At 48.0% G+C, this 127,603-nt stretch overlaps 7 protein-coding genes across 14 annotated transcripts; 4 read left to right on the top strand and 3 right to left on the bottom strand.

Annotated features, from left to right (window-relative positions):
• Window positions 1-10,102: 10,102 nt before the first annotated feature.
• Window positions 10,103-14,878, bottom strand: LOC130405616 (uncharacterized). The gene is made up of 3 exons (XM_056610792.1): window positions 14,814-14,878; window positions 14,358-14,536; window positions 10,103-13,595 (listed from the first exon to the last, which is right to left on the bottom strand). The coding sequence occupies exons 1-3, from the start codon at window positions 14,876-14,878 to the stop codon at window positions 11,491-11,493; spliced, it is 2,349 nt and encodes a 782-aa protein (XP_056466767.1). The 3' UTR covers window positions 10,103-11,490.
• A 4,869-nt stretch (window positions 14,879-19,747) lies between these two features.
• slc47a4 (solute carrier family 47 member 4) lies at window positions 19,748-32,183 on the top strand. 5 transcript variants are annotated; one of them, XM_056610760.1, is made up of 18 exons: window positions 19,748-19,955; window positions 20,595-20,822; window positions 22,892-22,993; window positions 23,561-23,629; window positions 23,741-23,889; window positions 24,485-24,527; window positions 24,739-24,783; window positions 25,064-25,161; window positions 25,743-25,840; window positions 26,455-26,568; window positions 26,703-26,770; window positions 27,135-27,243; window positions 27,401-27,476; window positions 29,592-29,661; window positions 29,804-29,936; window positions 30,366-30,460; window positions 31,075-31,158; window positions 31,451-32,183. In XM_056610760.1, the coding sequence occupies exons 2-18, from the start codon at window positions 20,712-20,714 to the stop codon at window positions 31,751-31,753; spliced, it is 1,767 nt and encodes a 588-aa protein (XP_056466735.1). In that variant the 5' UTR covers window positions 19,748-19,955; window positions 20,595-20,711; the 3' UTR covers window positions 31,754-32,183. The 5 variants fall into 5 exon arrangements, with proteins under 5 accessions (XP_056466735.1, XP_056466733.1, XP_056466732.1 ...); XM_056610758.1 differs by having other exon boundaries at window positions 20,588-20,822; XM_056610757.1 differs by having other exon boundaries at window positions 20,546-20,822.
• On the bottom strand, window positions 32,130-44,105 carry slc47a3 (solute carrier family 47 member 3). Its single transcript, XM_056610791.1, has 17 exons — window positions 43,669-44,105; window positions 39,752-39,853; window positions 39,577-39,645; window positions 38,739-38,887; window positions 38,607-38,649; window positions 38,288-38,332; window positions 37,839-37,936; window positions 37,647-37,744; window positions 37,040-37,153; window positions 36,610-36,677; window positions 36,146-36,254; window positions 35,896-35,971; window positions 34,795-34,864; window positions 33,304-33,436; window positions 32,993-33,087; window positions 32,855-32,897; window positions 32,130-32,401 (listed from the first exon to the last, which is right to left on the bottom strand). Exons 1-17 carry the CDS (start codon window positions 43,807-43,809, stop codon window positions 32,130-32,132), a joined length of 1,725 nt encoding a protein of 574 aa, XP_056466766.1. The 5' UTR covers window positions 43,810-44,105.
• A 2,931-nt stretch (window positions 44,106-47,036) lies between these two features.
• Window positions 47,037-56,101, bottom strand: slc13a5b (solute carrier family 13 member 5b). Its single transcript, XM_056610762.1, is given in 13 exon segments — window positions 47,037-47,944; window positions 48,341-48,478; window positions 49,510-49,671; window positions 50,141-50,256; window positions 50,449-50,555; window positions 50,677-50,889; window positions 51,045-51,063; window positions 51,066-51,166; window positions 51,742-51,916; window positions 52,625-52,854; window positions 53,829-53,965; window positions 54,364-54,492; window positions 55,937-56,101. Coding segments are annotated over 13 exon segments (1,752 nt in total). The 5' UTR covers window positions 56,036-56,101; the 3' UTR covers window positions 47,037-47,818.
• Window positions 56,102-56,595: 494 nt separating this feature from the next.
• Window positions 56,596-77,740, top strand: wdr81 (WD repeat domain 81). The gene is given in 13 exon segments (XM_056610719.1): window positions 56,596-58,543; window positions 59,720-60,242; window positions 60,564-61,506; window positions 61,508-64,148; window positions 64,520-64,627; window positions 65,049-65,248; window positions 65,746-65,927; window positions 67,437-67,602; window positions 68,716-68,881; window positions 70,056-70,844; window positions 72,021-72,166; window positions 72,806-72,988; window positions 75,580-77,740. Coding segments are annotated over 12 exon segments (6,213 nt in total). The 5' UTR covers window positions 56,596-58,543; window positions 59,720-59,880; the 3' UTR covers window positions 75,907-77,740.
• A 108-nt stretch (window positions 77,741-77,848) lies between these two features.
• Window positions 77,849-83,735, top strand: serpinf2b (serpin peptidase inhibitor, clade F (alpha-2 antiplasmin, pigment epithelium derived factor), member 2b). 3 transcript variants are annotated; one of them, XM_056610721.1, is made up of 10 exons: window positions 77,849-77,939; window positions 79,182-79,248; window positions 79,806-79,865; window positions 80,191-80,250; window positions 80,368-80,671; window positions 80,989-81,132; window positions 81,721-81,909; window positions 82,323-82,465; window positions 82,653-82,857; window positions 83,234-83,735. In XM_056610721.1, the coding sequence occupies exons 2-10, from the start codon at window positions 79,195-79,197 to the stop codon at window positions 83,584-83,586; spliced, it is 1,512 nt and encodes a 503-aa protein (XP_056466696.1). In that variant the 5' UTR covers window positions 77,849-77,939; window positions 79,182-79,194; the 3' UTR covers window positions 83,587-83,735. The 3 variants fall into 3 exon arrangements, with proteins under 3 accessions (XP_056466696.1, XP_056466695.1, XP_056466698.1); XM_056610720.1 differs by lacking the exon at window positions 77,849-77,939 and adding an exon at window positions 78,022-78,209; XM_056610723.1 differs by lacking the exons at window positions 77,849-77,939; window positions 79,182-79,248 and adding an exon at window positions 79,549-79,652.
• A 1,629-nt stretch (window positions 83,736-85,364) lies between these two features.
• Window positions 85,365-123,054, top strand: rpa1 (replication protein A1). 2 transcript variants are annotated; one of them, XM_056611182.1, is made up of 17 exons: window positions 85,365-85,558; window positions 85,840-85,887; window positions 88,373-88,451; window positions 89,257-89,365; window positions 89,997-90,085; window positions 91,011-91,079; window positions 92,438-92,555; window positions 93,309-93,411; window positions 93,849-93,917; window positions 94,109-94,301; window positions 96,596-96,732; window positions 97,984-98,132; window positions 108,926-109,052; window positions 114,717-114,893; window positions 115,968-116,075; window positions 116,502-116,588; window positions 122,369-123,054. In XM_056611182.1, exons 1-17 carry the CDS (start codon window positions 85,532-85,534, stop codon window positions 122,468-122,470), a joined length of 1,791 nt encoding a protein of 596 aa, XP_056467157.1. In that variant the 5' UTR covers window positions 85,365-85,531; the 3' UTR covers window positions 122,471-123,054. The 2 variants fall into 2 exon arrangements, with proteins under 2 accessions (XP_056467157.1, XP_056467156.1); XM_056611181.1 differs by having other exon boundaries at window positions 91,011-91,088.
• Window positions 123,055-127,603: the final 4,549 nt, after the last annotated feature.

Raw genomic sequence — 127,603 nt, 5'->3', positions numbered from 1 at the left:
GCAGTTATTGTCTTTGTAGGTATCATGGTTATTGTTGTTTGTATTGTGTATTGGATTTATTCCATGTGACGAGAGAGAGAGAGAGAGGGAGAGAGAGAGAGAGAGAGAGAGAGAGAGAGAGAGAGAGAGAGAGAGAGAGAGAGAGAGAGAGGAACGAACGATGATAAGGAAGGATGAAAGGAAGATTGATAAGAAAGAAGGGGAAAAAAAAGAGAAAGGATCAATTAAGATGAGTAAATAAAAGACTTGGCGAGAGAGAGAGAGAGTTTCAACGAAACAATGAGGCAGCGATCACCGGGAGTGCCCATCGTTCAGTTCACCCCCTCATGAATAATATTCATACACCATCCTGAGCGAGGGGGGGGGGGGGCAGGGGGGAGTATTATTAGAAGCAACACTTCAGAGGACAGAATTCAAATTGTCCTCCGCTGTTAATTATGCAGACAAAGTGTGGAGCCACGATTGCAACGTTACACTCTCAAACTCAATTCCCCCACCACATTCACTCTCACACACACACACACACACGCACACACACTCACAGACCCACATACACAGGTACACACACACACACGCACGCATGCACACACACACACATGCTCACGCGTGCACGCCATCACACACAAACTCACACATACACGTGTCGCACACACTCACAGAACCCCTCAAACACATACAAACACACACGTACAGGCACACCATCACACACAAACTCTCATACTCACACTGACACAGACACACACACACACACACACACACACACACACACACACACACACACACACACACACACACACACACACACACACACACACACACGCACACACACACAGACACTTTCTGTTTCCAAAGTGGGAATGATTGCGAGGGGATTGTGAAGGAAAGGACCAGGGTCGTTGCGGCTGCCTGAGAGTAATTAATGCACAGCTGCAAACAGCAATCAGATGGTCACACGGCGTCTCTCCCGCTGACGACGTGAACGCAGCAGCATGGGTGACCTGTCTATCGCTGTCCCTCTCCTCCTTCTCCTCTCTGCAGAGGCTGACCTGTCTGTCTCTGTCCCTCTCCTCCTTCTCTTCTCTACAGAGGCTGACCTGTCTGTCTCTGTCCCTCTCTTCCTTCTCCTCTCTGCAGAGGCTGACCTGTCTGTCTCTGTCCCTCTCCTCCTTCTCCTCTCTGCAGAGGCTGACCTGTCTGTCTCTGTCCCTCTCCTCCTTCTCCTCTCTGCAGAGGCTGACCTGTCTGTCTCTGTCCCTCTCCTCCTTCTCTTCTCTACAGAGGCTGACCTGTCTGTCTCTGTCCCTCTCATCCTTCTCCTCTCTGCAGAGGCTGACCTGTCTGTCTCTGTCCCTCTCCTCCTTCTCCTCTCTGCAGAGGCTGACCTGTCTGTCTCTGTCCCTCTCCTCCTTCTCTTCTCTACAGAGGCTGACCTGTCTGTCTCTGTCCCTCTCCTCCTTCTCTTCTCTACAGAGGCTGGCCTCCGTGTGCGTCTAAACCCTCAACACCTCTGCTGTCCTACGGAGCAGTGATTCAGGCTCTCCTCCTCCTCCTCCTCCTCCTCCTCCTCCTCCTCCTGTACGTCTCCTGTATGGGGGATCCCCTCGCTGCTCCCGTTGTGTCTGTGCCTGGAGATGTGTGGACGTCGACGCTGGAGTATGTGTGGACGCAACCGGGCCGCAGTGGTCCCTCCCTGACCCCCCGTGTGCGATGATGAAGCCTTCACTGACGACCGGGGCGAGGGGCGTGGCCGGAAGGATGTATTTCAGTCCCCTGTAATAAAAATATTGACATAAACTTCACTAACGCATGGGTACACACACACACACACACACACACACATGCCCACAAACACACACACACACACACACACACACACACACACACTGGTTCTTCGGCGGCATTCTCTATGTTCCGAGCCCTGCTGGTGAGAGAACTACAGAGTTCATAGGGCCCCCTGTGCACTGTAAAAAATAAAAGTTGAGAAAACTCAAAATTGCAAGGCAACTTACTGCAATCAATTTTTGAGTTTTTGAGCCCATCAAAATATTATTTTCTTCTTTAGACAAACTTGAAAGTAAGAGTTATACCAACTAAGATTTTTATATTTTACAAAACTCAAAAAAGTAAGTCAGGGTTGTTAACTTAATATTTCAAATTAAGGTTAATATTATAAAAAAAAACATTTCAAAGAATGCAAAACAAGTTTTAAGTTCACTTTATTAAAATTAATAATTGGGAACTTCCATTTTACATTTCTGAATGCCAGACAGCAATAGAACAAGCAACATGTAGCTAGTTCAGCAGCAGAGAATCGCTGTCTAAATGCAGCAAACCAAAGTGAAGAACAAGTTTGACATTATGGTCAAACTTGTTCTGCACGAGACGGGAGCCCAGGTTAAAGGGTGACGCAACTCTCGTGCCTCATACACCGCACGATCCCGAGAGCTGCCTTTATTTAACACACACCCACAACACACAGCGCACCGCACACCCAACCAACGGACATGGAAGTCTCGGTAACGGTGGCGGCAACACTACACACAATAAACAACACATAAACAATAAAGAACCCAAACCCGTTGACCCCACTTAACAAATTGACAAAAGGCAATAAACCCCTTTTTCCCAACCGCCATCACGAATACCCAGACTCCCCGGGGGGTAGGAGTAGCCACAATATTTACCATCTGAAAATTCCGTTAGGAAACCCCGTATTTTCCAAAGTGTTGAAATGCGCATGTGCACCGTAGTTGGCCCAGCCTCAGACAGAGTCTGACTTAAACCTGTGTGTCTTGCTAACAAAGATACTACAGTGAGCCCAACTCTTGACCCAAAACTCAACATTGTTGGTTGGACTAAATTGCATTGCACAGTTGACATGAATACTTAATGTTTTATATTAATTTTACTCAGAAATCATAATGAGACAAACAATTTTAAGTTTTTGTTTTTACAGTGTGTGACGCACTGCAAACAGACAGGGCCCTTTCAGTCCCTAGTCCCAGTCCCCATATCCAGGACCCGTCCCCAGTCCCCAGTCCCCAGTCCCCAGTCCCCAGTCCCCAGTCCCCAGTCCCCAGTCCCCGTACCCAGTCCCCAGTCCCCAGTCCCCGTACCCAGTCCCCGTACCTAGTCCCCAGTCCCCATATCCAGGACCCGTCCCCAGTCCCCAGTCCCCAGTCCCCAGTCCCCAGTCCCAGTACCCAGTCCCCAGTCCCCAGTCCCAGTACCCAGTCCCCAGTCCCCAGTCCCCGTACCCAGTCCCCGTACCTAGTCCCCATAACCCACTGATTTGTTAGCGCCCTTGCTCTCCCCTTCCTTCCTTCTGACTTCCTCCCTCCGCCTCCCTTCCTCCTTCTTCCTCCTCCCCCTCCTTCCTCCCTCCGCCTCCCTTCCACCCTTCCCTCCTCCCTCCCTCCTCCTCCTCCCTCCACCCTTCCCTCCTCCCTCCCTCATCCTCCTCCCTCCCCACTCCTCCTCCCTCCCTGGGGGAATGCAATTACCCTCCCAGCACCATGTTCCCACTCTGTCCTTGACCCCCCGCCGCCGTCGGACCGGGGTGCTGTGATCCCGAAGCAGTTGTGTTCTCTGATCGAGTCCCAGAGTGAGCGCTCCAGCGTTTGTGAGAGGAGGTTTTTTTTGTTCGACCAGTTTTCCTGCGGTTGTAAATGTGACGACAAACCTTGAATGTTCATGTTTCATTTTTACGACGAGGTATTAGTTTCATTTTGCTATGGCTCTCGCACACAAACACACAAACACAGAAATTATTCGCTATGATGATACCCTTCAGAATTCAAGGCCTTTCTCCGCACCTGCACAGGGGGATTGTGGGTAATCAATAATCTGATGTTTTCACGGCCGAAGCGGGCAGACAACAACCTCGTAAGTTGTTTCCAAAGCAACAGTGACAGAGTGAAGTAGACGACTCTTAGCTAACAGGCTCGGCCCGGTCTTCTTGCGCCGTCTATTATGCGTCCGTTTGATCCGCACATCGGGAAGGGATCTCGCGGAAGACTGATGTGATGCACACTTTGCTCATGATATGAATCTCCTGGCTGTAAAATGAATCAGTCTCGTTATCTGGTGTGATTACAGCTGGAACTCCCGGTTCAACCGATAGAGATGTACAGACAGCGGGAGGTGAAGGCAGGGCAACATTTGCATGTGCATCCTATTCACTCATCGTTTCTGCCGTTATGCATTGAAGAGAGACAGTAGGGTAAAGTCCTGCTGGCCTTATTGCAATTAATCATTATGATATATACAGTGATAGCCTAGAATATACACCAAGGTTTCATGGATGATTGACCCTGTCAGGGTAGTGGTTTCACAGTTTGTGCTGTGTATTTAGGCCTATGGGCCCTTGGGGCTCTGGGAGTGATCTCATTTAATTTGTTGACGCTTGCGTTAAATCTGTGTACCTGGTTGGAAAGACTTGAGTTCATTCTGAAAAAGAAATGTGTCCTTTTAGTCTTAACATGTTTTCGATGATTGTGTGTGAGTGAGTGAGTCTGTGTGTTTGTGTGTGTGTGTGTGTGTGTGTGTGTGTGTGTGTGTGTGTGTGTGTGTGTGTGTGTGTGTGTGCGTGTGTGAGTGTGTGTGTGTGTGTCTGTCTGTCTGTGTGTGGGTATGTGTGTCTATTGCTTTCCAAATGTTAATATCGTTGGCAAAATAAATCAGGCTTTTGCAATCGAAGAAAACTGTAATGGGTGGAGTGTGGGTGTGGGGGGATGGGACCTATTATTGAAATGTCACCGGGAATCCAGTGTACCATTTACCGGGAGTGCATTTGAGCTGATAGATCTGTTATGCAACCTCATCTTCTCCCTAATGGACACTGCGCTGCATGGGGTCACGTTCTTCACGTTAACCTCTCCCAACTGTGCAAGCCAAACCTATTTTTCTACCAGTAAATAATGTACATAGAAATACTTGACATGTCCTAGTTGGGGCCTTCTCTCGTTTGACTAGTTTTGCCTTAAAATTGTATTTGACGTGATTGATGTATAGTTATTATTAGTTGTATTTATGTCATGACCAAAGTATATTGTATGAGTTTACCCTCTCGACAAAGTGCATTTTAAACGATTTGATATTTTGTCCGGAAATATTTGAGGTACATACTGTGTGTGTGAGTGTGTGAGCTGTGAGGTGAGTGTGGGTGTGTGCTCTGTTTTCCTGTGTGTTTTTCTATGTGTGTGCGTGTGCACATGTGTGTGTGTGCGTGTGTGCGGGTCTAGGTATAGGTTTTGTGAGTTGTAAGTAGTGTAAATACGAACATAGAACCCAAGAAGGTTAACCTGTAAAAACTCTGTGATTTAAGACTTCATCAAACCACCCTGGAGCTGCCCATTGTTAGTGCATACCTACGACATCTTTATAGTCTGATCCCAGGGCGTCTCTGCTGCAGACTGCACGCAGCTGGGCTCACAGCTCCGTGTCAGAGGATCCCACGTTTCAGGGAATTACACATCTTGAGAGCGGACCCTGGGTTTCAGATAAACTGTGAAATGGGTTTGACGGAAAACGCTGCAGTAATCCTGGCTTTGCACTACAAACCAAGAGGGAGGTCTCTCTCTTTCACCTTGCAAATTAATATCTGAGATTCTCTTTACCGTCTACACGGAAATGTGCGAATGGGGATTTTGGAGGTGGTTAAACTATTCGGAATGTCAATATCTGCCTGTGGTGTTGAGCATGCAGTGCAGCTGTCTCAAAGTCGTTTTGTCATTCTTAGGCTCTTTGGTTTTCACGCACACCTGGATTCTCGCTAATGCTTCTGACATTTTCTGTAACATCAATATTCAGCGTTCAGTTGTCATCCTGCTCACATTTCTCCTCGAAACAACCTTTGATGCTACACGCATGTACAGATGTTTGTGTTGCAGGCCGCTTTGAAAAAAAAATACAAATAAGGCACCACAATAATACTTATAGCACAGGAATAATTCTTTAGAGGCTGTGAAACTCGATATATTTTTATTTAGTTCTGTTTCATTTAAAGATATTACTATGAAAGTCAAGGCACTTTGACACTGTCAATCCTTTGAACAGGTGACCGCCCTGTATGTGACACTTATCAGCTTATTGGTTTGAAGTAGGCACTTTATCGTGAACAACAATTCTTAATGGCATACGATGATATATTGGTTTACAAGGAATTATTCTGTGCATCCCAACGTTTGGATATTTGTTCATGATTGTAATAAAAAGGTTGTTAATCAAGCATTCCTTAGTATGTAAGGTAACTGCGATAAAATGTTGGTAACCTTAAATTTGTATGCTTAACACATCAGTGGTAAGCAAAATATGATCATATATTCTGCTGTTGAAATGTGTAACACATCTGAAAATGAATATTAAAATATTTTTATTTGAATCACAGTAGTACTCATTATGTACGGCCTGTCTTAGTTCTCACACATTGTGCCTCATTTGACAATATCTGTCATTATTTATAATAACCAAATAAAGGATAAGACATGTAGTATCTCCACCTTGTTTAACCTGTTGTTTAAACACACAAACTAACACCCATTATGTATTTCCCCCCACACTCCAAACAAACGTTTGTGGCTAAAATGTTCAATGTCTAACTCTCTGAAAGAGTGCTTTCTTCTCATAATACAATCAATGTTTGCACACAATTAACCAGTCGTCTCAATTTAAATGTTCAAAGGCTTAAGTGTGCCTTTTTTAAACATTTTTACCGGGTGAATTGTGTAGTCCCGGTTCAACTGGCTTCCTGTTTTAAGACTATCCTGATATCATATCTCTCTTGCCCACATACCGCAGCCTTCTGCCCCATCACTGAGACTGCTGTCGTCGTTGGACTCGCCTGTAAACCCTGCCTTCTCCCAGGGTCTCTGAGTATACTGCTGATTATTCACTGGTAGGCGTCTGTGTTCAATGCTAGTTCCCACCAAACCATTTCGAGTCGTCTGCTGCTTGGACTGCCTGGAGACTGACCGTATTCACCTCATGGAGTCAATATTGTGCGTTGATATCCACGATTCTGAAATGGATTCTACACCTCTCAGGTTCAAGCGACTTGCAGTGCAGGACCACCACTATCGGCAGAGCTGTGTATTGTTTTGGGTTTTGTTGTTATGAAGAGTCTCTCTAGCAAATAGTTTGGTCAGCTTTGTGGAAACCAACACCTGCAATTATGTGGTTTTCATTTGCCTTCCCCGTGCTCCAAATCATGCAATTATTTTTAACATTGAGAAAGGGTTGGGGGGGGGGGGGGGATCCAGTGACTCTAAAAACAAAGTGCTTTCCTTTTGTTGTCGTTTGCTTACCTCCCGCTGAGTCACTCCTGCCTTTCCACATCTTGAGTCCAAGCTGTTTTCTTCAGGACTATTCGTTCCACACGTCGATGGAAGGGGAAGCAAACATCTACAGACACACCGGCAAAATAACTTCCTCATCAAAACCCCAAGTAACCAGGCACGCTTCCTGCCTTCCCACAGAGTGATGTAGCCTTGGTGCAGACCCTTTTCCCAACCTGTTATCTGACCCATTTTATTTTGTTTGGTGCAGCAGACGCCATTCCACCGAGACTCAATCAAAGCGGTTATTTTTAGGCCCAAATTGCACCTTGCCTGGGCGCAGCGGCTCTTTCACTTTGATTTCGGCTATCAATTCCTCTTTCCCTGAGTATTCCCTTTGGCAAACTGAGAAAAAAACTGAAAATCGTCCTCATCTTCCGGCATCAAAGCCCCCTTAGAGCAACACAGACACGCCTTCATGCTTTCATGCCTTCCTGCTTGGATCATCCGGTGGACAGTGGGGGGGAAAGGAGTTGTGGATAAGACTCAAAGTAAAAAAGAAGTCACGGAGGGAACGGAACGGATCATCTGAATGTGAGGGCGTTAGAAGAGCTGTGAGGCCGTTCTGCTGACCACATCTGACCCGCCGGTGGTGGGAATATCTTGGAATATCTGGGTGTTCACACCACTAGACCGAGGCCCAATCTGGGCCTTCGTTAGCCTCATAGCATAATTGCATAAATCATATTTTGGCCAAATTGTGATATGTAAACTAACTCTACTCGCCTTGCTCTGCTGATTCACTTTGCCCCATTGGCTGTATCCTCAGTCAATCAGAGTGCTTTTTAAATTCAATAATCACTATCTGCCTAAGTCATCTATTTGTCTTAGGCATTTTTGATGCTAAATAGAAGATCAACTTTAAAATATGACCTAAGCAACTATGCTATGAGGCTATTAATATGCAAGTTTAGAAATTATGCTAATTCCCTTGAAATTCACACTTTCACAAACATCTGTTTGTGAGGGGGTGACTATCTAGGGAATTAGGCATTTTAAACTCCCATAACGTCGATACCGGACGAACCAAGTAACGTTTGTATATCTGCTTGTGAATTGCAAAAGGCTGTTAAAACGGGAACAGGGTATTCCTGAACACGCCCTTTCTCCCCTTTCAGTGGCCGCTCATCGATTCTCACGGGCTGTTCTCACTGGTCATTCCCCAGACCAAGGTTCAGTCTGCGATGAATACAATCACAGATACAGAAGGGCGGAGGTGGAGAGACTTGTAGCTTAAGGGTGACATATTACACCACCAGGTGTGAGTGTGATTAGCCGTTACAAGCCGTTTTGAAAATCTGCCTCTTCTGACATCACAAGTGGGCGTGTCCACCTAGATGTATGACGGATAGATGAGCAACGTTTGCTATAGTCCACTTGGTAGGCCATCACACATCTAGCTGGACACACCCACTTGTGATATCAGAAGGTGGTCGATTTTCAAAATGTCTTATAACGGCTAATCACACCTGGTGGTATAATATGTCGCCTTTAAGGGTGATGCACATAGATGGATGGATGGACGGACGGAGAGACAGTCAGACGGGTGACGAGATAGACAGAGGCCAGCAGTCTGCCTACCATGTCCATACTTTGAGCGACCCAGGTTTGATTGTCCTATAGGGTAATTATTTCCCTGACAGTTGATCCAGTTTGGATTGTATACTTTGATTGTTCTCTGCCTCCCATTGGATGAACAAATTGGCACTGTTTGCACAGAAGAGTAAGGTGTAAATAGATAGTTAGCTTTAAAATTGGATGCATCCGACTGCATCTTTGCATTTGCATTCGTTGAGAATATTTTCTAAAGCTATTTTGTGTCTCAGTGTGGGGAGACCAGAATATTTTCTAAAGCTAATTTGTGTGTCAGTGTGGTGAGACCTGGCATTTTGCCTCAGGCTATACAGTTCAAAGACATTTTTACCTTTCATATTTTAATGGAATAAGGTTATTTGGGGTATAGGGCCGAATTCTTCAGCTACATGGCTATTAGTCCAGGGCCAACCAAGGCATGCGCTGCATAATTGTTTCATTATGTGTCGCAGCCTTTACAACGGCCACATTTTGGCCACATTTCTTGTGGCTGTCCAATCAATGTTGATGGGAAGTGTATTCAATGGAAGCAATTAATTCCTCAAGGCGTGCTGTAATGACCAGAAAAGGCTCTGTTGTCCTTCTCGCGAAGCAGTGCCTGCAATGACTTAATGTATCAGGATGCATTGCAGGCAAGCCTCTAGTGCTTCTATTTACTGTGACATGAGCAGCTGTGATACACTCTGGTCGGTGTAGTTTAGGTAAATGTAAAATGACTTCCAAGTTGTATTCATTTATTAATTAATAAATATGGCAAGGGCGCTCCGCTACCATGCAGGAGATCTCCCTGAGCCCGTGTGGAGATAGCTGGTTTAACCTGTTGCACAGCGATGACTCAATGTGCCAACCGGTGTGCAGCCTCACCCAGCCCCAGAGTCCATCAGACTCCGCCAGGTGAGGCTATTTAAATCAGCCGTCATCCACACACACTCTGTGAGAAAGAGTTTTCTTGACGCACATGGTTGTAGTTAAAATGCATATTTTTACTTAAAACACAGCACAACCGTCGAGTCACTTGCACAACTCAAGCCTCCCTCCAGTCTAAAACTCTGGCCCTCTTAAGGAGCACCAGAATGGGTGTGGCTCAATTAGCCTAGGAGCCACAGCTGCAGACTATTACGGCTAACAGCCAGACAGGAATATGTGCATCTTTTAAAACATGGTTTAAAACGATAGTTACGTATGTAACTACGGTTCTATGAATTCCGGATGACCGCCAGAGGCGGTGCTTTAGCACTGGATGTTCCATCTCGCGCATGCGCAGGTCGAGTAATTATACCAAAAAAGTCACCTGTGACACCTGGGTGACCCGAGAAAGTCTATATATTCCGGAGTCACCCGAGGTTCTGTTCCAACTGGATCTTCTCGCGGAATCTGAGAAGTCTGAGTGACAGAGAACTCTGGCGGTCATCCGGAATTCATAGAACCGTAGTTACATACGTAACTATCGTTCTATTTCATTCCTACTGACCGCCAGAGGCGGTGCTTTAGCACTGGATGACTAATACCAAAAAGGTCACGAAGAGTGCTCACTTCAATCAAGGGCTCGAAGCCGCCGACAGGACAGCCGTCGCCACAGGATGAGGAGCAGCGACATTAACCCTGTAGTATCGGGCAAACGTACATGATGAGGACCATGTAGCCGCGGAGCAAATGTCCTGAAGTGGAACCCCCTTCAAGGCAGCCCATGAAGTAGCCATACTCCTGGTAGAGTGGCACTTAACGGCCAAGGGCATAGGGAGCCCCTGCGCCCTATAGGCATTCAAGATCACATCCACAACCCAGTGGGAGAGTCTCTGTTTCGATAGGGCAGCCCCCTTCCTGCAGCCCCCGTAACAGACAAAGAGGTTATCCGTCTTACGCAAGCTGGTTGTCGCTTCAACATATGCCCTAAGCGCCCGCACCGGGCACAACAGGTCTGACACTCTTTCTGCACCCCCTGGAGAGCCTGGGGGATTGAAAGCAGCCAACTCGATTGATTGGTTTACATGATGGGGAGACAATCGTTTGGGTAGGAAGGATGGGTTCGGCCAGAGCACCACTCCTGACCCATCTGCGTGCCAGCGCAAACACGCCTGGCTTACTGACAAGGCATGGAGTTCACCGACCCGTTTTGCAGTTGCAATGGCAAGGAGAAATGCCGTCTTCATGGACAGCCGCGTCAGGTCTGCCTGACTTAGTGGCTCAAATGGGGGTAGACATAAGGACCTCAGAGCTACTTTCAGGTCCCATGATGGTGCCCTCAGGGATCGCGGCGGTTGAAGCCTCTGGGCTCCCTTCAGAAACTGCCTGATTAGGTAGTGGGACCCTACCATCTGGTTATCCACCCTTGCGTGTGTGGCTGAGATCGCGGCCATATAAACACGCAGGGTAGACGCAGCTCTTCTGTTGTCCAACACAGACTGCAGGAAGTGTAGTATCACTACCACTGAGCAGGTCTCCGGGACTTCGCCCCGCGCCACGCACCACTGTGAAAACAACTTCCACCTGTTTGCATAGAGCAACCTAGTGGAGGGTGCCCTTGAACTAAAAATAGTACGGACCACTGACTGGTCGCAAGACCTCAGCAGTGGGTCCTGGCTCTCAGGGGCCACACGCACAGCCGCAGGCGGCCAGGATTCGTGTGCCATATGCGTCCGCCTACCTGAGACAGAAGGTCCCGTCTCTCTGGGAGGCACCAAGGCTCTCCGTTGAGGAGTTTCAGTAATGGTGGGAACCATGGCCTTCCTGGCCAATGTGGAGCCACCAGAAGTAGGCTGTGACAGCCACGCTGGACCCTGTCCAGCGTTGCCAGTAAAAGGGGAATTGGGGGAAATGCATAAAGCAGGCTGTCTGGCCAAGCATGAGCCAGAGCGTCCTGCCCTAGGGGACTGGTCCTCTCCGTCAAGGAGAACCAAAGGGGACAGTGGGTGGTCTCTTCGGAAGCAAAGAGATCCGCCACTGCCCTGCCATACCTGTCCCAAATCATCCCCACCACCTCCGGATGGAGTCTCCACTCTCCGGGGGGTGGCCCTTGGCGAGAGAGAAGGTCTGCCGCTGTGTTCCGGACACCTGGAACATGGACAGCCCTCAGGCTTAGAAAATGGGGGAACGCCCACCGAAGGAGCCCTTGCGTGACCCGCAGGCTCTGCCTCGATCTGGTGCCCCCCTGATGGTTGACGTGGTAAACTGTGGAGGTGTTGTCTGTCCGGACAAGAACATGTCGGTCCCTCAGAACTGGAAGGAAGTGCCTGAGAGCTAAGAACACCGCAAGGAGTTCCAGCACATTTATATGCTCCAGTCTCTGCTGGGCATCCCACTGGCCTCTGACAGTCCTGCACTGCCATACTGCACCCCAGCCGGAAAGGGAGGCGTCCGTCTCCACAACCTCCCGCCGGGAAGCTATCCTCCCTAAGGGCGACCCCGCAATCAGGTATGCCCTCTCTCTCCAGGGTCTGAGGGCCCGAAGGCACCGCCCAGACACCCTGACCATCTTGTGTCTCTGCCACTTGGGGTCCAAGTGGAGACCATTCACCCAGATCTGAAGGGGACGCAATTCCAGAAGGCCTAGTGGGACCACCATGGATGCTGAGGTCAGCAGACCTATCAGTCGAAGGAAGAGGCTGTATTCCAGCAACTTCCCCCGCCTGAAGCGCTGTAGCAGCTGCAGAATGGTAGCTACGCGCTTTGGAGAGAGGCAGGCTCGCATGGCCACCGAGTCGAGCACCAGCCCCAGATAGCTCACAACCCGACAAGGTGTAAGGTTGCTCTTGGTAAAATTGACCATAAGGCCAAGCCGGTCCACATGGCTGAGGAGAGTGGCTGTGTCCCTGACCGCCTGCTCCCGAGTTGGGGAAATGACCAACCAGTCGTCCAGGTATGGCAGTATCGCCATACCTGTGGCCTGTAATGGTGACAGGGCTGCTGCTACACACCGTGTAAATATACGCGGGGCCAGAGACAGCCCGAACGGAAGAACCCTGAACTGGTAAACCTTGCCCAGAAAAGCAAAGCGGAGGAACCGCCTGTGACGTTGGGCAATAGGGACGTGAAAGTAAGCGTCTTTCAGGTCTATTGATACGAACCAGTCCCCCTGAGCGATAGCCTGGAGGACGTCCGCAACACGCAGCATGTGGAAGGGAAGAACCTTGAGGAACTGATTCAGCCCTCTCAAGTCCAGAATGGGGCGAAACCCGCCATCCTTCTTCGGTACCAGAAAGTAGGTTGAGTAGAACCCATCGAGCTGTTCTTGTGGTTCTACTACTTCGATGGCACCCTTCCCAAGGAGGGTGGCTACTTCCTGTCTCAGGACCAGGGATCTGTCGGGATTGGTGACCACGGTAACCTTGATCCCGCTGAAAGTTGGGGGCCGGCGTCGGAATTGTAGTGTGTACCCGTTGGATAGCGTGGACACTATCCAAGGGTCTGTGGTCTGCTCTTGCCAGTAGCTCAAGTGCTGCTGAGAAAAGCGTCCGACGACCGGCCCTTGGACTTCAGTACCTACCCCCCCTGCCCCTAGGGGCCCTGGGGGGGCGGCGACTGGGCGCCGAACCTCTTGGCGCCTGAAATGCCACCCGTGGCGCAGAGCTACGGCGCTGGTCAGCCCGTGCTGAGAAGTGCTGGCCCCTCGATTGTCCACCTGAACGTGGTTGAGAGCTATTGGCACGGGGTACCGCAGAGGCCCCCGGCCTAGAATGGAACAGAGGTGCACGCCGTAAGCTAGCAAACTGCTGGCTAGCCTGGCCTACCTGTACACTTCGCTCCAGGGCCTGAAGAGCAGCTGGCCCAAATGTCTGGCCTGGGACTACTGGAAGAGAACGGAGGGTCCGTCGACACACCTCCGAAAGCGGTGACTGCGCCAGCCAAACCTGGCGGCGCGCCAACGTAACAGTTGACATTAACCTGCCTAGCTCCCTAGTCATGTAAGCAAAAGTTTGCAGTGAAGCATCACTGAGGGTCTGTGCTGAAGGGTCAGCACCTGACCCACGTATAGTCTGAGACAGCGCCAGAACGATGTGAGAGAGCGAATTCCCAAGACGTCCCACACGGGCAGCAATGTTATAACTCCTGGTAAGGAGGTCATCTGTAATCCGGCACTGGGGCCGAGGGCAGCGCGCATCGGTTCTCAGAGCCTCGTCCGGGGAGACAACCAGGGACGCTATAGCAGGCTCAATCGGAGCTAACCGGTCCAAGCCATAAGAATCAGCATTGGCCATAGTTGCCAGACCTCTGCTATCACTAGTGTGATGGGAGAGAGCCCTTGAATCTGGCCAGCATCTATGAAGCTCTGCGATGTACGGCTCAGAGGGGGGCAAAGAGAAAACGGAAGGTTGAGCGGCCTGTGGAAAAAAGGCGTTCACATGTGCAGATGAAACAGGAGCTTCATCCAACCCCAGTGTTGCCAGGGCCATTCGCACGGCTGGTCTAACAGTGTCGCAGCCGGACACTGACCCTCTAGCCGAGCCGCCCAGAGACCCTTGAGAGAACGCCTGAGAGGCAAGGGACGCTTGCTCTTCCTCCTCTGCAAAAAGGCTACAGGACGCAGCTGTAGACAGCATGTCATCCTCTGTATAAGTGGGTTGCGCAGCCGCAGGGGCCGCGGCTGGTACACCCTGAGCTGGTTGGAGGTTCTGTAGGAGGGTTTTAATCTGAGCAACCTCATCCGAGAGCTTATTCACTTGGTTTGCCAAGTTTTCGACCTTACGGGACTTCCCGGGGGGTCCCCCAGCTGCCGAGGCACGGCGCCTGGTGCCACTAGGACCAAGACCCGAAGGGGGCAACCCTGGTCTGCCCTCCACCTCAGCCAACCTAGCTAGCCTCAGTGCATGAGGCATGAAACTACAGTTCATGCACGGGTTATCCGACACTGCTTCCCTGAGGTGTTCAACCCCGAGACACGCAGGGCACTGGTCATGGCCATCCTCCGCCTGCAGGGAGGCCATGCAGGTGACACAACTATGGGCGCTTAGCATGTCGGCAAATTGCAAGCAAATTAATCAGTAGGCTAGGCAATCGAGCTTTAGGCGAGAGCACCCGAGCAACGACGCGACACCCCGACAATAACAGTGACGGCAAGCTACAGGCGAGAGCACCCGAGCGACGCGACACCCCGACAATAACAGTGACGGCAAGCCTTGGAAACCCAAGCAGCCCACTGGAGAGCAAATTAATACAGGCTAGGCAATCGAGTTCTAGGCGAGAGCACCCAAGCAACGACGCGACAGCCCGACAATAACAGTGACGGCGAGCTACAGGCGAGAGCACCCGAGCGACGCGACCCTCCGACAATAACAGTGACGGCGAGCTACAGGCGAGAGCACCCGAGCGACGCGACCCTCCGACAATAACAGTGACGGCGAGCTACAGGCGAGAGCACCCGAGCGACGCGACACTTGACTCCGACAATAACAGTGACGGCGAGCCTTGGAAACCCAAGCAGCCCACTGGAGAGCAAATTAACACAGGCTAGGCAATCGAGCTTTAGGCGAGAGCACCCGAGCAACGACGCGACACCCCGGCAACAACACAGTGACGGCGAGCCTTGGTAATCCAAGCAGCGCACCGGAGAGCAATCAGCGCAGGCTAGGCAATCAAGCTACAGGCGAGAGCACCCGAGCAATAATGCGCCCGACGATAGAGTGACGGCGCCAGGAAAATACAGTGACGGCTTTTTGAAAACCAAGCCACTCACTGGCGATTAATTAAAGAGCGCAACTGGCTAAATAAATACAGTGACGGCGGCTTGGACCCCAAGCCGCGCACTGGCGCATACAAATGAGCAACCGGGCTTAGGCGAACGCACCCGAGAAACGGTGCGAGACCGAAAGAATAACACGGCGACTGAAAACTAGCCGCCAATTAATGCTCTAAGCAAATTAAAGCAAAGGGTAGAAAGGTGAAATCGGCTGCCTTGCTAGCCGACGGATAGTCGACTACGCGTAGCCTACACACTTTACTCACCCCTGCCGATATCAAACTAATTGCGAGTCGCAGCCCTTGGTGGACGAAGTTAAATCGAGGCACCAACCCTTGGGTTACAAGGCTACTTGCGACAAGCTAATATGGTATCTCTTACAACAAACAATGTTTGTGTGTCCTGCTAGTACGCTACCGCGAGAAAATAGAAGGAACAGAACCTCGGGTGACTCCGGAATATATAGACTTTCTCGGGTCACCCAGGTGTCACAGGTGACTTTTTTGGTATAATTACTCGACCTGCGCATGCGCGAGATGGAACATCCAGTGCTAAAGCACCGCCTCTGGCGGTCAGTAGGAATGAAATAGAACAGTGAAGACGCCATTCACATCTTCACACACTCCCAGTACTGCTGGTCAACAACTAGCGCGAGGTGACTCAAATACTGTCTCAATGGTCAGCTGACCTGTTTTACTTTTACATTTACATTTAAGGCATTTAGCAGGCGCTTATATCCAAAGCAACTTACAATTACATTTGTCAGAAGAAAGTTGAATCACAATATATCTCTGTCGGTACAGTAAGGATGTTCATAGAACCAAGTGCCAAGCACTAACAATCCCTAGGTTAACCCATTCCCTGTATGCAACAGAGATAGCTAGGATAAGATCCTACACAATGCTTTGTAGTAAGTACCACTCATTTTAGTGCCCTCCTGGTTTGGGATCTCTTCCAGTTTGCGTCGGGATCCTGAAACCGGCGTCCACCAGGCCTCGGACCCTGCGAGGCGTCAACCGTTCCTGCAAAGTCAGTTTTAAAACTCACTTTTCTGAGGACTTGGTCTTTTTACTGTTTTGTTAATGATGTTTGTACAATGTATTGAAGTGTTGTATATACAGTGTTTCTGACTTTTTTTGATGTAGATAGGTTTTTGTGCTGTACTATGCACGTTTATATGTCTGTGTATTATTATTAATTTTATGTGGACCCCAGGAAGAATAGCGACCACAGCTGTGGAAGCTAATGGGGATCTGAAAAAAGATAAGAAATGGATAAAAAGATTGTTACGCAAACTCCGGCCCTCTCATCTGAGACGGCGTCCAATGAAAACGGCCCACGCTGAGATTCGTGGCAGCAGAATGATTCTCTTTCTGTTGGCATCGGAGGGGCAGTTTGAGCAAGGCAGTACCACCTGCTCTCGACATCTCTGACCACGTTGGTGACCGCCCACGCCGGCCACACAGTATAGCCCTTACTCCGACGGTTGGAGATAATGTTGACAATTGTCTGAAGTCATCCCTATTAAGTCATTTCTATCTAGCCGATGTTTGCAGTAGAATTATCATGGGCGATATCAAGTACAAAAAAGCCCAACGATGAGCATATTTCAGTGCTTAACTGAATCAAGTCTCTTTTCTATCCCCTTTTCCAACCTTTGAGGAACCATTACAGGTCTGTTTTCAAAATGTCAGCTTTATTGTTCATACCTTTTGGCCTTTCAATCCTTCAGCTCTGTCTCTCTACCGGAACACCTGATAGGCTTTTACAGCCGCGAGGAAACCCTGGTGCCCCTGGCCACCTGAAGAACACTGTGTTGTGGTACTGTAGACCCTGAGGCCTCCCTCATCTGGAGGCCTCAGGGAGTATAAAGGAACAGATCAGCGGTCTCTGTCAGGCAGCTCTCTTATTTAGGAGATCATAACCGGAGATCATCTCTCTCTTGGCACCTACGCCGGCGGTAACGGTTGCTAGGGGAAGAGGCTCTCCGGGAAGAGGCTGTTGGATTTCATCTGTGGATACGAAGTGAAGATGACAAACACTGCAAGAAAAACACAAACGTGTGTCAACAAAAAAAATAGTACTTTGTGTAGCGTCTTATAGCTATCGTTGTTGTTTACAGCAGCGGTCCCCAACCCCCGGGCCGCGGGCCGGTACCGGTCCGTGGGTCATTTGGTACCGGTCCGCAGGGAAAGATTATTTATTTATTTTAATAAAAAGTTTAATTTAGAATTTTTTTTATTCATGCAAAATGCATGCACACTTAATAAACTCAATTTACTTCGCAATGCTGTCACTCTTTTACATGCCATAAGTCTATATGCAGTTGTTAGATTGCATATAACATGTTTGCATTTTTGGCAACCACTGCGCAACATAACCCAACCACCCCCACCCCCACCCCCCCCCCGGTCCGTGAAACTTTTCGGAGAATCATACCGGTCCTTGATGCTGAAAAGGTTGGGGACCCCTGGTTTACAGGGAATGGGCTTACCTATTGTAAGTGATTGTAAGTGCTTGGCACTTGGTTCTGACAGCGATATATTGTGTACGAAACACCAGACCATTTCTAATGTCCTTTTGTTTTAACGGGATCCACAATCCCACCACGTCCTCCATGATGGAGCCTAGAGCAGTGCTGAGCTCCCGTGAGCTCCCCCCCCCCCCCGGACCGGGTGCAACAACAGAGAGACGCAGAAGGAGAGCTGAGCCTAGCAGAGACTGACAGCGGTGAGTCATAATCGCTCGGTTGTTGCTGGCAGCTGCGGCGTCTCGCTCACCCAGTGCTGCCAGACGCATTGTCATTCATCAGAGAACGCGAGTGTACTGACTGACGGGATCTGTAACGCCGTCGCACCCAGAGGCGGGCCTTACTGGTACCGCCACGCCCAGTTCAATGAAAGCAGAGGCCCGTATTCAACTCATCTCAGTCAAACCGTTTTTATACGTATTATGGTGAATGGACTGCATTTATACAGCGCTTCTCTAACCAGTGGCCACTCAAAGCGCTTTACAATACTGCCCAACATTCACCCATTCATGCACACATTCACACACCGACGGCGGTGTCGACCCTGCCAGGTGACAGCCAGCTCGTCGGGAGCGGTCAGGGTGAGGTGCCTTGCTCAGGGACACCTCGACACTCGGCTAGGAGGAGCCGGGGATCGAACTAGCAACCTTCCAACCTACCAGCCAGCCCGTTCTACCTCCTGAGCCACATGCCGAGTTATAAATTGGAACACGAGGTCGGCTCCTGTTACTGGACTCAAACATCGTCTGAGACGATGATGGTTGACGATGATGAAGTGAAACGGTGGAACATGGATTAACCCCTCCAACGGTCTCACGCTTGCTATGTGTGCCGTGTGGGTCCATGGGGGGAGCGGGGGGGGGCACTGATTCAGACACGGGGCTGCTCTGAGACAGACAGTTTGTGAGAGACTGGTAGATGGATTGAGAGAGAGACAGCGTTACACAGCGAGCGAGCAACATCAAATGATGGAGGGGAGCATGCTGGCTCTAACATATGGAGTCATTGTCCCAGCGTGTGTTTGTGTTCCTGTAATGCACGTGTGTGTGTGTGTTAACGTGTGTGTGTGTGTGCGTGCTTTTGTTGTGTATGTGCAGGTGTGTGTTTACTTGCATGTCTGTGTGTGTGTGTTTGTGTGTGTGTTAACATGTGTGTGTGCGTGCGTTCCTTTTTGAGCATGTGAGTGTGTTTACGTGCATGTGTGTGTGTGTGTGTATGTGTGTGTGCCTGCGTTCCTGTGTCAGTGTACACGTGTGTTTGTATGCATGTTTGTGTGTGTGTGTGTGCCTTTGTCGGTGTGTATGTCCGTGTGCGTGTGTGTGTGTGTGTGTGTGTGTGTGCAGGGCCGTCGGACTGCGGGGACAAAGGGGACAGTTGTGGGGGGGCCCAAGGCAGAGGGGGGGCCCATGACCCAAAAAAAAAAAAAAAAAAAAACTTTTGTTACTCCTCGGCCAGTCACCCTGCGGTGACCAGTCAGATTGCGAGGTGAACAGAGAGTTGTCCAGCTGCATTCTGCTGGAACTCAGCCAGGACCCCTCACCGACACTTACTGGCTGAGACCGGACCATGTGATGTGTTAATGTTTGATGTCCCTGGTTTTCCTCGAGGCCCTGCTAGAGGAGAGAATGTTAATGATCAGATGTTCTTGGAATGGTGGAATGAGCGCCTGGGATTATTGATTCAGTCGAGTAGGATTATTGTTCGCTGCCAAGGGTGCGTGTCATTCAAATGTCATGCCAACAGAATCAGATACCTTTTCATGGATATTTACTGCACTTTATTATTGTCATGCTGAATATCTGACCACAGAGGGGCGGGACTAAAGGTATGCCAGTGTTTGTGGGTCTCTATGTGGATCTCTTCTGTGTCTCAGAACACCGTTCACTGCCACTCATCTGTGTGTCCGTCATCTGATGAAGCAGTTACACTGAATTTACAACTCTAGGATTTTTCGATTCTATTCTTCAATTTAAAAGCTTCATTCTTCACATGCTCGTTCATGCAGACACGTGTGGTGCAACACGTGTCTGTAGACTCCACACACTGAACCATAGGCTCAAAAGTCAAAATGTACAAAATAAATTAAATATTCCGCAAGAAGCATGTATCGTGTACATTAATACAAATATATTAGAAATCATTAATCTATCCTTGAGTGTTATAGTTCATTCTATAAAATCCATTTAACTCTAGTGTATAGACTTTCTATTCTAGGAGATCCATACAACTCTAGTGTATAGACTTTCTCTACTAGGAGATCCATACAACTCCAGTGTATAAAATGTTTATTCTAGAACTTTAATATAACACTAATGTATAAACTTTCTATTCTAGAAGATCCATACAACCCCACATGTATAAAATGTATATTCTAGAAGAGCCGTGCCGCTCCACGGTGCTGACGTTCTCTTCTAGGTGAAGACATTCTACTCTGTTTACCATTCGACTGATGAGTAGTAATCAGTAACCGAGGAGCGGCTGAACCCGTGACCGGGTCACCGCGCGGGGCGTCAGGGTCGCGCCGGGAGAAGGCACTGGGCATTCTGCAGGCGCTCCAGACACCACTGCCGCTTCAGGAGCCATGGAGGACCGCCCCGCCGCCCCCCTGTCCCACTGCGAGAGGCTCAAGGCGAGGGTCCCCCCGGCGCTGAGGCTGGAGATCTCCCACCTGCTGGCCATGACCGGCCCCCTGGTGAGCCACCCACTCCGGCCACCGTGTACGTTGGGGAGGTGTGGGTCATTAGTGCGCAGCGTGCCGGGCTTGGCCTGCATACCGATGGGGCTGAGCGCCGTGAGGAGATGGGACGCACACACACACGCACGCACGCACACACACACACACACACACACACACACACATACGTGCAGGATGAAACGTTTGTTTTTGTGCTTAAAGTTCCTTACGTCATGTGGTGGGACAATGTAAACGCCCTGTAATCAACGGGGAAATGGAATTTAGTTAAACAGTTACATATGTTCGCCTCCTCATGTGATAGACGTGCTAGTAGATACTATTAACTCAAGGTGGATGTTTTATATCATTATCTTGATGGAGAGATGCTGCTGTGCCGCTAACATGTTCTGTACATTGAGGGTGCTTTAGACTTCAGATGTCCGTGCGCTGTCACTCACGTCTCATGTCTGGGTTTATATCTTGTGTTGGCTGTCTTGTGTTAGCTTGTGTTTATTGTTGATTTCTTTGCACCTATTTTGCCACGACTTGCATTGTGTGTGTAGATATTTTCTGGATTAGTTTACATGAACACCATTAGAAAATGATTACTCAGTAGTTAACTTTGAATCAACTGTTAGTTAATTGTAAGCCAAGGCTTTTTAATGTGTTAACTATTTAATGGTTAATCAATGTTCCCTTCTTTTAAGGCGTAACCATTTCAGTTTTTGATAAAAAATAATTCAAATAATTGATTGCCTTGTACAGCTGTTCGTTCTGCTGTGGCACCGGACTTAAAGATGGACATCTAATCTTCCTCCACATCTTGGGTTGGGCTTGGGGACTTCGTCTCAAGGCACCCTGCTGTGTGCTCTGAGGCAGGGGCGCAGCTCCACTGTGTGTGCTAAACAAACTCATTCATGCAGCTCTGATCCTCTGTCAGCGTGCGTTCTTTTGTCCAAAGTAAATCTCTTGGAAGCAGAATGCATCAGTACTAATTGTGATGTTGGGTTCGAGTTATGCTATGGTTATTATCATATCGCCAATGAATATATGAGCAAAACAAGAGCTCAACTTATGCCTTGACTAATATTACTACCTACTATTTAATATTATTATTTCTTGACCAGGGGCGTGCCCGAGGCTACATGTGACAGGCCACGCTCACACTGCTGTGGTGATTTGAGTGGCAGCCCTACTAATCTTACAGATCAAGTCCGTTCATTTTGTGAAGTACACATTCCCCACTCTGCCGGGTGTCGTGGTCGCATGTTATTCTGATCCGGTCCTTAACCCCATGTTGACTGGTCTGGACGCTCCACTGAAAGCACCTCACAGTTTAAGGTTCCTTAGTTGTTGACTGGATGGCACCCCACAGTTTAAGGTACCTTAGTTTACTCCAATGTGGTGCAGAGCCACGTATCGAGGTACATGTTGTCAATGAGCAGGTACGGATCGGAAAGATGATCAGAGTTTGCATAGTTGTTCAGATGTACAAATGAATTCGTTATGCTAAAGGTTACATTAATGAACCATTAATTATCATTGGTTAACGCAGGAAAAGCCTTGACTAACAATTAACTCACAGTTGATTAACAGTTAACTAATGATCTAGTAATCATTTCCAAATGGTGTTCATGTAAACAGAATATGTCTCTGTGCATAATACAAGTCGTCGCAAAGTAACTACAGAGTTCACCTAGACTCTGCATAGCCTCCCCCTTTACCCCCCATTCCCCTCTTACACACTTATTGTATGTTGTACGTCCTGGCACTTAATTTACACACCTATTGTATGTTGTACGTCCTTGCACCTCATAACAGTACTTAGCATTGTGTAACATCTTAAGACTTAGTTCTATGAACATCCTTACTGTACCGACAGCGATATATTGTTTCTCTTTCTTCTGACCAATGTACTTATTGGAAGTCGCTTTAGATAATAGCGTCTACTGAATGAAAAAATAATTGATCAGGGAAGGCTAGAGGTCGGCTTTGGAAGCGAGTGTCCAAAGTCCATGGATACCGACCTGTGTACGGACGGTGTTATGTTGTTTATTGTTGTGGTTTTATTGTTTATCTCCGTCCAGCTGCTGTCTCGAATCCTGAACTTCATGCTTCCCTTCGTGGTCACCATGTTCTGTGGCCGTCTGGGGACCCAAGTGATGGCGGGCTACGGGTTGGCGACCGCGGTGAGGGCCGCCCGCCCGTCTGAGGGACCGCCGCCAACGCAGTGGGCCTCATTTTGCCGGACGCAATACTTTACATTTAGTGCATTTAACAAACGCTTTTATCCAAAGCGGCTTACAATGGTTCACACACACATTCACACACCGACGGCGGTGTCAGCCATGCAAGGCGACAGCCAGCTGGTCGGGAGCAGTCAGGGTGAGGTGTCTCAGGGTGGATGTCGAGGGATGTCGAGCCGGGGATTCGAACCAGCAACCTTCCGGTTACAAGTTGTGAGCTAAGCCGACCCCGGCTCAGTTCCTGTTCCTGTTAGCGCCTCTGATGAGCGGTGAAATAGGATGACAGGGCTCACACAATTCAATTTAATTCTAATTGTATAGCCCTTAATCACAGTTACGGGCTCAAAGGGCTTCAAAGGCCAAATATGTATGTATGTAGACTGCTGCTATTATAGTAACAGCACAGACAAACACGCATCGATACAGTCGGAAACCGAAACATTATCATGATCAGACACCGACACACATCATCCGTGCAGGCTTACGAACCTCACTTCCTGTCCCTTGCAGGCCATCAACTGCTCCGTGGCGGCGGCTGGCTACGGACTGGGGCAGGCGTGCGACACTCTGGTCACCCAGGTTTGGAAAAAAGAAACATATTTTTTCAACCAATTCAAAACACTCCCTCTTGTGCGGCTGCTGTTGAGCGCCGCTGCGTGCTGACTGGTGACTGGGCGTCCCGCTGGGCAGACGTTCGGGAGCCGGAACCTTCCGCGCGTGGGCGTGGTCCTGCAGAGAGGCATCCTGATCCTGCTGCTGTTCTGCCTGCCCTGCTGGGGGCTGCTCGTCAACATGCAGCCCATCCTGCTGGCCTTGGGTCAGGGCCCCGAGGTAGCCAGGTAACCGCCCACACCGGGCCCTGCCCCCCGCCGGGCCCTGCCCCCCGCCCCCCCCCTCATCCTCCCCTCTGGGCAATGTGTGCGTCTGGGTGTGTGCGTCTGAGTGTGTGCGTCTGAGTGTGTGCGTCTGAGTGTTTGTGTATGTCGGCCAATTAGTGTGAACAGTTCAACAGCCTCGTCGCCGCCTGCATACTGATGGGGCTGAGCGCCTTGAGATGGGACGCACACAAATGCACGCACATACATACATACATACATACATACATACATACATACATACATACATACATACATACATACATACATACATACATGCATACATGCATACTCACACGCACGTACGCATGCACGCACACACACACAGACGGACGAGGAAAATGTATTTTACACATGAAATCACTACATCATATGGTGTCACAACGTAAACGCCCTCTTATGATTAAATGAAGAATGAGATTTTTTTAAACAGCGAGTTTGCCTCGCTATATTAAAGAAATACAAAAAAATCGTACTTCCTAGAGATGTGTATATTATATCACTTTGTCTTGATGGAGCAATGCTGTGAGCTTTGAACCCATTTGTGTTGTGATTTCAGAATAGTCCAGGTGTATGTCTATGCCTTCATGCCTGCATTGCCAGTGAGTCAAAAGAGCCCTCACACTTTCTGTGCATTGTCGTTGCATCACAGCACACCCACTGTCGCATTGAGCCAAACTATTTCACTGTGCATTCAAATAAACACATTTAAAAATAGATGATGGTATTCTCTGTTGCTCCCTGTGTTGTATAACAAGTGGAACCCCCCACATGTCCTCATTCAACATGCATTCAACCGTTGCTTTCTTCCAGGCTGTTTTTCTCCATCACATCCACGTGACCTACCTCCAGAGCCAGGTACTAAACCCCCCTTCAGACCCGAATGCTGGGGAGTACTTGAGCACTCATCCAACATTCAGCCCCCTCGGTCTTCACAGCCACAGGAAAACAGACAATCGGACTGGGTCTCCTGCTGTGATGCGCCGAGGTGTTGTTTGCAGGGGAAGTGACTGTGGTGTGTGTGTGTGTGTGTGTGTGTGTGTGTGTGTGTGTGTGTGTGTGTGTGTGTGTGTGTGTGTGTGTGTGTGTGTGTGTGTGTGTGTGCGTGTGCGTGTGTGTGTGTGACTTCTACATTCAGGGTATCATCATGCCCCAGGTGTACATGGCGGTGTTGGCCAACGTGGCTAACATCATCACCAACTATGTGCTGTTGAACCAGCTGGCTCTGGGGTTGAGGTAGGAGAGTGCTGCTCACACACACACACACGGTTCTTTCCATCGGTGAAGTCTGTAAACACACACAAAAAATACAGTCATCTATAGGGATACGTCAAGGATTTTTTTTATGCATAACTTGCTTTAAATGCAAAAATGAATTTAATTTACATTAAAAAAAGGTCTTCCCAAAACCAGGCTGATTTATCAGGATAAAAGTAATTTCTTTCATCACTTTTTAATTTGTACAACGTTAATTTATGGTTATAACTTATAACATAAGTTTAGGATTGTTATCGTAGGCGAACGCTCCAGTGCACTGCAGCTCCAGCAGGCGGCAGTTCATCTACCGGCCAGAGGGGCCAGTATTGAGAAAGAATTCTAATTTTTACTCATAGTACAACTAGTGCCACCATAACATAACATTACAATGTAAATAAACAAATAAAATAGATACTTGAAACCCAGATTTCTGCGATTTATAATGTTTCCGCTATTTATAAAAAAAAAATTCTAAAAAATAATCAGGGAAAGCCTTACGTTTACTCTTGCACTTGTAAGTGTTTTTTGAGAGGACACTGTTTGTGCTGCTCTATTTGCAGTGGGTCTGCAGCTGCCAATTGCCTCGCTCAGCTTTACCAGTGTGCCTTCATGTTTGCTTACACTTGGGGGAATAAATTACATGTGAGCACATGGAAAGGTAAGAGACTTTGATTTCAATGAGAAATCCCCGGCTTACCCCTTAAATTGAGGCTCAAATTCAAAGGGGACCCTGCAGAATCACTCATTTCTTTTCACTCCCTTCTTATGACCATTTATAAATTGTATTTTACGTAATGTAGTCTGTTCATTAATAAATAAATAATTAGTTAATTAATTAATGTATTTATTGATGAATGTATTTATCTGTTAATTGATGCTGGTATTTGTTTATTTTCGCTCTCTACATTTTTTCTTATGCTATTTGCATTATTCTAGCATTCTAATCGTACATTTTCCTTGTCTTTTTTAGGGTTAGGGTTCGGGCTACTTTCTCTGTTAGTGCACCCTGTTCAGTTGCTCCATCGAGGGTATTTTAAAGTGATTTCATCCTTAGAAAATATATGGTCGTTGCGTTACCAATCCGGAATAATAATAATAATAATCCCTAGAATAACAAAAAGTATACACAGATACTCAGTGAATACCTAAAAAGGCAGTAAAAACATAAAGACGTCCTAGAGGCTCTGACCTAGAAAGGTCTTATTATTCTCAGTTGGGCTCCGTTTGTGTGCGTGTGTGTGGCGGTAAGCAGCTCTCCACCGCCCCCTGCAGGCTGGTCCACAGATTCGCTGCAGGAGTGGGGCTCCTTCATGCGACTGGCCATCCCCAGCACCCTGATGACGTGCTTCGAGTGGTGGATCTACGAGTCGGGAGGCTTCCTCGCCGGTAAACACAGCAGGAACACACAGGATACAGATAATAAAGACACAATAGTGCACATTGCAATTGTTAATAACACAAATGTAGCTTATTTTGTCTAGCTATAAAAGCTATTAATCATTGGTATGACCTTTGACCAGGGTTACTAGGGGAAAACGAGCTGGCAGCCCAGCATGTTATCATGATGGTGGCCTTCATCAACTACATGGTAGTGTATTCATAAAATACTAGTACCCTCCTATAGATCCCTCCTATCCACTACATCCTTATCCCCAGACCCCTCCTGTCCCCTACATCCTTAACCCCAGACCCCTCCTGTCCCCTACATCCTTAACCCCAGACCCCTCCTGTCCCCTACATCCTTAACCCCAGACCCCTCCTGTCTCCTACATCCTTAACCCCAGACCCCTCCTGTCTCCTACATCCTTAACCCCAGACCACTCCTGTCTCCTACATCCTAAGACCCCTCCTGTCTCCTACGTCCTCAGATCCCGTCCTGTCCCCTACATCCTTAACCTCAGACCCCTCCTGTCCCCTACGTCCTAAGACCCCTCCTGTCTCCTATGTCCTAGATCCCTCTGGGGGTCCAGGCTGCCGCTTGCGTCCGCGTGGGGAACGCTCTTGGGGCCGGAGACACGGCCGGGGCCATCCTCTCTACCAAGGTGGCTCTCTCACTCGCTGGTCAGTCATGTTCTCTCTCTCTGTCTCTTTGTCTCTCTCTCTCTCTCTCGTCGGTGTGTCACACAGTGCCATCCATCACTCATCAATAGTCCCACCTTGTTTCATTCCTCTTCTTGGTGTGTGTCTGTGACCTTGGTGTGTGTCTGTGACCTTGAAGGGGTTCTGGCAGTGGCTGAGTGTCTGGTCCTGGCCTCGACCAGGTCCGTCATCGGCCTCATCTTCACCTCAGACCAGTGAGTAGGAGTTAGTATTAGTGAGTATTAGTTAGTATAGCAGTCAGTGGAGTTTGTTCTGCAGACGAAACGCGAGCATGACTCCTGCTACAATTAAATATGGACAAATAGAAACATTATGGATAAATAATTTGGAGTGGGAAATCATTTAAATATAGATATAAAAAGCATTTTCACCTGTGAACTTTACTCTGCTTTATTTATTCAAACCTGCTAAACAGATAATGATGCTAATCCATTTGGCAGATATTGCTATGATGCTTAACAGATAATGCTGCTATACTACTAATCTGCTGAACAGATAAGGGGTTACATGCTGCCATTCCAACATGGCCCCATTCCGACATTGGCCCAATTCCGATAGGACAGCCATTCCGGCAGTCTACCAATCAGTGGCGCCAACTTCAGGTCAACATTGGGAGGTCATAAATATTTCATTCAAATGTGTTCAACCAAAAAGTAGCCATCACTTCTCTAGTCCTACTTTCAGAATTGAGGTTCAGAACAGTATTTCCTGAATTGTTTCAGTATTATTTAATTTAATTTAATCTATAATTTATTTGATTAATTCCAATTTTGGTTGTGATGATTTAAGGAATAAACCATCCCATCAATTGACGACTGCAATTTACAAGAGTGTTACGAGTTGGGTGGCGTGCACTTATTTAACATGCCCGGTATGAAAGGTTTCAAAGACTGGCCACAGTTAACTTCATATTGGCCCAAAGGCAATACAATGCGCTATATAAAGGAGAAAGACGAGAATATAGTCTAGACTATTCTAGACCCACCCCTTTCCACACAAATTCTCGAAGGGGAGCAATACAAATAAACCAACAGTTTTTGCCCATATAAGGCAAATCCGTTAAACATAGACTTTAAACAATATGTTTGCATATTTAGGCTGCATCCGAATACTCATGCCTATACTGCTATATAGTAGGCATTTTGTAGTACGTCACAAATATAGCGCGTCTCAGTACGCATTTTGTAGTAGGCAAAAAGTTCCCGAATGCGTACTACCGCTAAAGTATACAACGGTAGGTCATTACACTATCCCACCATTCAGCCGGAGTCTGGTACCCGAAGAAGAAGAACGCCGCGGTGAAAAAACTATAAAAAATTGGTAAATTATCGCAGGCAGGTGACTTAAATTTTGCCGCCATCTGATGTGCAGCGCACAGAGGGTAAATACATAATCTCCAAACATCCGGTGGCGTTTCGGTGGTGTTCGGAAGCGTTCGGAGGCGTTCTACGCATAGCTGCTGTAGAACGTACTACATCAACGGTTATGTAGTAGACACTGCACAGAAATAGTATATACTTGGTATTCGGATGCACCCTCTTCTTTTTCTCGACTCCTTCAGCATTCTCTCAGCATTCCCTAATTAATGGTCTCAGTACGCAAAGACAGGGAGGATTTCCGATGCTCCTTTTACAGTAAACCACTTCACAATGACTGTTTAAATAACCCCCAGAGTTCAGTGTCTATCAGTCCCAACTTTTAGAAACAGAATCGAATAGTCCAATCGTGAATTCGGTCGTTGGGGATTTTGGGGGAGACTGGAGAAGGGCCTTATGTCTTGGGCAAAAGATCCACAGCGAATGAGGGTCGGCGACTATCCCCAATGATGAATAGACACTAAAGCGCATGAAACCAATAAATAATCATATTAATTAATTAAAGTACAATAATAATAATAGATAATGTAATAGTAATGACATTTATATTAATGACCTCATGTCGGAATTGCGGGACGTTTGAAAAAAAGTAGTCCCGCCACTCCGACAATTAGACGTCAATGTCGGAATTAAAGGCGGTCCCCCAGATGAGGCTAGGATGCTAATCAGATAGCAGATAAGGCTGCTATGATGCCAATCTGTGGTGCTGATAAGGCTGCTCAGATGCTCATATGCTGAACAGATAAGGCTGCTAAAATGCTAATCTGTTCGATATATAAAGCTGTTAAGATGCTCATCTACTGAACAGATAAGGCTGCTATGATGCTAATCGGTTGTGAAGACAAAGCTGCTAAGATGCTAATATGCTAAACAGATAATGCTGCTATGCTGCTGGTCTGTTGTGCACCTTCACGAGCGACGCTTGTCTTGCAGGAAGGTGTTAGCGCTGGTGTCCCGCCTGATGAGCGTGTACTGCGTGATGCCTCTGTTCGACAGTCTGGTGGTGAGTGCAGAGCCGCCAAACGCCCTCCACAGTGATCAGCCACATGCTTTATGTCCACGTTCATGGATCGGTTGTTCTATGTCCACAACAACAACACAACAGCACCACACAATAACCAGGTGTTCTCCCCCCCGCCGTGCAGTGTGTGAGCACCGGTATCTTGCTGGGTACTGGCCGGCAGAAGATAGCCGCGGTGGCCAACCTCGTTGGTTACTACGGTATCGGCCTTCCTCTGTCCGCCACCCTGATGTTTGTGGCTGAGCTGGGAGGCTTAGGTAACCAACGTGTCGTACAACTTCAACGTAGAACATTTGAAAGACATTTACATTTTAAACCAATGTTAGCAGACGTTAAACATTTAAAACCCCAGGCGTGAGTGTGATTAGCCGTTACAAGCCGTTTGAATATCTGCCTTTTCCTGTATTTTAGTGACGCCTCTCCAGCACACATCCAGGTGGATAAGCCCATTTGTCAACTGGAAAAGGCAGATTTTCAAACGGCTTGTAACGGCTAATCCCAATCATCCCTGGTGGCATAATAACACACCTTTAACATATGGAAGTTTCAGCTTTCGAAGTTTTCACATGAGAAACGGAAGAAAAAATTTGAACTTTTAACGTGACCCTTGGAGGTTTTCATGTTAAAACTGGAATCCTGACGCGAGAGAAAGGCAAAGCTTCAGTTTTCTGCTCTCCCGTTCACAGGTTTCTGGGTCGGTCTCCTCGCGGCGGTCTGCCTACAGTCCATCTTCTATGTGGTTGTCATCTTGAATTTTAATTGGGAGAAAATGACAGTAGAGGTATGGAGCTCGGAGGCACAAACATGCACAGACACAGCTCGGCCTTGATTCTCCACGGCATTTTTGCTGCTTAAAAAACATTCCTGCAGTTCATAGAAAGAGCTTTCTTATTTACTGACTGAAGATCTTCCAGTTATTATAAAATGTATTTGTGTAGCACTTAAAGGTTTTATAGTTACTGTAGGAGATAATCGATATCAATTTAATGATGAGACGGATGAATGTAAACAACTATCTTTTATTATAATTGCATTACTCTCAAGCACCACCTTCATTCCCTCATCCATGCTATGGTGCATGGGAAATGTAGTTACAAACGGTAGGAGGTACATTAAGTCTTTGGAAAACCGAGGAAAATACATAGACTTCACTGAGCTATTATGGTACACATAACTGAAAGCTGCTCATTGTCCTTTGGATGGGTGACCAACACGCCACTCAGAAGTTGATTTATTTATTGATTGATTGATTGATTGATGTCAGTCTCACCTGAGTCGTTTTTCATCAAAGTGTAGCTTAAGTCTAGCTTAATTAACAAATGGCTTCTTTGGTTAGTAATCGGTCAGGACTACAGATTTGGTAAAGAGTATTTCTTTGTAATCCTGTGTTCCAAGGCGGTGAAGCGAGGTAAGAAGAACATGCAGGTGGATCCTCTGAACCCAGAAACCCCCAACCAGAGTGCCAGCAGCAACGGCAGCGTGAGTGCCGTGGGCTTATTCAAACACACTCAACAAAGGTTCAGTCAAAGCCAGACAATTTGGTTTTAGAGTGACTGCGAAACGACTAAACAGAAAATGGCTGCTTCTTTTGTGGGTTTCAGTTCCTGTAGTAGGCTTCCACTCAGCACCAAATAAACAGAGGAAACAAAGACCAAATACTAACACACACACACACACACATATATATTTATAGACACACATCACACACATACCATACACACATGCATGCTACATATATCAGCGTGATGCTGGGTCTGTGTTCCCACTACAGCCGATGAACGGTCTCCTATCGGAGGACCAGAAACGGCCGGACGGGGGCCCTCCAGTCCAGCGGTCGGGGGCTGCCCAGGGGCCCAGGAAGCAGCTCTCCCCCACCCAGCTGGTCCTTAGGCGGGGCTTCACCACGGTACTCATGGTTCTGCTCCTGGTGGTGGGGCTGATGGTCCACTATCATGTGCCCCTCCCTGAGTCCCCGGCCCCCCCCTCAGAGAGCAACAGGACCCTGGGGGGGGCTAACGTCATGGACACCACTCCGGCCCCGGGCGTGCCCACCACGTGGGTCTCCCGCGGATAGCGGACCCCCCCGACCCAACAGACCCTGGCTCTATCTTTATCTCCACTCGTATTCCAAATTAACCCGATCGGGATCCCCCAGTCATCAGCGTCATGTTTTAAAGCTGATCTGCATTTGTATGCATGTCATTAATGTGTATAAAACGTAAGAAAACAACACCACACATGAAAAAACTATAATAAATGGCGTCCGAGTGACGTCTCTCCCTTGACCAGCGGGTCTCTCCTTTAGACTGGAGGGACAGCAGCGCCCCCTGGTGGAACGCCTCCTCCTTCATACTGCTCTAGAACCCAGACTCTCCGGCTTGGGTGAGGCGGGTCATGTGACCACGCCAGGGGTCAGCAGGTGGTTGAGGGGTCAGGAGGGTGGGGGAGGGTCATGTGACCGTGCGAGGGATCAGCCAGTCAGTGAGGATCCCCGTGAGGAGGATGGCGAGCATGGCGCCCAGCGCCGGGCCGCGGCGCAGCAGCAGGCGGGGGAGGGAGGGGCGGGGCGGCGCCGGGCAGAGGGGCGGGGCGGCCTCGCCGTCGGCCGGCCCCTCCCCCGGGGCGGCCGGGTCCTCCTCCTCCACTGTGGCCCTCCCCCGGAGCAGTGGAGAGCCTTTCTCACGCCCTGGAGGGCCTTCCTCACCCCCTGGGGCTGAAGGGACTGGAGTTTATAAAGGGAGGAGGAGGGTTCAGTCAGTGGTTAGGATGAGCACTCCCAGGTGGAAGGTCCTGGGTTTGATGACCCCGATGTGTGTGACTATGCGACGACAGTGGTTCCTTTTGGTATTCACCCCGTCACAAACATCTGTGACCCGCCAACGAACTGGGGCGTCAGAGATATTTGTGACGTGGTGAATATCCGGGGAATGAGACATTTTAAACGTCCATATCATTTGCCTCATAACGTAGTCGTCTAAGACTAATTCATATTTTACGGTTCATCTTGTATTTAGCGTCAAAAATGCTGAAGTCAAATTAAACTTAAAAAAAAAAAAAAGGGTGTTGAAATATGTCTACTCACTATGAAGGAGTAGGATAATGAAGGAGCCCTCGTCCTTTTGAGGACTTGTGCGTAGAGCCTACAAGCCAGAGAAGGATGAAAAAGTGTACTCACGTGTTTCCGGAACGTTCCCTAAAACCCCAGCTCTGACCTGAGCCTGGAAGCAGAAAGCAAAAGGAGAACCGGGGATATTTAGAATGAATGGACATTTTGTAGAATATGCACAATGGGGAATTAAGGTTTGATCCTCACCTCCACGGTGACCTTCTGCCAGTCCATCCTGAACAAGTAACCGAGGAGGAAGGTGGACTGCAGAGCCACACAAACCAGCAGGCCAAGCCACAGACCTGGGGAACCCACGTTACATTCACACGCCAAGGTCAGGTGAGGAGAGAGAGAGAGAGCGGGCGAGCGGAGCCCGACCGCCCGGGCGTTTGATGTCTCGCCAAAAGAGTTCTCTTTTGGCGAGACTATTGATCATTCAAACGGCGCTGGGGGGGGGGGGAGCAGTTAACACCAGACACGCGCGTTTCAAACATCACTCCCAGAGGACCCCTCCTCACCCTTGATGCCGAGTTTGGCGGGGAACATCAGAGAGACGCCGATGGGGAAGCCCACGCCGTAGTACCCCAGGATGCCACAGAGCGCGCCGACCCGCTGCCGCCCTGCTCCTCTGACGATGCTGCCTGCGGACAGCTGGTCCAAACAAACACAAACCCCTCCTTAATACCTTCTCCTAGATCAGCTGGTCCAAACAAACACAAACACCTCCTTAATACCTTCTCCTAGATCAGCTGGTCCAAACCAACACAAACACCTCATTAATACCTTCTCCTAGATCAGCTGGTCCAAACCAACACAAACACCTCCTTAATACCTTCTCCTAGTTCAGCTGGTCCAAACAAACACAAACACCTCCTTAATACCTTCTCCTAGATCAGCTGGTCCAAACAAACACAAACACCTCCTTAATACCTTCTCCTAGATCAGCTGGTCCAAACAAACACAAACACCTCCTTAATACCTTCTCCTAGATCAGCTGGTCCAAAACAACACAAACACCTCATTAATACCTTCTCCTAGATCAGCTGGTCCAAACCAACACAAACACCTCCTTAATACCTTCTCCTAGATCAGCTGGTCCAAACAAACACAAACACCTTCTTAATACCTTCTCCTAGATCAGCTGGTCCAAACAAACACAAACACCTCATTAATACCTTCTCCTAGATCAGCTGGTACAAACAAACACAAACACCTCCTTAATACCTTCTCCTAGATCAGCTGGTCCAAACCAACACAAACACCTCCTTAATGCCTTCTCCTAGATCAGCTGGTCCAAACAAACACAAACACCTCCTTAATACCTTCTCCTAGATCAGCTAGTCCAAACCAACACAAACACCGTGGCTTCTTAACTCCTCCTAGCTAAGCTTAACATCTCACCTATGCTGTACCTGGCCCTTAATGTACACCCCTATTGTATGTTGTATGTCCTGGAACTTGATGTACACACCTACTATATGTTGTACGTCCTGTGACTTAATGTACGCCCCTATTGTATGTTGTACGTCCTGCGACTTAATGTACATACCTATTGTATGTTGCATGTCCTGGCACTTAATGTATGCACTTATTGTATGTTGTAAGTCCTGGTAATTTAAAATAGAACTAAAATAGAATAAGATGCAATGCGTAGCATCTTATCCTAGCTATCTTTGTTTTATATGGGGAATGGGTTAACCTAACGATAGAAAATACAAATATATATAAATATATAACTTTTTCTCTCCCCTGAGAAAGTTAATATTAGGAAAGCTTCTGTTTTGTGGTGGTGAAGGGGGCACTCAGCTGAAAAATAATATTTTCGAGGGGGCACACGAGTAGAAATAGTTTGAGAACCACTGGTCTAGGTAGTCAGTGAATCAGGGACTTCTGGGTACATTTCGGCAGAACACTCTCAGGAGTCTCCGATGCCGAACAACCTGCCCGGGGTGCCGACGTATAATTCCCCCTTAATTCAACACTCTGCATGCAGGGCCACACCAGCTTACCGCGAGCGCATCCAGGATGAGGAACGGTGCGTACAGGGCCACCACTTCGGCAGCCCTCAGTCGGATCTCCCTGTGAGGGGAGACACATAGAGTCAGGTCTGATGTGAAACATTTGCGTGTGTTGTACGTCCTGGAACTTAAAAATAGTACATAGCATTGTGTAGCATCTTATCCTAGCTATCTTTGTCTTATACAGGGAATGGGATAACCTGGTGATTGTTAGTGCTTGGCACTTGTATCTATGAACGTCCTTACTGTACCGACAGCGGTTTATTGTTTCTCTTTCTTCTGACAAATGTACTTTGTCAGAAGAGTATCTTTGGAATGAAGCGTCTGCAAAAACGCCCTAAATGTAAATTCACATTTGCAGCTTCCCAGTTCCTTCAACCATAGTTTGTTCTGGCTGCTGTATATGTCACGAGACCTAGAAAATAATTCCTTATTAGAATTAAAGATGCATTTATAATATTAACATAAAAAATGATGCACAAGGGGCTTTTGGTTGTGATGAAGTCTGTCATCTTAATCAGTAACCAGCTCCAAAACAGTTACATTGTAGACTGAGGTTGTTAAGTATTTTAGGAACACAAGCTGTATTTCCCTCACTTAACCAATAGGGGGTAGGACCAAACATATAAGCCGTAAATACTACACATAGCCACAAGGGAAAGCAGGACATTACTGAAGGCTGCAATAGATACTTTAGCCACAGAGGGCAGCACCACAGACCAGGCGAGGAAAACCGAGGATTACGTCACACCGGTTCCTCTCCAAGTCTTCCGGTCCTCCCTGAGTCCATAAGAAGCCTCCAGATCGTGGAGGCGGGTTAGAGCTCTCTCGGCAGCGATTAGACATAGGTGGGTTTATGCCTTTGATCAGCTAGGAGAATGCTCGCACGTGCTTAGAATACATCTTCAATCTCTCTTTGCTTCAGAGTATCAGTTTATCATACCGAAAATACTTTATACAAATAAAGTCTCTTTAAAGCTATTCCTTTGGATTCGACCCCTCTTTCCTGGAAGAAGTCTGCAAGATTAAAATAGTAGTGTGAAAGTGTAACTTTGAAATGCTCAGGAAATATGCACGGGATCAGTTACTTACTCGTCATACGTAAACATATATGATATGCGGTCCTTCAGGATCGCTATGACGACCGACAGGCACGACGAAATGAGTACTGCAAATTCAGGTGGAGTTAATAACACATAACCGTGTGATAAATACAGTGGATTCATTCATAACACAGGCACGGTCTCAATCGTACCTGTTGACAACACAAACAAACAGACACAAGCAGGAGTGTATCGCTAGTGGGAGCGATTGCTGAGTCTCAATGGCCGCTGGAACTGACCTGAGCAGAGGATGGTCAGCTTAGCGGACAGCTTGGCCTGCTCTGTATCCCCGGCACCCAGGGCGTTCCCTACCCTCACACTGCCCGCGACGCCAAACCCTAGGGGGAACTGAGAGGCACGGTAAACAGCGTCAGCTTCCACTGACCCACATTGTGAACGCACTCTGCTCATGTGTGCTCCGTCTCAGTTGAGCCGTCACGAAGGACGTGCGGTTCACACAAGGGGTACTTGTGCGTGAGGGCTGGTCAATTTGGCCTAAAAATGTAATCTCTGAATTATTCAAACCAAACAATTACTGATTTTAATCGATTTTCTTTATATATGACAATTATATATTTTTTTTAAGTTTGGATTTTATTTGAAGACTAGCAACCATTGACCAAAAATTCGAATTACGATTAAAAATCGATTTATCGCCCAGCTCTGGCGTAGCACGTTCCAGAGGTAAGACGGTGTTGTTTACCATAATAACCAGATTTGCCAGTTCAAACACGACCGCCTGAGCTCCCAGCTCCACCTCGCTGATTAAACCTGTGAAACAAAACGTACATCACACGTCGGAATCAACAAATAACAGTAACACATATTGTTCACTGGAAGGGTGTGACAGTATCGTCCTGAAGAGTTTTGCTTGCTATGGGCGAATAACTAAACTTTGTAATTCTGCAACGCAGACCATCCAAAACTGCAGCAATTTCAATAGACATATCAATTTAACTTCTATTTTGCTTGGATACAGAAATGTGGCAGGTCCAGTGAGGGTGCAACAGTTGATTTATGAATTTTAATAAGACGACCATCCCATAATGAGTAATCGCACGCAGGCATCTACTGTGCCTGTCTCTACCGGGGGTTCCTGGACACTCTTGTCCTCTAGCACCCGGGGCTCGTACCTGCCAGGAAGCTTCCCATCTCGTAGGTCCACCACTCCACGCACAACATGATCATGCTGGGGATGGCCAGGCCCATGAAGGCGCCCCACTCGGTCAGACACTCCCTGGACCAGCCTGCGGAAGGGGAGCGCCTCAGAATCACCTTGTTTCATCCCTGCATCAGTCGGTCAAGAACCTCGCCTAACATTCAGCCATTCATGCACACATTCATACACTGGCGGCGGTGTCAGCCACGCAAGGCGACAGCCATTGAGGTTTCTTGCTCAGGGACACCTCAACCCTCAGCTAGGAGGAGCCAGGGATCGAACTAGCAACCTTCCGGTTACCAGCCAACCCGCCCTACCTCCTGAGCCACATGCCGCACGATTTATAACGTGTTATTATAACCTGAAGGAACATGCTCCGTTACAAATACATGAACACAAGTTCTTGTTCTATTCTCGTCTGTTCTTACATAGTTTCTCGTGGCGTAACTGAACACAGAATCTTGGTTTTGTCCACTTCTAAATAAAAAATAATCAGTATTGTATGGTATAGGGATGAGGCGTCACCCCTATACCATTGATGAGAGAGGATAGAGAAGTTCTGAGCCTGTAAGCACACTCACCTGACCAGGTGGCCTTGTAAAGACCTCTCCTCCATATGTAGAGAAACAGAATCCCAGCCATGGCAAACTGGGAGACTGCATTGGCTATAGCTGAACCTCTGTAAAGGGTGATTGAGTGATCTGCTGTTATTGTTATCAATAATTATAAATAATCACAGTAATCAATTAGGTTAGGCCTCTTAGGGTACTCACGCCACTCCCATATCCAGGACGTAGAGAAGGATGTAGTTGATGAGGGCATTGATGATATTAACCACAACTCCGGTGATCACCGTTGGCCATATGATGGCCTGAAGGGAGAATAAAACTGAGATCGGACCGATCATCAAATAACAAGGACGATTTAAGATCCTAAATTAGAGGAGGACCACATTGGCATTTATGTGAAACGGTATCATTGTCATGTTTCGCCACTAGGCGGCTCTGTTCCGCCAGTGTTTTGGTGTGATCCAGGGTTCTAATGGGCTCATTTGGCTCACCTTTGGACTGTTATTTAAGTACTCTGTTTTTGTTTCTCTGTGAGAGAGTAGTCGCCGTGTGTGAAAACTCTATGTTAAGGGGGTTTATTTTACAAGTTTGTCTGCTTCCTCATATTCTGCAGTCTATTTGAAAGTGTATTCACATTTGTGTTATTTACACACCTGGTTCTGCAGATACCTTACTTCCAATGAATACATAAAGGAAGCCTGTAAAAGAAAGAACATGGAAAAATAAAAACACATCTACATACATACATACATACATACATCCATCCATCCATCCATCCATCCATCCATACATACATACATACATACATACATACATACATACATACATACATACATACATACATACATACATACATACATACATACATACATATATATATATATATATATATATATATATACACACATACATACGATTTTTCACTTTCGTACACAAGGAATTGCACTTTCACTCTCTTGTTCATATACCCACAGGCAGGGCCGGCATGAAGATCTTCACGTAGGTCTGAGACAACCTGAAGATAAAACACACGTTATACAGCCGGCCTTCGTTTCCGACGCTCATGGACTCCGCTGTGCAGTCGGTGCGGACAGAGACACGTACCGGGCCACCTCGGGGCTCTGACGGACGGCCAGCAGGATCAGCTCCGTGTTGACCAGCAACGCCCAGCAGGGGAGACAGGCCAGAAGCAGGATGAGGATGGCCCGCTGCACCACCAGGCCCACCTGAAGCACATTCCCGCTCCCAAACGTCTGGCATGAAAACGGGAGAGAATTTAGGGGCGGCAAGGGGATCAGGAAGTAGAGCGGGGTTAGCTGGTCACCAAGAGGTTGCCGGTTTGATCCCCGGCTCCTCCTAGTGTTTTGTGGTGTGCCTGAGCGAGACGCCTCACCCTGACCGCTCCTGACGAGCTGGCTGTCGCCTAGTGTGGTTGACGCCGTCGTCGTGTGAATGTGTGCTTGAATGGGTGAATGTAAGGCAGTATTGTAAAGCGCTTTTGTGACCACTGGTTAGAAAAGCGCCAAATAAATACAGTCCATTTACCATTTAGAGAACCTGGGCTACTAAGTCCGATACTGTTTAGCAGGGTGTCAGAGGGCCAAAAAGCAGAAACAATAGTGGAGGGTGACATGGATTTATTTTTATATTTGTCTCAGCTTTTTAATTCTTGCCCACTGCCCCTGCATGCTAGCCAAACGTTTGGTAACATTTATAGCAGACACTTTAGCCAAACGTAACTTTGGATGTTAGTATTTTTAGCCGACGGATTCATCCAATTGATCAAAAAACTGATGTTTGGTGTAATAAAACATATATTATTTGGTGAAATGTGAAATGTGTAATGTTGTGTAAAGGGTGTGACTAGGACATGGTTTGTGTGGTGCCATTTTATTGATGAAACCGACCACTACTTTCCACCCCACAACGGACCTGGACTCACCTGAGATATGAGGGTATCACATGCAGATGACAAGCCAGCCCCAATCGATATACCTGTGACGTTGATCGCCTGCAGAACACAACACAGCAGCGTCCAACGTCAGAGGGAGGGACTTCCTTGTCTGCTTTACACAAATTAATATGTGGTTTAGCAGTTAAAGCATTAGCCTACTTACGCCGATGGCAAGGACCACTCCAGCAAGCTCGGTCTTCCCCAGGTGCCCACAGAAGACTGTACTGACGAAACTCACAAGGAAGGTGAGCATCTGAGATATACACTGAGAAGAAACGTGAAAGAGTAGAGCCGCATTTCATGAATCACACCCAGTCCCAATCAAAAAAATATTTACCAAAGCACATCTTTCCAAATTGGGCTGTTCAATTACATTCAGCCTACCGTAATTGTAGTAAAATGCTAACAAACCACCTAAATATCGTTGAATAAAACTAATTTAATTTGATCTAAATCAAGGGTGTTTAATATTTATTGATATTTATTGACAAAAGGATCGTAAGACGATTTTAGAGGTGCGTTCATGGTCCTGGTAATAACGAGATGGCTCATCAGTGATGACGCTTATGCTAACGCGTGTTCCCGACAGCGACCTTCATGTGCACTGGGTTGGGAATCTAAAAGTTCTTCACAGCAGGGATTTTTTATCCAATAAAAAACAGTCAGAACTGAACTTAGGATCAGTTTCAAGTTTGCATGCCTTTATTTCCTTGTAGCCTATCACCTACTATCCTTTTGCTTTTATTTATGAGAAGCACATTGTATTGCCACTGTAAGGAAGGCTACAATTGCCCTTATCTAGAGCAGGTTTATCAGTTCACAACGTTTAAAACTGAGCAAAGTTGATGCCAACAGACGGTTACAACGTCAATCAATAGTAAAGCATGCAATATGATGATTGATCATTTTATATTGAGTAAAACTTTCAGGCGACTGTCGGTGGAACAAAAGAAGAATAAAAATAAGTTGGAACAGAAAGACACCAGTGAGTGAAAGGGGAACTATGCAACTTTTTTGGCTTGATTTACCTTAATATGACAGGCTAAGCGTCATTGCGATGGTTCTATTATACATTTTTGTTCGATTGTTCGTGTTTCGACTCCCCCTTGCGCATCTTGGCGGAGAAAGGGAGTAGGTTTCTGCCGGCGACCTGCCACCTACTCTCGCGGGAGTCTCGGGTCTCGCGAAGTAACGAATTGCTTTACGGCACAGACCCCCAAACACGGAACCCGGCTCGATATAAACATATAAACACAAGTAACTAAGGGATTGTTAACATTCATCATAGATCAGCCGACTAAAAAGAGACAGAGAAACCCAATGTCGGAGGAACAGAAGAAGAGAAAAGGGAGACTGACCGACAGAGAGGCCAGACACGAGTAAACGTTGGGCAAGCTTTTCAGGAATAGCGTGAACCCAAAGAAAAAGACTGCAAATCAGACGCCGACTTGGCCGTTTTGCTTTTGAAATTGAAAGTACCCTTTGGTGAACTTTGTCTTCGTGGTATTCTTGATGTTGATAGTCTCTGTACAAATGTGTTTGCTCAACCATTTTGCTGTGAGCCCTGTAAAAATGTGTTTTCTCGACCGTTTTGTTGTGAGCCCTGTATGTTTCCTTTCCTTTGTTACCACGGGTGTTTTGCTGTTCGTCTGTCTCATCCCCAAGATACAGGCTGAATCCCCGAATCCAGGTTCTTGTTTATTTAGATTATTATGTTGGCCAACACTCTACACTGATTGTTCTGTTCAACCTAAAATAAAACAATTATAATCTAGGATATAAATTCTCCCAGTCAACTATAAAAAAGGATGGATTTATGTTTAATGCAATACAAATACACCGTTTAAAAAAATGTATAACCTTGTATTCATGATCATATACTTCGGACATGGCTCAACGCATTCGCCGGCTTCTTTGAAAACAAATGCACATGGCTAGCGTAGAAGTGCATGAGGAAGGGTCGTCAACGAGTTGTTACGACAGTGTTGTAAAATATCTACTACGAAGCTGTAGGGGGCGCTGTGTAGAGAAAAGTGCGTGCCAAACCAATGGGCCTTTAAATATTGGGGTCGAATTGTTGTTTTTGTCAATAAATGTTTCTGATGTAGCCTAAAGCACATCGTTAAATTTACGAAAACGTTGTTGCTTTTAGTTTCTGTATCTGCATTCAACTTAGATAATACACCGAGTACGACACAAATAATTTACATTAAAGGGGTAGTTCGGAATTTTGGACATAGGGCCTGATTCCGAAGTGAGCATTGGTATTCTATATCACCTGGAGACAGTTTTAAACACATTTCATTCAGTCCCTTCTAGTTGCAGAGTTCGCTCGTGCTAGGCTAGCGCAAGTCAACGGGCAATGCTAGCCTGCTAATTAAAAACAGTCGTACCCACTCCACAGTACAACCGAGGTAAATCAATTATAACGACAGACTATACATCTAAATGTCTGTTATAGAATAATGTTAGAAATAAAACCAACCTTGCATTGCATTGCATTTTGATGGAATTGCAGGGTCTCAGCAGCAGTGTTTATATTCCTGTACGTAGGCTACGGCAGCGGCGGACTGATACCTAGGTTACCTGCCGCTGTCATTGCTACAACGCAGAGTACAGTGAACGAAGGAATTCTACAAGCGTTAAATTAACAAGATATGGCCACGTTTGGAGGAGTTAGCGATGCATCTGCTTTTGAAGACGATTATGAGGAATTTGTTGTATCCAACGAAACGTACATGTACGAGCCGGTGTTTTGATGTCAAAGCCAGCAGCAACAAGCCACAGTTGAGTCCTTTCTGGATCTCGCACTGGAAATTGGTGGAAACTTTGTGGTGCTGTCACGTTAAAATTGTACCGGGGGCGAAAATTGTACCGGCCTACGTCATCGTTTGTTTACATCCTGGACAACTGACAAACTGCCTGCAACAGACGACGCGATGCAGAAAACATGTTTCCAAACGACGAAATAACATAATACAGATAGCGGATCGCTATCTGTATTATGATAGATAGCGATAACACTTGTTTTTACTTTATATTTGTATTGTATTTAATTGTTTAATCGAAACAATAAAACAATTTGCCCGCGAAACGGGCGATCGCGTCAACTGACGCGTCAAATCACGTAGGAAGGTTATTGAACATTCTAGACTATGAAACCTGCTTAAAACAATCAGTTTACTAGCTAAATTCGATTAAACAATTCAATACAATACAAATATAAAGTAAAAACAAGTGTTATCTAGCGATCCGTTATCTGTATTATGTTTCAAGAACCCTCCTACGTCATTTGACGCGATCGCCCGTTTCGCGGCCAAAGCATTTGTCATTTGACGCGATCGCCCGTTTCGCAGGCAATTTTTTTTATGCAAATATAAAGTAAAAACAAGTCTCATCGCTATCTATCATAATACAGATAGCGATCCGCTATCTGTATTATTTTATTTCGTCGTTTGGAAACATGTTTTCTGCATCGCGTCGTGCCGGGCAGGTTGTCAGGATGTAAACAAACGATGACGTAGGCCGGTACAATTTTCGCCCCCGGTACAATTTTAACGTGACAGTGCCCATCTGTACCGTTTATTTCTACAATTTCTAAAAGCACACTGAACCATCATGTTGCCTAGTCGTTCAATTGCGCTTCTGTCCCACGCTTCTCTGTTTACGTTCTTCTGTCGTGATTTGGTTACAAACCTAACCAGCGCATAGTAGAATTCCGCTTCTGCTGAGAAAGTAGTCCCTCGATGGTTAGTTTTATTTCTAACATTATTCTATCAACACAGACATTTAAATCTATAGTCTGGCGTTATAATTGATTTACCTCGGGTGTACTGTGGAGTGGGTAAGACTGTTTTTCATAGCAGGCTAGCATTGCCCGTTGACTTGCGCTAGCCTAGCACGAGCGAACTCTGCAACTAGAAGGACTGAATGAAATGTGTTGAAAACTGTCTCCAGTGATATAGAATACCAATGCTCACTTCGGAATCAGACCCTATGTCCAAAATTCCGAACTACCCCTTTAATATAGCGAGATATTTGGTCATGTGACCAGACCGCTGGGATTAGCTGCCCACTTACCATTGGCCAGGCCAGTTTAAACAGTACCACAAGTTCTGTTTTAAAACAAATAGGAATCCGTCGAAGCCCCCGCGAGATATCATGACAGCAGCCCGTCCGCGAAAAGAACACAGATCCGGTCGTGGCGTCGTAATGCTCCATCTTACACCGCGTGTGTGTGGTTTCCCACTGGGAGCGGCTGGCCACTTGTCTTCCGCTTATAAACACTGGACTTCAGACCGGAGTCAGGTTTCCTCCGAATCATCCATGGACGTTTCACCGTTGACGTTTTCACACCTCAAACACGGTGAATACACATATTTAGTTCCGGAAATATAATTCTCTAGGAGTTTTTTTTATTCTTCATATTATTGCCGCATTCGTTATTGAAACCTATGCAAAAATTATATTGACTGGATAGAACAACAGTCAAAGCCTTTTCTGTTCATTCACGTTTCTTCCACAAGATGGCGCCGTTTCTCTTGTTTCTCCCCAAAGAAGTAACGTCACCCGTCGCCACCACACGGTTGACCTGGCCTCTCATTGCTTTCAGAATGTGCAATGCATGAGAACAGAAGATATTGTCTTGGATGTGGTGGTTAACCCACTTTTCAGGCAATTTCTCCCCTAACACGCTTACTGCCATGGGTAACATTATGGGAAAAGTTGTAGTAGTCGTTCCGTCGATGACAGAGTTCTGGCTTGCTGGACTCTCAGAACAGAGTGGTGCATGTGGATATTGACTGACTGTATCAGAGCCGTCTCTATGGGCCCATAGCTTTGGCGGTGTAAGTGTTAATTGTGTGCTGATATGTCTTAGGCAGAGCAGAATAAGCAAAAACACGCAGTACGTCAGTAAAAATAGTAATTTAAGCACTAAAGAGAGAACATATGGTAGGTTTGCATTGCATGAAACCCCTTATTACAGCACTTTTGCCAGTGAAGTGGCACCCAAACATTGGGCTGTGTATCCAACAGAGGAAAGAGTTATTATTGTCATATGAGTCATTGTTCATCTTGTCTATAGGCCTGAGCTTGTGTGGTCCAGAGAACAAGAGGCCTGCGTTTTGCAATAGTGGAAATATGACTGTACTGAGATGTCACAGTATTTGGACTAAGGGAACAATAAAGGTTTTAAATAATCCAACTAAAGATGATCTCCCTAGTCCTGGTCACAGCTGTGGTCCCCTGATCACATCACATCCCTCCAATCTCTAAACCCTGTTCAGTACATCAGTGGTACTGTCATCAGGGAGATATATATTTTTCCAATACCATCTAATTACTTCAAATTGTGATTGCTATTATCCACACAAAAATGCATGATACGACATAAATGACTACATTAAACATTCTTTGGGGGTAGTTTCATACCAACGTATTTACTTGGGCCAAAGACAGTTCTGTTGTCTCTCATTCCCTGCCTTAAAGGAGAAATCCGGTGTAAAATGGTATGATAACGAGTTGGAATGTTGGTTTCGGAGCAAAAAAAATCTTCAGTTTGCTTTTTTTAGCCGATTCTATCAAAACGCTATAAACTTGGAACGATTTGTAAGACTCGATAAGTAGATTGACGAACACAGAGATTGTGCCATCCGTCAACAACACGCAAACTCTGTGTTCACCAATCTACTTATCGAGTCTTAAAAACAAGATGCTGATGGTATTGTTTGTATAAAATGTCCTTTTTAATAAACAATCTGTACACTTACAAAGTTATCAATGCCTCGTTTCATATGTTAAGACCCTTATCATACTCCAAAGAAGTGTCGGGCTACTTCTAGCCTTTTAAGTGGTTTAAAATAAAGATTTAGTTTCTACCATAACCTATGCCCCCATCATTCCAAGTTTATAGCGTTTTGGTAGAATCAGATAAAAACAGCCAACTTAAGAATGCGTCTATACACGCTTTTTTGCTCCCAAACGAACATTCCAACTCGTTACATATCCCAGATCCATTTTACACCGGATATCTCCTTTAATTCCACCTTATCCTGGTCAGCGACAAGTCAGTAAGAGTTTCTGATTTTACTTTAATTTGAGACAGAAGTCACATGAAACCGATCCAGAGTGGTCAAGGGTCGATTGTGTCAAACAGGCTTTCTATTGTCTTCTGCTGGTAAGTGATACTGTTACCTGGGAGAATGGCCCAGGTTGTTTGAAAACCACCCACCAACCATTCATTTACTATCAAAATCATTCTTGTTCATCCAATGAACATGAGGGATTCAAAGAAAATGTGTCTGTTTGTGTGTTTCAATGGCTCTCGTACAAACAGGGAAACACTTGACAGGGTGATTGCTATCCAATCATGCTTACAGGTGCTCTTCCTGCAAACAGCACGCCATTGCACGCTTATAGGGAAACAACAGAGCTGTGACTTCAGGGAGCTCTGCTAAAGCCCTGGCATCATGTCCCTGCTGTACCCGAGGGTCCCCGGCCCGTTTAAAGTATATACATAGTGCAGATAATGGAGGCCGTGATCCCAAAGAACGTGTTTCAATTGGATAATGATTGGGTGGCAAAAAGGCAGCGAAGGGAAAGGAGAGCAAGATAATTACATGGGCTTTATGCCTCGCTGGTATCCAAGATCACAGGGATCCCAGCCGAATTATACTGGCCAAGACCGCTGGTTAACTACCCTTAAAACGCCCAGCGTCAGGCTGCTCCGGCCGGGACCTCGCTGCTCGCCGTCTGAGCTGGAGCGCTGACCTTTATTTGATGCTGAGTCACCGGGCGGCCGTGCGACACCGTTCCATTCCCTTCTCTTTCCACAACCGTTTCTGCCGTTCTAATGCTGAAAGGTTTACCGCCCTTCCTACCCGGCCATATATCGCTGCGCTGGAGTACACAACAGTCAACCTGGAGGTCACATGTGAATATAGCACTTTCATGAGTTTCACAACAATTTTGCACGCTGGTGAAACATTCTCGGGTTCTCAGAGGAATCTCCAAACGCGAAGCGATAGGAACCACGCGGGTTTGTTGGGGTGAATCCAGAAGAATAGACACTTGTGAAATGGGCTGGCTGGATATAAAAGGATTGTGGCCTTAAGATGAGGGGCAGCCATTCAAAGCCCAAGGATTACCTCGGCATTGAGCACTGTGTTTACAGGATCATAGCTCATCAGCACCGAGACAAGGTCACCGGCTGCTGATCCCAGAGCGGGAAAACAATTGCGCCATCAAACCATAGACTGTGTTGTAGGTAATGGGTTGTCTTAGAGATAAGGAGATGAACACCTGGTAGGGGGTATGCTCGTGTGATGGCTGTTTGTTTCTGAGCTGAAAAGGTTCAGAGTTTGCAAATAGAAAAAGGAATGAATGAGAAATCAAAAACGTTTTCGGTTTCTTGTGCACATAGCATAGATGAAGGAGACTTTCATGATAATTTCAATGTTTTTATGTTCAAACACACATACAAACTATACATATTTGCTCTTAAATATAAAATGTATCTATGTTTAATCCCATTGCTGTAACGCCAGAAATGCAGCATACACTGGCTTTAGTATTGAGAAAAACAGAAAATACAATGCATCTATTTGTTTTCATCATATACATTGGATTTCATACTATTTTCCAGTGATCATACACCAGTCAAAGTTCGGGTGATGGTGGAAGTAACAATGCACTTTTTTTTTCAAAGGTATAAGTGTAAGAATATTGGTTGTCTACGCCATTGTTGAATACATTATCATGATCTCGCAGGCTAGCAAAACAACACATGGCAACTTTAATGGATTGGCGAATTCTTTATTATGAGTCTGAATCCATTCTTTACCCCTTTTGAATCCATTTCACGATGTTGACAGCCCTTTCATGAAGGTTATATTTTATATATATGAAGCTAAAAAGATGTTTTTTCTGAGGGAAAAAGAGTGCCAGTGGCACGGTTATGCCTTACTAACAATACCAAAACGTGGCTTTATCTTAAGTTAGGGGTGCAATGTTAATTCAAACATGACTGCCACTCCACTTCCTCAGCCCTTTGAACCCCAATTCTCACATTCAGCAGCGCCTTCCCTCCCCAGGTGGGAGGGACCCACATGGAGGACCCGGTTCACCCAGTCGTCCTATAGCCTCTCTCTGGTGTGAAGTCTTTGAACTGGAGCTCCCGCTGGACGCTGCTTGGTACGTCCTCAGTGTCCTCGCTCCGACACGGGGGGGCTCACACCCCCGTGTTATTGGCCCAGGCCGGGAAGGTGTCCAGCTGGAACATGGCCCTGCCCCAACTGTTGATGGCCAAGGTGATGCAGAGGATCCCAATGATGTTCATGACGATGCCCGTCTTGGCCTGTTGGACAGGGAAGCAGGGAGGTGCACATAAAGCACATGGGGCGTCACCGACCGAGAGCCTTGATCCAACTAGCTTAGTGTGGAGGTGTCCCTGAGCAGGACACCTCCCCCTCGCTGCTTCCGACGAGCTGGCGGTCGGCTTGCATGGTTGACAACGCCGTCGGTGTGGGAATGTGTGCATGAACGGGTGAATGTTGGGCAATATTGTGAAGCGCTTTGAGTGGCCACTGGTTAGAAGAGCGCTGTGTAAATGCATTCCATTTAACATTTACCCATCACTGTGGATGCACCCTGTTCAGGGTTGCGTAACAAGGGACCAAAAGCAACAGCTGTGGACCGGCAGACTCATGCTTTATAATTCTGCTGAGCTGAGCGGAACCGCTTTGAGGCTTACCATGTCAGCCACCTTGAGGTAGCCGTAGGAGAAGACGATGGCGTTGGGCGGCGTGGCCACGGGCAGCATGAAGGCGAATGAGGCGCTGAGCGTACAGGGCACCATGATGTACAGAGGGTTCATCCCGATGGACTGGGACTGCACCGATCACAGAGAGAGACAGTTAACAGGGTTGTTAGCATGCTAGAGCCCACTGGTTCTGGAACCCAATGACAACATTCCGCACACACTGTCATCTGCCGCTGTTTGGTTTTGCACGGTAACCGCTGACTCATAGCGTTGTGTAACGCCGCGCCGGGTGAAAACTCTTTTTACTCGGGTGTCGTTAACACGTTCTCGTACCGTTTTGGCCCGAGTCATGTGACAAGCCGAACGGGGAAAAGTACTTCCCGTGTGGCTGTAATGGCAGACTACTACCAAGGCACACATTACGCTTTGCTTGGGGTTTGCGTTGGAATTACACGTCCCCCCACAGCAAAGGAGCGGACGACACGATCACAATTGCTGGCTTTGGAATAAACAAAGGGTGGAAATACTTTATAGTCCATAATTACTAACATTCATGCTGCACGACTATACACCGTGGCAGTTCGGTAAAGGGCATGTTTAGCCACAACCCCTAACTTTACATGCACTTGATGAAATGCTCTTTTCCTATCCACTCTTCCATTGTCCCTTCGGGTATTTTCTGTGGCACCCCCCCTGCTACCCCCTCTTGGCTTGGCTGGGCCCGGTAAATATCTGTCTGAATACCCCCGCTTGACATGTTCTGCCTCCTTGCTGGGCACAGCCCTCCCATTCTTCAGCGGCAGGGGGGTTGCGAAACAGGACCCCAGTGCAGGACACTGGGCTGAATGTGTGCGTTTGGCAGGTTACTAATGGGAGGAGGGGCCCAGCTAAGGGGACCTAATATCTGCAGCCAGAATGGGTCGCCATTGAAGTGCCAAACAAGGACATATGGGCCAGCTTCCTCTGGGAGATGTTTCACTGCTGCGCTCCGATTGGTGCGTTCTCTCCAAAGGCCTCGCCACCGTTAAGATGTTTCACGTTGAGGATCCCCAATGCCGACGTTTATATCACCCATTGTCCCTGCCCTTCTGAAGGAATTTGGTTGTGTAACGGCATGTTCCATAGGGACTCGTAAATCTGCGATCTGTGAGAATCCTTACCATAGAGGCCAGCACAGGTAGGAAGAGCGTTGCCGTGGCTACGTTGCTGGTGCACTCTGTGAAGGTAGCGATTAGCAGGCACAGGATGATGGCTATGGCCCAGGGAGGGATTGTTTTCAGGGGACTCATTTGCTCTCCCATCCACATTGATAGGCCGGATACCTACAGAGGAATGTACAATATCAAATTACATCACATCAGATTAGAGAAGAGTAGATTATATACAGAGAGTACAGAGAGAGTACAGTGGAGCACAGGAGAGCAGAGTAGTAGAGTAGAGCAGAGCAGAGAACTAGAGCAGAGTAGATTATATTATAGTAGAGTAGATCATGCACGAGTAGATTCTATTAGAGTAGGGTTGAGTAGATTAGAGTATAGTAAATTCATGTAGATTAGATCAGAGTAGATTACATGACTCTAGTTTTTGGAATAGAGACATCGGAACACAGAGCTGATCGGATAAGACGTGAGAGACTGTATTCATCAGAGGCAGAATTGTGGGGGTCACAGCGGCACAGTACAGTAAAACAGAACAGAGTACAGTACAGTAAAACAGAAACAGTAGAGATTCAGCAGCCAGCAGGGGACTGGAGAAGATACGGTCATGTGAGGCTGGCTGTTGGTAGCGTACCTCGCTGCCCTTGGCCAGAGCGAAGCCCCCGCCGAGCAGAAGCACTATGTTCCACGGCAGCTTCTTCTGGGCCACCCTCCATGTGAGCAGAGGGACGGAGGGACCCGAAGGTTCATCTGCGGGAGACGGGAGCAGTCTGGTGAAACAAGCTGATCGCGGTGACCTTTTCCTCTCTCAACATCCTACCTCACGACAGAGCGAAACTGATCCAGGTTCGACACCAAAAACACATTTGTATTGATTGCTGTTGCCATTGAACGGACGCCCTCGTGACAACTGTGTGCAGTTGATCTGAAACGCAGAGTCACCTGCTTCGTAGGTGTTGCGCCGCCCCCAGCACTTGCGGGGCCCTTTGGAAGGCAGAATGAAGAGGAGGATCGCGATGAAAATGGCAACCGTGGCGTCGGTCACATATCTGGGAGGATAACAGAAAGAAGAGTCAGTGTCGAGAGCTTCCAGAGGCTGACCTCTGGAAGTAAACAACAACAACAACAGCAGGGTTCTAATGATGCCGGTGATGTGTCGGGATTACGAACTCTGCTCTTTCGTTGAAGAGGTTCGTGGCCCATCCGTCCACAAAGCCCGGGTCCCGGGTGAACCACAGCAGCACCAGCAGGACGAAGAGGCCGAGCACGCTGAGCTCCCCGAAGGACATGGGGCCCAGCCGCCGGTGCTCCTCGCGGATGACCTTGTAGGCGGCGAGCTCCTTCTCCGTCTTCACGGAGCCACACCCCCAGGTCTTCTTGAAGCTAGACGGGGGGTTTGGAAGGGGATCACAAGGAATCGCTGTGTCACCTCAGTGTTTAATCTCCCCGCCCGGTGGTAAAAGGGTTTTGGTGCAGATTCTGTCAGCTCGGGTTAGGTGGTGAGTTACAGGCCGTTTCATCACAGCCGAGGAGCTTACTTGAATCCCATGTAGACGACTGCAGCCAGAGCCAGGCCAGGGTGAGCATGAGGATCATATTAGGGAAGGCAAAGCCGAACCACGACGCAAAGTTGATCACGTCTCCGTTGTGAGGAAAGAGTCTGGGAGAGAAGGTTTTGGGGGGTGACTAACACAACAACAAAACATAAAACACTACATTGTAAAATATGAGGACGAATATGATATAATTCTCTGTGCCTTGAGCAAGCTGTCTGGTCCTTAATGCCATGTATGTTTTGCCTGTATGTACAGTATGCCTGCCTTAACCTGCCATTGGGCCCTGGGGCTGAGGTTTCTTTTTTTTTTACTGCAGCTCATGATAGGCCCCCCGATCGGCGTAGGCCCTGGGGCTTCAGCCCAGGCAAGCCCGTGCATTAAGGCGGCCTTGTGTATGTATGTCAATTATAGCACCCATTGTACTCCTGATCATCCCTGGAAGAAGGGAACCCTCACTCTGCATTCCTTCTCAAGATTTCTTCCTTGCTTAAAGTTTTTTCTTGATCTCTGGGGGGCTAGGGTCAGGGGGGGGGGGGGGGTCACTGGCCTGTTAAGCCCTTTGAGACTGTACCTGTGATAAGGGGCTACACAAATACAATTGAATATAATTATCTGAACACTGACTTTCATTGCAAATGAGGGCGTCTGCTAGTGAGCAGTCCTCCAACAGGACACTCACTCGTTCATCTGGCCCGTGAGCACCAGGTTGGGGCCGGTGCCGGTGAGCGTGGCGGTGCCTCCGATGCTGGCGGCGTAGCAGATGGACAGGATCATGCCCTTACACATCCTCTTGTTCTCCGCCTGCTCCTTGCGCCGGGCGAGCTCCAGCGAGGCGTCCAGGAAGGTCACCACCACTGGGAGGCCGAAGTACACGAGTCACGGGCTGAATAGTGCCGTCTCATCTGTAGTGTTATGTACTACACAATAAAAGAATGGGGACATTCCAACTGCAGTCTTGCAAAGGATGGCCTCATTTCCCTCGTTAGTCGTATTGTTCCAGCTGATTTGGTAACTCTAAACACTTTTATCATTTGTATGCAGTACTCCCCACTCATAAGTAATATGTAATTTTGTTATTTAAATATATATATATGCATGTTTTTTTTAAACAAATCAGTATATTTGTGCCTGTTCATAAGCTTTGTAAATAGGTGAACCTTGTTGAATGGCTATTCGTTTTTCCTCTCTGCCTCCTTACAAATACTGTACTTGACACTTGTCTTGTGTACTCGATACACTTGATATTGTACTTGATATAATGTACTTACACTTGATCCATGTAATTACATAATATAACACAGTGCTCAATGCCCAGGTAATCCTTTGGCTTTGAACTGCTGCACCTCATCTTAAGGCCCTAATCCTTTTACATCCAGATGAGTGTAGTACCTTATTTCAAGTTATGTTATTTCAAGTTTTCTATTGTTTTCTATGCATGTTTCATATCTTGTTGTCATATCTCGCCTGCCCCCCCCCGCCCAGGGATCACTAACCCCGTCTTATCTGAGCTTTAACGACTCCCAGACAGTGCTACGGCCGGGCCGAGGGCCTTATCAGCGGACCTTGTGCCTCTGCCTGCTTGGTGGGCTTGGAGGGCGGCTTGGTCTCCCCCTCCACCTCCAGGCCCGGGTCCTCCGAAGAGCAGAAGATGGGGGGGCTCTCTCCTGGCTCCCCCTCGCTGTTGAGCTGCTGCAGCACGGCCTGGACGATGGGCACCATCATGGCGGTGGTGGCCGTGTTGCTGATCCACATGGAGAGGAAGGCCGTGACGCCCATGAAGCCCAGCATCAGGCTGGAAGCACACGGAGCCAGTCAGACGGATGTGTGTGTGTGTGTGTGTGTGTGTGTGTGTGTGTGTGTGTGTGTGTGTGTGTGGTGTGTGTGTGTGTGTGTGTGTGTGGTGTGTGTGTGTGTGTGTGTGTGTGTGTGTGTGTGTGCTGTATGCATTAGCTTATGTATGTGTTTGTGGTTGATGTGCTGATGGACGAAGGGGTGAACGTGTGGGAACTGTAATAGGCCGTCTGGCTGTGCTGTCCTGTGCTGTTCCTGTCTGAGAGTCTAATTGTGTTTCTCAGACAAGTGCAGGACCATAATAAACCCGGCTCGGTGAGATGCCGAATGAGTGTTTACTATTTTGGAATTTTAAATGATGTCAGAAAGAATGTGTTTTGTTGTTGCTCTCGCTCGTGTTGTTCAGGGCCGTGCGGGGTGGCGGCTGATTGACGAGCTGATTACTGGGTTGGTGATTACATATCAGCCCTCAACTGTCAACGGATTCAAGAGCTCTTTAAGGATGTTTGGAGGACAGTGGTGATTGTAAAGCTGACACCGGTAGGGGTGTGTGTCACCAGTAGGGGTGTGGATCCCCAGTAGGGGTGTGTGTCACCAGTAGGGGTGTGTATCATCAGTAGGGGTGTGTGTCACCAGTAGGGGTGTGGATCCCCAGTAGGGGTGTGTGTCACCAGTAGGGGTGTGGATCCCCAGTAGGGGTGTGTGTCAACTGTAGGGGTGTGTCACCGGTAGGGGTGTGTATCACAGATGTGTATCACCAGTAGGGGTGTGTATCATCAGTAGGGGTGTGTTTCATCAGTAGGGGTGTGTATCTCTGGTAGAGGTGTGTGCGCCAATAGGGGTGTGTATCACGGGTGTGTATCACCAGTAGGGGTGTGTATCACCAGTAGGGGTGTATATCACCAGTAGGGGTGTGCGTCCCCAGTAGGGGGGGGGTGTATCACGGGTGGGTGTGTCCCCTCTTCAGCCACTCACAGCGCAGGCCGCACGCCGACACACAGCAGCACCCTGAGGGCGATGCGCTTGTGGAGGTTCCAGTGCTCCACGGCCACAGCCACCAGCAGCCCGCCCACAAACAGCATGTTGGTGTCCTTCAGGTACTGCATGCACACCTGGACGCACCCAAACAACCACGGCCACTTAGAGCCCACTCTTGTGTCGACCGATGAGAACGACAGACTTAAGAATAGTGCTTAGCATTGTGTAGCATCTTATGCTATCTTTGTTGTGTACGGGGAATGAGTTAACATATCAATTGTTAGTACTTGGCACTTGGTTCTATGAGCATCCTTACTGTACCGACAGAGATATATTGTTGTTTCCCTTTCTTCTGACAAATGTACTTATTGTAAGTCGCTTTAGATAAAAGCGACTTACTGCCCTGAATGTAAAGGTCAATGACCGTCAATGATTCATCGATGGGCCTGACACAGAGAGTAAACACAGGCCCCTCCACCGCCCTGAGAAGGCCCTTTCGTGGGGGGTCAGGGCGGGAGGGGGGCAGACTCACGTCTTTGGACTGCATGATGCCGAACAGGGGGAAGAGCAGCACTGGAAGCAGGGCGGTGACGGCCAATGGGAGCGCCTCGGTGCACCAGAACACCGCCATCAGGATGATCACGTAAGCACATTGTGCCACCTGGAGCACCAGGAACACACACACACACACACACACACACACACACACACACACACAACACACACACACACACACACACACACACACACACACACACACACACACACATTAGTGGAAACACAAAGATACACATAAAACACACACACACACGTTAGTGAACACTCACACGTTAATAAAAACACACAAACACAACCACACACAAGTAAATGAATGCACACGTTAGTGAACGCACACACGTTAGTGAACACACACACACATTAGTGAAAACACACACACACACAGTAACAAAAATACATATACATAAGCAAACACACACACACGCACATACATACAGACCCGAATACAGAGGCACACACACACACACACACACACACACACACCTTGTTTTAGATCAGACAAGGGTGACACTTGCTCAGTGGTGTCAGATGAAGGGTAAAACACAACAGAACAGACAACACAGGCTTCTGTCCTGCTCCATATTTATTACCGGGCGGAAAGTGAATAAGTAGCTCTGGGCTCAGATAACAGGGGGTTGAAGTTTAAGTTTCTGAGGTTAAATCACCTGCCACTACACAACAGCATGCCTTTCACTTAGACGACGTTGAGGGACATGGTAAAATAAATCCATGCCAACATCTGTGTGAACATGATTGTTTCCAGGAAAGATTATATTCCGTCAACTCATGTATATTTATGATAAGGAATTTCATATCAGTAATTAGGAAGCTGGTAACTGATTATGGATCAATAATTTAGGGAGAATGGGTGAGATTAAATACGATTTTCTTCTTCTCACCCCATTTGGAACGGGTAGAGCAAGTGTTAGACCGTTTATTTTACATTTTTGGCTTTCATTGTTTGTAAATATTACTTAATTGTAACTTGTTTCATCCTTTTATTTTATTGTTTATTATTGCTTATTTTTTTCTTTTTCTTTCCTAACCGTTCGAAATAACAAGATATTCAATTCAATTCATTCCGTTGTGTGACTGACTTATCACAACAGGGTCATTACGTGTGACATGCAGCAGGGGTGACACCGTTCTGTTCCCACGCTGGACTTGACCCCTGCTCCGTGTTCACAACAAAGAGTTACAATCACAGCTCAGAGTGTGAGGGCAGCCTGCGGCAACACGGGCCGGTTCCCATACATGTTGCTCCCATGCATGTTGAACAGGCGAACCGTATGGCGCATCAACAGGTAAACTGAACCCAAACTCTGACGACTCTTCTCGGGACCGTATGGCGCATCAACAGGTGACTGTTCCGCGAACGGTTCTAGTCCCCACAAGAGCCGTCCGTGTTTTACGCAAATGCGTAAATGTGCAACAGCAGCTGTCAGAGTTTTACGCAAATGCGTAAAAGTGAAATGCGTAATATGACTGACTAAAAACTAAGGATGCAGACAAAACAAACCCAAAGTGTGTGTTTGCTGGGTACATACCGAAGTGCCGATCACCAGGGGCAGCGGGAGGAAGATTAACGGGGCGACCAGCAGGATAGCCTCGTTCTTTCGGTTCCGGAGACGCGTGAAAAAGGCCATAGCCAGCAAAGCGCGAAAAAAGCCGAGGAAAGTAAGTCGGCGAGCGCCATGGCGGGCCTTTTTACCACCCGGAGAGGCGGGGGGAAAGGGGGAGTCCTCCATCAGATAAAAGAGAACCGAGGGACTGCAGTCCACTCACGGAGTGCATTGTGGAGGAGAGGGGGGAGAGAGGGAGAGAGAGAGGAGGGAGAGAGGGGGGGAGGGAGAGGGAGAGAGTGGGGAGGGAGTGAGGGAGAGGAGAGGAGGGAGAAAGGGAGGGGGGAGGGCGAGATAGAGGAGGGAGAGGGAGGGAGGGGGGGTGACGGAGAGGGAGGGAGAGAGTAGAGAGGGAGAAAGGGAGAGAGGGGAGGGAGAGAGGACAAGAGGGGGAGAGAGAGGGAGGGAGAAGGGAGAGGGAGAGAGGGGGGAGAGAGCTGGTGGGGGGGATCAAAAGCCTGAGATCACTTCTTCTGAACCTGCCGACTCCCGCCCTCCTCCATGCTCCTCATCATCGTCACATCACTTATCACTTATCATTCATTACTAGCCAAAGTAATGGTTATGGTGCGCGCGCACCATAACCATTACTTTGACACGTGCACCCGCTCAGGTCACAGTCGGACTCGCCGACATCGGATTCCCTCAGATTGCTCCGGCAGCGGGGTAACCGGACACCGGGGAATCCGGTGTCTGAGGACTATTGTCCACATGACATGTCCATTGCCCTTGCGATTATCGTTATTATATTTTTATTAAGCATTATAATAGAAAAAATGACAGAAATGCCGACGGTTAAGGCCTCGTTTACCCGTTAGGTAGGCTATATTTTAATCATCTGCAGACTGCAAGCAGGCTGTTCATGCTAAAAAAAATAATACTAAAACATTATTAACTTTTATTATTATTATTAACATTATATGACCGTATGTCATTAAGGTGAACAATAAAAGATCCGATTCTATTTTATTGTCATTGCAAAAGTAAAGCAGAACCCGATGTAGCTCGGATGCAGTCCGCTCTCCACTGATCAGAATACCAACAGTCAGAAAAAAATACAATCACCATGAGCATTGGGAGTTGTTTCAATTAATGCATCAGAAGCAGTTTGATTCTGTATAGTGCACGTCCGCGGAGCAGGTTACACTCACGGTCCCTCATCTGCACCCCGGTGCGCCACCAGAGCACCAGACTGCGTCAGACTGCAGCGGTCGAAGGCTTTCTGCAGGTTCCTGGGGGCTTTCTGCAGTTGTTTTGGTGTCTGTCGCTCGCAGGGTCCTCAGTTACCCACAAGACCCGGTGGGAGGAGTTCAGAGTCCAGGGTGCAGGTTATTATCATCGCAAATTGGCCTATGCGAGTAGATTATGCTAGGATAGTTCCCGTCATTGATACCGCGTCTGGTGCACGCACAGTGTCTACCACTGCAACAACTATTATTTTACCCTTAATCGATCTAAACTCAATCCAGCGTGTTTCTCACACAGAGTGAGCCTGCCACGTTATGCAGGGGCGAAGGAAAGGCCACGTCGCTTCCGTTTGTGTTTCAAATGTTCTTGTTGACAGAACACAGTGTGCAGCAATTCTCATGTTCTTCGAATCGTCGCTGACAGCAATTACGGCGCTTGAGGTGGACTGCTGGGATGAGGAAAGCTTTAATTCGTTGTCCTAGTGGGGCCTTCTCTGCAAACGTAGTGGCCTACCCTTGCTTTGACGCAGGGGAAGATGATGCAAACATCCCCGTTATGAAAATAGACAAAGTATTAGAGCAATATAAATAGAATAGCTAGTAGAATTCAGATTCGGACGTTATTTTTTTATACTTATTCATGTGGTCTTATTGGTCTGCTTAGTGGGCCTACGCTGGCATGGTAAGCATATCGGTATAGGCTTGTCTTGATGCTTAGATGTGCAAAAATAATATAGGGAATAAAAGCATCCTGATTTCTATTAACCAACGAGAGGTCAAGATTAACACACACACAAAAATAAATTGAAACGTAGGAAGGATATGAAATTTAAAAAAATTATGGACCATAAAACAATGCCACGGAATGCTGAGAAGAGAAATGGCGCCACCACGTGGATTTAACGTTTACTGCACTTCAGACGCAAGGACACAAAAAACATTGGATGAACGTGGATCGGTCTCACTCATCTTCACCGAATCGTAAATGTTAATACTTTATCTAACCTCTACACCTCATTACTTAATAATCATCACTTATTACCACTGTTTAGTTTGTCTTATAGGAAAGAGACACTGGTCACGTGACAGGCAGTTACAGCGGGATCACGTGAGTGCTACTGGAAATAACATGGCTGCACATAACGTTGCACAAAATCACCCTCAGATGGCTGACTGTGTCTGACTGTGTCTATCTGAACCTACCGGAGCAGGAAACGAGCGGCCTCAGAGAGACGCGCCTCACTGGTCTGCGTTTAAGAGCGTCTTGACGCCACGTCCTGCGCACCGCCGATGGGGAAGCGAAACTTCGCCTTCTGCACTGGCTGCTAGCTACAAGTTGGGAGAGGTGAGCTATTGTCACGTTAAATTATCCTCATGGTGTTTGAATGCGTTGATGAGTTAGTGTTTTGGTGTCCGGTAACCGCTGCGTCCACGTTATGGTGCATCTCGCCTCCGTGCGTGATGTTGGGGGTCCCTGGAGAGCGGCTCTCGTTAGCTGGGTGTTTATCAGCCGATCTGGGGTCGATACTTCTTCCAGTGGGGAACTTAAGACAGAAGGCCACTCTGCAGACTGCATCATGCGAATGACGGGCTAAAGTGAGGGTTGTTTATTAAGAAAGTGCGGAATAAGTGTTGTATTGTGTGTTGGTGAACTCTCTGCCACTGTAGTTATAAACGTGTTGTTGTTGTTGAACCGCTGTCTGTCAGAATTTGTAGCTTCCCACTATAAAATCGGAACATATTGCATTAATGCATAATCAAACTGTATCCATTCTTATTTTAAAACAGCCCACCAGGGCTGTACATAAGTCTACATGTTTGATTATCTACCAAACGACATGTATCTGTAGAGAGGACATATCTGTTATAATTTATCTCTGAATCCAGACCTGCTAAGTTCAGTCAATCCTTATCTAGGTAATTTTGTGAGGTATGTTCTTCTTAAGTTTAAACTCCTTGTGTTTGGCTTGTATCGCTTCACGGCCAGCCTCCCTCAGGGTCTCGCGTTTTGAGCCCAGGGATAGTTATTTCTCCTTTGCACATGGGGTCTTGGCAGCCAAGTCATGTGAGCTTGGCTCCCAGATTGAAAACATGTGTCACTAAAATGACATCCTGTGACGATTACAAAATAGCACTGGCTTCCAATGTGTAACTTCCCTGTGGCTGGTGTCTTCACATTGTAGAGTGGAAAGCACATTTTTAATAAAGCGGTATAAATGGTAAATGTACTGCATTTATACAGCGCTTTTCTAACCAGTGGCCACTCAAAGCGCTTTACAATATTGCTTAACCTTCACCCTTCATGGCACACAGTGCACACAGCCGACGGCGGGGTCAACCACGCATGGTGTCAGCCATCTCGCATGAACGGTGGAGTTAGGCGTTTTGCTCGGGACACCGGTCGACACCGTAGCTAGAGTAGCCAGGGATTGACTAGCAACCTTCCGGTTACCATCAACGGCCTAACCCATGGTCGTCACATGCCGCCGCAGATCTACGGTTATATCTCTGTTTCAGATAGGTCCTCTGCAGAACCCTCGCGGGAGACGAACCGCACCACATAAATGTAGGGCTCTTGTAGTCCTGCGTTTATAACCCAATGGAAGTGTGAGTGGGGGAGGGGGGGGGCGCTGCATGCATCCGGACCGCGCGTGAGTTTTGGGCAGACATCGGACCTTCACCATGGAGTGGCTGCTGCCAGCGGTGGAGCGGGACCTGGGGATCGAGCGGCGCCAGCTGGGGCCGGGGCCGAGCCCCCATGAGCTGGTGGCCCTGGTGCCCACCCGCTGGGTGACGGGGCTGCGGGAGAGGAGGCTGCCGCGCTGCCCGCGCTTCGACAGCATCAGCGATGGCGAGGTCCGCACGTACCTCCAGCGCTCCCAAGCCAAGCTGCCCCCCGGCTGGACCCGGGTGTGCGTCCAGGGCCTGAGGAAGAGCCGGCTGGGCTACCGGCTGGCCAGGGACCCTGGGCACCAGGGAGAGGGTTCCATGCCGCCGGACTCCTTCATGAGGACCATGCTCTGTGTGTCCCAGCAGAATGTCAGGTAGGGTGTGTGTCACTGTGTCTCGTCATCAATGAGAACGCACTTCCACTTTGGGATGCGTAGAGTCCAAAAAGTGTGTGTGTGTGTGTGTGTGTGTGTGTGTGTGTGTGTGTGTGTGTGTGTGTGTGTGTGTGTGTGTGTGTGTGTGTGTGGTGTGTGTGTGTGTGTGTGTGTGTGTGTGTGTGTGTTGTCCACCATCGTGTGAGTTCAAAATGTAACTACTGATGTACAACTCATCATCTGAAACTCCTAATATGGGTGATTTCACGGAGCGCGACGGACCCATCAGCGACGGTGTTGTTCCGGTTTCCTCCCCTCCAGGAACCTCTGGCGCGAAGCCCACCGTGAGCGCGTGCAGCCGTACGCCGGCGCCGCTCAGCAGACGCAGATCACCGCCCTCGACGCCGTGCGTCAAGCGCTGCAGAAGCTCTTCAACTCCTCCTTCATCTCCACGGACAAAGTGTCTCCGTCCCTCTCCCCGGCCCGAGAAAAGGACAAAGAAAGCCCCTTCCAGTCGGCCGCGGCCCCGTCCCACAGGTCCCCGGGGGCCCCCCTGTGCCCCAACGTCCTGCGGGCCGAGTGTCTCCTGGAGACGGCCGAGGTGCTCTACGTGGTGCTGCCCTACAGCCAGTACTCCCTGCACGACGTCGTCTCCTACAGCCCCGCCAAGCTGGCCAACAGCCACGCCAAGGTGCTGTTCATCCTGTACCAAGTGCTCACGGCGCTGCAGGCCTGCCACGCGGCGGGGCTGTCCGTCGGGGAGCTGTCCCTGCAGGACATCGCCGTGGACGACCAGCTGTGCAGCCGGCTCCGCCTTAACCTGGCGCACTATGAGGACGCGGGCGTCGCCGGCGGGGCGGACAGCTGCGTCGCGGCGGGCCGACGAGGGCCTCGGAACGTCCCGCCGTCGGACGCTGTGTGTGTGAGCGGGGGCGACCGGGCCCTGTGCGGGGACTGCTTCGACGGGCTGAAGGCGCTGGTGCTGGACTGGGTCCACGGCCGCGTCAGCAACTTCTGCTACCTGATGGAGCTGAACCGGCTGGTGGGGCGGCGGGCGGGGGACCCCAACTACCACCCGGTGCTGCCCTGGGTGGCGGACTTCACCGTGCCCTTCGGCCGCTTCCGGGACCTGCGCAGGTCCAAGTTCCGGCTGAACAAGGGCGACAAGCAGCTGGACTTCACCTACGAGATGACCAAAGAGGCCCTGGCGGCCGCGGGGGGCAACGGGCCGGGGGGCTGCGGCGTGGGCGGGGACCTGGGCGGGGGGCGGCGGCGGCGGCGGCGGCGGGGCGGGCCCGTCGGACCACCTCCACGTGCCGCACCACATCTCGGACGTGCTGTCGGACATCACGTACTACGTGTACAAGGCGCGGCAGACGCCCAAGCCGGTGCTGTGCAGCCACGTGCGCTCCCAGTGGGAGCCCAACGAGTACCCGGCCAGCATGGAGCGCATGCAGAGCTGGACCCCCGACGAGTGCATCCCCGAGTTCTACACGGACCCCTCCATATTCCGCTCGGTCCACGCCGACATGCCGGACCTGGACGTGCCGGCGTGGTGCAGCTCCTACGAGGACTTCATCGAGGTGCACCGGGGCATGCTGGAGAGCAGGGAGGTGTCCCAGCACCTGCACCACTGGATCGACCTCACCTTCGGCCACAAGCTGTCGGGGAAGGAGGCGGTCAAGGCCAAGAACGTGTGTCTGCACCTGGTGGACAACCACACCAACCTCACCAGCTCCGGGGTGGTGCAGCTGTTCGACCAGCCCCACCCGCCCCGCCTCCACCCGTACCAGTACGCCCCGCCGGAGCCCCCTCTCCTGGGCCTCGCCACGCAGCTCGACGTGCAGGTCCGCCCGACGAAGACCCTGACGGACGCTGTGGACGGGACGGTGCAGGAGACGGCGGGGTGCGAGTCCAGCGGCTGGACCATGGTGGACCGCGACGAAGACCTGGAGCAAGGGATGGAAGCCCTGGACTCGTTGGGCTCTGTCGGGGCCTCTGGCTCGGGGGCCACCTCGGCGCCGCTGCCGTGCATGCACGCCGCCGGAGGGAAGATGGCAGGCGAACACCCGGCCCTCATCATCTCCCAGTCCCCGAGTTCACTGCCCGGGGAGGGCCGGGGCAGCAGCACCAGTGGCCTGGGTCCGAGCTTCCGTAGCGCGATGCTGCAGAAAGGAGGCGCATCGGGCAAGAAGCACGCAGAGGGGAGCGCGACCGTCGCCAACGCCGACGACTTTAAGATCATCCTGCCGGAGGGATTCAACCCCCTTCAGCCCCTGGAAGAGCTGGAGAAGCTGAACAACTTCCTGGTGAAGAGCCTTCATGCGGAGGTACCACATCGCATGGAGCCCGGGAACGAGACGAGGGCACCGAGGACGGTGGGCCAGTCCTTGACCTCGGTAACGGAACTCTTCCAGAGAGACATTCAGGCGCTTGGCGTGGTCATCGCCGAGATATTCTACTCCCCCAAGCTGAGGGGCCTGGCGCCGGGCGCCCCGCTCAGAGATCGCTTCCAGGCTGTGAAGAAGCTCTGCTCTTCCAACCTGCGCGACGTGCCCCTGTCCCTGCACCACGCCCTGGAGACCCTCCTGTTGATCCGGAAGCACTCTGGGAGAGCGAGCGCGGAGCTCGCGCAGGGCTCCGGCCCGCTGCTCTTCAAATACGAGCCGATCCACGAGGGCCTGCCTCCTCCCAGTCCCTGCCTGCTGCTGAACCCCATCGTCACCCCCTTCCCCTTCCCGACGTACTTCCCGGCCCTGCACCAGTTCATCTTCTCCTACCACCACAAGATGGAGACGGCCTGTGTTCTCCAGGGCAGGGACGTGGTGTTCCAGCTCTGGCAGCAGCTGGAGACTCTCCTCCTGGGGAACATCAACGCAGAAGGTCTGGAGATCCTCCTGCCGTTCGTCCTGTCCCTGATGCTGGAGGAGTCCACCGCCGTCTACGCCGCCTGGTACATGTTCGAGCCCATCGCCCGCGTGCTGGGCCCCAGGAACGCCACTAAGTTCCTGCTGAAGCCCCTGGTCAGCGTCTACGAGAACCCTCGGTGCCTGCGCGGGCGCTTCTACCTGTACACCGACTGCTTCGTCCTGCAGCTCATCGCCCGGCTGGGCCTGCAGGCCTTCCTGTCCAGCCTGCTGCCCCACGTGCTGCAGGTCATGACGGGCTTCGAGGGCTGCGCCGCCGGCTCGGGGGCGGGGGAGGGGAAGCGCCTGAGGGGCGGGACGTGCACCCTGGGGGAGGAGGAAGAGGAGGAAGACTACCAGTGCAGCGAGGGGCGCGCGTCGTCGGGGTCCGTCACTGGGAAGGTGGGGGGCGGCGGCAGCGTCGGCGTCGGGGTGGGCGGGGACACGGGGCTGGTGGACTACTCCTCGGGGCTCAGCCTCAACGACCAGGTGTTCCTCTCTGAGGGCGAGGACTTCCAGAACGGCTTCTACGTCAACAGCGGGGCGGGCGGCGGCGGCGGCGGTGGCGGCGCTGCCGGGAAGCAGCACGGCCAGAGCTCGGCCGGAGCCAAGGAGCAAGACCAGGAGTCGATGAGCGTGGGCAAGCTCAGCGACAAGAGCAGCGCCAGCGAGCTGTCCATCGGGGACGGGGACTCGACGCGGGACCGGGCCAGCCTCCGCTCGGCCGACAGCAGCCAGGACCTGAAGCCCGCCAGCGAGGAAGAGGACGTGGGGGAGCTGGAGGAGGAGGAGACCCCGGAGACGGCCGAGGGCCGAGGGGGCCCCGACGACCCCGCCGGGGAGCTCTCGCTCTCCGGCGGCACCGAGGACACAGTGGGCACCCTGGAGGAGGAGTTCCTGAACGGGATGACGCTGGAGGAGTCTGAGAAAGGCGTTGAGGAGGAGGAGGACCACGACCCGATGGACGGCTCGGACGAGAAGGAGCACAAGATACTTCTAGGTGAGTGAGGAGCAGCGGTTGGTTTATGGGGGGCGGCTTCCTCTGGCTTTTCAGTGTCGACTGGCACTTAATGTACGTACTTAGTCTAAGTTGAACGTCCTGGCTCTTAATGTACGCACTTATTGTAAGTTGTAAGTCCCGGCACTTAAAAATCGTACTTGTGTAGCATCCTATCCTAGATATAGTATTGTATACGGGGAAGGGGTTAACAAGTGCTTGGCACTTGGTTCTATGAACATCCTAACTTTACCGACAGCCATATATTGTTGTTTCTCTTTCTTCTTACTAGAAGAGATAGTCAAGTCGCTTTGGATGATAGCGTCTGCTAAATGCCCTAAATGTAAATGACTTCATTCAATGCGTGTCCACAGTAACGGTCTTCAAAACGGTGAGGTGGCTGACTGCGAAGCTGGGTCCCACGGTGACGTCTCGCTACGTGGCCAGGAATCTTCTGCGACTGCTCACCACCTGCTATGTCGGTGAGTATGTGGTGGGAACGGTCTCTTCGTATTGTGATGCATGTCTTTGGAGGAGAGTCTAGCCTCAGTATTTGATACAAAAAATCTCCACAGATCATGCAGTTGTATTTATTTGTATAGATATAAATGTACATTTAAATTAAGAGCAACAAAGCGACATGCAACCATTCATGCACACCGACGGACCAGCCAGCTCATCAGGAGCATTCAGGGTGAGGTATCTTGCTCAGTGACACCTCAATGCTTGAATGGAGCCGGGGATCGAACTAGCAACCTTCAGGTTACGCGTCAACGCGCTCTACCTCCTGAGCTAAACTGATCCGTATGAATATACACAGAAAAAAAAATAACGTGACTGATCAATGCACCTTTTTGATAACAAAGAGATTTCCTTTCTGCCTGCTCTTCTGTGTCCGTCCAGGGCCGGAGAAGCACCAGTTCCTGGCCCCCCTGTCGGAGGAGAGCAGTCTGGAGGGCGTGGCCATGGGCAGCGTGTACGAGAGGAAGCCCGTGGCCGGAGACCTGACAGCAGAGCCGGTCCTGGAGAGCCTGCTCTACATCGCACAGCTCTACGGGGAGCCGGTGCTCACCTACCAGTACCTGCCCTACATCGGCTACCTGGTGGGAGAATGACCCCCTGGTTGTCTTTAAGCCCCTGTTGTTCCTCCAGGTGTGAGCGGGATTAGCCTTTACAAGCTGTTAGGGAGATCACAAGCGTGAGTGTCCACCTAGATATATGATGGATATCATATATATTGGCTAATCACACTCACACCTGGTGGTATAATCCATCCCCATTTAAATAGACAATGCGTCTATGGTATTCTACTCTCATCCGAAAGGCACTGGGTTCGATTCCCAATGTCATGTCAATGTTCAATAGATAGATATACTTTTTATAGATAGATAGATAGATAGACTTTATTTGTCACCTATACAACAACATTAAATTGCTACATCTGAAGGTGCAGTAAAAATATAAAGGCAAGGCATCACAAGACAAGACAACATAGTAGGCATCCCAAAGCACATGTAAATCCATCTATGTCCTGTGGCCTTCTTATGGATGTGCTATAACCACGTTGTGCCGCTGTCCGGTTCTGGCCCCGCCCCCTCAGGTGACTCCGCCCTCGTCGCAGCGTCTGAACACGCGCAAGGAGGCGGGGCTTCTGGGCGCGGTGGTGCTGACCCAGAAGATCATCGTCTTCCTCTCGGACACCACGCTCATGGACATGCTGATGAAGATCAACCAGGACATCCTGCTGCCCCTCCTGGAGCTGCTCACCACGCCGCACATGGGGTAACACTCACTCACTCACTCACTCACTCACTCACTCACTCACTCACTCACTCACTCACCACGCCGCACCTGGGGTAAACCTCACTCACTCACTCACTCACTCACTCACTCACTCACTCACTCACTCACTCACTCACTCACTCACTCACTCACTCACTCACTCACTCACTCACCACGCCGCACATGGGTTAAACCTCACTCACTCACTCACTCACTCACTCACTCACTCACTCACCACGCCGCACATGGGGTAAAACTCACTCACTCACTCACTCGGTCACATGGGGTAAACCTCACTCACTCACTCACTCACTCACTCACTCACCTGGGGTAAACCAGACTCACTCACATGGGGTAAACCTCATATACTCACTCTCATACACACAGACTCACTCACTCACTCACTCACTCACCACCCCACAGATGGGGTAAACTCACTCAGGTACTCACTCACTCACTCACTCACTCACTCACTCAGGTACTCACTCAGGTACTCACTCTCTCAGTCAGGTACTCACACACATGTACACAATCACTATTTTACACACACACACGCACGCACGCACGCACGCGCACACGCGCACACCACTTGGTACATTTGGCTCTGCTATTTAAACTGACGGTTCTACGATTAAATAAAGACAATTGAATAAAGGTTTTATTGCGTAAACGCCCCGCTCATGAATCCCGGCTGTCGTTATAATTCAAGTAGGACATAAAACCAATTCCCTGCACGTGATCTTTTAGCCTCCATTGTGAGGAGAATTGGTTTTATGTCCTGCATGAAAAATAATGACACAAATTACTGACGATTGCAATTCCTCCACCTTTCTCTGTGTGATGACATGCCACCTGTAAGGCCATTAGTATTCAAGACGTGCTCCCTCGAGAAAGGACTGCACTGGGGGGAATGGGAGCATAATGGTCCATCCAAGTGTGTGTGTCTATGACTGTTTATGCACGTGTGTGTATATATGACTGTGTATGTGTGTGTAGATTTGACTGTGTGTGTGCGTGTATATATGACTGTGCGTGTGTATATTTGACTGTGTGTGTATATTTGACTGTGTGCGTGTTTACCTGACTGTGGATAGATATAGATAGATAGATCCCTTAATAATCCTTTACAGGAAATTACAGTGTCACAACAGCGTGGACAGACACACATTCCCTCAAATGCAAAAATACTTAAATACTACAATAAATACAATAATAAATACTAAATACTACAAGGTGCAAAGTTAATTTTGTGCATTGTAAAACCGTATGGCAGCTGGTATACAGGACTTCCTGTACCGCTCCGTTTTGGACATTGGTGCAATTAGTCTCTGACTGAAGGTGCTGTTCTTGATCACCTGCAGGGCGTGGAGTGGGTGAGTGGGGTTAGACATTATTGAGGCCAGTTTGTTGAGGATTCTGGCCTCTAGCACCTGCTGGACCTTTAGCTGCTCAGTGTATGTGTGTATATATCTGACTGTGTGTATATATCTGACTGTGTGCCCCCCCCAGGTTCCCCAGCGGGGTGCAGACCCGCTCCGCCCTGTGTCTGAAGACTCTGAGCCTCATGGCGCTGATCTGTCTGCGCATTGGGAGGGAGATGGTGCAGCAGCACCTGGCCGACACGCTGGGACGCTTCTTCACTGTCTTCAGCCTGCTGCGCTGCCTGCAGCCCCAGGTACACACACACGCGCACACACACACACACACACACACACAACCTCTTACACTAGCATGCACGCACACGCGCGCACAATCTCTTACACACATACGCAACCTCTTAAACACACATAGGCAACCTCTTACACACACACTCATACGCAACCTCTTACACACGCACACACACATACGCAACCTCTTACACACACACTCATACGCAACCTCTTACACACGCACACACACATACGCAACCTCTTACACACACACACACACACACACACACACACACACACGCGCACGCACACGCACACGCATACGCAACCTCTTACACACATACACAAGCAATCTCTGACACGGACACACAACCTCTGAAAGGTACACACACACAACCTCTGAAAGGGCCACACACACACAACCTCTTATACGAAACACACACTGAAGAACACACCCAGGGGGTTGGGCCAGAATCATTTGACCTTTGGTGCTTAATGACATGAAACGGACTGCTTTATCACAAAGGGCTTCACAGAGGACATTAAGGCGTGTACCAGGTGCTCTCGGGTTCACTGGTGGTGTGGCTGGACCTTTGCAGGAGTGAAGGGGAATTTAAACTTTGAGGATGAACGCTCCGAAAGTACCTCTGATCTCCCACCCGGGCTGCTTGTTTCAATGAAACAATGAAAGTTCTGGGTGAAAAAAACCCAGGACCCAATAGGCCTCCGAGGCTCCTGGTTCCCTCGGCCAAATTTTTGAATGATCGTACTACATGACTAACTCTGTAGGTGGCAAAGAAGTAAAAGCTGCGTCACGTTGTGAACTACTCTTTTTCCATCTAGTTTCCACTGCAGTTTTGGATTGTCGGTGCCGTTAAAGTATCATTACTAATAGTTTACTACTTTAACGGCACCGACAATCCAAAAACCTTCTTCGCCGCCTACAGAGTTTGTTATGTACGATCATTCAAAAACCCCATGTTATCTCACCATAGACATTTGACCAAGTAAACCGGGAGCCTCGGAGGCGGGACTTATTCTTCAGCCGCCTATTGGCTGCGTCACGGCGTCAGGTGCCCAATGGGAGATGAGCGTGAGCGGCCAGGCGTGGTTGACCTGTGATGCCTTCTCTCTTGCAGCTGGACAGCGCCCCTCGCAGGCTGGTGGGGGACGTGACGGTGGTGGAGGTGTGGACCCCGGAGGGGGCGGAGGCGACCTACGAACTGGGGGTGCTGGAGGAGCTTCAGACGGTGTTCAACGCGGAGATGGCCTACGCCTCCTACATCCCCTTCTACTGCCTCATAGGTGAGGAACGCTGCTGCGCAGTGTCTCCTTAGGATGGGGGGGCAACTATAGCCTGGCTCCGCCCGCCTACGTACTTCCGCTCAATTTTAATTTCCCTTCAGTACTGCGTCTGCGGTATTTTAGCGGGTTTTCTCCGGCCAAATTTTGCCGGTTCAATTAGCAAAGACAGGGTGTGGCTGAGAACAATGACGTTGAGGTCGTGCGCTAGTTTGAGTTGTAGTCAAACGTTAGCGATTGGTTATGGCAGATCAAGAGTGGCACTGGGCAGATCCAATCGTTTTAAACTCCAATAGACACCCGCCTTCAAGTGAGTTGTCAATAGAGAGAGGCCCTGTGAATGAAATTAAGTAGGAGAGTCTAGTAGGACCAGCATAGGACAACTAGGGCTGAGCAATTAATACAAATTTGATTTTGTTTATTTTTTTATTTTTTGGGTCAAACAATCTGTATAATCGAGTCAAAACTAATCTTTTCTATTTTATTTTATAAAACAGTTAGAAACATATTTTAACATTATTTTAGATTTGAAAAAAAAATTCTCAGATACAAAATGTATTGACCAAAATAATCGTCCATAATTGAGCAGCCCGAGTAACAACGAGAGTTGTTCCGATACCGGTACCAGTATCAGAAATTCCTCCATTACTGCCTAAACTGCAGGATCGGGTATCGGCGAGTACGCAAGTCTATGCGCCGATCCGATATCCTCACGTGACCCATTTACTACAAAGGGAAAGAACATAACAAATAATACGGTGTTATGCTGCGTTCGTTAACGGTCGGAATGGGTTACGCTTCGACTCCGACATACGTGCGTTCGCGTCAACAAGTCTGAAAAATACGGATGCATTCACGGTTAACTACAAGAATACTAATGTATTATTCTAATTGAAGATTATACATTTAATGGATCTAGTTAGCTAATAACATTGACATTGCGGTCACCGTCAGAGAACCTTCAATAAGAACAAGTGCTATTAGTAGTAACAACGCTAGAGGCTGTGTCGTTATATACTCGGTATCGGCCGATACTCAAGTTCAGGAATCTGAATCAGTATCGGGAAGGAAAAAATGGTATTGGAACATCTCTAATACCAACACATGCTTTTACGTGTTTGTCACCAAATGGTTCCCACCGTGTAAGACCTGTGTTGTTTCTCTACGGGGGTTTCAGGCGACAAAGCTATCCGTAAACTGGTCCCCAACCACGAGCTGGTGTGGGGCATGGCTCAGTCCTACCACGAGCGTGTGCGGCCGGCCAGCCCGGACCCCAACTCCGGGGCGGGGCCGGCCCCAACGGCCGCCCAGAGCCACTTCCCCACCCCCTACACCACCTCCTCCTCCGGGTCGGACGGCATCCCAGAGTCGGGCACCTTCGGCAGCCACCTGGTGGGCAACCGCATCCAGGTGTCCCGGGACCCCGAGTACAGCAGCAGCCCCAACGCGGGTTTATCGGACTCCTGGGGCCGGGCGCACCTCGGGGGGGCGGCCGTCGCCGTGGCGACTGGCGCGGCGGACTCCGCCTTCGCCTCGGCGGCGGCGGCGTCGTCGTGGGCGACGGGAGGCTCCACCCCCGAGGACAGCGCACTGAAGATGGAGCTGCCGCGCAGCGAGCGGTCACTGCAGGGCAACTGGCTGGCCTACTGGCAGTACGAGATCGGCCTCAACCAGCAGGACCCGCGCTTCCACTTCCACCAGATCCGCCTGCAGAACTTCCTGGGCCACACGGGCACGGCCAAGTGCCTGGCGCCACTGGCCGGGGAGGACTTCTTCCTGTCGGGCAGCAAGGACAAGACGGTGAGGCTGTGGCCGCTGTATAACCACGGCGACGGCACGCGGGAGGTGGAGGCGCGGCTGTGCTACGCGGACCACCGCAAGTCGGTGTTCTACGTGGGGCAGCTGGAGGCGTCTCAGGAGGTGGTGAGCTGCGACGGCACGGTCCACCTGTGGGACCAGTACACCGGTGGGTCAGACGCAGTCACAGACACACGGCCTCTCACACACGTACACACACCTGTGGGACCAGTACACCGGTGGCTCAGACGCAGTCACAGACACACGGCCTCTTACACACGTACACACACGTAAGCACGCGCGCACACGCATACGCAGACACGTAAGCACACGCACAAACATACGTGAACGCACACACACACACACACACACGTGAACGCATGCACACACGATAGCATACTGGGCTATTAAACTATTATTATTAATATTATTATAATTTAGAAATAACAATTATAAAAATAAATAAATAGCCAACTCTTTTTATTTTACCCTGAGCAAGTTTAAATTCTGAAAGCTTCTGTTTAGTGACAGTGAAGTGGGTACTCAGCTGAAACTATATCTTAGAGTATAGAGTATTATATTTTGTGTGTATCAATAAGAAAGTGATGTGTGTGAATAGCAAAGAGCCATCGACCGGCAATTCAATACGTTTGATTGATCGGGATTACGACCATGTCTGAAGAGAAGTCCGGCTCCAATATGACGAGTAGGAAGGAAAGTATGCACATAAACCTGCATACTTAAAGGGGCGATATGATGCCACCAGGTGTGAGTGTGATTAGCCATTACAAGCCGTTTGAAATAGTTGTGATGTCACTAAGGCACAGGGGCGGGCACATTTTCAAACGGCTTGTAATGGCTAATCACATTCACACCTGGTGGCATACCATCACCGCCATAAGCGACTTTAAAGGTGACATGTTATACGACCAGGTGTGAGTGTGATTAGCCATTGCAAGCCGATTGAAAATCTGCCTGTTTTTGACATCACAAGTTGGGGTGTCCACCGTCCTAGATGAATGCTGGATAGATCAGTCTACCAGCCTACCCAGTGGACTGTAACAGACGTTGCTCATCTATCTGTCATAGATCTCTGTGGACACGCCCACTTGTAATGTCAGCAGAGGCAGATTTTCAAAACGATTCGTAGCGGCTAATCAAACTCACCCCTGGTGGTATAATATGTCACCTTTATGACATTGTAGCTCATCACTCGTCATTCTCCAGACATCTTCCCACCCATGTCCTCCCTGGCGGGCGTCCCTGCAGTAGAGCTCAGAGTCAGGGTTCAGTGTGGCGTTGGTTAACCCCTCCTCACTCCTCCGCTCTGCGCTGTCGCCTCCAGGGAAGCAGATCCGCTCGTACGAGGCGTTGGACGGGAAGAACCCCATCACGGCGGTGACCACCATGCCCGCCCCCCACTGCAGCGTGGTCTTCGGCAGCGCAGACTCCGTGCTCCGCTTCATCGACCCGCGCAAACCCGGCCTGCAGGTAATCAGGCGGCGCGCTGACGCCGCCCCCTAGGGCCCCGGAGGGTCATTACCCCCGGGGCCAATTTGGGCAAAACTGTTGTTTTTTTTGTGTTATTAAAGTAATAATGATGAGTGGTAGGCAATAGCTGAGCGAGAAGAAAATGTGGATAGGAAGAGAGTTGGTTTAAAGTATATTTTGCAGGTTCATTAACTGCTGGTGAATCAATTAGGTCTATCGATGTAACATGCTAGTTTGAATCGTTTTAATAGGCACCATGTTCTAGTCACACGCTTTATATGACCGATCAACAAACAGAAACACACATTGAGATTGATTTTGGTACATTAACCAACACACTATATCATAAAAATACATATATATACATATCAAGACAAGACCACATCAACTGCAGTCCTGTAACGTCAATTTACACCAACTTACAATTATCCAGATGTACTGCTTCAATCACAGTGCGGTTGTTGTGCATTTGATATATGTAGATATCATCAATCTACCGCCTGTTAAGCCCTTTGAAACTTTACCTGTGATTAAGGGCTATACGAGATCAAAAAAATATATATTTAATTGAATTGAGTTTGAGTCACGACCATTAATGACTCTGGTCCTGCTGGATCTGCATCGTTTCGTCCCTCTCAGCATGAGTTCCGCCTGGCGTACAACAACGTGAGTGCGGGTCTGATCCGCTACCTGGCCGTGAGCCCTGGGGGCCGCACGGTGGCGGCCGGCTTCTCCTCGGGCTTCATCGTGTTGCTGGACTCCCGCACCGGGCTCATCCTCAGGGGCTGGCCCGCGCACGAGGGGGACATCCTGCAGATGAAGGTCCGTCCCCGCCCTGCCCCGTGGTCCTGAGTGTAGCCTAGGGTGTAGCCTAGGGTGTAGCCTAGGGTGTAGCCTAGCGTGTAGCCTAGCGTGTGACCTAGCGTGTAGCCTAGCGTGTAGCCTAGCGTGTAGCCTAGCGTGTAGCCTAGCGTGTAGCCTAGCGTGTAGCCTAGCGTGTAGCCCAGACTTTGGTCCAGACTGTAGCCTAGTGTCTAGCTTAGCGGGTAGTCAAGAATGTTGTATGGCCTGCAGCCTAGCACGTAGCCTAGACTGTAGTCCAGACTGTAGCCTAGCATGTATCCTAGCGTGTAGCTTAGACGGTTACCTAGTGTGTAGCCTAGACTCTAGCCTAGCTTGTAGCTTTGACGGTTGGCTAGTGTGTGGTCTAGCCTGTAGTCTAGCATGTAGCCTAGACAGCATTCTAGGGTGTGGCCTGCAGTCTAGCTTGGACTGTAGCTCAGGTTGTCTAGACTGTATTTGTGTATGTATGCGTGCGTGCGTGTGCCTGATCACATTTACTGGGTTATTGTGACCTTGGGATTATATAGTTATAAGAAGGTGAGTCTTGCAAATTAGTTTACTATCGATATGGCTCCCTGGTTATAATCCGTTCAGTTTTTCAATTGGATATCATTCCTAGCTCATCCACTCTGCATTACTTTGATGCAGAGGACTGCTGATATGCACCGCTTTGTTTTTCTGCAATCTTCGCAAGAAACCCTCCTCTGTGCAGGTTTAGTTTCATCCTTCAAATTAAAAGTAAAATCGGGAGTGAGCAATATTTGTGGCACAATATTTTTCTCTTCTAAGTATGCTGAATGGCCAATGGCAGTCCAGCAGGTTTGAAAGTGTGCCTCCCGTCAATCTCCTGTGATGCGTGTGGTTGGTTACGTTTGTTTATGAAAACAAAGAAGTCCCCAATTACTTGCACATATGCATGGCAATACAATTCCTGTCAATCCTAAAATCCCCAGTCTGCTTTTTTTTATTTATTTATCCTTTGGTAATTACCAACGCATTCTTATATTTATTCATAAACTATAAACATTGCTAAGGGAAATATCAGACGAAATGTGACAATCGGCTCACAGCGGCTAATTGGCTGAATAAATTACTGCCACAACTCTTGACGGTAAAGATAACGAATATTTAAACGTCCTAAAGCATGAAATAGTATACTGTGTTGTCACAATAATCATCCAACTCAAACATTTTCCCGGTCAGCCCTTGAATTCGGTTTTGTTTCAGCGTTGCGCAATCAAAGACCTAAACGTTTTTTTTTCGTTTATGCCCGACGTCAAACCGCCGTCCCAGGACGCGCCCCGTCCCGTTCAAAGCACCTCGCTCAGAAGGAACGGCGCCTGTGATTCGCTCCGATGCGGAGACCCGCCACTAGGAAAATAGACGGAACGGAACTTCATCAAAGTTGCTGTCAGGTTACGATCGCTGCTGAAACAAATGCATCGCGACGGAGGTTAATCTAGGCCAGACGTAGCCCTGTTTTCAAATGGAGTATTTTTATACAGTGAGTTCTTTTTGTGATGCCACAACCGCCCTGGTTTCTCCACCTCTGCTTTTGAATATCGGCACGGTGAGAGTCTGGGCTCGCACCCGGGTTAGATCTCAGTCCCCAGCCATTTGACTTTGACATTTCATCAATGGCGTTCGCTTTCCACTTTAACAATTGGATCAAACGCATGATAAGATACCCGACTCCACGACGGCGCTTAGTTTGGTAAAGTTTGAATGTCGGAAAGGAGTCTGTTGGCTCGTCGCACTGACACACACACACACACACGCGCGCAACTGTTGCGTAAGACCCGTCACCCTCTGATTGTGTTTCGGGACTTTTTAATACACAACAGAGGACCTCGCTCACCATTATATACTCTTCTTCAGGTTGAAGACCGCACGCAGACCGCCGGTAGGCCGGGGACAGTTGAACCCGAGCTCGGGTAGTCAACAGAAGGCTGAACAAACTTTATTTAACCCTGAATCTGGGGTCAGGGCCTTTCGGATTATAAGGCATGGGTTTAGACAAATATGGACACAAGTTAGTCATTAGAAAAACCTTGACGGTGCTGTTTGGGACACACTGGACATGAATATCCCCCAAACCACTGTCCAGTTCCTTGGTCTCCCGCCCACGACTATTCCCCCCCCCCCCCCCCCCCCAGATTTGTAATCAAACTGCTAGACTTTCACAATAATAAAAGTGGTGCTTGACGTGTGTCGCAGGCGTGCAGCCTTATCGCCTGCCGTGTGTTAGTGAACCAGAATGTTTATTTTATGGGGCGGCATGTGTCTCAGTAGGTAGAGCGGGTTGGCTTGTAACCGCAAGGTGGCTAGTTCGATCCCCGGCTCCTCCTAGCTTGAGTGTCGAGGTCTCCCTGAGCAAGACGCCTCATCCTGACAACTGCTGCTGATGAGCTGGCTATCGCCTTGGGTGGCTGACGCCGCAGTCGGTGTGTGAATTGTGTTCATGAATGGGTGACTGTAATATTGTAAAGCGCTTTGAGTGGCCACTGGTTAGAAAAGCGCTGTATAAATGCAGTCCATTCACCATTTGATCATTTCCCATTTCATGGCAGGCTGCAGAAGGCAACCTGGTGATCAGCTCCTCGGCCGACCACTCCCTGACAGTGTGGCGGGACCTGGAGCAGAAGCCGCTGCGGCAGTACAAGTCGCCCTCGGAGCCCGTGCACGCCTTCGATCTGTACGGCTCCGAGCTGGTCACCGGCACAGTGGCCAACAAGATCGGCGTGTACTCCATGGCGGACATCTCCCTCAGCCCCGTCAGCAGCACCAAGCTCAGCTCCGAGAACTTCCGGGGAACCCTGACCAGCCTGGCCGTGCTGCCCACCAAGAGGCTGCTGCTGCTGGGCTCGGAGAACGGCGCCATCCGCCTGTTTGCTTAGGCTGGAGGCGTAGGGAAGGAAGTGCTGCGAAGGCCCTGGCTCTGTGTGGGACGCAGGGCGATTGTGAAACCGATAAGGCCAGATGCGTACGCCTCAAATGTGTTTTTTTGTTTTTTTTTGGTCCGCCTCCTACGATGAAGCAGCCTTAGTGAGCTAGTTGAATTCCCTTGCACCCCTGAAGGGATCCTGCTGCTGCCTGGGGGGGTCGGGGCACTGACCAAAGTAGTAGACCTGAGTCTTTCTCTTACTTCCACTGTTGAGATTTATTTCTGCACAGCGAATCACAACCTTGTGCTTAGAGAAGGCTCATGACTTTCTGCCTTTAAGTGTGTGTGTGTGTGTGTGTGTGTGTGTGTGTGTGTGTGTGTGTGTGTGTGTGTGTGTGTGTGTGTGTGTGTGTGTGTGTGTGTGTGTGTGTGTGTGTGTGTGTGTGTGTGTGTGTGCGTGCGTGTTCCATATCATAGGAGATTCTTATCTCGATAAGGTCAGTTATTATTTTTGAAAGAATGAATCTGAGGACCCGCTCAGGGTGAAAGCAAATAAGGTTTGAGTGTAGTGTTTACACTTTCCAAACAGATGCATACCAACCAACGCCAAAAACACATCAACGCCGCCACCACCTCCTCCCTCCTCCCGTATCACTTGACCCCGCGATGAGTCCGAAGCACTGATGAAACTATGCAGTATTTGTAGAGCAATTTTGTTTTTCGTTTGCATCCAAGTTCCTGTTTTTGGTCAAACCTTTTTCCACAGTAGACTTTTTTTTTCTAAACAATAAAGCTACAGCAGTCGCTTTTCATGTGACGATGTTAGTTGATCTCCTCAGCGTTTTGGTCTGTGTTGGGTGGTCAGCCCAAGTAACAATGCACAACTCTGGATCCTTAGCACAACCTGGGGTCTCAGCCACACACAGAGATACGGTCCATTTTTAAGATGCTATTTTTATTTTTTCCACATTGATTACTTGAAGTTTCTTTCTGAATAGTCTGGACACAGGTCCTCAGACGTGAATTATTGTATTAACAATCAGAGGGTCCATAGTAACACGGCTTTGACGTGACTTTTTAACACATGTATTCCAATTGTTAGGAAATCCATTTAGGAGATGTCCCTTTGGGCTGTTATTAATGTACCATCGATGCATTGTCAGCACAGAAAAGCATTGCAGGAGCACATGGCAAGCCTCAAAATAATTTTGTATTATAACACTTCTATGTAATCACAAATACATTATAAAATGTAACAATCTGTTCAACTAATGGGACGGATTACAAAAAAACGAATCATTTGTAGTCATGTAGCGCTTTTCTTGTTGCAAATTGCGCATATTAAATGGTAACTTGTAGTTATCTTCATTACTTCTGTCAAAATGCCTCAAATCAATGTCTTAGTAACTTGTCAAAGCTTTTTTGTCATGTTTGAATTGTTTAGCTCTTTATGCCCACAGATCAACAATTTCCAGTATTTTTATTTTTATTTACTTTGAATCCGATTTCTAAACTTGGATTAAATCTTGAAAGACAACTTTGCGTTGAATTCTAAACTCCTGTTACACATGGATATTCGGTTGTGATCCAAAAAAATTCAAACATGAAACATAAATAACTTGATTTATTTATTAACTTGTTTAATAAAAAAAAACAACGACTTTGTCACATGTTTCAATGCGATTATTTGTCATGAGTCAACTCCACTATAATCCATCCCCTCACCATTCTGAAATTGCCTAAGAAAGGTCATCGAATGTGCTATTGGACAAAGTCCCCCTTTTTTTGTTTGGAATAGAATCCTTTCCCAGCTGCAGTCATGTGCTCTAAAGAAACAACAGTTAAACTGAGTGTTGCATTCTGAAGCACTTGCCACACACAGTCACTTGAGCCCTCATGGCACCTTCACCCATTCATGATATAATCACCCTCGCTCTTCCAACATCAGCCACCGCTCTCTTATCACAAGAGCTGACGTCATCCTGCGTATATTGTTTTACAGAATCAAAGTTAACTGTTCAACAGTAAAACAGTCAAGTGACTCAGGTTTGTACCAACGATGTGTCATGGAATTGTCTGTACATGATACTGAGAAATCAATTAATTGGAATCGAGCACAGCTTGACCCTGATTTACTCTGGAGAGACATTTACAAACAAATAGTGACTGGTTTGAGGCCTCGATCAATGGGAGTTGATATTTAACTGGCCACTGAGCAATTGCCAATCTTTTACGCTTGGGATTTCTGTCGCACGTTGTCGCTTTTTTTAGACACACTTGTTTTTTCACATTTGTTTTCTCCAATTTAAATTTAAGGTAAGATCTTATTTCTAGTGTATTTGATTTGGTTTTGTGCCTACGTACATTTCCAATGGTTATTGGAGGATATTCTTTTTTTTTTTTTTTAACCTAGTTAAAAAAAAACGAACCTAATGTTTTTTCAGATTTTTGAGGTTATTTCAATCAAATATTTTTTTCTTCTTTTTGCTCGATTGAAAATGTTTAAGTTAATGTTACGCAAATAGTTTCTACCGCTTGGCATGGGTTTTAAAGTGAATTGGGCAGACTTTGGCTTGGCTTACATTACAATTTGTACAAAATAAGAAATTCTGCTAACAGCTGCATAGAACCTTAGGGAAAGCAGTCTTGACAGTCATTGCAAAAAGAATATTTCTGTCTTTGTGATTCCTGTAGCAAATCTCTCTCTTTTCTTTTTTTAGACTTTAGCTTTTTGTAGCTACTCCAGTTTTAATTGTATACTTTTCATTGCAAATTATAAATATGTTTCTACACAACGCTACTACCAGGTGTTATTTTGGGATTAACCAATATCTGTTCATGTTGATAATATTAACATATTATATATTGTGTTAACCCGGCAAGGTGAGCGAACCACCACCTCCCAAAACAGGACACAACTTTGCTGGGCAAAAGCCAAAAAGGCATGTTTAATCCAAAATCAAACAAGTCTCATACTGAAAATAATACAACCACGAAAAAAACCTGGGAGGAATCGATGGTCCTATCCGTGGGTGGAATCCCGTCACCCACGAGGACCGGTCTCTCCGTGCAGGAGCTCCAGGGCTGGGAGTGCCCCGAATGAGTGGAGAAGCAGGCTATTTAAGCCCTGCTTCTCCACCTATTCCTCTGCATATCCTTAATTGGCCCGGGCCGGGTTGCCAGAATATAGTGATGTTATGTCTGTGGTTCATTGAAAGTGTGTTTTTTGTGAAAAATGTGAGGAATAAACAAGTATTTCACAACTTGGTTATTTTTCCTCGACTCTAGACACTGTAAGGACATGGACATACTTCTGGCACTCCTGTTGTTATGTCTTGGCAGCAAGGGAATCTCAGTAAGTAGCACAATCCTTCCAAAGATCTTTTTTGTTTATGATACGATGGTTCGAATTTGAGCCGATTTGGATAAAGCAGCCAAAGAAAGCTAGCCCTAACCCTTACAATTGATTTTGAAAGACTCCAACTGAAAAAGTCCCAGCCCTCCCTTCAAGCCTCCCTGCAACGCCACTCCCCCAAAACATGTGACTAGCTAGTAAGCTGTGCTCAATTCCAATTAATTGATCACTCAGTATCATGTACAGATAATTCCATGACACATCGTTGGTACAAACCTGAGACACTAGACTGTTGTACTGTTGAACAGTTAACTTTGTTAAAAATAGGATGCCTAGCATTGTGTTGTACTCTGGTCATCTGGTCATGAAGTGCATGGGCAGAATGTGTGCAGGTAGCCGGTCAGGTAGGTAGACGGACAGGTTAGCCATTCAGCCATTTCATTTGGGAATGATGGAAATGATCGTTGTAAAGAGTTGATGTAAAGTTAATTTCCACAAAAATGCTTCATAACTATGTGGCCTACCCTAGCTTTAACGCCGGATTCCCCTTCTTACAGAATGCCGAGGTGGCAGAGGTTATGCCTCTCGGCCCTCTACTGCCCAGCGATCCTCTACAGGTGAGTGGCTTGAACTCCTCTTGACTTGTTATGTTTACCCATCACTCTTCAAATATGTCAATCATGTCTACTCTTCATGCATACAAATACTGGAATTTTAGTGCTTCACTACATTTCCTCTATACTTTAATATCTTAATATGACAAATACTTCATACTTTGACAATTACTGGGATTTCAGTGCTTCACTACATTTCCTGTATACTTTAATATCTTAATATGACAAATACTTCATACTTTAACGAATACTGGGATTTCAGTGCTTCACTACATTTCCTGTAGTTTTTGCCGCCCCGAGTTTTAACGCTGGATTCCCCTTCTAACAGAATGAGACAGGGCCAAGCGCGATGCCTCTCATCCCTCTAATCCGCAGCAAACCTGTAGAGGTTAGAGGCTTCATCTCCAACGTGTTATGATTTCCCATCACCCTTCAAAAATCATAATCTTAATGACAAATAAAGATTTCACTGCTTTCAATTCATTCCCGTATACTTTGCTCTCAGACCACAGCTGAAAATACCACAGAAGCACAGCCCGACAGAACACTAGAAACAACGGCTGAAGGTACAACAGCACTTTCATCTGCGTCCACCGACACCGACGACGAGAAAGAGACGGTCTCAGAAGAAGATCTAGACGGCTCTTGTGAGTCGGTGGGCAAAAGCCGGCGTTCCCTTGGGCTAATCGCCAGAGCCCTGCAGAAGAGTGGCCTGAAGCTCCTGGCGAAGTTGGAGCCGACAGAGGCAGAGCCCAATGTGATCATATCCCCACTCAGCATATCATTAGCTCTCTCCCAGCTGGCTCTGGGTAAGCAGCATCCCTCTGAAGCCTGCGCACGTTCACGTCTGATTATCTGTTGTTTCTATGGTGTGTAGATCTGTTCACATCGTGTGTCAGAGGCTGATTCTGGAAGCTACTGCATTGTGTTCCGCAAGCAAATCTTGAAGATGGGGCAGATGTCGACAGATTTGGCAGGATTTTGACACCTGTGTGTGTGTGTGTGTGTGTGTGTGTGTGTGTGTGTGTGTGTGTGTGTGTGTGTGTGTGTGTGTGTGTGTGTGTGTGTGTGTGTGTGTGTGTGTGTGTGTGTGTGTGTGTGTGTGGGGGTTCTTTTTCACTCATAGGAGCAGTCAATGAGACGGAGGGGCTTCTCATGAATTATCTCCATGGAAACAACCTGTCCTGTTACCACGAGACTCTGCATAAAGCTCTGGAGCAGCTCAAAAGCGATGATCTGCAAATCGCCACACGCATCTTCCTGGCCCAAGGTCACTGCGGAGACTGGCCGGCCTTCTGAATTCACGAGTTCATTCACAATTCAGAGGACAAAATAAGCTCCTCTTGAGTAGTAGTGATCTCTTACATTCACATTTTACATTTATATTTGGGCGTTTGGCAGAGGCTTTTATCCAAAGCGACTTACAATAAGTACATTTGTCAGAAGAAAGAGAAACAACTATACATTGCTGTCGGTATAGTAAGGTTAACCCTTTCCCCGGATACAACAAAGATAGCTAGGATAAGATGCTACAAAACACAAGTAATATAACTAAGTACGACATACTATAAGTGCGTACATTAAGTGCCAGGACTTAAAACATAACATCTCTTAATTTCATTGTTTACACAGACTTCATCACAGGCCATTTGTATGAAAAGTTCTTGTATTGCCATGAGTTCTTTTTTAAAGTTAATGTTCCGCAATTAATTTCCAATGTTTGGCGTGTATTCAGTCAAGTCAATTTGGTAGGCTCAATTTCATAGTTGAGACATATTTTGTCATAGGCCAGGGGAGCTTAAAGGGCTTTGAGAGATTGTAAGAATCGCCGTGAATGTTTGTGTTGTACGTGTTTCAGGGCTGGAGCTTAAGCAGAAGTTCGCTGAGGACTCTCAGCGGTTCTATGGGTCGAAGCCAGTGGCCCTTGAGGGATTGCAGCAGGTCAACTCATGGGTGGAGCAAGCAACCAAGGGGAAAGTCCCTGAGTTCCTCACTTCGTTACCTCCCCAACTGCTACTGATGCTCATTAATGCTGTCCACTTTAAAGGTATATAACTAAATCTCTCTTTTTTTTTTACGGTTGTTTTTGCCTAATACAGTGTTAATACAAATTCCTGAAATTGTTTCAACATGTTTTTTTCCCTTTAATCAGACAAAGAGGAGTGTGTGTGTGTGTGTGTGTGTGTGTGTGTGTGTGTGTGTGTGTGTGTGTGTGTGTGTGTGTGTGTGTGTGTGTGTGTGTGTGTGTGTGTGTGTGTGTGTGTGTGTGTGTGTGTGTGTATCAGACACCACAGTCTTCATGGTGCAAAATAATTACTGTTAGCACTACAGATCATCACTTTATATCTTAAGTGGTGTTTAAAATGCGCAGCATCGCAAAATGCAGTATATTGCGACCACCGACCAAATTCTTGTTTCGGTAAAGCTACTTAAGGATGTGGTCCTCCTTCCATCTCCCAGGGGAATGGATTGCCCGCTTTGACCCCCAATTGACCTCAAAAGGGGTGTTCTACCTGAACGACAACCAGCTGGTGGACGTGGAGATGATGGAGGGTCCCAAACACCCCATGAGTGTTTATGTAGATCCAATCATGGAAGCCCACGTAAGCATCCTTTCTTCATCTCATTTGATGTTTTTTTTGTTGGTGGTCACAAATGGGATTCAGCCGTAGAGCATGGTTATTCGTAAGTGAAGTTTACACTTCAAATGCATAATGACGTTTTATTCAAATGTTTAATGTTATCCGTGTGTCACTGTGCTAATTGTGTTTTTTCTTAATGCCTGCACAGGTGGCCCGCTTGAGATTCCAGAAGCGTAGGAGTCTGATCCTAGTGCTGCCGACCTCTGGACAGGTGAATGTGTCGAGGCTGGCCGAAACGCTCAGCCTCTCAGAAGTCTACTCTCGTCTGCCTCAAGAACAGGATGTAAAAGTCACCCTTCCAAAGCTCAAACTGGAGTACGGTCAAGAACTGAAGAAAGCCTTCACTAACTTGGGTACGTCAACAGCTCCTGCACAAGTTACACTACCCTAACATTTATGTTTAGGGCATTTAGCAGACACTTATATTCAAAGCGACTTACAATAAGTACATTTGTTAGAAGACAGAGAAACAATATATCGCTGTCGGTTCAGTAAGAATGTTCATAGAACCAAGTGCCAAGCACAAACAATAGTTAGGTTAACCCATTCCCCGTATACAACAGAGATGGATAGGATAAGATACTACACAATTCTAAGTACTATTTTTATTTTTAACTAACAACGTACAACATACAATAAGTGCGTACATTAAGTGCCAGGACTAGCACATCACACTTGGTATTGCTTCACATTGTCCTTTGTGTCCCTCTACGATCGGTTGTCCAACAGATCTAGGACTGATCTTCTCGAAACCCGACCTGTCTGGAATTGCGGAGGGGTCCCTGATAGTGACCAGTGTCAAACACAAGTCCAGCATGGAGCTGAACGAGGAGGGGGCAGAAGCCGCTGCAGCCACCGCCGTGATCATCTCTCGGATGTCCACTCCCATCTTTTCCGTCGATCGCCCCTTCTTCTTCAGCCTCGTGGATGATAAAACCAAAGTACCGATCATGATGGGCGTGGTGAACAACCCCAACCCTGGAGCGCCCACAGTGCGAAGACCCGAACCCGGCAGCAAAGATAAAGAGGGCTACCCCGTTGACAAGAGCGAGGTGTCATCTAAAGGGCTCCCTCCTAAGTAGGAACTGTTACATCACACCAGCAAGAAAACAGATGACACGATCATTTTGCAGATCTCAACTTTATTTTATAGCGTTAACTGGATCGAGTTGTGATCAAATTTTTAAAAAATAAAATCGGTCAAAGACAATGAGTCGTGAGTCCCTGGTTAATGTCTGCTTCTTTATGAAATACTATTTTAGTCTGAAGAGCACACACCATGCTCATCCAATCACCTCGGTAAATTCAATAAAAACATACTAACTTGGTTTACAGTCAGATATTGTTAAAGCAACAATAAAATCTAAAATCTGTAGTTCTTTTTCAATCGTTCCATCATTCTGGCCTTTGGCCCTGCTGGGGTGTTATGGTAGAAGCCAAGGTTGCTTCGATAGCGGCCTTCAGCTAGTCTGCATTGTTGGGTCACGTGTCTCCTCTTGATAATATAAAGCTCGGCAGCCGAAGGAAGCATGAAGTGCTCTAAAACGTCCTGGTAGAATGCTGCGTTGACTTCGGTCTTGATAAAACCCAGTGGACACACACCAGAAGATGACACAGCTTCCCAAATCGTCATGGACTGTGGGAACTTCACACTGGACTTCAAGCATCTTGGATTCTGTGCCTCTCCATTCTTCCCCCAGACTCTGTGTCTGTGACCTTGATTTCCAAATGAAATGCAATATTTAAGTTCATCTGAAAGGAAGACTTTGGACCTCTGAGCGACAGACCAGTAAGTTTTCTCCTTAGCCCAGGTAAGACACTTCTGACGTTGTCTGTGGTTCAGGAATGGCTTGTGACAAGGAATGCAACAGCTGTGACCAACGTCCTGGATACGTGTGTGTGTGTGTGTGTGTGTGTGTGTGTGTGTGTGTGTGTGTGTGTGTGTGTGTGTGTGTGTGTGTGTGTGTGTGTGTGTGTGTGTGTGTGTGTGTGTGTGTGTGTGTTGTGGCTCTTGATGCCCTGACTCCTGGATCAGTCCACTCCTTGCGAAGCTCCCACATATTTTTTAATGGCCTTTTCTTGACAATCCTCTCATGGCAGCGGTTACCTGGTTGCTTGTGCACCTTTCCCCACCACACTTTTTCCTTCCATTCAAGTCTAAAAATACTTGGATACAGCACTCTGTGAACAGCCAGCTTATTTTACAGTGACCTTTTTCGGCTTAACCCTCTTGTGGAGGGTGCAAATGTCTTGTGCACAACTGTCAGGACAGCAGTCTCCCCCATAGTTGTTAAGCCTACAGAACCAGACTGATAGACTATCTAAAGGCTCAGCAAATCTTTTCAGGTGTTTTGAGGTAATTAGCTGATTAGAGTGTGACATCTTGAGTCTACAATATTTAACTTTTCCACAATATTCTACTTTTCTGAGATATTGAATTTGGACTTTTCATTATCTCCATATTAGTCTAAATTAAAACAATAAGGGCTTGAAATATAATGCAATGAATACATATAATATGAGATGATGAGATGAAAAAGTGATGAGATGATATCACTTACTTGACTTATTGAAACTTTCTGTATTTTTAACCCATACCGATATATTTTAAATATTTAACAATAGAGCATTTTATATATATCTTATATATATTCTATCTCTCCGAGGGACCAAGGTTTCAAGTTTTGCATATTGAGTTGAAAAATCCCGAACGCTAGGCTGCTGTGAACGCACCATTCAGCACCACGTAGCTCGCCCAGCGTCGTCACGTTGTGTTTGGCGCGGAACTCCTGTGACGAGTAGCTGGTCTGGAGTCGGTTTTACGTTCTGCACACCGACCAGGAACGACGTTAGACTGACGCTGGATGTGTGGACGGAAACGGAAGCCAGAGCTGAATGTGAATGTGCGCGGTATGAGCAGAAGTAGTTGGCGCCACAGTTTAGCGACAACAAAAAAGCACTCAGCAGAGCTTCTGATATCACTCTGAAATATTAGCTTTACTTTGTAATAATATCCGTACAGACACGATGAAACTCTCAGAGGGAGCCATAGAGGTACGGTACCGGTTTAATACACAATGTTATTGAGTGACTGCATTGTTGTGCATATACAAGTTGAGCCTATGAGCTTATTACTCAAACGAGCTCAACTTCTGTTGAGCAAGGCACTCAAACGCCTCAGTAATATGTAATTGTATATGTTATATGTAAACCGTTAACTAAATTAGTATCTCTGTCTTTAACCAGCCAATGCTTTTTGGCAAAACGTACACAAAAACATGCATTTAACGTTAATTTGACGACCAACGAGTGAAGTATTGATTGTGTCCCGTTAGACGCTGACCATGGGAGGCCAGCACCCGGACGCAATGCTTCAGCTGCTGGTGAGTCTCACTACAGGGTTGTTGTGAGCTGAACTACGGTGTTACTACGCAGTTTCACATTTTCCATAGGAATGGTTCCACAGTGGTCACTATCACTATGGTCTCCTCTCCTGTCATGCTTTATCAACATTGTAAGCTACGCTGCTCTATATTGGGGGCCAATAATGGCATATATATGTATATGTATGTATGTATGTATGCATATATATATATACATACACATATATATATACATACACATATATATATACACACATATATATATATATATATATATACACATATACATATATATATATATATATATATATATATATATATATATATATATATATATATATATATATATATATATATATATATATATAAACTATATATGTATAGATGTATATATATGTATATATATGTATATATATGTATGTATATATATATATATATATGTATGTATATATATATATATATATATATGTATATATATATATATATATATATATGTATATATATATATGTATATATATATGTATATATATATATGTATATATATATATATATATATATATATGTATATATATATATGTATATATATATATATATATATATGTATATATATATATATATATGTATGTATATATATGTGTATATGTGTGTATATGTATATATATATATATGTATATATATATATATGTGTATATATATATGTGTATATATATATATATATATATATATATATATATATATATATATATATATCTGATATGTATATATATATGTATATATCAGTGGAGGCTTCTCCATTGAGGAGAGGGAGGAAGATCCTCCCTAACATTGTTGAGAATAAAAAATGTAGATTGCCCAGACTATTGTAATGAATTAATGCCCTTAAATATGACTACTTTATTGCCTTTGAATATATAATGTTCGTTTCCCTGGGTAAAGGGACATTAGCACCCCCTATCGCCTATTGACAATTACTTCAGGGAGGAACGTCCTCCGGAAGCCGCCGTCCACTCCCATTCATTTTCCCGAAAGTACTGCCGGCCGGTGGATAACATGGGTTTCAATGGGAGAGAGGAGGAAAATCCTCCTCTGAGTGGGTGGGACCTTAAGGGGTCTGATTCGCGCAAAAATCTATCCGTCTGCGCTATGAACCAATAAGCAGGATCCCTGGATGTTGAGCAGTGTTGCCAGATTGGTCCGATTTCCCACCCAATTGGGCTACTTTTAACCATGTTAGGCTGGAAGAATTATCATTGGCCGGGAAATCTGCCCAATCTGGCAACGCTGTCGATAGCAAACCCGGTCTGCATTGCCGCGGTGTTCAGTCTGAAAGACGCAGAGCAAGTGAAATCTGCGATAGCGCGATCCTAAATGCACAATGGAAACATTGGAAACGGAGGACATTGTTAACGTCTTATTACAAAAAGCATTCCATTCATTCAGTTACAGTGCTAAGTTAGCGACCAAAGAAAGAGGTAGACCACTTCCCAAAATCAAGGTCACCAGAAGTAATGGCAACGTCAGTGTTGTGAGTGCTACATGGTTTGCTAGGTACGCATGACTTACTGGTAGCATTACAAGCAATTGTAACTGAAAATAAACATAGCTAAATAACTTCAGTCAGTGAGGGCAAAAATAGGCCCAATGGTAGGCCCAGATTTTTTGATTTACTTTTACAAATCAATAGTAGGCCTGATTTGACTAATATGCTTTGCATCCTTTCCTTCTCAAATTACAGTGATGCCACTGGTGGCTTTGTATACATTTTGTTCACATAACTCCCTCCCTGCTATTTTGTAGTTCACCAAAACACCCTGAAACAACTTGAGTCTCACATTCTTATGCCACCATACACCCACAGTGCAAGCAGGCCAATGGCAACCAAGCGCGCAGTCCTTCCTCCCTCACTTTAAAAACCACCAGCCGCCACTGGTATATATATATGTATATATATATATATGTATATATATATATGTATATATATATATGTATATATATATATATATGTATATATATGTATATATATATATATGTATATATATATATATATATATATATGTGTATATATATATGTGTGTATATATAGTGAGCAGGGAGATGCCATAGATACATTTTTCTTATCTATGGTTGTGATCGTGCACATACTCTTTTTTGAATACTGTTTGGTTATGTATTCTGTTTGTTGGCCACCGAAATGTCACAAAGTCGGATGCATTTTGATTGAGAATAACTATTAAAATACATCAGACTTATATTTTCTAAATATTCAAGGACGCTTTACAGAGTAAACAAAAAAAATGGTAAGATATTTTAATAGGAATGTATAAAAAGTTTAAGAAGGAAGGGGAGAGAAGGGAAGGAGGTTATGTGCTGAAACAAAGAAAAATAAGTATTTCAGAATCATGTTCTTGGAGTGTGGACTGATTCCTGTACTCTGTACTGTATAATGCATTGGGGCAGCCTGTTTCCTGACTGTGTTTTCTCTCAGAACATCCGTAAGATGGACGGTACCAGCGGCCCACCCCGGTTCAGGATCATGATGAACGACGGCCGACACACCATGTCGTGTAAGTATATGCACTCATTTGGATTTCACACTCTGAATCAGCAGTAGTCATTTCCGAATTTCATATCGGTTAGCTTCATCATGACTTGCAAACTTGAAAAAAGCTGGTAAAAAAATTAGTGGAAATATTAAATCAATTCCAATGACATGAAAAAATGTATTCAGTCGACTGAAATACGGATAAAATATTTGATATGTGTCACTACCTCAGCAGACCTTGCTGTGTTGTCACTGCCTGTTGGTGTGTGGCTTTTAAGATACCTTTTAGAGGCATTTCAAGGTAATTATTTACCAATTATGAATGGCCAAGGCCTTTTTACTTGTCTGGTGGCCTGATCTGATTGCAGTTCAATGTGTAACAGAATATCCGTGACTTATAACCGGCACTTTTCCAAGCCGAACTTGATAAGTAGTACAAGTTAACTAGCCTGTGTGGTTCATGGTTTCGTATTGATTGTTCAACACGCCCAGGCACACGCATGCGTCACACAGCCAAAACCTTTCTGGGTTCGAGAGGGTCGGCTTAGCTCAGGAGGTAGAGCGGGTCTACTTGTGACTGGAAGGTTGCTAGATCCCTGGCTCTAGCAACCTCGAGTGTCGAGGTGTCCCCGAGCGAGACACCTCACCCTGACTGCTCCTGACGAGATAGCTGTGGCCCTGCGTGGATGACACCGCCGTGGGTGTGTGAATGTGTGTGGGAACTGTTGAAAGTCGCTTCTGATTAAAGCGACTGCTGAATGTGTATGTTAAAGTGTGGTAGTTGGAGGTTCAATGTCTGTGACGGTTGTGTCCCCCGCTCTCTGCAGACTTCATGCTGTCCACTCAGCTGAACTCGCTGGCCGAACAGAACCTGCTGGAACCCAACTGTGTCTGCATGCTGAAGAAGAGTGTGACCAACGTGCTGAAGGATGGAAGGTGGGCTGCAGTAATGGCGTTATTATGGAATGCTTTAATGGTGAATCCCCATCCTTAATTGTAGAGGGTTGGTGAATTTGTTTCACAAAACGTTACGGACCCACTCAAGTGCCAGGCGCCGGTGATATTAATGTCCGTCATGTGTTATCATTTACATCTACATTTTACGTTCAGAATATTAAGAAGATGCTTTTATCCAAAGCGACTTAAGTACATTTGTCAGAAGAAAGGGAAACGACAATATCGCTGTCAGTACAGTAAGGATGTTCATAGAACCAAGGGCCAAGCACTAACAATCACTAGGTTAACCCATTCCCTGTATACAACAAAGACAGCTAGGATAAGTCGCTACACGATGCTAAGGACTATTTTGAAGTGCAAGGACGTACAACATACATAAGTGCGTACATTAAGTGCCAGGACGTACAACATACAATAAGTGCCAGGACGTACAACACACAATAAGTGCGTACATTAAGTGCTAGGACATGCAACATAAAATAAGTGCGTACATTAAGTGCTAGGACGTACAACATACATTAACTGCATAAGAGTGGGCAGTTATCTTTAAGTGTTTCAATGTGTTGATGGAGACTTGGTTTATAAAACGATGTTGGTGGTTTGTTCCCAGGCGAGTCATCATCATCCTGGAGATCGAGGTCATCACGCCGGCCAAAGACGTTCCCGGGAAGCTGGGCGAGCCCACTCCCTTCGTGGAAGGTGACGCCTTCCAAGTCCACGCTTTAACCTCGTGTCTTAGGCAATGTCACACCAAAATTGTACCGGGGGCAAAATTTTTACCGCCTACGTAATCCGCGTTCGGAAATTCCAAACCTGTCTGGCAACTGATGATCGCGTCGAACGTTGCCTGGCAACGGATGATCGCGTCGAACGATGACGTCTATTATCTAAATTAAATTAACACAAGCTGTCAAGCTAGCTAGACTACGATACACTTGAAACACTCAGTTTACTAGCTAAATTCGGTTAAACAATTAAATACAATACAAATATAAACCACAATACACTTTAAACACTCAGTTTACTAGCTAAATTCGGTTAAACAATTAAATACAATACAAATATAAATTAAAAACAAGTGTTATCTGTATTATGCTATTTCGTCTTAATGAGCGCAAACGTTTTTTTGAAACCTGCCTGGCATCGGACAATCGCGTTGAACGATGACATAATGTTTCGACGCGAATTACGTAGGCGGTACAATTTACGACCCCGGTACATTTTTGGTGTGACAGCACCTCACCACACTCTGTGTTTTATGTGAGCGGCTCAGTAAGCCCCTCAGTGGTAGGCAAGGCAACTCTATCTATGTAGCCCTTTTCATACATAGGGCAGACTCCAAAGTGCTTCAAATAGAAACATTGTCATACAATAAAATAATAGATAAGCAAAAGAAAAAATAGTAAAATAGATATATAAATATAAATATAAAATAAAGGCAAAGTTAAAAAAGCATTTTAGAAAGTGTAATGTATTGAAGATCAGATGAACAGTCTCTCTGGTACCCACGTCGGGACTCCAACCCGACCTTATAATAGAACGTCGGGTTGGACCTTCTGACCTTCTATTAGAAGGTGTTGGAAGGTCCCAGAGCTAATGGGGGATGTGGTCTCTTGCTCTCCAGGTCAGGGGGGTAAAGCACCACAGGCTGCCGAGCCCGCCGCCCCGGTCCGCCCCCTGCAGCCCCAGAACGGTAAAGAGCGTGAGTTATAGTCTGCCTCTTTCACCAGGCATTTTAATAGATGCGTATTCTCCCGAGTGGCCACCAGATGACAGTGTTTGTCGGGCAAACGCGGGTAGGTATGCAGCCGGTTTGCAGCAGCAGCAGGGGAGGGGTGTGCCTTCAACGCTGCTCGGATACGTTATGTTTGGATACACATTGCTTACGTCTTTCCATATGGGTGTGATCAAACACAAGCCTCCACATTGATATGTTATTAATGAAACTCAGGGGGTTCTCGTTATTCATTAGCATGACGAGGTTAACCGTCTCTTAATGGATCATGTCCCATGCTTCCCCCACGCGGCGATGAGAAGTTTACCTGGGAACGCTCGAAACGCTGACGAGCCGGTCTGGACGTTGATTAAAACGCTTCCCCCTCGCCTCCACCACGCTCGGGCTAAATCCATAGGTAATCTAAATACGTTGTTGGAGGGACTCGAGTAGCGCAAGGTGGGGTAAATGGGCTGGAACCGGGGGGACGGGCGGCTGTGGTGGTGGATGAGGTGTGATCTGGCTGTCAGAAGGCCCTCTCGAGCCCCCGTTCCCTGGCAGGTATTCATCCCTTTTAATCTGCCGCAAGGGGATGGAGCCCGCAGCAGCACCCTCCTCATCACCGTGTGTGTGTGTGTGTGTGTGTGTGTGTGTGTGTGTGTGTGTGTGTGTGTGTGTGTGTGTGTGTGTGTGTGTGTGTGTGTGTGTGTGTGTGTGTGTGTGTGTGTGTGTGTGTGTGTGTGTGTTGCCTGATCTGGGAAGGGCTTAATTACCAGAAGTGCAGAGGTTGGCAAAGTCGAAGTGGTGGTGTGTTTGGTGGTGGTGTGGCTTAAGTGGACACTTGAACTATAATCCGCCACGTGGGAAACACACACACGCACGCACGCACATGGTAGGGGTGTCCATCCAACCGACAAATCCCGCAGTGAGGCGGCGGCGGCTGCGCTCTGCAGTGGAGGGAGTGTCTCCAAGTGCGTTTCACATTTCACACCCTTCCCCTGAATCTGTGACTGTGATTCATCCTCCTCTTCCTCCTGCTGGAACATCATCTCCACCACTTCCTTCTTACCCGCCTCACACCGCGTTCACACCGGCGCCCGCACGCAACCCCGCGTCACGTGTGGCGGTCGCCTGACGCAGCTCTCCGTGGTATCGCGGCCGAGACGATTACGCCGATCAGAGAGCCGCCATCTAAAGGAATTGGATCTTTTGTTACTCGGCCTCTGATGAATAATGCATGCGTCTCTCACTTCACTTCACTCTATTACTTGCTGTTCTCGGATCATTGATCTCTCTCTCGCTCTCTCGCTCTCTCTCTTTCCCCCCCCTCCCTCCAGCGGCAAACAAAGGTCCAAGCAGAGAGTTCGGGAAGAAGACCCCCTCTGCCCTGCCCAGCACCCCGGGGGGCTCCTCCAAAGTTGTGCCCATCGCCAGCCTCAACCCCTACCAGTCCAAGTGAGTGTCTGGGCCCCCCTCCAACAACTAAGGGGCCGCTGGCTCTCTGCGTATCCCTGCCATCGCGCCCTCCTGTGGGGCTCTGAACTGGAACGCAGTGCAGCACTGCAGCAACAGAACCGGCGATGCGTTCATAAAATGTAGAAAAGTTTAAAGGGATTTTATATAATGTTTTTTTTTTTGGGGGGTTTCAGCTCCTAGCTAGTATGTTTTCAGAAAAATACAATCTCGAACGCCTAAAGAATATAGAAAATAATGCTAATAATAATACTAGCTTTACCAATGTTTGCTCTAGTGATCTTCAAGGAGGCTTCCATCCGGTGATTTCTTTGTGCCGAGTGCTCTGATTCAATGAATACAGCAGGTTTTATTTTGAGTTATTATAAAAGAACGATAGAGAGAAACTAATTGCCATTTTAAAGCAGTGAAAAAAAAAAAAAAAAGTCGTAATCTTGGAACTATTTAATTCACGATGCTAACCACCCTTTAAATTCCCATTAATCTCAACGTGCTTTACATGAACAGCCTGTACCTTAATGCATCATCAGAAGAGACGCAAAACAGCCCAATTTACCCCGCGTTTATCTATGCACTCTGTGTGCCTTGGCTACGCGGAGATACTTCAAATGTGGGAAACTAGAAAAAGATATTATGTGGCGTGACCGACGGCATGAAAGAGACTCCCACGCCGCCCTGAACCCTTGAGCGGGAGTCAGACGTTCACCGCGGGGCCTCTCTCTTCTCCTCTGCTAGGTGGACCATCCGGGCTCGCGTGACCAACCGCAGCAACGTCCGCACATGGAGCAACTCCCGCGGGGACGGCAAGCTCTTCTCCATGGAGATCGTGGACGAGAGTGTGAGTGCCGTTACCCTCCTCGTTCCTGTCGTCGTGTTAATCATCCCCGTGCTCCCAGTGTAGCCCAGAGTGGGACCAGTGGGTCTCCTGGGTGTAAATGGAATGTATTTATACAGCGCTTTTTTCACCGCTCGAAGCTCTTTACAATATTGCCTAACATTCACCCATTCATTCACCCATTCGTTCGACCATTCATTCACCCATTCATTCATCCATTCATGCACACGTTCACACACCGACGGCGCTTTCAACAATGCAAGGCGACGGCCGGCTCATCAGTAGCGGTCAGGGCGAGGCGTCTCACCCAGGGACACCTCCACACTCCTACGCTGGGAGGAGCCGGGGATCGAACTAGCAACCTTCCGGTTACCAGCCAGCCCGCTCTACCTCCTGTGTGTGACGGTGGCTAACATATGGTTTGATGTTTTGGGTTGCAGGGAGAAATCCGCATCACAGGTTTCAACCAGGAGGTGGACAAGTTCTACAATCTGATCGAGGTCGGAAAGGTGAGGAAACGGAGCCTAGGTCTGACAACACACGCGCTCACTTCCCGAGCCGTCGCATGGGAAACGGGCTTCAGGCGGAGACGCTAACTCAGGCCCTAGTGTCTAGCAGACCGCGGTATCTTGCAAACGTACCAGAGCAACAACACTGTTGTCCTATGGTCTCCTGCCAGCGTCTATTGTTTTTGCTCCAGGTGTACTACATGTCCAAGGGCACCCTGAAGATCGCCAACAAGCAGTACTCGTCGACGAAGAACGACTACGAGATGACACTGAACGGCGAGTCGTCCATCATCCCCTGCGACGACGCCAGCGACCTGCCCGTGGCCCTCTGCAGCTTTGTGGCCATCAGCGATCTGGCGTCGCACGAGAAGGACGCGGTGCTGGGTGAGGACGTTGTCTGTCTGTCTGTCTGTCTGTCTGTCAGTCAAGATTATTTTGGTCTATATTGAATTCACGATTATTCAAACCATTATGTTTGAGTTTCAATACATGATAAGCATTTATTCAGCATTTCTCTCCCCAAAAAACACGTGGTAACTGAGAAATTTGACATTTCTCAGTGAGGGCACATGAGAAACAAACACTGGGTAGTACTACGAAACAAGGTTCTGTGTAAAGGTTACGATTCAAAACCTTTGCACTTTCTAAGTCCTTATGCAATGTAAGGCCACTAAATTTGAAATTTCTCAGTTACCGAAATCATCCTATTGATCCGATCAAAATATCGTAAAAAAAAATTGATCCAGCTGTTCTATTTCTAAAAAAAAATTGATTTATATGAGGTTGGAGATCGTTTTACCCAAGAATCTAAATCACAATCAAAATTAGGTTGATTGCACCAGGCACTGTGGGAGGGGGGTTAATCGGGCCACTGGGGAGAGGGGGGGGACACACCTGGGTTTGGTGAGATCAAATGAGGTCGTCCTTTATTGCGTCGTGAGTGGAAATGAAGGCACATGAGAAACAAACACTGGGTAGTACCGCGAAACAAGGTGCTGTATAAAGGTTACGATTCAAAACCTTGGCACTTTCTAAGTCTTTATGCAATGTAAGGCCACTTTATGACCCCTGGGGTTAAGATCAGTATATAGTGTACTATATTAATATACAATGTTTTATTTAGGTGTGTGTGTGAGTGTGAGAGATGGCTCAAGGTGAACTCCACTCAGAACGTCCAGAGGTGGAGTGATTCAATCTGAAGCCCATTTTCCTCTGGACATTAAATCCAGTAAACCCCCACGCCCAACATCTGGCCTTCAGTGGGAAAGGTTACAATCCGCCGTCATTCCAGGACAAATGACTCTGTGGTAGTCGTCGTTAGGGGTATTTACCGGCTCCGTCCAGTGATGGGGACGGGACACCGGGGTGGAAATGCATTTTCCCCCCTTTTCCCACACAATGCTAATATCCGGGCAATGTTGGCTCCTCAGCCCCTAGCTCAACATCGATAGCTTGAGTTATACGCCATCAGTGTATTCAGATGCATCAACAAACTTAATACAATATAAACTTAACAATTGGTTGTAGAATATATTGTAACATTAATGTAGTCAACCGGTGACAAATTTTCAACTTCATTTAATTCCTTTTTGCAAAGCAACATAATACCTTTTCAAGAACCATACAAGGTATCTTTTTCTTTATTTAACTAAATGTTCTAATTATTTGTTTTACATCAAAATATAAAACCTGCTGATTGCATTCTTTTGAAGGCATCAGTATATGTCTTAATAAAGTGGAGGTGATATTTAAATAAACTGCTTGTCATTTTGGTTTCATTTTAGCTAATTAAAACATCGCCGTTTCTCGTTTTAAGAAAATCAAGCGTTATTAAGAAACGTCCAAAGCTATCGAGCAAACCACTGATCACACCGGGATCCGGGATAACAGCGTCTGCTAAATGCCATAAATGTAATGGATCCTTCCCATCCAACTGCTAGTCCCATCAGCTCAAAGTCAATTTCAAAATATGTGCCAGACGTACAGAGGAAACGAAATTGTGTTATCTCCGACACACCGTACAATAATGACAAAAGGATAAAATTAGGTAAAATACGATAAGTAATATTTACAATATATAAATTCTAAATAGTGCAAAAGCTAAGGCCAAACAAAGCGGTTTATATGTAAAATAAAGTAAATAAATTTAAATGTACAAAATGAGGAACATTATTTACAATATGTGCAATGTGCATACTGGGAACACTTGGTAAACAGTCCGATAACTTATAGTCCGATAGACTGAGCCGCTCCTTAGTGAAGAGAGCGCTGAGCTGTTCCCGGCTCAGTCCAGTGGCGTCGCGGCGTTATGAATGTATGCACCTGCAAGTCGCGGGCCACTGACCTCGGCCCCGCCTCCAAATGAAAAACCAGCCGCTGATTTCCCCAGAGCCAATTTGTGGTGGAAAAACACCGGAGCTTCCTAGTGACCTAGGGTTCCCTGCCCTCCCCGATCAATATGTATGATATGCATATTCGCCCCGGTGTCTGGTGTGGAATTTTCCCTTTCTCTCTATTTTTATGTTTGTTATTTTTCAAGCCAAGGACAAGAGTTCTCGTCCCGCTCCGGACGGCTTTCCTCGGATGTACGTGACTCATCCGGGAGACTTCCGTCCGATCTCTGCCCGGGTTCCTTACTGTCTGTTCTGCCCTCTTCCCCCCCCCCCCCCCCGGTGCAGATGTGATCGGGGTGTGTAAGAGCGTGGACGAGCTGACCCGCCTCACCACCAAGGCCAGCCGCGAGGTCTCCAAGAGGACCTTCAACCTGATGGACCAGTCCGGCTGCACCGTGTCCGTCACCCTGTGGGGGGAGGAGGTGAGCGGGGGGCAAGGGAGACTGGCGGTGGGGGGGTGAACACGCCGGAGCTCCGCAAAACTGGGGCTAGAGCGATGGGACGAGTTTGTTGTTGTTGTTGGGATCGAGGTGGTCTTCCCCACTATCTGGGGTAGGTATTATGTTTGTTATATAATGTTAGGATAACGTGTTAGTAACAGAGTCGCACAAGAACGCAGGTCGAGACGTCGATATCCATTTTAACTCTGAATCACTATCGGCAGAACATTGTTACACTTAACGGGTGCCGTAGAGCGTCGTAAGGCATCGGAGTAACGATGCATACTAGTGTAGACTATCCATTGCAAACATAACAGTAGCATAAAGGGAACAGCTTTTGATGACGCGTTGCGGAAGGATTCCAAACTAATTCCCGTCTCGATGAATACTAACGCCCATCAAAAGACTGAGTATTTATTAAGAACTCTTTTCCATGGTTGCGTGAAGGGTACCATCACATAACTCATACCTGCCAGGTCTACCTGTCAACTGGGTGTTCATTTCAAAATGACCTGTGTTTGTGGAACGGGCTTGTGTGTGTCACTGTGAGTAGTTATTCAGTAGATTTGGATGTGTGTGTGTTTAATGGAAACTCGGGGACCTCTCGATAGCGGAAGCTGTAGCTCAGACCAGGGAATAAATACCCTGTCACGCAGTGATGAACGGACTCTGGGTTGCAGTCTCGTGGATTTTCAGCTCATGGCCCCCGCATTTCTCCTCTCCCGTTTCCTCCCCCTTGACGAGAGGCAGACTGTTAGCCTCTTTGTTTGCTCGGCAGATCTCCCGTTCCGCAGGGAACGTGCCGAGGTACACGAGGATGTATAATTTAGAAAGAACAATCATGGTACCAAACTGCATTATGTCCCCCCTCGCCTCCTCTCTCCTCTCTCAGGACTCCGGTTAGGTCTATGTATTTGCTCTCTCATTTCTTTAGTTTTTTATGGTGGGACTGTGTGTGTCTGTCCTTCCTTTTTGGTTTGGTTTCCTTCCCTCTTGGGGCTTCTCCATGTTGTTGTTGTTGTTGATGCTAACTCAATGTTAAAAATAATGGGATGGAAACGTAGACAGAAACTGAAACGAAAAACGATTGCAGTAAAATGTCTTTCTACGTTGTTGAATTGTACTTGGCGGAAACAGAACAAACGCCATGTAGGAAGCTGAGGAAAAATCGAATCGAGTTTGTTGAAGCGTTGTCGACCCTCTGCTCCTCCCGCCGTGTGTGTGTGTGCGCAGGCGGAGAACTTTGACGGCTCGGCGCAGCCCATCGTGGCCATCAAGGGGGCCAAGCTGTCGGACTTTGGCGGGCGTTCCCTGTCGGCGTCCTTCAGCAGCACAGTGATGATCAACCCGGACCTCCCAGAGTCCATCAAGCTGCGTGCCTGGTAAGTGGGGCAGACGTTTACACACAGCCTCTCCAAAGTCTGGGGGGGGCGGGGGTCAGGTGGCTCGGTAACCTGAAGGTTGCCAGTTCGATGCTCAGGTCCGCCTAGCTGAGTGTCGAGGTGTCCCTGAGCAAGACAACTCACCCTGACTGCTCCCGACGAGCTGGCTGTCGCCTTGCGTGGTTGACTCCGCCGTCGATGTGTGACTGTGTGCATGAAGGTTAGGCAACAGTGTAAAGCGCTTTGAGTTGCCGCGGGTTAGATAATCGCTGTTTGAATGCAGTCCATTTACCGTTTGACCAAAGCAGTACAGGCGTGTATCCGTCAGTGCATGCGTCCATACATGTGTGCGTTGGTGGGAAGCATTAAATGCATTAAAGCATTAACTTTAAAGCTGCATACTTGTTGTTAGGATGTGTGAGGTTTAAGTGCTCCATAGTCTGGTTGGTTGGGGCTGCTGCTGTCATACCTCCATGAGAATTGGGAGAATTGGATTCCCCTGTAACCGATAGAATGTGTTTTCTTGTTTTTTTTTGTTTTCCATGTAACGTGACGGAATTCAGGAAAATTATAAAAGTCCTTGTGCGAGTTAATTAGATTTCTCGCAATTGTGTTCGGTTTTTATTTTGACTTTATCTTTATTTTGTAGACGAGCACGTATAACCGGTCCTGTGTGGGCATATCACAAGAGGTACTGTTGTATAGTGAAATGTATTTCAGCTTCTTTCAAAGGCACCGGTGCCAAATGCGGTTTTAAGATGGTGTGAGCTATCACAATTGAACAGCCATACGCTACTATTCCTCTGACTCTCTTGGCTTTGGCTTCTCAAAGGAATAGAGAAACAATTTGGACTTGTGCTTTCATCTTTTCTCTGCACTCTCTGGCCATTCCTACAATTCATCATTACCTAAACCCTCCCATCCTAGCTGCTTGCCCAGACCAGAAATAAGCCAGTGTGTTTTGCACCTCCGACTGCGACACAAAAGGAAAAAGCATAAATCCTTTTCATTCGTTCTTTCTTCTGACATTGTCTGGAGCATGGACGCAGGATTTCACCGTGTGACACACGGGTGGTAGATAAAAAAGGCTGTCAGTCGGCCGAAAGGGCCACTGAGGGGAGATGGCTGCGTGACAGAGCTCTGTCTCGACCTTGCCTTCAGCTCCAGGGCACATTGATTGACCTACTCCGGCCTATTGATCCTGCCCTGACCTCAAACCTTCCCCGTTCTAACACGAAGGTAGCCATCTGTTGGTGGCCTGTGTTCACTTAGCGGAATAGTTCCTCCCCTAGGGGATGAATGAATGAATTCATCCCAAGGGTTTGAACTGGCGGTCTCTGTCGGTGGATTTGAAGGCTCTCCTAAACACGTGGAGAAGCCTTTGCGCCGCTACTTGCGGCACTGGGCGGCTGCTAGAGTATCAAGGTGTCCCTGAGCAAGACACCTCACCCTGACTACTCCTGACGAGCTGGCTGTCTTCCTGTGTGGCTTACACCACTGTCGGTGTGTGCATGAGTGTGTGAATGTTAGGCGATGTTGTAAAGCGCTTTGAGTGGCCACTGGTTAGAAAAGCGCAATATAAAAGGTCCTTTTACATAGTCACCTGTGTGTTTATACCGACGCATGGGTTGTGATGAGGGTGAAGGAAAAGGGAGTGGCTAGTCTGAATCCTCACTCGTTCACCCATTAGCTCCCTGGCGCTACTTTACTCCGTACCGCCTTGTGTGTGTGGATCGGCAGCCGCGTGCTGTGGAAGAGTAAGCAGTTGTGTGGAAGAGTAAGCAGTTGTTGTTTTTTCTCTTCTCTGTGTGGATGAGAGGATTTCATTTCCATAATGGTAGCGGCTAAATGGGCGGGCACTGCGGGAGACGATGGGGAGCGAGTCAACAGAGTACAGTTCTGTTTACCACTCGGCTGCCTCTTCCTGATCGTGTTGATCCAATGATTGGCTCATCTGAAGCCCCTGGGTGCCCTGTGAAGGCCACGCCTTAAGCCTCAGTTCTGCCGCTTTGCACTTAAGCCTTTATCAGAGTGGCGTGTTCGTATAAGATCGGCTGGCTGTTTTGTCCGATAAATAAACGGATGAGTTTCTGAAAATTATGTCTGTGGGGTCTGATTGCTGGCGTGTCACAGGACTGTTTCAGAATTCCCAGACGGTTGATGATATCGGTCATTGACTCAAAACGTAGCATGTTTAAATCATACACTAATAACTTCATGGGTCTTCCTATCAATCTGCTTTAATTCAGCCATTTTAGTTTCTGTGTGTGTGTGTGTGTGTGTGTGTGTGTGTGTGTGTGTGTGTGTGTGTGTGTGTGTGTGTGTGTGTGTGTGTGTGTGTGTGTGTGTGTGTGTGTGTGTGTGTGTGTGTGTGTGTGTGTGTGTGTGTGTGTGGGCCCTCTTCCTCAGTCCCTTCTCACTTGGCCGACCCCAGATAACGATTCCTGACGCTGTGTTTGTTTATCCAGTCCTTCCTGGAGACAGGCCGGTCCTACCAGGACTTTTCCGAGGCATTTTAGGGCCTCATAGACCTCCTCTAATTGAGCCCAGAAGTCACAGCTGACAGGAGACCTGACTTGAGCTAGAGGAGGGAGAGAGAGAGTGGTCGAGCCTATTTTCATTCAATCCAATGCATGTGGAGATTTACAGGGTGCAATAACAAGCTGACTAAACACAACAAAGAGTTTAAAAAATAGTTTTATTTTGTAAAGGTGATGGATGTGATTTTTAAACATAAATAAATATACAAAAAAATATCCTTGTTTATGTCTCAAAGTGAAACATTAATTAAACCGACGACTTGGCAACCAATTAAACACATTTTTTGGCCCTCGCCTTTCTTGATTTTGCTCAACTCTGTGTGACCGGTTTTGTCACACACATGTGGCACTTCTCGTTTATTTCTGGCCAGGCAGAGAAAAAAAGAGCTCACCGCAATCACCTGTGTCCTGGTTCTGTCCTGGGGATTCAGTTTTAATTTGATTATGTTTTGGTGCTGAGCTCTTGAGTTCTCTACAACTATTTAATGCGTCCCTGATGGCTTGGTTTGCGCCGCACCGCAGAAATCAGTCAGCCGACCCCATCCTGTATTCTGGGGACTGCTGACTACTGCGCCGTTTAATGTCACAGTAATTAGCATTAGGCAGAAGACAACTGTTTTATTGCACAGCAATGCAGAGCTGTGCAGAAGTTTGTTCGTTTTTTTTTGAGGGGGTGGCGGATGGGGCTGCGGAGTATCTGTGCTTGGCTGCCTAATTATCTTCCTACCATGTTGAGCGTTGCTTGCGCACAGATTGCATGCATTAGTGCGTTCCAAGCATAACTTGTTTTTGTTCCAAATAACTATTAACATACTTTTGTGTATAACTCAATTGTGGTTTTCCCCAAGCTCAAATCCAATGTTCCGCAATTTCCCCCCATTTACATGGATAAAAGATTCAACCAATGTTGACAATCGCCACTGCCGGTCTCAAACAGGCCTCGAACTACTGTATTTCTCCTTCGTTATACCACTTTCACTCTTCTCGTGCAATACTGCAGTTGCCCATGAGGGGGCAACAACACGTTTGGTTATGCCTCTGGTCCGGTCTCTCCAGGACGCCACGTTAAACCCTCTCCCCTCCGAAGGGGGGGCCTTCTCGTTCCAGCTCCCTCCCTCGGCGTTAGTCACTCGGTCACTTGTGGCCAGCCTTGCCTCGTTTGTCCAGGCCTCCAGCTGACAGAATGTGTGTATGAACAGGTGAACGTTAGCCAATATTGTAAAACGCTTCGAAGGGGCCACTGGTTAGAAAGCACTTTATAAATGCAGACAAATTGATCATTTAACACACGGCCGCAGATTCTGCTGATTGTGCGCTGTAGCTAGAAGGTGGTAGGATAAGCGGTAAAGTGGCTGTGGATCCATGGTGAAAGGTTCTGTGTTCTAACCCCGACATCTGCAGTCCTTGCTGGAGGCATCCTCGGGCAGCGATAGAGACCCCTACCTGCTCCGTAGAGCTCGTATCTGTATCTGAAAGGTTCAGATGGTCTCTTAGGATGTCCGCCTCTGCTGAATACTTCTGAATGGTAATGGGAGGTGGGCAGCTGAAGTTCATCCATTTTGTGAAACATTTGCCCGATCACACCTCCTCTGAATCGGTAATTGTATTATTCATTATTCGTCATCTTTGGAGAGCCAGGGTGTGTTATCCTCTGATGGATGGTGCTGCTGAGAACTTGGTCTCTTGAGTTTTTCCCCCGCATGATTTGATGGGAAAGACGTATGGTGCTTCTCAACCCAAGGGGAGAGTCTTAATACATTTAAAATATGTATTGTTAAACAGCAGTCAGTTACAGTTCCTTGCGAATTATCAAGAGGTGATGGAATGTTGTTATTTTTTTTATAAACAACCGCATCGCTTATGTTGACATTTAAAAAGAGAAATTACTTTGAACTGTGGTGTGCCAACACACGATTCTGTCTATCAAATGAAAGCCCAGCCCTTTTCGAGTCACCCATCGTGTTGTTTTGAAGGCCAAGACGTAGAATGCTGCTTCAGTCAGGCTGCACATACTCCTCCTATATCGCTGAAGAATTTAACGCTTTTGGCTGCAAACGTGTATTTATTTTTATTATTTCACAGAGTGTATACATTAATAACCAGGCGTGCTTACTTATTCAGTGTTTAGCTCTGGCCCGCGCTGACCTAGTTACATTATGTCGATCAAGCCCATCTGGAGACTTCTCATCCCGGTTAGTTGGTCATTATCCCGGCACATAGTTTAGTATTTGTGCGTTTGCGATGTGACTGGGTCGATCCCTTCGCACCTCGGTCATTAGTCCGCTGCAGTCAACGGCTAAATCGTCAGAAATTATCCTTTTTTGTTTCCCCTCTCTGCCCTTCTCTCTACACTGAGCTGCGGTTTTTCCACCATTGAGAGAAAAAAAAGAAAGAAATAAGAGTGAGCTGTTTGAAAATGTTCTCCAAAGTGAATAAATCTAAATAAAACACAGACCTCTTGCGGAGCAACAAATAGTAAAACGTGGCCTGTGCGTACGTGACCATGTTTGAACAGCATTTAGACACAAAAACGTTCTTTCTACCCATTGTGTAGATGTGGCCTGAGAGATTTAGGTTTGTTTTAGACGTATAATTGGCCATGGATACGGCCTTGTGTAAATAGAGGTTGTTTAACCGTCAAGGCAAGAAAAAAGAGGAAAAAGAAACTGAAAGTACTGGGAGGGTACTGGGAGAGTACCAGTGTGTGACCTTCTCTGGTGCACTGTAGGGGTGAAACAATCAAAGTAACCGATCATGGCTCTTGTCCGGACCCTTCAGCTCAACTGCTCGGACATTGCATTGACACCGCCAGTTAAGGGTTTGATTTCCAACAGGGGCCACCAATGCCAAGAATGTATGCACTCAAGATACTTTAAATTTTTTTTATAAAGCCCTCTTGCAGTACTAACAGAAGTGGAGGCGGGAGTGGTGGGGGGGCACAGAGCCTTGGCCGGAGTCGGGGACAGAGTTACGCTGTAGTATTTTAATAAGTGTTTCCGCAGCGGCTAGTTTGCACGGTGCGGATTCAAGACACTTATTTACTGTTTGCTAGTGCTAGCCGAGGTTGAGTTCAGCGCTAACGGCCAATTAGGCGCTTCCAGAGCCCGGGTTCCAGCAACACGATTGGTCGATTGGAGCTCCTTCCATCAAACCCTATATGAGAAATCCAACGTCCTATTTATGGAACAATGGACTAAACCTTTGGACCCCAATGTCCTGTGATTGACGCGACTCTTAATGTCACAAATGACTGAAATGAAGGACAAAAGCATGTTAGTGTTTGGGTCGCCACAGAGATCATATTTCCACTGAGCCGTGAGTCGGCTTTACGTTCTAACCAGTGTTTCCGCTAGTATAAATTGGTGCCGGTCGTCGTGTGACCTGGAAGGTTTCATTTTAACGTTTATTTTTTATTTTTTACTTCTTTCGATATTTGGCATCTGTGAAGCGTGCCGCTGCTGACTTAAAGTCAAATGTATCGAGAGTGTCTCTGCTGCTTGCAATGCGCATATGCCTCGTCGTGACTCTCGTCGTGAGCCCGTGCAAGTTCTCTCCGAGCCCGACACATTAACTGTAATGATGACCCCGATTTCAACCCGTCATTTTTTAATACATGTGTAACTTTGTAAACATTTGTAACTCAGGCCTTCTCTGCTAAATATATATGTACGGGATAATGTATACAACACCGGTCATTATCGGGAAAATAAGCTCCGTCAGAGCGAACAGGCTGTCGACTGACTGGCGATGTTCTTTACATTATCCCGCTTATTACACTGCTACTTGCAAAAACGAAAAATAACTTCACATGGTGTGTCTTTTTACAATTTAATCGTTACCAGCATTGTAGTGTTGATCAGCAATGAAATAGTCCACCAAAGACGTTGACGTCGCTTAGCAACTGAAGACGCTGGGGTTGACAAGTTACCGGACTACTACCCATGCAAGTGAACGGAGCGTTCCACGCCATTGAGAAGAGTAATAAAGGCCTATAATATTTCTGTTTATGGCATAGATTCCTCCTCAGATAAGGCCAATAAAGGGAAATATCAAATGACCACTGTAGCATATTTAACACAATTCAAATTGTGCAGAGAGAATTATTTCCATTGGAAATTCTGACGGAGACATTTAGATTTTCGGTCCTAATTTTTTTCCAGACAATGACCGGTAATTACCGGATGACAGAAACGATGGTTCTCTAACATTATACCCTTCGTTGCGCTCCCTAAATTTTGCTCGTACTGCACATTCGCAATAACATAAAGACAACAAGCATTTCCACTGAACTGCAAATACCAATTATTGTACTGTAACGTGTGTGTGTGTGTGTGTGTGTGTGTGTGTGTGTGTGTGTGTTTGCTGCTCGATTATGGAAAGAAAACATAATCACGATTATTCAAACGATTATCTTTGAGTTTGAAAACATGTATTTATTCAGCATGTCTCTCCCAAAAAACTTAACTAAGAACTTAGAAATTTCACCTTAAAGAAATACAAAAAATGGTCAAAAAGAAAAGGTTCAAATCTAAAATAATGTAAATATACGTATCCAGCTGTTCTGCACTTTCTATAAAACATTGAATGCGTTTGACACTAAAATCTAAATCGCAATCGAAATTCGACTAATCGGCCTAGTGTGTGCGCCGCCACCGTCACACACGGTTTTCCCTGTTTCCCTCCGCCTCGATGTCCATCGCGTCGGCTGTCACACGGCGACTCCTGCTCTGTCCTTGGTTGCTGACACGCCGTGACATGTGACATGTCTTTAGCGTGCCCCCCCGTGAAGCCCGGGTCAGGGTCACTGCTCCTACAGTTGGTTATCCTTCACTCCAAGGGGCGCTGCGCCGCCACCTCGTTCCTCAGCTCCCGCCCGGCACCAATCCCTTCTGCCTTCGTCCACCTTCTGCCGACACCACCCCCCCCTACCTTTTCACCACTTGAATTAGCCAATCAGGTTGTCTCGTGTTATGAATAGGGAGTCTGGGACTTTTGTGTAGGAGTCTTGGCTGGAGAAAACAATAGCTTTTATATAAAGCAGGGGTTCTCAAAGTTTTGACAGCCCAGGGCCAATTTAGGTACCCAAAATTTAACTGAGGGCCGCCAAAGGAAAAAAAATCAGGTGGGAAACGCTGTTAGCATCCCAGTGGTGAAAAAAAACATTGCTCCATGGACCTCTGGGAGTGAGGTCAAGTGAGGTATAAATCACGAAACCGAGGTTCATCCTTTCAAAATAATGTACAGTCGGATTAAAACTAACACATTTAACAGGATTTAATTGAAAGCTAGAGAGTCGACTTTTCTCTTTATATTTATTTATTTTTGTTTAAATTAATATTGGTAGAATGACGTACATCTGTACGTCATTTTGGGCCGCCAGGGATGTTTCTGCAGGCTGCCATTGGCCCGCGGGCCGCACTTTGAGAACCAATGATATAAAGAGAAGCGGGTCGTTTGTTTCCATTGTGCGTTTCTGTCTGTTTCCAAGTGTATTGTTTGCGAGGGTTTACCAACGGACTACCGAGGTGGAGTCTGTTTAAGCGCAGCGGCACACTTCTGGTGGAGCCACCTTTTTTCTTTTTTTTTTTTAAAACACCGAACCGATAAAAGACCCAAATTCCTTTTAGGGTTTAGCTCCCCCCCCCCCCCCCCCCGATCTGTCGGGCCGCGAGCGAGCACAATTAAAAACCGAGCGTGCCGGTGTACCAGCCAAAGAATGGGTGTCACCGGAAATAATTGGTGACATTAGTCAGCAGGAGTGTGGAGAGTGACGGCCTGCGTGCAGCCCGGGGACGCCGACTGCAGCGCTAATGGGGAGATTTTCAATTAGTCATGCCTCCCGTCCGTTGCAGGGTCTTGCGCCACCTGTATTTATCTTTTGTATTTACATCTCGAGCGGCCAACTACCGCAGAGCCCCCCTGACTCCAGGCTCAATGGATCACCGGGGCAATTTTCAGATGGCGTTTGCCCCCGCCCCCCACCCCCCCTCTCTTTTTCCATTTCCTTTCCCCTGATTCCTCCCTCCCTCCCTCCCTCCCTCCCTCCCACGTTTCCCCTCCTTGTCCTCGGCGTAGCACCGCGAGCGCTGGGGAGGAAATGAGTTTCTGGTTCCACGGAGACGGCCGTGGCCCCGCCCGGCTCCGGTCCTCTTTGTTGTATTTGAGTTTTTTCCGTGACTCCCCGTGCTCCCGTGTCTCAGGAGGGGGAGGACAGGGCGGCCGAGCTCCCTCCCCTCCCGCCTGCCTAGACGGACACAGAAGGCCACGCCGCCTCTGAACATAGCTCTTGTATTTCTGTCCTTTCGTCCTTTCTTTGAAGCCAAATTCAAATCTGACGGCTTTCAACCTGTCGGCGGCCGTGTTCACCGCCGACGGATCGGCGCTCTCGTTCTCGGGTCAGCGTTTATGTGATCAAACGGCAGAGATACGAAAGACACATCTATACAGTGATACCCACCCAGTAGAGAGATACATCTATACAGTGATACCCACCCAGTAGAGAGATACATCTATACAGTGATACCCACCCAATACAGAGATACATCTATACAGTGATACCCACCCAATACAGAGATACATCTATACAGTGATACCCACCCAATACAGAGATACATATATACAGTGATACCCACCCAATACAGAGATACATCTATACAGTGATACCCACCCAATACAGAGATACATCTATACAGTGATACCCACCCAGTACAGAGATACATCTATACAGTGATACCCACCCAGTAGAGATACATCTATACAGTGATACCCACCCAATACAGAGATGCATCTATACAGTGATACCCACCCAGTACAGAGATACATCTATACAGTGATACCCAGTAAAGATGATACTTGTATACATTACAAATACACATCTATACAGTGATACCCACCCAATACAGAGATACATCTATACAGTGATACCCAGTAAAGATGATACTTGTATACATTACAAAGATACCGTATTTTCCGGACTATAAGTCGCGGTTTTTTTGTAGTTTGGCTTGCTCTGCGACTTATATTTCGAAGCGACTTATATGCCAAAATTGTGCGTACATAATCTTCGGCCGCAAGATGGCACCGTCATTCATTAGGCCTACAACTGAACGCTGCAAGCCTACTGCACCACCGAATAAATTATATTCTCGTCGTCATCGTCCTCAATGTCCTCCGGTTCAACCAAAGCTACCCCAGCCTTAGCTGCAATGTTGTGCAACATAGCTGTCACACATATCACAGCGCATGACTTGGCCGGCGAAAACTGGAGCCGTCCGCTGGACTTGTGAGCGCAACTTCCACCTCCCGATCGTGCGCTCAGGTTTAGGACCGCGGCGCATACCCGTCCGGTGGAATCCCGGTGACACTGAATTCGGTATACTCTCAACTACGAGTGGGACCGACACACCTATATTGCTATTGCAATTTTATTCAGTCTCTCCAGATTAAACGTTCTTGTTTAAATGTTTAAAAATAAATGCGACTTATACACCGATGCGACGTATATATGTTTTTTTCCTCGTCATGGAGCATTTTTTGACTGATGCGACTAATACTCGGGAGCGACGTATAGTCCGGAAAATACGGTACATCTATACAGGGATACCCACCCAATACAGAGATACATCTATACAGTGATAACCAGTAAAGATGATACTTGGATACATTACAAAGACACATCTTATACAGGGATACCCACCCAGTACAGAGATATATCTATACAGTGATGCCCAGTACAGAGATACATCTACCAGTAAAAAGATACATCTGTACACTGATACGCACCCAGTACAGAGATACAGTGATACCAAGTACAGAGATACTGTACATCTACCAGTACAAAGATTAATCTATACAGTGATACCCAGAACATAGATACAAAGATACATCTATAGAGAGATACACACCCAGTAGAAAGAAACATCTATACAGTGATGCATGTAGTTGTGTTGCTATAGATGGGGCTCAAGAAGGGTGGGTCATGATGGTTGGGGTTTGTCCCCCAGTTGAGGTGTGTGTGTGTGTGTGTGTGTGTGTGTGTGTGTGTGTGTGTGTGTGTGTCACGTGTTTTGTTAACGGACAGCACCATAGATCTACCCATAATAAACAGACGTCCAGTAATGGCCCCATGTGTGTGATTGATCCCCTCTCCCTGATTCATGTCCCCTGTGCCGCGGCATGCGTCCATCACATTTGTCAACGGGTTTGTTTGTGTGTGTGTGTGTGTGTGTGTGTCTCTGTGTGTCTACATCACAGGTACGACAAGGAGGGTCATGCCGTGGAGGGCCAGTCCCTGACGGAGGCGCGGGGTAGTGGTGGTGGCACCACCAACTGGAAGACCCTGAGCGACGTGAAGACGGAGCACCTGGGGCATGGAGACAAGGTGAGCCCCCGCGCAGCACCTCCCCCCCCCCCCCCCCCTCCCGACAGAGGGAGCATCTTCCCCCCCCCCCCCGACAGAGGGAGCATCTCTCCCCCCTCTGACACACGGAGCATCTCCCCCCGCGGAGCATCTCTCCCCCCCTGACACACAGAGCATCTCCCCCCCTGGATCATCTCTCCCCCCCTGACACACAGAGAAGCATCTCTCCCCCCTGACCCGCGCAGCATCTCTCCCCCAGCCCCCCCCCCCCCCCCCCCCCCCCCCGACACGCAAGGCAGCAGCGTCTGGTCGGCGTGCCGGCCGCAAAGACGTTGTCATTCGCGGCACGTCCCCCTGTGTGTTCGGCGCGGGGCTCAAGGTGAGGCCAACGAGGCGCCGGCCGCACGAATCGTCGGTGATTTGTCAGGATCCTATCGACGATTCTGGAAGGAAGGAAAACGTAGGACATGCAGCCATTTGTTTTCTTTCTTTCTCCGAATTCGATTTTCCGAGAAAGTTCTCCGGTGCTCGCCGCTTCCAAGGTTGTCACGGTGATGGATCGGGCTCATCATCGAATTGAGCGTGATCATCGGGTGCTCGTTTTTAAGTGACTGTGGGTCTTCCACGCCGTCTCGCACAGTGAGGCAGGGAGGGGGGGAAGCCCTGCGTGGGAAGCGTTTGTGAACGTCCGCCCGGTCGTTAATCACCTCGTCCTGGGTGTCCTCTCGACGACCGGGTTATGTAGATCCAGACTGAGTCGCGCTCAGCACTTCATATTGATCCTAATGGGATAACCACCATGCCACCTCCTCCACCCTCACCCTCTCCCCATCCCTCACCCTCTCCCCATCCCTCACCCTGACCGGGGCGCTTGGTAATGAAACGATGGTCTCTGCGTTAAGTGAAGTGTTTTTAATTTCAGCTCGTTATGTAAGGACTCCTGGACGTGTCTCCGTGTGTGTGAACAGTGAGAACGGATGAGTACGCTGAACCTGTGTGAATAATTAGTTTGATTTGTCTATATACTTTTTAATGTGTGGTGTTCAATTTATTAACGGCCTTAATATCCCTGGAGAATTGAACCTTCACTTAGACATTTTTTTGGGGGGATTTCTTTTTTCTTTTTTGGTCAGAAAACCATTTTAGGCTTTAGCTGAGGGCAATAATGGGAAACTTTGGGGGGATTTGAGCAAAGGGGACACCAAAGATGACACCTCCACTTTCTGGAAAACAAAAAGCACAACGGTACACAGCGTCTTAACAAGGACACCGGTGCTCCCAAGCCTCTTGCCCTTCCTGAGCGCCTCGCTTTGATGTGAGAAACTTTGTGGAGTCACAGGGGTTATTGGTGTGTGTGTGTGTGTGTGTGTGTGTGTGTGTGTGTGTGTGTGTGTGTGTGTGTGTGTGTGTGTGTGTGTGTGTGTGTGTGTGTGTGTGTGTGTGTGTGTGTGTGTGTGTGTGTGTGTGTGTCTCTCTTTGCCTTGTGTTTTGTGTGTACTGTCCGTGTGTGCGTTGTCCGTGCAGATTGCTCTGCTCCCGGCTGTGAGTGTGAAAGTGGAGCCTTTGTACCAATGCTATAAGCTTTATACACACACAAACACGGGCAGACACACGGACACAGACACACACACACACACGTGACGTACGGACACACATGGACACACATGTGGATACACAAATACACACACGGTCACCCACACTCTAATCTCGAGCCCCCATCACCAGCCACAAGAACTGGGCCGTGTCTCTATATATCGTAACCACGATGTGATACGAGATACAGCGGCTCCTCGGATCAAAATGTCTGGGTAATCGCATTGACGTTATCTTCTCGCTCTCGTCTTAATGGTCTCCCCTCCGATAGGCGGTCCAATTCTCTGAAGTTATTACCGTGGTACGGTTTGAATTAAGGAGGAGGCCGGTGGCTGTTTGGACTCCGAGCGCTCATTGTTTCTCCCGTGTTTCTTCTTGGCGGGGAGCTCTCGACGCAGAAGACCGTGACAAACTAACCGCCGCAAAGTAAGAGGCGTCCACATCACTTTGGGAGGCAAATTATGATGAGGGTACAGACCGTCTAGGTTTCCATTGAGTCTATACGAACGCAATACGCACGGCGGTCTTCACGGTAGTCGCTCAGGAGGCAGAGCGGGTTGGCTGGTAACCCGAAGGTTGCTAGTTCGATCCCCGGCTCATCCTCGCTGAGCGTCAAGGTGTCCCTGAGCAAGACGCCTCACCCTGACTGCTCCCGACGAGCTGGCTGTAACCATGCATGGTTGACGCGGCCGTCGGTGTGTGAATGTTTGTATGAATGAGGGAATGTCATACAATAATTGTAAAGCAGTGAGTGGCGGCAGGTTAGAAAAGCGCTGTAGAAATGCAATCCATTAACCATTTGAAATGATCTCTCTGGCTTTGCTCTCCCTGAGAAGCGTACGTCTCTCGCCAGTATCCTCCGCCTCTTCATTTCGTCGCTCTTCCAGGCGACCGGAGGTCATCGGTGTCTCCATCTCGTCCGTTGAACATCGTCCCCTCTTCCCATTGGCTCACCCCCCACTCAAGGGCGAGAGCAAGAGCCAGGGGAGAGCGAGCCTGATCCCGCGACGCCGCACGTTTGTCCTCCTCAGCGCGGACCGCATTATCCGGGGGGGGGGGGGGGGTGTTACGGGACGTAGAAGCCTGTCTCGGCCGTCCTGAACCTCACCTACCTGGCCCCAGACCGCCGATGAGTCAGGGAGGGGAGAGGGGCGGTGACGCAGGGTCAGGTTTTCACTGCACTCCCTTGACCAACGTCTGCCACAATTAATTGCCCCCCCCCCCCCCCCCCCAATCCCTGTCACAACCTCTTTGTGTCACAATCTGCGATATTCTCAATGTGGGAGCGTGCCCTCTGACACGCGCTGTCCGGTCTCTGGCGTGCCGGGCGGACATGTTGTACACGGGAGGTGACACAGGATGGCAGAACAGCGTTTTCGGACGCTCCCTTGTCAACGTTTCTGCGCGGCCTCACTGATGTTACGTCCTACTCTTAACTGACAAGCTTTTTATAATTTTTTTGGTAATTGACGCTTTTTGCGTGAAAAGTGTTGTGGTTGTTTCCCATTTAATCAGAAGTCGTTGTCGCCAACCTCGTCTGCTTAGAGGCGGGGTGGTTCAATTCTTCTCTTTTTGCCACTGTCGTCAACCGCTTTTCTGAAAGGCTTTTTTACTTATCCGAAGTGACACATGATATCAGATGTCCTGCGCACGGTGCTAATTGGGGTCGAGGAACTGTCGCCGTCTGACACGAGGGTCGGCCGTTGGCTAGAGGAGGCAGGGGGCGGCGGTGGATCAATTCTAGTTTTCCTTCTGTTTATTTCCTTCAGAGAACAGGCGGCTGGGCCCCGGGCCCCGGGCCCCGGCCTGGATATTGAGCGGCGGCCAAGACTGTAAGTGAACAGGACTCCCGGGGGAGCCGCGGGTCCCTTTCCTGTTAAATCCTTTATTTTTTATTTTTTTTCCCAAGTCTGCTCCTTTTTGTCTACGGCTGAATCACAACAGCCAGCACGCGAAAATATGCCTTTTTAAGCCTAGTCGTGCAAGGAGGGCATTAAGAATCAGCAATTCTCCCCCGGATTAGACGCTATTACAGATGCCTTCATAGCCCCGGGCGGTTCTGTGGTGTTAACATAATTAGACTTACACTGCAGAATGATTGGTAGGTCTGCTGTTGGCGCCCCGGCACCGAAGAGGCCACTTGTCACCGTGCTCACTGACCCTGAGGAAATGCACCTTTTGCCAGGCTGTGAACCTCCATCACCCCCCCCCCCCCCTCCCTCTGAACCCCCAACCCAATCATCCTGTGGGCCGGCGAGGAGGGGAGGAAGAGGGAGGGAGGGAGGGAGGGAGGGTCCAAAACAACCCGGCTGTTTGGGTGTGAGAACTATCTTTTTAAAGTGTGCTCGTCGGGGCGTGAACACTACTGTCGGAGGTGCCGCTCTGTTGACACCCGGCGTCTCCACACCGCGCCGCCGCCTCGTAGGCTGCTGTCACCGCGCAGCTTTTAAAGTCCGAGCCCCACCCTTCGCCCTGACCTTTTCCCTGCTCCAGGGTCTCCGGGCCATGCTAGGCGACTGGGAAACATGCAGAGGTTCAAAAAGACTTCTGTCAGGGTGTTTGCGATGCTTCTCTTTGGGGGAACACTATGTCGACAGGAACGAGGTCAATGGCATTTGTATGATGGCTGCTGGGTTTATCGACACCTGCTGACGCCATTTCTACTGAAATTTAACATTTAGTTATTTTGCGTCTTTTGCAAGCAAGGCGAAAGATAAATAGTAAAGCAGTAGCTTAAGCCGTTTAAAGGTTAAGGAAGAGAATCACGAGTTTGTGTCTTGATTTGTCGAGCGCTTTAACACATGTCGGTGTCACCCGTTACGAGAAACGCTCCTCTGATCCTTCCCATTGGCTGATGCCAGCGTAATTTGTTCCTTCCCATTGGCTGTTGCCATCGTAATTTGTTCCTTCCCATTGGCTGATGCCATCATAATTTGTTCCTTCTCATTGGCTGTTGCCATCGTCTTTTGTTCCTTCCCATTGGCTGTTGCCATCGTACCTTGTTCCTTCCTAATTGGCTGTTGCCATCGTACCTTGATCCTTCCCATTGGCTGATGCCATCGTTCTTTGTTCCTTCCCATTGGCTGATGCCATCGTTCTTTGTTCCTTCCCATTGGCTGATGCCATCGTTCTTTGTTCCTTCCCATTGGCTGATGCCATCGTTCTTTGTTACTTCCCATTGGCTGATGCCATCGTACTTTGTTCCTTCTCATTGGCTGTTGCCATCGTAATCGCCCATCTCTGTCCCGGTCTCCCCCCCCAAACTCTATCCCCCGCGCCTCCGTCAGGGACTGGCCCTCCACGGCATGACCCTCCTTGTCGTACCTGTGATGTACACACACAGAGACACACACACACACATACCCGTTGACAAATGTGATGGACGCATGCCGCGGCACAGGGGACATGAATCAGAGCGAGGGCTCAATCACCCACATGGGGCCATTACTGGTCTGTTTGTTATGTGTAGATCTATGGTGCTGTCTGTTTACAAAACACAGCAGAGGGGCGGCAGAATCTCGTGACTTAAGCACCCCTGTACTATATGACAATCAGAGCCAGCTCAAGGCCCCCCCCACTCCCGACTGACTCAGCAGACTCATCGGGGGGGGGGGGGGGGTCTGTTGCCTGGCGGGTAGGAGCCTTTAAAGGCCGCGCCTGGATTTCATCTGTCCCCCCCACCGGCCCGCTGGCAAATTCCTTTGTCACAACTCATTTTTGTCCGTGGCCTTTTTATAAATCTTTCACTCTTCAGTGAAGGAATCTGTTTCGGAGAGCCTGTTTACACACGCGCAGCCTCCTTAATTCTCGTCATTTACATGTGCTCATGCTGCTCATAAATACGTGTGGGAGCCACGTCGCAGCTTTCCATTTGTGTCGGAGCGGTGCATGCAGATTTTCGTCAAATTATGCGATTCGTTATTTTGAACATCCCAGTGTTTCCCCTCTGATGTCTTTATGTTAATACAATGTTATTTTTAATCATTTGACGGTGGCATGGCTCCTAACGAATGTCTCGCCGCACAAAACCCTGACATGGACGGAAAGTTGGAATATTCATGTGTGTGTGTGTCTGTGTGTTTGTGTGTGTAGGCGGACTATTTCAACAGCATCGCCACCATAGTGTACCTGCGTAAGGAGAACTGCCTGTACCAGGCCTGCCCCAGCCCGGACTGCAACAAGAAGGTGGTGGACCAGCAGAACGGCATGTACCGTTGTGAGAAGTGTGACAAAGAGTTCCCCAACTTCAAGTACCGGCTCATCCTGTCTGTGAGTGACGAACAACGGAACACACAACAGCATACAGACACACAAACACCGACTGACACAAAGAAGAGACACAAAGACACGCAGAAACACACACGCACACACATATGAGACACACACGCATGTACAGACACACTGACTGAAACACACACACCCGAGATACAACGACCGACACACATACGCATGCACACGCAAACGCACACGCACACACCTGAGACTCACACACACACACACACCTGAGACACACACCCACCTGAGACACACCCACACACACACCTGAGACACACACACACACACACCTGAGACACACACACACGCAGAAGGGACAGTGACTGAGGTTCAAGGGCAGCCATTTGGTGTGCCAGGTCCAGACCTCTCGTTGGCTAGGCGTCTTCTTTAGAGCAGAAAAAATACGGGTGACTCCCGTCTCCCAACTACTATGCCATGTCACTGTCCTCGTTTCCCTCTCAAGCATCCCTCTGTTGTATTCTTCTATATCTGTCGCTCTGGCTATAAAAATACAAGCCTTTCTGCAGTCATATTCCAGTCTAATTGTTGAATGAGATTCATGTTTATTTGTTTTTATGTTCAATTCTGCATGAGGTGGTTATTGTCTGCAGGACTTTCCGTGCTTTCTGGTCGTCCCACATAATTTGCAGGGATGCACTCAAATATAGGCCTATTCTTTGTTTGTACGGAGCCAAAATACATGAAATATCGCCTTTTAAATTTAAAAACGCCTTCAGTCAGCGAAAGCGCCCAGCCCTTTTGGAATAAGCATATTTCTTTGTTATTGTTTTGTACCATTCAGCCGTCAGCATATTGCCACCGAACACAAGCGGAAACATAAGCTGTGAATCTCTCTTCCCCCGTATGCATCACCATACCTCAAGGTGTACATCCGGCCTCATCACGAATGCATTCATCATGAACAACCACCCATATGGACCGGATTCACATCTCCTCATGCGGCTCCAACACGTGGTTGAAATAACCAAACAGTACCTGTGGTGGAAGGGGTTTACGATTCCGCCTTCGTTCTCACCGACTCCTCGTTTTCGCCCCAATCTCTGGCAGGCCAACATCGCGGACTACGGGGACAACCAATGGGTGACGTGCTTCCAGGAGAGCGCCGAGGCCATCCTGGGCCAGAACGCGGCTTACCTGGGGCAGCTTAAGGACTCGGTGAGCCTCCCAAGCGGTCTAGCCGGGTGTTTCCCCTGTGCTGTGTGAATACCCCCCCCCCCACACACACACACACACACACCCGTCCCCCCTGATCTGAAACACATTTGCTCCAGCACGAAGCACAACAAACAAACATTTCACCGTGTATAAACGATGTCTACATCTTGTTCTAAAGGATTCACACCTTCACACTCACGACTGCTCGTGCTAAATGTGAGGATGTTGGTCTTGTGTGTGTGTGTGTGTGTGTGTGTGTCTGTGTCTGTGTGTTGGTGGATGGAGATGAACTCATGAAATAATCAAAGCCGGTGTTTCTTCAGTGCTGTGTGTCCCATTAGTGCTCATTTAAAGCTAGACTTTAAATAAGCTACGATGCAGAAAGGTTTAATTGAAGTGTTCCCGTCCTGATTGTTTCCCCTGCAGAACGAGGCGGCGTTCGAGGAGATCTTCCAGCAGGCCAACTTCCACACGTTCGTGTTCCGCAGCCGAGTCAAGCTGGAGACGTACAACGTAAGTTCAGATCAACATAAGGAGCTGTTCAGTGGGGTGCAGGACAGATGAACATACTAGATCCCACCTGTAGGTGTCCCTGATCAAGAGGCTCAGTCCGCTACCTGCTCATTAATGATGTATGTCGCTTTGGATACAAGCTAAATGCTAAGTACCTACAATCCATTTTTAAAGGGGCATGCTTTAAACATTGTCTTTTATGAAAGGTGAAGTGTCTTTTTTTGACCCATGAATACATGGAACACACAAAGGCCTTTGTGTTATCATGCACAGTCTCACCCAATGGTTTTTAATGCTTTGTTGACAAACAATTCGCTCACAAACGCGATTCCAACGGTGGCGATCGTTCCCCTTTCCAAGAAAGCCGCTTTTTCGCCCCACTTCCCCCAACGCGACACCTGCCCCTTCACCGGCCCCTCGTTTGTTTTCCTCTGTGAACGCTGGCTATTGTTCACGGGAACGGAGAGGAGGAGGTGGTGGTGTTATGGACACGCCGATGATGTGTTACACACAGGCCTCGGTAGACCGGGGGAAACCACCGTCGTTAATCAGAGCTGTCAGTCGGCGCGGATAAAGTGGCGCAGTGTTTTATTTAGTCTGTTTCTTTTTGTGACACGACCTCCACGTCTGTGGCGCAGTCCTCCGGTATTTGATGTTTTTGCTGAAGTGTTCGCAGCACTGCGCTGTCAAGTCATTGAGAGGCGTTATTGTAAGCAGGTTTCTGAAGGGCATGCTCTGTACATATTTGATGAGTCTGCTGCTTTTCTTTTGGTCTGTGGGGGAGGGGGAAACTTATTATACTTTGAGATTATTTTTATCAGATCAAATGCAGCGACTTCAGGAGTCGGTGTAGGGTAGGGGTATGGATGTACCTGTGAAATGTAAAAATGATCGGTGAATCGATAAGGGTTTAGTTTCTTGGGGGAAGTACAAAGTCGATCCGATTGTACTACCATTGGGTAAAAATCGCAAACGCCTTATCAAGACACATCCATACGCATCTAATCTTTTTGAACTTTGCACTGGATATAAATCCTCCCCCTCTGACTGTGGTGGAGCTCCGCGGCTCAAAGCCGTTTACAATATCAGAACGAGGATCAATGCATGTAGGTCATGACTTCTGGAAATGTCGCTGGATGAATATCCCCGTCACTTTTTAAACCTGTCAAGTGTCAGACTGCTCCGTCTCGCCGGGGCTCCTGAGTCCCGTTCCCCGCGTTCCTCACACCCGGCCGGCCGTTATTACATCTGTCACTTTGTAATCACCCGGCTGGTATTTAGGATTTGAGTCACCCCTGCAGGCCCCCTGTCTAGACATTTTAACACATTTTAAATGTTTTCAAAACGGAGGGGCCACAGAGGAAGGAGGCGACATTGGAGATAAGGGGTGTGGGTGTGTGTGTCGGTGTGTGCGTGTGCGTCGGTGTGTGTGTGTGCTTGTGTCAATCCTGCCCAGTTTCAAAGAGATGTGTGGCAGGATTTGCATAGCAAATGACACAGGGCTGATGTTTTGTTTTCTGCCCACATAAATCCTGCTCCTCTGGCAAGAAGTGAGCGGGGCTAATCACTGGAGGACCGGGGAGCTGCCGGGCCAGACGGGGGCAGAATGGGACACAGAGGAGTGCAGTGAGGGGCACTCTCGAAGCCCAGATAAAACGCTGGGAGGACTGTAGGGTCGTGGACCGAGCATGACTAGCGGTATCTTCTTAGACCCTCAGGCAGGGCCGTAGACGGGGTCTGAAAAATAGTGAGGTCAAAGTAAAAGTAAAAATCACACTTTACCTACAGTGAAATTAAAAAGTGTCATTCGTGCAAATTACTAAAACCTGAAGAAATAATCAGTAATATTGATTTAAAAACAGATGACCCTTAATGAGGTGTTGCTATAAAAACGTTCTGGGGGGGAGAGGGGGGGGTTCAGTTGCAGGGGTCCAGTTTTGTTTGGGGGGGGGGGGGGCGAGTGCTCGGCTCGGCTCGCACGCTCACCAGCAAATGTGAAACACGGCGAACACAAAGTAACACGTTTAACTGAATTAAGTATTTACTCATCTCAGAGAAGATCTCAACCGCTGATTTTGTATACAGTTGCATTTTGGTATTTAGCGTGGGGGTTAACAAGGCTGGAGGTTCCCACACCTGGATCTCTGTCGCTCGGACGTCTTGAAGGATGCCTTTGTGTGGTACGACCTTGCTATGAAAGGAGAATGCGTAGGAAAAAAAAAGTGTTTAGGAAGAAATAATGGAGTTTGTTGGGAGCATTAAACGGAATGCGGGAAGAAGAACAGGTTTTAATCCTGTTTAATATTTTCTTAATAGACTACTTTTTGAATTACGTCTCCCCACTGCCTGTTGTTCATTAAATTGGCCATTAACCAGAAGCCCCAGGATTGGTGTGGCTCCATACGACTCACATTAACGACTCTGATCACCAGGGTCATAAACGCCGCACTAAAACCAACCATGGGCGACACAAATAAAAGGAACGGGGTGTCGATGATATATCGGTGCATAACCAAAGAAAAAGTCATTAAAATGTTCCCAAAAAGTTTTGTGATAAACCAACCATTCCGGGCGGGGGCCGTTTTGATGTGAGAGGGAGTAGTGGCCCGAGCCTGTAACTTTCTCACGTTGGCAGGGGGCCCTAGTTGTCAAACCCCCCGACCCCCCTCGAGTAGATGATGGATTTAGGGGCCCCCACACTAACGCCCCCCGCCTCAGGGGCCCGGACTGGCTATACGGACCTCTGTTGTCCCGTTGTCCTGGTCTTTCATGACTCGACTACAACAGTATCTTCTCTTTTTAATCCCCTAAAAATCGGCCCGGGATCCAGCGGGGGCTGAGATGATGTTTCTCCAGAGATGTTTTTTTATTTATTTTTTCGCGTGTTGCCCACCATCAAATCGTTCCACACTTATTTCTGGCGGCTGCTTCGGCCGAGTTATGCCTCGCGTGTCCAGAGTCCTCACTTTTGGCACAGCTCAATTGGGTCCATGGCGCTGGACGGGTTGAATTAATGCCCGCCGTGTTGACCTGTGTCTGCAGGCAGCAATCTTCCACTGCATTGCTTCCAACATATTTCACGTTATTCTTGGAAGTGAAAAATCTATTTTCTGCCTTTTTTTTATTTTATTTTTTTCTCCTTTTCACCGAAGGCCTGTCGCATGGAATGTATTCCGGTTTTCGCCCCCTGCTCATTGCGCCCGGTGCCTGACTGTGCACCACTCGACCGTGTTACTAAACACCCAGCAGCACTCTCAACCTACCGTTGTGTGTGTGTGTACAGTGGATTACATCCATGGATTACATCCATTCTCACACAGCCTCCGTCCATCAATCTATTTACTAAATTCTAGTGCCGGTACAGCTACAGCCCCTGGCCTCAAACGTAGAAGATATCAGAGTCTGAACAACCTTCTAGACCAGCTTGATCTGGTCAGGACATGATAGGCTTCCACAGGGCAGATGTAGAAGAGCTCTGGCACTTAATCACCTGCTCTCCAAGCACAGAGAGTGAGGCTACCAGCCTAGGTAGCTATCAGCCTCCTTCTCTCTCTCTCTCACTGTAGCTCGTAGCTAGCAGCCCCTCTCTCTCTCACTCTCACTGTAGCTCGTAGCTACCAGCCCCTCTCTCTCTCACTCTCAGTGTAGCTCGTAGCTACCAGCCCCCCTCTCTCTCACTCTCAGTGTAGCTCGTAGCTACCAGCCCCTCTCTCTCTCACTCTCACTGTAGCTCGTAGCTAGCAGCCCCTCTCTCTCTCACTCTCAGTGTAGCTCGTAGCTACCAGCCCCCCTCTCTCTCACTCTCACTGTAGCTCGTTGCTAGCAGCCCCTCTCTCTCTCACTCTCACTGTAGCTCGTAGCTACCAGCCCCTCTCTCTGTCACTCACTCTCTCTCTCATTCACTCACTGTAGCTAACAGCCCCTCTCTCCTCACTGGAGCTTGTAGCTAACAGCTACCCGGGGAGAGAGAGAGAGGCCGGTAGCCTTAAGCTACCAGCCTCTCTCTCTCACTGGAGCTTTGAGCTACCAGCAACTCACTTACTCATTCACTCAAGCTCGTAGCTACCTGTCGCTTGAAGCTACCAGCCCCGCCCTCCCTCTCACTTGAGCTCGCAGCTAACAGCTACCCGGGAGGGGGGGCGGGGGAGCGTGGGAGGGAGCGAGAGAGGGATGCTGGTAGCTACAAGCTCCACCCTGCCAACACCTTGCTCCCTCCTTCCCCTCGCGCCGTTAGCTGCGGCCCCGGGGGAGCCCGGCCCAGGGCTAACGGCTGAGCCTTCTCTCCGCGCCGGCCAGATGCAAATCCCTGTGCCGCCGCGGGAGCACACTGTAGCAGCACGGCTGCTGCCGTTAACACCGTTGGCATGCACAGATGCTGCCTCGCCCTCGGGCTGGGTGTGAGTGTGCTTCCGTGTTCATATGTGTAGTACACTGTGTGTTAAGTCAACGCACGAACGCACACACAGTCTTCGTTTACTTGATTTCACCCCCCCTCCCATTCCTTATTGAGCGCTATGTTAATGTGGAACCCCCTATAGCTCGGGCTCCCTCTAGCCTTGGAGCCGAGTGCTCAGCACCACAAACAGGCCTGCTTAGCACTAGCCTGCTTAGCGCTAGCCTGCCTAATGTTTAGCCTGCTCTGCTTAGCCTGCCTAGCATTTATCTTGCTCTGCTTAGCGCTGGGCCTGCCTAGCGTTTAGCCTGCTCTGCTTAGCGCTTAGCCTGCTCTGCTAAGCGCTAGCCTGTCTAGAGCTAGCCTGCATAGCGATTAGCCAGCCTAGCGCTCAACCAGCCTAGCACTTAGCCTGCCTAGAGCTAGCCTGCCTAGTGCTTAGCCTAGCGTTAGCCTGTCTTGGCCCGCCCATCAGCTGCCTCGCACCATTAACCCGCGGAGGCGGGCCCAACCCAACGTGGGCGATCCCACCCTATAGGGCTCCTGGGGGGGCGTCGGCCTTGCGTACATAATGTCTTGTTTTTGTTTTGCGTTCATTAGCATATTTAGCATAGCCACATAGCTCGGGGATGCCGAGCCTGTGCATCGTAGCCACGCCCCTCCCTGCTTATGTAGGGGATGCCGGAGGGGGGGTTACTCGACCTATTTGGGCGAGGACAGCGTGCGGGTCTTGTTAAAATAAAATGTCAGTGCCAACCCGTTCGGGGATGATTTACATCTCCCCTACATGGGTATAAGGGGAGATTAATGGAGACAAAGTGTGTGTAACTGCGCTTTAAACGCCGAGAATGATGGCCCCGGCTGGCAATGACCTTCTCCTGTCTAGACGGCCGTGGAGGTGGGGATGGCGTTTGAAAAAAATCGCCGCCACCCGTTTTTTTTTCTGTGGAGATCTTCATTTTAATGGCAGTCGACGTCGCGCTGCCAAACCCGGGTACGATCGCTCACGTTGACCCCACCGCGGACGAAGAGCGACGTCTCTCGGCCACTGTTTGTGTTTTTCCGGGGAGGATTAATTGGGATTACTTGGAATAACTATACTCAGTGCAGTGCGCAGAGTTGGTTTAAGGACTGCTATTGGATCATAAGGATGCCATTGCCTTGGGGGTATTGACATCATTATCTTTACTGCCATGTTGTCTTTTTACGGCCTATAGCCGCGCTGCGGGGACGGCTGGCTCGAATAAACATCTGAAGGCCTCGCTACATGTACAGAAGCTGTGTGTCTGTCGCTCGCTGCTGCTCTCACCACAGTGGTGCTTGTGAGCTGTCCTAAGGCCTCACTGTTTGTTTGTTTGTGTCTGTTTGTTTGCTTCCCCCCCGCTAGGACGAGTCTCGGATCAAGGCTACGGTGATGGACGTGAAGCCGGTCGACCACAAGGAGTACAGCAAGAGACTGATCATGAACATCCGCAAAATGGCCGTCTAGGGGAGCTCTGTCTCTGTATCGGTCTGTGTTAATAGCTTGTTTTCTTTGTGTTTTCCTTCTAAACAACCGACGGCTGCTGCCCTGTTTCAGCTCCTTTACCTTAAACCCTAATTTCCCCGCTCTTCACCTTGTAAGCCGTCACAGGACGTAAAGGAGCGCTGGTTTAACTCTGGGCTGTGTTGACTGCTTTCTGTTTGTACATAACTGGTTTGTAGATTAATGGGTCTCTAGGGAGCTCCGAAGATAACGACACGTTTGAGTTTAAATAAAAATTGTTCAACAGATAATAAGCTGATCCAGGATTGCTCAGCTACCGCGAGTAGGGGTAGGAGTGGGGGGTTTATGCGTGTCCGTGGTTGGTTTCCCCTGTGCATGTTTGTAAAATGCCATTTGGACCTGCCAACGCCTGATAAGACAGTATGTTCTGCCAGCGTTCACGAGACCAGAAGTGAGGCAGGGCAAGCCGCTGCGAAGCCGACAGGAAACAGGAAACAAACAGCAGTGTATTTATGTTGTTTGGTTTTGTATTTGTTTTTTTTTACCAGTGCTGCCAGTGCTGAAGAATAAAAAATATAATCAAAATAATCATTGTTCTCGTTATTGTACTTGTCGGAGAAATCTATCGAATTATGACCCCAAATACTGTCGCCTTGCTATTGATTATAGAACCAAGCTTCTCTTCTGGGTAGAGGTTGTCAGCAGGGTTTGATCACAGCATGGAGAGTGTGTTTAGTGGCTGGTCCCCTGCTCTCATCTCCTGGACTCCGGTTCGGATCAACCCAGGGACCCCCCTGAAAGCTGGACTTTCTGTGACCGTGTGGGGGTGTGTGCCTGTGTGTCCCCCAATTTTAGAAGCTTTACAAACCTTTACCGTCCAGCTGCTGAACTGCAACCGCTAAACTACATTTCTCATGCTTACTACTTCACCCGTCTCCTATGTTATGTGGTACATGTCTGGTGTTATTATTCCTCGTATTCTGGGCTGCAAAACGTGATATCTCCCAGTCTCTGCTGCGCTGCGTTGCTCTGTGGGAACCGTTCCCAACACACGGCAGCTCGGATCTGCGAAGAGCGGCTGGTGTGTCTGTCGGCTCCGTCCCGCGGCGTCGCCGGGACACGCAGACCTAATTAACCGCTAATTGGAACCTGGCCGGTGCCGCCTCTGTTTCCAGTCATGTAATTAAAGGTCTGCGCTATATTTATGTGTATATTGCGGTGCTCTAAAATTAAATCAAATGTTGCGGTTTAATTAAAAAATAAGCAGCGTTGTTTAGCGAGGTTCTGTTGGGATGGGTCTCCCGCGACCTGTGGATTATCTCCTAGTTCTTACTCCTCTCTGGATACCCCTGGTATCTGCCAATGGGAAACGCAGCTATATGAATAAATGAATATCGCACGGCGGGCAGCACACACCTATTTCCTTGTTCCAATTTGTGATTATGTAGATTGCACGGACCGTGTTAGGTTGAAAATTAGATCTTGTTGCACGTCGAATTGATTTGCACACTTGTTCTCCCCCTCCTTTTTCCTTTATTCACCCGGATTAGACCCGCTCGTACTTACAGCGGCGATAACATGCATCTCCTCGGAGGGGAGGGGAAATCTGCTTAAACACGGGGAGAGGGCGGGGGCACCCGACCCTCTGGACCTCCGGTGGGTTCGCCCCGTCTCGCCCAGGAGCTCATCTGCAGTAAACATCGTAATAATACAACTAAAAAGGTTTTGGGCCGGGAGGCTTTTTAGCCAATGAGGGCGAAGGAGGGGCCTGTGGTGTGGCAGAGCGGTCTGTGGTGTGGCAGAGGGCCTGTGTTGTGGCAAGGGGCCTGTGGTGTGGCAGAGGGGACTGTTGTGGCAGAGGTCCTGTGCTGTGGCAGAGGTCCTGTGCTGTGGCAGAGGGGCCTGTGCTGTGGCAGAAGGTACTGTGGTGTGGCAGGTCCGTTTTTTCACCGTTTGGCGTCAGTCGCAGCTGCCCCAGTCGAGTTTTTCAGCGTTAATTTTTCTAGTTAAATTTCAATTAAATAATTAATTCAATAGCAATAATTATTTATTGCTATTATTAATTAATTATTTTATTGAAAATTAACTTAAAATGTATGTTGAAAAACTAGACTAGGGCAGCTAGTGGACGACTGTTGATGCATAACGTTGAATAAAGGACCTGCTAAACCGCATGCCCCTCTACCCCACCACAGGCCAGTCTCCGGGGGTGCTAAGTTCTGGATGCTATTGGCGTGTTGGGCCGTTGTAGCCGCTCGCTCTTATGGCCAGCTAACGGAGCAGTTGGACTCAAAGTCCCCCCGTGATGCTGTAAATTGGAAGATGCTGGGGCGACAGTTGCTCAGGAGGTAGAATGGGTTGGCTTGCCACCGTCCGGAAGGTTGCCAGTTCGATCCCCGTGTCTTCCTAGCGTCGGGTCTTCCTGAGCAAGACACCTCACCCTGACTGCTCCTGAAGAGCTGGCTGTCACCCTTGCGTGGTTGACTCCGCCGTCGCTTTGTGAATTTGTGAATGAATGGTTGTAAGTCGCTTTGGATAAAACCTAATGTGAGTAAAGTGGGCTGGGCGGGTTGGAGCACACTGTGGAGCCACGAGATGTTCCACAGGAACCTTTGACTGGTGAAGCGGGCGTCTCATCTGCTCCACCATGTTTGTTAGTCTGGCATTTTTTTGTTCTCCTATGGGGGTGGGGGGGGAATATTTGTGGGATTAATTGTAAATACACACGTCTGCTTTGAAAAAGTCAAAACCTGTCGCGTTCTGAGCTGAATGGTCCATCTGATTGAGGTTCTGAGGCGGATTAGGCATCATGTGTTGTGCATACGATCGCGGCGCCAGCCTCTATCGGAAAGGTCACCCCAACGGCAAAGTCTTATGGGAAATATCGGCATGTTGTCGAGGATTGACCGTGCAACATATAATCCCCGGAAAGACTTTTCCTCAACACGGAAATTAGAAACGGGAGAGAGGTGCCGATCGTTAAAACAATTTAATGAAAAAGTTTAAAAGGTTTTGAGCTGATAAGTATATCCTTTAGTTTGTCCAACAGCGTGTGTTGAGAGTGGCTTGAAGACATAGTGGAGGAACCACTTCGGTCACTTTCTTAGTGTTAATTATATGTCCAACACAACGCAGAGTTCACCTAGACTCTGCATAGCCCCCCCCCCCCTTACACACATCCCCACACCCCTCTTATGTACATATTGTAAGTCCTGGCACTTAATGTACACACTTATTGTATGTTTTACATCCTGTCACTTAAACATAGTACTTAACATCGTGTTTAGCATCTTATCCTAGCTATCTTTGTTTCATACGGGTAATGCGTAAACCTAGCGATTGTTATTGCTTGGCACTAGTTTATATGAACATCCTTACTGTACCAACAGTGATAAATTGTTGTTTCTCTTTCTTCTGAGTTAATGTACTTATTGTAATTTGCTTTGGATTATGGCGTCTGCTGAATGCCCTAAAAAAAAATGTGTTAATGTAAATGTCAGCATTGACAACGTTATTAGCTACGAGTCCGACTCAACTCATCCACTCTGCCTACCGGCTCATTAACCAGCAAACCTTCTCTCCCCTACTTATTCCTTATTCCAGATAGGCGTTATTAGAGAGAGATAGACAGAGGGAGGGGGCGGGACCCTGCTACAAGGGTTTAGAGACGAGAGAGTGTCGCTGTGTAGACCGGGAGAACGCTTCAATTCATGGCCTCTCAGCCTATTTACTGCTGGTCAACAGCCCGACCAACTGTATCCGGGATAGACCAGAAAGTCTTCCCCTCTGTCCCCATTGGCCGATGGTAGCACATCTACGATCTACAGCTAGTTTGACCCAAATGTCATTGGAGATCGGGGGGATTTCTGCATCTAGAGCTTGCACCTGTGCCTGTGTGGAGCCTCCTGACCTCCATTTTGAGCGGCAAGGAGTTAATGTGTTGCGGAGTCAATTACCCGCGCGCATGGGAAGAACACCAGATCACATTAGAGTAATCCCATCTGGGTTCCAGGAGTCCATATTTCAGCTACCTGCATATGGAATCTGATCTCTGAGGCTGAGGACCCCAATCACAATAACCTGATAAGCTGACCAATTGTAGAACATTATGGTGTAAATATCATCTGCCGTCGCGCCCCACTTCTGATAGGCAGCCAAACAATCAGGAGCCTCTGCTGTTTCTACCTCCAGGTAATCTTCAACTGAACATCCTTGTGAGATGGTGAACATCTGGGTGAGATGGTGAACGTACTGGTGAAACGGTGCACATCCTTGTGAGATGGTGAACGTACTGGTGAGCTGGTGATCATCTTGGTGAGATGGTGAACATCTCGTGACATGGTGAATATCATGGTGAGAGGGTGAAAAGTAGATGTCCCCTCCATAGCATGTTTACAATTTTACTTAATTATTTGCTATTGTCTGTTTCCCTTTTGAGAGAGAGAGAGGGAGAGAGGGAGGGAGGGGGAGAATAGCCCTGACACCATGGAGACAGATGGGTAGGAGTCCATCCTGGGTGCTGCTCTAATGCTAATGGATGGAATGGAGTAAATGTGTGTATCTTTCAAGATTGATTGGCTCTCGTTCCATCGCAGGACACAGGGGAGCTGAGGTCCTTGTGGTTGGTGTGTGTGGGGGGGGGGGGGGCAGGATAGGTGTGCGTCTTTGTCAATTGGCCTGCAATTATATGCACGCACGTGCGTTTCCCAGACCCACACTAGCCACATACTGCAGCCACCTTGTTTAGGCCCCTTATTAGGTTCCGCTCCATGGGGCCCGGGGCCAAACTCAAGATCTGGGGGACAGTCGTTTGCTCAAGGAGCAGGAGCGTTAGTACGCACCCAATGCGCGTGGCTTTGGGGAACATCTGGACAGCACTACATCACAACTGCTGTAGAGCCATCAGGTTCTCGGCACTTGGAGCCGAGCACTCAGCCCTCTCTCCTCTCTTCACAGTGGACTGATGCTTCCACCGTGGGATCCGAGCGTGACTGGCCAGAAGATTGATCTGACAATCACATGCCACGGCAGGTAGCAGGCTTATCGCAGCAATAATTGTTACCAACAAATAGAGTACTAGTCCTTTTCGGCTTCTGAAAAGCAGCACAAATTCTGTCTGGGGACACAAATAAGTCT

This window comes from Gadus chalcogrammus, chromosome 16 (genome assembly GCF_026213295.1).
Source record: "Gadus chalcogrammus isolate NIFS_2021 chromosome 16, NIFS_Gcha_1.0, whole genome shotgun sequence".
Lineage (NCBI taxonomy): Eukaryota > Metazoa > Chordata > Actinopteri > Gadiformes > Gadidae > Gadus > Gadus chalcogrammus.
The sequence above is the reverse complement of the archived record's forward strand: the minus strand, read 5'-3'. Positions and strand labels throughout refer to the sequence as shown.

Bases quoted from the DNA above. Each gene is read 5' to 3' on its own strand.
- slc47a4 (XM_056610760.1), top strand. From the start codon at position 20,712: ATGGAGGACCGCCCCGCCGCCCCCCTGTCCCACTGCGAGAGGCTCAAG. The intron at 24,528-24,738 runs GTGAGTCAAAAG...GCTTTCTTCCAG, and splicing joins CCTTCATGCCTGCATTGCCA to GCTGTTTTTCTCCATCACAT. The intron at 24,784-25,063 runs GTACTAAACCCC...TTCTACATTCAG, and splicing joins TGACCTACCTCCAGAGCCAG to GGTATCATCATGCCCCAGGT.
- serpinf2b (XM_056610721.1), top strand. From the start codon at position 79,195: ATGGACATACTTCTGGCACTCCTGTTGTTATGTCTTGGCAGCAAGGGA. The intron at 81,910-82,322 runs GTATATAACTAA...TCCATCTCCCAG, and splicing joins TAATGCTGTCCACTTTAAAG to GGGAATGGATTGCCCGCTTT. The intron at 82,466-82,652 runs GTAAGCATCCTT...ATGCCTGCACAG, and splicing joins ATCCAATCATGGAAGCCCAC to GTGGCCCGCTTGAGATTCCA.
- LOC130405616 (XM_056610792.1), bottom strand. From the start codon at position 14,878: ATGCTAAGCGCCCATAGTTGTGTCACCTGCATGGCCTCCCTGCAGGCG. The intron at 14,537-14,813 runs GTGCCCTGCGTG...ACCCTCCTACAG, and splicing joins GCGGAGGATGGCCATGACCA to AACCTCCAACCAGCTCAGGG. The intron at 13,596-14,357 runs GTCAGTGTCCGG...GTTCCATTCTAG, and splicing joins CTGGGCGGCTCGGCTAGAGG to GCCGGGGGCCTCTGCGGTAC.
- rpa1 (XM_056611181.1), top strand. From the start codon at position 85,532: ATGAAACTCTCAGAGGGAGCCATAGAG. The intron at 89,366-89,996 runs GTGGGCTGCAGT...GTTTGTTCCCAG, and splicing joins AACGTGCTGAAGGATGGAAG to GCGAGTCATCATCATCCTGG. The intron at 116,076-116,501 runs GTGAGCCTCCCA...TTTCCCCTGCAG, and splicing joins TGGGGCAGCTTAAGGACTCG to AACGAGGCGGCGTTCGAGGA.
- slc47a3 (XM_056610791.1), bottom strand. From the start codon at position 43,809: ATGGAGCATTACGACGCCACGACCGGATCTGTGTTCTTTTCGCGGACG. The intron at 38,333-38,606 runs GTGGGTATATGA...TTTCTTTTACAG, and splicing joins TCTTCATGCCGGCCCTGCCT to GCTTCCTTTATGTATTCATT. The intron at 33,437-34,794 runs GTAAGCTGGTGT...TGTTTGGACCAG, and splicing joins TCATCCTGGATGCGCTCGCG to CTGTCCGCAGGCAGCATCGT.